This window comes from Dermacentor silvarum, chromosome 9 (assembly GCF_013339745.2).
Source record: "Dermacentor silvarum isolate Dsil-2018 chromosome 9, BIME_Dsil_1.4, whole genome shotgun sequence".
Taxonomy (NCBI): domain Eukaryota; kingdom Metazoa; phylum Arthropoda; class Arachnida; order Ixodida; family Ixodidae; genus Dermacentor; species Dermacentor silvarum.
In genome coordinates this window covers 99,026,963-99,171,141 of record NC_051162.1, presented here as the reverse complement: position 1 = coordinate 99,171,141, position 144,179 = coordinate 99,026,963, and the positions used below count along the sequence as shown (strand labels likewise).

At 46.0% G+C, this 144,179-nt stretch overlaps 2 protein-coding genes and 1 long non-coding RNA gene across 4 annotated transcripts in view; all 3 read left to right on the top strand.

Annotated features, from left to right (window-relative positions):
- LOC125939964 (uncharacterized) overlaps nucleotides 1-44,826 on the top strand; it is a 214,268-nt gene extending 169,442 nt beyond the window's left edge. For both annotated transcript variants that reach the window (XR_007463206.1, XM_049655559.1), the window contains 3 exons: nucleotides 37,646-37,754; nucleotides 41,941-42,006; nucleotides 44,644-44,826. Coding sequence is in view for 1 of the 2 variants with exons in the window: in XM_049655559.1 (XP_049511516.1) it covers nucleotides 37,646-37,754; nucleotides 41,941-42,006; nucleotides 44,644-44,749 (281 nt within the window). In the remaining variant the exon portion in view is untranslated. The remainder of the gene's footprint in view (nucleotides 1-37,645; nucleotides 37,755-41,940; nucleotides 42,007-44,643) is intronic.
- LOC119464865 (uncharacterized) lies at nucleotides 13,083-24,541 on the top strand. The gene is made up of 3 exons (XR_005194636.2): nucleotides 13,083-13,224; nucleotides 23,656-23,783; nucleotides 24,474-24,541. It is a non-coding gene; the product is annotated as an uncharacterized LOC119464865 (long non-coding RNA).
- A 32,672-nt stretch (nucleotides 44,827-77,498) lies between the features above and the next one.
- LOC119463428 (uncharacterized) lies at nucleotides 77,499-129,666 on the top strand. The gene is made up of 7 exons (XM_049656014.1): nucleotides 77,499-77,573; nucleotides 97,717-97,838; nucleotides 106,845-106,907; nucleotides 113,339-113,466; nucleotides 122,036-122,118; nucleotides 128,062-128,170; nucleotides 129,542-129,666. Exons 1-7 carry the CDS (start codon nucleotides 77,522-77,524, stop codon nucleotides 129,609-129,611), a joined length of 627 nt encoding a protein of 208 aa, XP_049511971.1. The 5' UTR covers nucleotides 77,499-77,521; the 3' UTR covers nucleotides 129,612-129,666.
- Nucleotides 129,667-144,179: the final 14,513 nt, after the last annotated feature.

Below are 144,179 nucleotides of genomic sequence, written 5' to 3'. Positions count from 1 at the left end.
GCATTTCGCCCCCATCGAAATGAGGCCGCCGTGGCCGGGATCCGATCCCGCGACCTCGTGCTCAGCAGCCCAACACCATAGCCACTGAGCAACCACGGCGGGTTGGGAAATAGCTTATATAGGCACGGTTATATATGCCGTGATCTTGAGGTTGCGTACGAAAGTTCGAGTATCAGATTGAGAACTTGTAAAGTATGAGTAATGTAAAACAGTTGAGAACAATGAAATTGTCAAGTCTGTCTGATTTTCGCAGCAGGAGGTGTGCATGGTTGCAATATATGTCATTGGTTTGAAGCCGCAATGTTGAAAATTTCAAAGCGCTGCTTAGCTAAGGTGCCTCAATATTGAAGAAGTTTTGTGTTCAATAATTATAGGCAAATGAGAAGTTGTGGTGTATGGACAATTATAAATACAGTCAAAATATTATTGATTTCATTCAAATAATTTGCCCTTTGGTTCAATCCACTCTGTAGCAAATTATTTTTAACAATAACGACACAATTTATGGTCACCAAGGTATAGTAACTGGCTTACCATATACAATAATGAGAATGAGTTAACGCATATGAGGCTGTTAAAATTTTAATTATAGCAAAGATGCCTTAGGTTAGATCAGGCCATCTGTTAAGAAGACAACTTTAAATAGGCAAGCTTCTCGGATCTGGATTAGCTAACGGCTTACACGTACCATGCCGCAGCGCGGTAGTTTTTCCTAACACAACAATAAACTAATCAGAAGTATTCATCATTGTGTGAACCCAATTTTCTTAGTTGAAATATTAATTAATATCGGCTGACGACAATTTGTATCACTGAGTATTTATTTCTTTTGTACATAACAGTATGGCATGGTTATTCAATTTCGCGTAACTGGCTTCAATCTCCTTTTGACTTTGCAGCCACTGCCCGCGGAACGACAATAGGAAGATAGAGGATGATGATATCTTGCACTGCTAGCAAGAAGCGTGGTAAAAAACTCCTCTCGGGTATATTTGTACCCAAAAGACCAATAAAATCAATTAAATTGCTTGCTTAGCAGCGATACCTGCGACATTTGTATCACAGGACGGCAATCGCCGTCAGCTGAGGCATTCATAAATTGAGCTGTCAAAAGGCAAACGCTCATGCGTGGAATAATAAAAAATGCACTTCAGAGCCCAGTGGCAACTCACAAATCATGCGCATCAAAACTGTTCGCTTATTTGCAAGAATGTTGAGTACAGCGTTTACGGGTGCAGCAGCACATTAGCAGCACAGATTGACAGCAGCGCGGGTGGCCAATGTTACACCAAAACAAATTATTTATTTATTTATCTTTTACCCACAGCGCCGATGGGACGTTACAGGGGTGAGGGGGGGGGGGATGATACGTATAACATAGCGCATAAGTGCAGGACGTAACCCATAAAACCAACACACCGTTGTTGTCACGTCGTCGTCATAGTGTCATCGCCACAGAGTCGCCATTATGCCGTCGCGGTCGTTTCATCGTCGTCATCGCGTAGACACCACCGCACCATTATTATCCCTGCTGACTTTTGGCTACAGTCGCGTGTGATTACCCGGACCGGACATAGTGCAAACATTGGAGATAGTGAGAATCGAGGTCGTCCTTATCTAATGAATCGATCATAAAGAAAGTACTGTCGCTATCATGCAGTCGTCGCCGTGCCCGTGTTATCCCTGCTGCCTCCTGGCTGCAGTCTTGGACAATTTGCCGGTATCGGTCCTAGTGCAAACAAACAGCGCATAATGCAAACAGCTCAAAGAAACAGCGCACAGAGACAACAAAATTATAAAAACAGTATTGTCATCAACAAAATAGCCGAAAAGCATAACATACATCGACACAAGTGTGTTTTAAAACCGAAAAGTATATATCTTATCAAGCAAAAGAAAACATAAACGCAGTACGCATGTGAACGCTGAGATACAGGCACACAACTTCAAACGGGTATTTCACGCAGGAACACCATGCAATGATAAGCACAAGCTGGGTACACTGAAGCACATGGAGCTTGGCAGCTGCGCACAGATAGCAGCTTCGAATCTAGTGATGAAATCACGTGACCTGGCTCAAGGCGGAATAGCATACTTCGTTTGATGGGTCCCATTGTGCACAATATGGTGGTGGCGCAGGAGCGCTGAAGGGAGGGAGTTTTGCTGTCTGTTATTTTGCCGCTATGACAACTGTTACATTTTTTGCGGTCAAAACGGTAAAACCCGATTGATTCGTTCCCGTGTCGCCCCCTAGGCGTGAGGCCTTCTCTAAAGTTATTCTGATAACAATAATATGGAAGGCGCCGTGAGGTTTCCTATAAGGCCAAGTGCGATTAGGCGCTATTGCGCCCCGCGCGCCGTAGGCAGTGGACGAGCGGGGAAGCATTTGATGGTGAGACCAGCAGGGTGTTTGCTTGATGGGCGCCGTCTTCCGGCACTGTGAATAGGCGAGCGCCAGGGAGTTCCGCGCACGTTAACATGATCACGGGCGTGCGCTTGGGTTGCAGGTGAGCACCTTTTTGCTCTCGTACAAGCAGTTCTTCATGACATCATCTTTAGAAGTGACTGCTGCCCATTCACGCTGAGATTATCCACTGCTTTACGGGTCTTCGCCGACTGGAACTCTCGTCGGGCTCAGACAACGTTGCTGCCGACCCACCACGCCTATAATTAGCGAGTTTTTGGGACAGCTGCACAAGCCGCGTTATACGTTCAGTTCTCATCACCTCCACCCCTACCCAATGGCGAATACGTTGCCATCCCTCTTCGTTAGTTCGCCATGACATACCACGTCGCACTCCCGAACACTGTGATTATAGTTTTAAACAACCGAACGTTTTTGCCACTCTCAATTTTGGCTTCTCGACGCTGTATATAATTTGCTCATCTGGCTCTATTGGCCGACCGCACGGTGTCCACCTAGACCACAAATACTTTACCGGATGTTTCACCGCCGCCACCACCATGAAGTTTGCCCGGCGACTGTTTGGCCACACTATATCAGAACTCGACCCTGCAGAGGCCACTGCCCGTCGCCACTGCCTCGTTTCCTGTCAGGATACTGACCCTTGGGCCAAACATCCGTCGTCATCCATCGCATTTACACCGGCGATGCAAGTCCCATTTACCGACTACCTTACCACGTATACGCCCTGGAGCGTGACGTCATCGAGCGAGAAGTGGATAAAATGCTTGGTAAAGGCATAATTCAGCTCTCACGTATTCCTTGGCCCGGCCTCGCCCATTGTACTTGTTGAAAAGAAGGACAACAAAAAGAAAACATCGACGAATTGATTGTTTGTTTTTTGTTGACAGACACCTACTCAAGCATGTTTACACTACTAATTTTAGACGGTCTGTAAGCATGTGTCCTGCAGGCACGGCACAGTGTTTCAACCTCACGGCAGTTAGAAAATCGGTCTTATCTATCGATGGAGTAGAAACATGGGCCCACTTATTTATACGTCACTAAAGCGACGACTCAGTCCCTTCGCGTAGACGAAATCGGAGGTGAAATTCTGTTGCTACCAAGAAGCGCTAAGATATATTTGCATGGCGAGACGTCGGTGAAGCTTGCCATAAACATGGCTGGTCGTCAAGGGCAACTGAAAGAAAAGTAGGACTTACTTAGAAAAGAGACTTTAAACACGGATATATATAATTGTTGACGACGAGTAGCTAAAAGTCAAAGAACCTAACCAAAGCAAACTAAACTGCTTGAGAAGGGAGCAATAAATATTTTCTGTGTTTCGTGTGTTGTTCATACCACTACACATAGCAGAAAGAAGAAAAAAACTGTTAGCCCTTCCACTGGGGTGGAGATGGAAGACCAGCGTAGCTGTACCATGATGGGAATTATGTATTTCAAATTATGACTATTAAGAGGTGATGGTGTAATTGGTTATTTGAACTATAAAAGAATGATGAATATATATATATATATATATATATATATATATATATATATATATATATATATATATATATATTCCGGCTGTTTTCATTTATTTAGTGTATATATAAGGCCACTACGGTACACTGCCATAGGGTGTACGGAAAAAAACACCGCATATCCACGGGGTGAATGATGATGAGTGGGTGAAGCTCCGGAGGGAATCATCGGTAAACCGTGAATCTTCCGTGTAATTCGCCCAGTCTCGCCGCACTAAATCGAACGATTGACTTCCACCAATGACACGCGCCATATGTGACGTCATTCCTATTTTATAACAGCGCCCTTCATTATAATTGCACCATCTCCCGCTTAAGGGGACGCTAGCACAAAGGCGTTAGAAACGTGCAGTACTCAAAGGGGAAGAGGCCACAGCGTCTTACGCAGCCATTTACACATGCCGGAACGTGCACCGCGTTTGCCGACGCCATCAGCGTTTATGAATACGGGGGTAAGGCGGAGAGGCCACAGCGTCTTACACCAGCTTCTTGCACGGGCCGTAAGGCGCTAGCACAAACGCGTTAGAAACGCGCAGTCTTTCGTTAATGTTGGGTATTTATTGCCATCGTGGTGCATCTGTCCATGTGCGCTTCGTGGCGTAGTGGTTAGCGCCACGCGTTCTGAAGCGAGGGGTCCCTGGTTCGATTCCGCTACGGCCACAACTCTCGGAATTTTTTTTTCTCATAAAAGTTGACGTGGCTACCTACTACGACGACTACTACTACTACTACAGAGGAGGGACAGACCCACACCCTAAGGAGCTTCGCCCCTAAAAGTTGGCACGTTCTTCATAAACACGTCACCAACGCCACGAGCGTTCAGTGCGAACGCAGGCAAAACGCCGCCGCCGTCGACAATTGAGCGCGTTGTTTTTGTGACTGCACACAGCCGCTGTCAAAAAACGCTGGCTACAGGACGGAAATATAGAGAAAGGTAAACTTTTGTAGCGTCAGCCGAGGTTGAGAAGTTTCGCGTGGCTCCTGGAGAGCCGTGCTGCGCATGCGCGAGGAGCAGTGACGTCACACGGCGCACAGCTGGCGCGCCGGGCAAACGCTGGGCCCGGCGTTTGCGCTGGGCGTTTGATCGTTTGCGGTGGGCTTTTTCCAGTGTGATATAGCCATGGAGAAGTAGAGCGAAATTGCTGCTCAGCGACGCAGAACAGCGGAGAAGCATAACTCATCGGATCCCGAAGTAGTTGCCTCTCAATCAGCGGTTGAGCATAGGAAGAACGAACAGAAGAAAGCTAAACGTGCTGCGGAGACTCCGGAACAAAGGGAGGAACGTCTAGCAAAGCAACGTCGCCAGGAGGCTGAGCGACGTGCCCGACCATCTCAACAGCAGCACCAACAAGACGCCGTCGATGACGTGAAGGCTCGCCGATTGACTGACTATACGGTGAAACTTAGGGAAAGCGCCAGTGCGACTTGGACCTTCGGGACGGACTTGGTAAACAATCCATTAGGATATGTGTGCGACGTGTGTGAAAGACTGCGGCACATGAAAGACTTGACGCCGGTAAGTAGTGCCATGCGTGAAACGTTGAGTTTTAGCGTCGCCGCCTGAGTTGGGTGAAACCGCGGCGCGTGTTTGTACAGCGTGCAAGAACTTTCTCGTTAAGCAGAAGATTCCACTCTTTAGCGTTACCAATGGGTATCGTTACCCGCCCATGCCACCAGGTCTACTGGTTCTGAAAGATGTGGCCGACTTACCTCACGCTACGTATATCGTGGCGTAGCCGAGCTAAGCCACTGCAATTTTTTGTTCTCTATGACGGAACGGCTGAACACCGTTGTGGACACAGTTAGGGGAGAGGCGGGCGAGAGCCGAGAGAGAGTCGGCGGCACCGGCCACGGAGCCCGGCAGGGCTACGCCAATGCGCCGCAGTGGGAGAGTGGGCACGCACACGCACGCTTACGTCACGGTGTTAAAAGTAGAGGTGAAACGACGGAGCACCGCCGCCGTGCACTTGCTGCGTCGAACTTAAGTACCTCCGCTCCATCACCCCGCGAGATGGCAGGAGCGGTCCCGACATTTGGGCGAACCGGCCCCTATTGCGCATTTGTGGACGAGCGGTCGCCGTCTAGTCGAAGCAGTTTTCGCCGCGTTGCGCCCTTGTTTTCATTCTTTTTGTGCGATGACAAGCTGTGCTAATCGTGTTAGCAAGCCGTGAAATGGGCAAGAAGTGCTTTGTGCCACGGTGCAAATCTGGCTACAAGACCTGCACTGAAGAAGTGTAGCTTTTTGCTGCAGCGCGAGAAGCGGACCGCCTGAAGATACGGCGTCATGCGATTCCGCGCAAACAAGAAGCACTTCGAGCCGAGGTACGTGACGAAGACGTGGGAAGCAGTCTACAAAGTACACCACGACAGGCGGCTCTGTCAGAAGACGCCGTGCCGACGAAGTTTCCCGACGGCCCTGCTCACTTGACAACGACTTTTCAGGAAAAAGGAAAGGCGCCTGCGGACCTTTCGCACCCTCCTTCCACCAAACGTAGCCGAGTCAGACTCGAAAATTCTCTCCCCGGGCGAAAGCTACGCTTGTAACAATGACAATATTTGGGGTTTCACATGCTAAACCACGATGTGATTATGAGGCATGCTGTAGGAGGGCTCCGGAAACTTCGACAATCTAGTGTTGACGTGCACTGACATCGTGAACTACACGGGCGTCTAGCATTTTGGCTCCATCGAAAGGCGACCGCCGCGGCCGGGATCCAACCGGTGACGTTCGGGCAGCAGCCGAGCACCGTAACCGCGGTGTGGACTGGCTACGCTCGTAAGGACTCCACACATCCAAATGGACGTGTTCCGTAAAATACCAAGTCGTAATGCTGTCTCGGGGTGACTATGTAAGGCACAGTCAGTGAAAACTATCACTCGGATGGGAACAGAGAAGAATCGGAAACACATACCCACCCCAGAAAACATGTCTACCGTTCTCGCGGTGCCAAACCAGGATGTGTTTTTTATGCCCTAAAGCGTCGTCGGTGCCTAAACTTAGCTGCTGGTACTTCGCTCAACTTCACTGTTTTATGCGCGACAAGCTAGCGTTAGCAAAGGTTGTATTCATCACACATCGTTTTATGCGTAATCAACGACCGATAATTGCTTCGAATGTTTGAGATGGCAATCCACAGTACGTTTCACTGCTGTAATACTACGGCTAATACGTTATTTTTGCCTAACTAGCTAAGCTTTCCTTTAACAAAGATAACTAACTTCTGTCATATTTCAACGCGACTTCACTGTCATGTGTTTAAATGCACAATTTCACATGTCCCAATGCGAAGGCATCCTCCTATCACAAACGGTCGATTTGGGGAATTCAACATAGCCAACAGATATCTATGGCTGTATCGTAAAAATCTCGTATTTTTTCGCCGTTTTTATCTTTTTGTGCTCGTTATAACGTGAAGTCTGAGTTTTTTTATTTATTTCGAGCGGCGTTCGCGGCCCCGAACCGACCATAAATGAACCGACCATACACCTCGCATCGGCCACGGGCACTGTGGCGCCATCTCGGGCCCTCTGCACAAAACGCTGACCAAAGTTCCCGCTTTCTGGAGGCGCCGTTGGTCCGCCTAAAATACTTCTAACACTGTGGTCTAGGTACAGTGCCAAGAATATACTATGCACTGTAGTCTAAGGTGCCTCGATGCCCTCCTCGCCCACCGCTCCCCTTCCACTGGGAAGCCGCGTTTGCTCTCCGCCGTGCGTTTGCTACACCTGAAAGCGCACGTCCCTCGCCCTCGCACATAAGTCGCGTTTGCTCTCCGCCATACTTTCGCTCCCCGTGAAAGCGCGCGTCCCTCGCCCTCGCGCGCTTTCACTCGCACATACAGCATACGGCCAAAGAGAGTTTTTTTAGGGGCGAAGCTCCTTATAGCGGCACCCGTTCGTCCCCGTCGTCGTAGTAGTAGTGTGTAACCAGTCTGAGAAAAATGTGAAAAAAAATTCCGAAGTTGTGTCCGTAGCACGGAATCGAACTAGGGACCCCTCGCTTCCGAGCGCGCGGCGTTAGCCCACTACGCCATGAAGCGGACATGGACACACGCACCACGATGGCAATAAATACCCAACATTAACGAAAGGCCGCGTTTCTAGCGCGTTTCTAACGCGTTTGTGCTAGCGCGTTACGGCCCGTGTAAGAAGCTGGCGTAAGACGCTGTGGCCTCTCCGCCTTACCTTCAACGCGTTTCGAACGCGCTGCCCAAAGCGGTGGCAAGTCAAGTTCAAGACGCCAGCTGCTTAACGAAAGACGCCAGAGGTTTGTAGTTGACGATGGTCGTTGCCGTCGGTGTGTGCTGTAAAAGTTTCATCATTTCATCAATCGTTTCACGTCAATTTTATCGGGCGAATTAACGGAAGAACTTTCACGGTTTTACCGATGATTACTTCCAGGAGCTTCGCCCAATCTCATCATCATTCACCTCGTGAATCTGCTGTAACTTTTTTTTTCTCTTGCCGGTCGTGACCATCGAAGAGTGAGCCCTTAACAGCTTCGCTGTAAAAATGCAGCAGATCCAGCGAGCCCCTTTAGAATCATCTATACAAGCGAAGCTTACCAGGCAGTGTTCGCGCGCACTTTCTCATCTGACTCAAGGAGGCCCCTAACAGAGAAGCTTTGGAATTCGATACACCTTGGAACGCAACTAGCGTTATAGAGGTTGAAAGAGGCAAGCTTCCTTTCTGCAACAATAGTTAGGGGTACCCGACTTCCCCTTAGAGGCACAGGTGCGACCATCCACGCGGTTGACAGGTGGTGCAACGCATGCGCAACGTGAGACCATCTCCTCTGGTACCCTCTCTCTCTTCTCAACGTGGCTCTCCACGTCGCTGGCTCCTCGGCCTCTTTCCAGCGCCCAACCACCCGCATGCGCAGGCTGGCTTCACCCCTCTACCTTCCAATGCTGTGGGCGAAGTAATGTGAGCCATCGCTCGTAGGTGGCGCGGCCGTCCCTGTGATTGTCCCGAATAGCAGCTGGACGTGATGAAATTCCAATGCAGCCAATCAAAAACCTCGGTCTAAGAATAATGCACTGCTGACAAATGCCATAGAGCAAGTGATTAGAGCGAAGAAAGTTCCATTTGGATGGCGCGAGAGCAATATGATCCTCATCTACAAAGGCGAAGGAGATAAGGATAAGCCGAGCTCGTACAGGCCAGTTACAATAACGTCAGTGGTATATACAGGGTTTACCAGCTATCACGCAGCACGATTTAAAAAGATTAACGGCATTACGCGAAGCAAACCTAGTGCGTGTTGTTTCCAGTGCAGTGAAGTAGCCGCCAGAAATTTTTTCGTTACTGAGATTCATTTAGCTAATTGTAATTAATTGTCTAACTCGAGAAGTACTGTCCTAATTGTGAAAGTGTCAATGAGAAAATTGTAGAGCAGCATGAAAAACTTCCGATACAGCTTTCTGTTGCTCTATACTAGTTAGATAAATAATTACAGTTATCTAATTCAAGCTCAGCAACAAAAAAATTACTGGCGGCTACTCCACTGTACTGCAAACAATGTGCACTAGGTTTGCATCGCGTAACGCCGTTACTCTTTTTTAAAATCGAGCTGCGTGATTGCTGGGACACCCTGTAGAATGGCAATGCAAACCATAAAATTAGAACTGTCGTGGTGGGTTGAGAAAAATGATGTACTGGGGGAACTACATGTAGAAGGGGTTCAGGCCAAGCAGACGTTTAGAGGATAATACGTATGTAATAACTCAGCGCATAGAGATTTCAGTACCTCAGAATAGACCTTTATCGATAGTATTTCTAGATATTGAAGGACTCTATGCCAACGTAGACAGGCAATTGTTATGGGATATTCCTAAGCACGAAGGCATAGATGACAATTTCGGGGGGCTGCTGAGGGAGACATATAGAGACAACCGAGTACAAGTTCTTCTTCTTCTTTCTGGGGTTTTACGTGCCAACCGAGTACAAGTTGTATGGGAATGTCGAAAAGGTAATGAAGTGGTGGGAATTAAATAAGGACTAAAGGAAGGATGTCCTCTGTCTCCATTGTTGTTCAAGCTTTATGTTAAGTGCATAAAAAGTCGACTGAAAGACTGCAAATTAAGTTTTAATTTATCCCACATGCGCGATGGACAAATGGTGCAACAGAAAGGTCCCTAGACTGATGTATGCGGATGACATAGTGCTACTAGTGGACAATACAAGAAATTTACGGACACTTGCGAATATCTATGGCAACGCAGCGACAAATATGGGCCTTAAGTTTAGCACAGAGAAATCAGGAATTATGATTCATAATGAAGAGACCACGTAGTGTCAATTCAAGAAGTCATACCCATAGTCAAGCAATATAAATACCTACGGGTATACATAAACGAAGGAAAGGCTTACTCAAGCACCCATCAAGATAATTTGAAAATAAAGACAAAGCGGAATGCAGCAATAATGAAACCCATAGCACTGTGTGGTCACAATAAGTATGTGGTGGCGCGTCGAATTAGAAAAGGAGTAATGCTGCCAGCGCTAACGTTCGCAAATGCCATTCTACGCTTAAAATCGGATATCTTGTCGGGGTTGGAAATTAACCAAAAATAAGTAGGCCGGTTGGTTTTTTTGAAGTCAGAGAAGCACAGAGCGAAATTATTTTTGAAGAAAGACTCAAGAACATGGATGAAAATAAATGGGCCGCTAAAGTGCGCAAGTATCTGTATCTTAAAAGCATTGACACAGAATGGAGGAAGAGGTCGAGAAAGATGGCAACCAAGTACAAGACAATTTAAACTGCAAATAGACAACCAGGAGTCATCAGAAAGAGATTGAGAGAAATAAAGACAGTGAATTGTATGCAAAGAATGGAAACAAAAAGGACCTTGGATATTTACAAGAATGAGAATATAAAAATTAGAAGGTGAAATCTGCACGATCACACAACGAGCAGTGCCTTGCTGTTCGAGGCTCAAGGTTGCCTAAGGTCCAAAAAATACTGGAGCAAATATTCGGAACAAGATTAGACATTTGTATGCGGCAACGAAAATTCGGAGACCACTCAGCACATACTAATGGAATTCCGAAGGATTCACCCTTTCAGACCAGAAGCAACGCACACCTTCCAGAAGCGCTTGGGTTTAAAGTGGACGGAAGCGTCAACCGGCCAGCAGCCGAGATAAGCAAGAGACCTTTAGAGTATCGTTGGAAAAAAATGTCACTGTTTCGCCCGAAAGGCGAAGCATCAATTGCGATTATAAATTAGTAGAGCAAATTTGGAGTAGGGATAGTAGTTTTATAGGCTGCATAAACTTGGGCGCACATTCGCCTACTAACTGAATTAACAAGCGTTGTGCCAGGGCGCAAACGCAAGCATGAATAGATCACACTCGATGACCGCAGACCACTTTCACAACGTTGGAGCAAGCGCAGCCACCGCAGCTGGCGAAGGTTCGTGTGGTCTATCGCTTCAACGGAAACTGAGCGGCGAATGCACGGCGCATACAAAGGTCACAGCCGCGTAGAGATCGCTTGCAAGATGCGGTGCGCGCGACAACACCGGCAGCCCGTACCGGCGCAAAGTACGCATTTGTTGGCAGAGTAGAAGCCCCCCCCCCCCCTCCCTCCCGTGCTGTATTCCCGTTTTCCTCCTTTCGCGCGGGAGATTGCGTCGCGAGTCCCCCAGCGCCCGGTTGAAGGTACGCATTTGGTTCCGCCCCACAGCGCCGCCCCCCCTTGCTCCCTCCCTCCCTCCCATACCCCCGCGGCCTCTCGCGCGACGGAAGTCGCGTTTGCTCTCCGCCGTCCGTTCGCTCTCCGTGATAGCGCGCGTCCCCGCGCGCTTTTACTCGCACATACTGCGCGCGGCGACGATTTTATCGCCCTCGGACTTAATACGGAACATCACGGTGACGACGACGGCGACGACGACGGCAGAAATTCGCTTGAATTGTCCATATAATTGCTATCGCGATAAAAAAGCAGGGAAGAGATTGATACGACCTGATTTGATCTCTTAGTCATAGGTAGAGGTACAATGTAGATACTGAGGAAAAAAAATAATAATGAAATGTCTACAAAAATTCTAAATAAAAACATACATATCATTCCTGATTAAATCAAGCAGGCTAGGTGACTATTTGGCACCGCCTCATTTCAAAGGGGAGGCCATTAAATCATCATCATCATCATATTGGAGGTGTGGTGGCCGAAAAGTAGGGAGAACACAAACAACGGAGTAGTACAAATACAGAGTTCTCAGTAATGGTTCAACAAGGTTGATGCTGGGAAGTCTTTGTATCTGTGTGTTTTCTTTAAAAATATAGATAGGACATTCGCTAAGATAATAACAACACCTTGGTGACGGAATCCACCACCCCGTTTCAGAGGGGACGCTCCTAGCATCCATCCATCCGTCCTTGCATCCATCTATCCATCAATTCATCCATACATCATCCATCCATCGATCCATCCGTCTATCCAAGTGTGAGCTATTCGTCGAGAATGCACTAGCAGCAGCAGCAGCAGGCGGTAGCCAGGGTCGGCAAGACAGGTGCAGGGGGGTTCGCAAAGAAATCTTCGCTTTAATAAATCACCCGGAAGTGAGCACCGCAGGACAGTTGGAAGTATCAACATATATAGGCGCAAATACATAACGCAGAGGTGGCCATTTGAATGAAGGCCAATTAACTTTACTCTGTGTAGCGAACTACTAAATCCAAGTACGGAACAAAGTAATGAACACCAAGTCAGGGGTTATTGCATATTCCAAGCTTGAAGTAGCCTACGCGTTCCAAAAACGCGATAGCAATAGGCACTTAATTACATAAACTATAATTGAGCGGGCACTCTAACTTTTGAAAATCCCGTCCTTTGTACACATAAACTAAATAGTATATTCAAAATATTGTATTCCGTGCTTCCAAACAATTCGAAGATAGAGTGCGGCACTCCTTAGTTTTGAAACGCTTCTTAGAGCACCATTTTGTTAAATTCGGTAGTGCGCTGCTTTCGTTTTTGAAAACTTCACTAGAGTGCGGTTGATGTCAGCAACCTTCTCAAAAGTGGCACTTTCGTTTGTTTGAAAAGATTCGACGTTTGACCTATGTCACTGGACTTATAAAAGCACATGTACGCGGTAAACGCACTGAACATCGCATCCTCTCGGTAAGGGACACCCTCGAATATCGTTAAGGGTTTTCGGCATGCCTCTGCATAGAAACACCCTTATGTTCTTACTGCTGTTGAACCTCACTAAAAGCCCTGCTGCCACGCCGAATACCAACAAGGTTCGCCCTTTGATATGGTGTGAGTCGTTCTTCTTCAAAACCTTTTTACTATCCATTTTTCGCATTATAGAAGCGCAATACATATTTTACGTCTCTTATAGGAATTATGAAGGTAAAATGCATTCACTGTCGAAAAATAACCAAGCTGAACCTGGAATGTGAAGTAGAGGGTTGTCTTCCAAGCAATGAAGCATTTACCGAAACAACAAAAATGTCATATCTTCATCAGGCGATTCATCACCTCAGAAAACGGAGATTGTAGTAGACGCTGAGAAAGCTTTGGCACGTATGCGTCGAAGAAAAGTCGCCGTCAGGCAACAAACGCTACAAAAAGTATCATGCGTTGAGTATACTGCAGAAGCAGATGGTGTCGCCGGCGTAGCCATTATCATCATCGTCGTCATCATGACCAGCAGTAGCAGCAACCCCTCCAGCAAAGCATATTTGCAATGCAGAAAGAGAGACGCTCCCAGAAGTTTTGAGTTACCCCTTGTCTTACACCAGCACCAATTCCATCTTATGCATGCCAATTTCCTAGTTTTATCACACCATTCAATTCTCTGTCATCTTTGACGGCGCTTTCTTCTTCATACCCATTGTGCAGATGTAATGACCACCGGTTAGGCCATGCAATGCGCTTGATAGACCACGAAATCTGCTCTACAAAATGCATGGCTTAACCAGATCTAGTTATAAGTGCGAAGCACTTTAGGGGCCCTGGCTGTCGGCATCGGCGTCCGTCGCGCGTGATCACGCCCGGGATGTCGGCGTGAGCATCCGTCGCGCGTGATTCGTCGTGATCACGCTCAAAAACAAGTGCTCAAAACAGGGTCAAAACAAGCCCAGAATTGATCAAAACTGGTTTAAAGTAAACTAACATGATTGGGAATAAATTGAAAGACAGGAATAATCAAGCATTAGACGCATTGATTAGCAGAAACTCGTTAAAATCAGTTCCGAAACGCCAGACTGGTACCAGCGCTGCGCAACAGAGGGCACCACCACCCCACAAGCGCTCGATTGCTCCTCCCTCCAGTGCTGCTCCAGCAGCAGCGCCTCACTGCTTTGCACTTCCCCAGTTTTCACGGTAGTGGAGCTTCATTAGCGTTGGTTTTCAACTGCACAAGCGCAGGATTTGAGCAGTATTCGAGCTACATTAATTTCAATACCTCGCACTCAATCACTTTTTTCTCTTCATGTCAACAGGAATATCAGTTAACCACATTTCTTCTCTAATGCGCACTGCGTCCTTCCTGCCTATAACGTTGAGGCTAACTTGTATTTTTTTTTTCATCGCTCATTGCGCGGTTCTCTTGTCAAGCTCTTTGCTGCCCTCAAAGGTCTTGCCCCATTTGGTAAGACCGGTAGAGTGCTATGACTTTACACTTTCCTTCGCAAGTATAGCGGTAAGCAGCCTCTGAAGACCTGCTATAGCCTGCCGTATGCACACCAACCCATTTTTATTCTTCAGTAACTGTATTTTGCATCATCATGATAGCTGTGAGTAATAGTCTTATGTAGACGTACTGTTGCAAAAATTCTAGAGGCTAATTGCCAATAAAAAATTCCTGTTCTCTTGCCAGGTTGCGTAGAATTATCATTGTCCTCTGCATATTATTCTTGATCGTTACTTTTGCACTCTTACGAGGAAATTCCTGAATCATTTCTTGCAAATCATCAACAGCTTTGCTGAACATGACAATGTCATCTGCAAACCCCAGGTTGCTGAGATATTCCTCCTTGACACACAGCACGTCATATTTAAATGTTAACCACAGGCTTGTTCGTAAAGAATTATGATCTCACTATGCAATGAATAAAACATTTACGCAATTTTTTCCATTGCACCTTACAAGGAAATTAACTGTGTTCTTGCTGTGGCTTCAACATTTGTGTTATGAGTCACTCAACGCCCGTGCTACTTTCTTGCCATAACTATTGCTTTCCTAAAAGTTACCAAATGTATTGTATGCTTTAGAAGATGTCGAGTTTCTATTTTTTCGGTCTATTTTTTTTAAATTCTGAGAACATTATAGAATATAAACTTGACACAACTACAATTAAACAAATAAATAGGGCTCTGAAGGACAACTTTCAGCATTGGACAATGGCAACACTATATCACGTGCAAACTACCTAGCACTGATTTATACTTGATGTCGTGCGCATCGATTTACATGACTACTACTTAGCAGTTCAATGCGCGGATTTAGCGATAGAGGAAGAACGTGTGAACTGCGAAGGAGCACTAAAAAGGCACACCGCCCTTTATTGTCTCGGCGAGAACAGTGCAAAGCATACAGTTGGCATCGCTCCAAATCAATGTAAACTTTTCTGTTAGCGTGGGTTAAAAAAATGTACTTGGAGCCATTACATGACAGGTTATTGTTGTCGAAACCCAATAAAATGACGTAGCTGTCAGAATTACAAGATTAATGGCCGTGGACATAAAAAGACCTCAGCGCCTTATTGCAGAAACACTTTTAACTAAAACATAGTATGCTAATCCTAATGACATCATTTTTCATAACCTTCCTAGTCAACAAGTATGTTATGCATTAATTGTGGTGACTGTAGCGTCTTAAAATGCAGTTTCTGTGAGAGTATTTTTCTAAAATGTCACCGACTGCCGAAACATTGTCCCCGTCGGCGCTCCACGCAGGTGGTGCGTCTCACATGTGCCTTCCCGCGGTCGTCGCTCGGTATTGGCGCGTTCGTCGCACACGTATACCAGAGACGAGAAGGTGCGTAAAATTTGGATACATGCCTGTTAGTCATCACGCACAGCCTGGAGACCTCTAAAAATGACTTCATTTGCGCGGACCACTTTCTCGACGATAATTATGTGGCCAGCCCGGCTGTGCTGAAAAGCCCTGTCATGCCGCTCAAAAGGCAATGCTTGCCTGACGCTGTGCCATCGGTCTTCTCACGAGAACGCAAGGCAGAAATGGTCAGCGGCGCGTTGGAAAAGAGGAGGCGAAACGATGTCGGTACTGTTTTCGTTCACTTGCAGCCTTCTTGAGCAGTGTGAGGGCGAGGCTGGAGAGATGCCCGAGGCTGGGAACGAAGGCAGTAATCGTCGCGCTACGGTTCGCGAAAACCTGACCGGCACTTCCACGGCCGCCTGATCTCCTTCGTCGCTTGACGCGGAAGGCTCATAACCGTAAGCGGTAATATTTATTGCCAAGTTGTAATGGTCCTCGTCTTCAGACATGTTCTCATCGCTGGTAGAGGCACCAGAACTCGAATCCATGCTCGCGATGGCGGCGTCGGCGCGCTTCGAATGACCGCGGCCGGCCGGCTGGCTATCTGACGAGTGAGTCGTGACGTCACGCCTTGCAACTCCCGCGGCTCGGGTGGCGAGGCGCGAGCTCACAAAAACGCCGACAATAAAGCCTTCGGCTCAAAAATGAGCTGACTACTTCTTTCGATATAATCACACACAGAGGATAAATTTTCAGCATTTTCGTAAAATTTTCATATTTCGTGTCCGCATCCTTTTAAATACAATCATCGCGCACAAAAGCCAACAAGCCATAGAATTGTTCAGAATTTTAACGCGATAGACGTTAGGGGCTCCGCATCGCAGAAAATCCCGTGTTGGCGGTGTTGCACTTAAAAGAAAAATCGTCCTGAACCACGCAAGCCATCCGCTTGGCGCATAGAAAATGCGTCAGAAAAGTCGTCAAGTATGACTGAAACACAATCTACAGACATGACAGCGTGGAATTGTGATTTGAATAGAGAAAGCAGAATTCTCTTACGCGGAAGCGTAAACACTAACTCTTTTTTCAGCTGCCATTTGAGGTCTGTCTTGGTGGCCGCGTTCAGAGCGGCGCGTGCCAATCACAGAGCGGCGCGTGCCCCATGCTTTCTACCAATCATAGAATGGCAGTGGCGGGACCGGCCGCGCGGGAAAAAGAAAAAAAGAACCAGGACGCTCGCCTTAGTGCATAGCATTCGCCGCCAGCGTTTGCCAGTAAACATTACGGCTGCATAAGCTGCAGTTGCCGGGAAGCGTGAGATGCAGTCAGGCATCTTTCAACGCTATCGCGTTCTATACTCTTAAATTGGAAGCGTAAGGGGAAGAATTAGCTCGAGGCCTTTTATCTCAATTCATGGGAAAGGAGAAATCGCTTTTCTCGGCAATCACTGCACCAACTTTGATGAGGTTCGTTGCAATTAAAAGGCAAATGTAAATCTAGTGACTGCTGGCTGAGAATTTTACATCGGAGCTGTATATGTCTATCCTCCCATAGACGTTTCAATGTCCGTGCCTCAAAACACCCGGAGGCATGCGGAGGCAAATCAAATCAGTAAGGCATGCGCTGACACCTGGTGTAGCAAGAGCAAAGCTAGCTAGGAAACAAGCGGCAAGTAGCAGCGAAGATCGTGCCCGAGAGGCTGTCCGTAAGCGGCGGGTTCGACGAGAAGACGGGTACCGCGAAGCAGAGAATGCAGAGAAGCGACACTGGTACCACGCCAGTAAATGGGACGAGCACAAGGCTCCGCATGCGAAATTTGAGAGGGACTACCTGGACAGACATTTCAGATTCAGTTGTGCGGTAGGCGACAGGCTGTGATTCGAGTCCCAGTGCATGGTAATTGGCAATGTTCGAGATGACGTGAAGCGTGAACGTGATTCGTTTTGGACAACTACCCCAGCTCCTGACTTAACGAGCTGCTCCGTTTGGCTGCGCCTAGGGCAGGCTAATGGCCGTAGCGCGCATCCATGAATTGGTGTGACAGGTGGTTGCTAACAAGTCACATTCTGCATTTGCGCGCCTGCGCGAAGAACCGAATAGGCAGTTAGTAAAGTTGCGTGCGTGGTTATGGGGAGGCCGCGTGTAGTGCGTACTGCCGAAAAACGGCTTCGCGTGGTAGCACACATTCACAGAGTGGAATGCCTGCATTTTTTTACAGTGGAGCTACCACTACGCTAGTTTCCAACCAATCGCTGCGTACGTAGACCTAGCGCCTAGTCCAAAAAAATGTCACAGTTTCGCCATAAGGGCGAAGCAATGAATGCGATAGCAACACCGCAATGTCATACGAAGAAAGGTGAGCGGCTTTGGTAGCAATATGAATTGTAGTAAACATGAGCTGATTAAGTAAGCAGGTGTGCTGCGGCGTAAGTAGACCGACATGAAGAGAGACTCGATGACCACGAGAAGGTGCGTGTGAAACGGTGGTGTTGATGAGAAGCGCTTCCCGTGGGCAGCGCGTGCGAAGGGACACACCTGTAGCGCTGCACTGCCGATCCGGGCAGCATTGCATGTGTAGCGTGCGTTGGAAAGTGTGGCCCGACTATTACTAACTGAATGAACAAGCGCGGTGTGAGCGCGCACAAACAAAGACGAATAGATCACACTGAATGACTGCAGACAACGACTGTCAAAACGCTGGCAGCAAGCATACGCCGCAGCGGGCGAAGGTACGTGCGGTCTATCGCTTCAACGGAAACTGAGCGGCGAATGCACGGCGCATAAAGGTCAGAGCCGTGTGGAGATAAGAGACGGTGCGGACGAGCGACGAGCGCGGTTGTTGGCAGAGTAGAAGTGCGCCACCCCCCCCCCCCCCCCCGCTCCCTCCGGCGCTGGCTTCCTGCTTCCTTGCTTGGGCATGGGAGATTAGTGCGTTCGCTCTCCGTGATAGCGCGCGTCCTCGCACGCTTCCGCTCGGGCATACGGCGCGCGGCGAAGATTTTATCTATAGGGAACCTCACGGCGACGGCGACGGCAGATATCCGGTTGAAGTGTCCATATAATTGCTATCGCATAAAACGCAGTCGCCTCGATACAAAGCAAAAGCGTATCGCCTGTGCGGCCCAGCTGCGTTTAATAGGCAATGGGTGTGTCTCTTTGGCTGGTGACGTCACGCACTGCATAAGCACGTTCGCTAGTTTCCAGCGGATCACTGCGTGCGTACATCGACCGCCTAAACAAAAACGCCGTAGCCTCGATACAAAGCAAAAGCGTATTGCCAGTGGGCCCCAGCTGCGTTTAATAGCCAATGAGTGTGTCGCTTAGGCTGGTGACGTCACGCACTGAATAGTTACGTTATCAGAGTTGCGTTCCGGCCGTGTGATGGATAGGCCGTGTATTGTGCGGACCGAGGAAGAAAGCATACCAACGAAGAACGGCGGCGTGAGCACAAGTGGGAATGAGCGCGAAGGCGGCGGGAGGCTGCTAACGCCTCTGCCGTCTTCGCACCCATTCCCGCTCAAGCATCGTTACAGAACCCATGGCCGTCTACCATAGCAACCACAAAGCTTCAGTCACCTTAGTGACGAAATAATGAATACGGTAGAAAACGACAATTCATGTGGCATGCGGCTTTATTAAAGAATGTAGGTTATCACCACATATACAGCTCCGATGGTCATCTAACCTCACAGAGTGGAATGGCACTGAGCTTTTTTATTTAGGTCTTGAATTTTAGATAAAAATTGATATAAATTGCCAATTTTTCGAAAACGAAACTGTCACGTTTAAAACTCTAACTCAGCAATAAAAAATGATATCCCACTTATGTATATTGCACCTAATAGTAAATCAGAAGCGGACAACATTGATATAATATACATGGCTCGCAAATGGACCACTAATTTGTGATTATAACTTTAGCAATCCCTTGTAAGCAATGTAACCAATTCATGTAAGATATAAATTGACATATCAAATTTGTCCGCTTTGTATGCTCTAATGGATGCAGTGTACAAAGCTGCGTCGCACTCTTCTGAGTCACCTTCGTCTCACACACTCTCTTTTTACAAAGAGGAAAGAGGAGAAGCCTTCTCCTCACTCTTTTCCGGCTGCTATATTTCGTCATGTTTCCCATACGCGGCTGCTACTGGTCAATAGCTGACGTCAATCAGGAAGTGTGTCCGGATTAGTGCGCTTCTTCCTACTGTTACTGTGTATATTTGTTCACACAGTTTGAATATACAGGCTGAAGTAAGCCAAAATCTGCATTTCGAATGTTGATAGAAATCACGTATGACTATCGTGCTATCCCCAACTGCTGTCTGGTAACGCTCGCTGTCATGCCTTCGCAGGAATTAAAACTTTGGCCACACTGCTTATGAGTGTGACGCACTTCTGTTGAAGATCATGACGCTATAATTTGGGACCTGTACTCGGTCGTCAAAAAGTGCATTGGCCCTAAATCTTCATATGACGTTAGTGAAGATGTTGAGAAAGCTGCTATGGAAGAGGTCCATCCTTGCTAAAGTAGCTCCCGATTCTCGAACCAGGTCCTGATAGCGTCTTCCGAGTAGAAGTGTACATGGCGCGGCTTCTCCTGGACGTTTTAGTTGTTGAAGGTGGAGATTTTTTTGAACGTGTTGAGCCATGCAGGTTTATTGGTCGTCCGCCGAATATCCAAGGAATGCAAGTGGCTTCCTTGGCTGCTGCAGGACCATGGGTGGAGAATGTACTAGAGCTGTCATTGAGGCGGTTGTCTCGGAATTGGCCTTTCTGGTATTCTTGGGTAGAATTTAGTGCACCGGGGGAAAATTTTCTACCCTGTGGCTAGTTTGATATTTCATGGCGATATCTTCACCTTCTGTGATTGTGTCACAGCTTGACGAACCCGTGCGCTACTGCAACGATGGAGCACCTCCACCAGGTGCCATGTTGTAGTGACGGTGAACAACCCCAGTGGCACAACGCAGAGTTCGGATACTGTTTGTTAGGCGACCCTACGCCCAGAAAAAGACAAGTTACGATCAAGGCAAAATGCTAGCGGCGAGCACAGTCGGCGACTGTCAATAATCTCATCTTTAAGTCAAGAGCGTCGTCTTTTATACATGACACGTGAAAAAATCCAGCGTAATTGCCGGAGCTGGCATGCCTTCCAGAAAGCGCACTAGTCACTGCGTGCACACAGTCAAATTACACAAGGTTCGGCGAGAACATACATAACATATAGAATATTTTATTAAGTTCCAGCTCATGCAAGCGCGTCTTGCGCTGAGCGGCAACATTAAGTTGTTAGCGGGTGAAATTATGTTATGGGAAAAAGGGTAAATAAGTACACATGTCAATATATACTTCCAGCCTTCAATTTCCATCCGCTCGTATGAATGGGTTTGCACAACTGTGTGTCAATTTCTAGCTGTTTTATTTCATTTATTTATTAATACCGTCAACCCTCATAGAGGGTCTTAAATAGAGACCGGATTTTAGGCAAATGCCTTTTTTGTTCCTTGCGCTCCTATCGCCCCACTTGATATATATGAGCATGAATTAGAGGTTAAGAAGGGCTTTTATAGTTTTTTTATAGTGCCTATAAATGCCTATTTTGGCGTTTGTGCCTAAATGCCTATAAATGCCTATAAATGCCTATAAATGCCTATTTTCAATATCGGCGCATATATGAACACTGTTTAGCCTCAGGTTTCGCTTTCGAGTGCAGTTAGAGACCGTTATTCATGTTACCGGGCAACATTGACTGTTCGGAACTCTATGGGGCTCACCTAGTCCTTTAGTTCAACGAACTCCCGGAAAACAATGCTAGAAGCATTGAAATGGGACGCGCCGGCCAGCACACGCCACCGCGGCTGACATTGCGCGAGCGGTTGGCGAATGCGAAACAGCGGAGAGCCGTCAGGGAAAAGGAGCGGGAAGAGCAAGAGAGGAAAGAAAAATATGATGTGCACAGGCTTTTGTTTTGTTTGTAATGTACTTTTTAAGGTGTTCACCGCCGTCGGGCTTTCCTTCTCAGCGTATGAGATTATTCCCCGTGACAAGAGGCACAATTTTGAATCCAAAAATCTGGAGATGATGGTAGTTTGCTATTGTTTCCACAATCTTCACAGTGATTATTAGACTACGTTCCGCGTGCTCTCCAAACAGTTTTCTTCAAACATGTGCACTTCAAATGGGCGGAAGTGTATTTGGCAGTGTTGGGACGTCTAGCCTGTACAATTCGGATAATGTCATTGTATATGAGAAAATTGCCAAGAGTTGTACCTAACAGTCCTCATGTAAGAATATGCTAATTTCTCAATAAATCGTAGTCTCTCTTACATTTGATATTTGTCTGTTTTTGTTTTGTCTTAATTTACTTGCGTCAGGCAGACATAAAGTATCGCTTTTTTTAATCAGTATTCCCAGCTTTCAAGTATTCTTTTACATGCCTGTTTCACTATATGCGACGCTCGAGTACAGTGGCCATTGAACATGAATGTGTGCAGTGTACTTATTGAATTAAGCCAATTGATCGTCATTAGTTCAGCAGTTTTATGGGACAATTGCACGGCTATGTTCAACTGTTGGCGTCTTTGTGCCATCGTGGAAAATAACATGTCCTGTTTTCCTATCGTAGATATAGGCCGCGCACGTCTTCGTTTGAAATTATTTGCATTTATGTAAAAATTTATTTTGCCTACATTTACGACGTTGAAGGCCTCAAACGTTGTTTTGTTTGCCTATTTTTGGCGCCTAAAACGCGCTTTTTTAATGCCTAAAGATCCGGCCTCTAGTCATAACAGAAAGGACAATGTAGTTACATGCATCAATTATATACAATGTACGTGAAGTTGCTTAACAGTTGTCACTTCAGGGTGAAATAAGATATTCACCTAAATGCTGTTCAACATACTTTCAAATTCCCTGGAAATTATCAAAATGCGTACATTGAAGAGCAAGTCGCACATATCGCTTGGCACTTCAGAATTTGTATTGATAACTCCCGTAAATACGCCTTAACAGCATTTTCAAAGTCGGTGACATCTTTTAGGGTAACATTAGCGTTTGGAAATTTGTTCCACATTTCCATTACACCCGGAAAGAATGAATATTGAACTGTATCACCATTTGTTCGGTGAGGCTTTAGGACGTATTTGTGTTAGCGGGTTTCTTTTGCCTGGAGCGTGTAGATATTTGAGATTATGAATGTTATGTTGATCTTGCAATATTTGAACAAATACTTATTGAGTGCGTTCCTGTGGGAGAAAGGGCTAAAAGTAATAAAAATTTATAGAAGGAATACAAATTTAAGATAACGGCGAAGTAATTCTCAGCCCTTTGGGGGTGATGCTTAGAGCTTTAGTGCAAGCGCCGTGTTTACGTAGCACATAAAAAAAAGGTTATGAAAAGCTGCTTGGCACACAGCTTCGCAACAAATCTTGCCTGCTGTTTCTTTTCACTTTTGCAAACTTTCCTTCTACTCTAACCTTTACGTGCAATGTCGAACAGTTATTTTTTCTAATTTGTTGGGTACTTGGCGTTGATATATTGTATTTTTATTTCTGCTCCACCTTTTCCACGAGGTTACAGTACAGTACAAATTATCACTCCACTAGTAATTTTGTTTTACGCTCCCTACCATAGAAATTTGATAGCAGCTAGCGACATAACTCAGCCCTACAGTGAAGTTTTTTTTTTCACAAAAGTAAAACCATTAGCTTTTCTTGTACAAAAGTGTGTTTATTTTTGATTTTCAGATGATGGCCGACAGAAAATTGGCGAAGGCGTTACACTAAGAGCGCATGTCCTGTACGACTGAAATCACTTCGCAGAACGAGTACCTCAACAGGACATAAATAAATATTTCGACGAACTGTTTCAGAAGGTAAACTCAAGCGAAATTGTACTATCTATTACACAAAGCCCCTAAAAAATTCTCGAATGCCCACAATAATTCTAAAGAAAATTTTGCATCTTAATGAATGCACTAATTAGAAAAAAAGATTATAAATTGACATGCAGATAAACAATTTAACCGTATTTTATAGCATTAGCAATTGAGACATCAATTGTGTTAAGCACGCGGCTTGTTGCGGGTCCATTTTCAATAAACTTTGAAAAAACTTTCAACACTGCGCCCTTGAGAGTCCACTCCAATACCTCTTTCACGTTCATTTCAAGCGTCGGACTGACTGGTACGACGTCCCCAAGCAGGAATTGAAAATATATTAACTGCGACGGGCGTCTTAGTCTGTATTTCAAGCGGTGTACGTGTCATTGAGTTTTTCAAAATTTCAAGAAGGTCACAGAATTCTTTATTGCCAGTTGATGTCGTCTCATTTAAAGTGAAGTACCCACGCGGCCTTCTATAATCTGCAGTTGCATCTACTGAGTGTGGCTACTTCACACTGTCCTTGTATACAATAATCCACAAGTTCTTCGAGCAATTAAACTTTTTGTCAGTACCCATTATCATTATAACCATAGTTGACTGTGAACATACTGACGCGAAAGCATTCAGTTTATAACCGATAGTGGCATATAGATGATTGCATTTGTGTACTAATTTGTCCAGGTTAGAGAAACCTTCAACAATAAAACTGTCATGATATCTACTAAGGTTGAAAAAGCTTCTTTGGTAAGTACTGTGAACTTCTCATGTAATTATTTTGCTATGAATATTAGGTATACAATACCTGAAAAGAAAAAAAAAATTGGTAAATAATCCAGCATACGGTCGTACTACATTACGACGATAAAAACCTTCCATATCGTTATTGAGATCCCATGTAGCAGATATTATTTGAAGATATTTCTTTCAAGCTATGACTTGCAGAAATTCTTTATTCCGCCTGAATTGACTATTCTTGCACACATTTTCTCTATATCAAATGTATATTACTGCAAAATACAGGCGATTGGTTTATCAGATACACAACGGCTATTCATTTACACATAAGGACAGTTTTCTACTGCTTTAGATATATTTACTGAAAGAGCTAAGTATGAAAAGCAAGGTAGAAAGGCTTTTGGAGCTTGTGCATTAATATTCATTTCTATAAAACAAAAGGAACCCTGAGCACAAGGACCCAGAGGTTACAGCCACCACCTGTTTCTTTCTGTCTTTTAAATGCGGCGACGCCACAACAAAAAGGAGCACACCTCCATGATTATGGTGCAGTGGTGCACCGTCAGTTGAGGTTAATGCACGGCCACAGCAGCGTTTTACCGCCGGTGGCAGCCCACGCGCGTATTTCCTCCAATGTGGCCGCACCCTTATTGGACACATTAAATGTGGTACAGAGCACACAACTAATTTAAGTGCTTAAGCCTGGATTCTGGTTACACTCTTCCTGCAGAAAAGTGATGTGGAAGTTCTGGAACCTGGAAGGCGGACATTAGAGGGCAACGATAGACTAAGAAAATTGCAGTCGTACGCTTCTAGCATACGCGTATCAAATGACAGTATTATTTATCTTTTTACTGAGTAAGTACTTTTCGATCCTTTCCTGACACTGTGTTCCACGGCAATAAAAAATAGCTTTATGCAACTTCGGTAAGCTCTCTTTATTGCGATAGCAATTATGTGGACACTCGAAGCAGATTTCTGCCGTCGGCGTCGCTGTCGTCGCCGTCATCGGGAGGTTGTGTATAAAGTCCAAAGGCGATAAAATCATCGCCGCGCGCCGTATGTGCTAGTGAAAGCGCGCGTGGGACGCGCGCTATCACGGAGAGTGAACGCACGGCGGAAAGCAAACGCGACTTCCGTGGCGCGAAACGTCGTGGTGGTATGGGAGAGAGGGAGGGGGGGGGGCGGCTTCTACTCTGCCAACAAATGCGTTCATGTACTTTGCGCTTTGCGCTTGGTTCTTTCTTATATGTTTGCGCCCGTATGGGCTGCCGGTGTTGTCGCGCGCGCCGTATCTTGCAAGCGATCTCCACATGGCTCTGACCTTTGTATGCGCTGTGCATTCGGCCGCTCAGTTTCCGTTGAAGCGATACACCGCACGAACCTTCGCTCGCTGAGGCGGCTGCGCTTGCTGCCAGCGTTTTGACAGTGGTTGTCTGCGGTCATCGAGTGTGGTCTATTCATGTGTGCTTGTGCGCGCTGACACCACGCTTCTTATTGCAGTTAGTAAGTGAATGTGTCGAAGTTTATGCCGCCGATAAAACTACTATCCCTACTCCGAATAGCTCTTTACTAATTTGCTATCGCTATTGATGCTTCGCCTTGCGGGCGAAACAGCGACATTTTTTTATCTACTGATCTATTTTTCAATGGCATTGACAAGAGTAAGCTTGTTATAGAATCAATTCGTAAATGCATTCATTCATTGGTGGGCTGACCACAAACGCAGTCGCAATGTTTCTATTAGCAAACATCACTTTTGACATCAGGCACTTAGGAGAGTGGGCAGCAAACAGCCTCCTTTAATCCAAATTTTTGAAATGCTACGTTAATGTGCGGTTTCTAGTATCAAATCAACGTGCCAAATAGATATATCTTTCTTATTTTTCAATCTCTCAAAGTGTAAGCATACTGTCTTTCGTTGTATCAAGTCATTGTGTTCAACTGATTCGCAGTTGTGCAAGTGCGAATCGGTGTTTTGTCAGAATGAAGAGTAGGCCAAGATTACAAACGTAAAGCTCGTTATGATTGACTTTTGCGTTCTATTCTGCGACGTAGAACGTAATGGCCTCCTGCGAAAGAGTACACATTTAGCGGACTGCAAAGGGTTAATATTGCTCATTCTCTTTTGTAAGGATAAACGAGAATACACGGGACCACTAACACAAATATGCCTAATAAAATATCCCAGGGGAATGTGGCGTTGACATTATCAATGTCATTTAAGTGTACCTGATCACTTATTATTATTATTATCTCTATTATTATTATTACTATTATTATTGTTTTATTTGAAAACTTGACAGGAAAGGGAAAGCGAGGAGCAGGCTGGCAACTGCCACCGGAAGGGGCACAACGCCTGCCGAATCTTTAAAAAGGAGGAGAGAGAAACGTAGAAATGGAAGATAGGAAGAAGGGGAGGAAAAAGAAAAAAAAAGAGCAAGATGACAAATCTTAAAGAGTAAAGTTGAACACACAGTACAGCGGTTTCGCTTCTGCCACGCAAGCATTACGTAATAAACAACACGTAACGAGTAAAATAATTCTGCAACTGTTTAATGACACCTTGCTTCAACAGCGTCCTACAAAGTCACAATTGATGCAATAAAAACTGAAACACAGTAAAAGCATGTAATAAGTAAACATGCAAAACAAGAAGAAGGCTATTCTGGATGGTTAATGGCATTATAAAACATGGTGGCAGCGCAGACGAAGACACATGCTGAATACGCAGAAGGGGCAATGTGTACTGTACAGTACAATTATTGCCGAAAATGGGCCTGGTTGTTTTCTGGTGTTGTGGAAAATGAGTACTGCAATAAAGAAGACAGTATAAGCATTTCTAGCACCTACCGTCGGTCTTCTGCACACCGCAATGTTGTCGCTGACTTCCTTAGCGCTGTAACCTCATCTAGTAAAACAAGAACTGCGATGCGTATACAGCTGTCGTGCGTGCCAGTTCTCTCATCTTTCCACTAACTGTTACGATCCACAATTACGGTAAACAAATATGAGTACTGATTCCGAGAGTGCACCATGTATTACATAGGAAATAGCTCTCAAAATCCGTATGCTGCAAATTCTCAACACGTAATACAAATATTGAGCCGAATTACTCATCTAATATTATAGAAACATTGCGTAAAATTATTAAAATCTCTGCAATCACATTAGTGACGAAGGCGTAGTGTGAGAAAAATATTTTGTTTACCAGTCTTCATTGCTCCTTGATAAGTGACCTAGCTATCTCACATTTTGCAGCTACTGTAGGCATTTATTCATATCTAAGTACAGCGAAATGCAATTTTGTAAGCGAAGAAAAGAAGTTATGTGTAGTGTATGGAATTCACAGGCTATACTCATTGGTGAAAGGTATCATTCTTGTGATTTTTTTTTTCAAATTTCGTGAAATATATCTTAACTTCGCCGGGGAACCCATGCATAAGCACTCTTTGGCCAACCATGTCAAAAAATAAAACACAACAGATGAACAACAATACATGTTGCAGTCTTCAATGGTGCTTTTAAACTGAAGTTGCCGATGCGCTTATAAGAGTGTACGCTTTCAAGAGCTCAAGTGGGGGATAATCGACTTCTTTATGAGCTGTAGGTTCTACATACGCATAAGAGTAATTTTGAACACATGTTTTGCACCGTTCTCAATAAGCACATTTCTGCACCAATGCAGTGCGCCATAAAATTTGGAATGAACTTATTCCTTAGTATTTCATGAAGTAGCGGTCACATTTGAACAAAGCTATGCGGTTCCGGCAGGGTAAGATATGTAATGATCTTAAAATCTCCTTTTTTACAGGATGACTCCCTATGATGAATACCTTTATGCTGCTTTCGCTGGATCGTTTACAGGTGCGCCTCTCAAATAGCAAGAAGTTTTCTTTGAAGTTTTGCTGATAGGACGAACATACCGACTTCGCAACACACTCTGTGGTACTTCTAATGCTATAGTGCTGGTGTACTAAGCAATAGTCGTACATTTGGGTAAACTTATTTCCACTTGCGCAATGCCTAAACATAACATCAATTTAGCAGCTTTGCTTGTACTAACAGTAAGAACGAGCACTGATACCAAATATGGTGAACAATTGCTGCATATAATTTTAGCAACAATCTCATTCTGTGGTGGATACTGCAGATCTCGCAAGTATAATGCACAAGCAAATGCTGCAAGAAACGCTGTTTGTGCTTTATTAAGAATGATATGTCGGAACTAAAACCCAGTTTATGTGAATAATATATTTTCGATATTATTTTAAGACTTCAATTTGTCTCAAGTTTTGCAACAGGAAGGCAATTTGGTGAATTATTCAAAAAGCGCAGTTATATCTAGTGCTGGAAAACTCTATTACTGCTATGTAGTCACAAATCTATTCTACGATGTATTTATTATGCCTTGCTAATTCTGGTATACAAAAGATTTCATACTTGCTCAATTTTCCGGTCGTGTTTAATGTTATTCACCAAAACCAGAAGTCAAAATTGTGCTGGGTAAAATAAAAGTGCACTTCTTACAGGTGATCATTTTATCGACCAAATTACACGTCACCAAAATGCAAATTCCACCGAAATGCTTGTCTGACAACAAGAAAGAGGAGCTAGGCTATACAGGATTCTGTTCGCGAGACTTATACCGAATGAAAACCATACCAACGCTTGTAGGCAGGGAAAATAGCAAGACAGACACAACAGTGCACCATCAACGTCTACCAACATGTCCAAAGCAGTGGTGATGTACAGCTCGCTCCTAGAGTCAAGCTCTAACTCCGCCTCACATGAAATTACGTCGAACGTAGATTGAGCATAGCTCCGTTGCGTGCTGAATGATGAGTTCGAATGATCGCAATTGGCGTATGTCGCAGTTCGTGCCTTCCCGAAATGTTACCTCTCCCCTACAAAAGCATACTCTTGCACAGTCAGTTGTGTACTGGTAAAGTATATTTAACTAAGGAAGATAGCTTCCGTAAGGTAAATGAAAAGCACTCGTCCAAAGATTATACCGCCAACACCCAATAACTGCCATATGCCTGAATCTCTGACTTAGTCTTTATCATTCAGGCAGCAACAGCTAACGGAGACAAGACAAGTGGCGTGGCAGCACTCAAAGAATAAAAATTGGAGGACGCTTGAGCTTCGGCTTTAAGAGTGGTTATCGGGCCCCGTTCGCATGGCATTTTTGATTTAGTGGGCTTCACCGCAACACTGAACGTGAGAAAGCCTGCTTACAAAGACCAAGCTTACGTCGATCCTCTTAAATTCGGCTTCACCTTTAAACAGACATGTATTGCTGGAAAGAAGGTTTTCTAGGGGCAATATAGGTCGTCTTATATTAAAATGTGAAGCCCTTAGCACTTTTTTTATTATTTTAATAATTGTTTGATATAGCCCCGACGCGCGCACGTGTCGAAAACGCATTAGGCAGGCGAAGTCCCGATTTGGCCTGCCGAGAATATGAGCGTCATCATTTCGCAACTAACCTATCCAAGCGCTCTGCTGTTGGTATGTTAGAAATGCTGGAAAAGGGTGTTTGAGTTTTCTCATAATAGAATTATGTTTTCTCGTACATTCAAATTACAGTCCGACGCCACCATGTGTGTAGGTTGTGGTTAAGTCGTTGTAGTTAATATGGGAAGATTTCGGAGGCTATGGTAGACAGCTTGTACTCCTTGTCTGTTTAGCTGCAGGTCGGCGGACACGGGAAGTAAAAATACAACGCGCTTCTGGCTTCCATAGCGCGGCCTCTCGCACTTTCCGGCCAAACACAAACATAGAATTAGGTGCCCTATATGCGCGAAATTCAAAGCGTAATGAAATAGCGTCCTGCACGTAAACTACACCACCAATGTATACTAAAACTCTCTTCCTGCAAAGTTCGTTTGCCGAACAGTAACGCTGTTTCCCTTAACTCCGCTATTACACTAACGTTAAACTAAAACTGTCTACTAACACCTTGCGCCACGCGGAAGGCCTCCGCGATCGGGGGTCGGGGTGGTTGGGCATGATTTTATTCGCCACGGACGCCGACGAACACGCCGACGCCGGCCCCGACGCCTGATTTTCTGCGACACGGGGCCCTTAATGCTATCGCGGTAATACACGTTGCTCTATCAGTACGGCGCATCAGTACAGTAAAAAATGCGCAAGCGCTCCATCATCAGCAGCAGCAGCCTATATTTTATGTCCACTGCAGGACGAAGGCCTCTCCCTGCGATCTCCAATTACCCCTGTCTTGCGCTAGCGTATTCCAACTTGCGCCTGCAAATTTCCTTACTTCATCACCCCATCTGGTTTTCTGCCGACCTCGACTGCGCTTCCCTTATCTTGGTATCCATTCTGTAACCCTAATGGTCTATCGGTTATCCATCCTACGCATGGCCTGCCCAGCTCCATTTCTTCCGCTTAATGTCAACTAGAATATCGGCTATCCCCGTTTTTTCTCTGATCCACACCGCTCTCTTGCTGTCTCTTAACGTTAGTCCTAAGATTTTTAGTTCCATTGCTCTTTGTGCGGTCCTTAACTTGTTCTCGAGCTTCTTTGTTAACCTGCAAGTTTCTGCCCTATATGTTAGAACCGGTAGAATGCAATGATTGTACACTTTTCTTTTCAACGACAGTGGTAAGCTCCCAGTCAAGATTTGGCAATGCCTGCCGTATGCACTCCAACCCAATTTTATTCTTCTGTGAATTTCTTTCTCATGATCAGGGTTCCCTGTGAGTAATTGTCCTAGATAAACATACTCCTTTACAGACTCTAGAGGCTAACTGGCGATCCTGAATTCTTGTTCTCTTGCCAGGCTATTGAACATTATCTTTGTCTTCTGCATGTTCACCTTCAACCCAATTCTTACACTTTCTCGATTAAGGTCCGCAATCATTTGCTGTAATTCGTCTCCATTTTTGCTGAAGAGGACAATGTCATCTGAAACCGAAGGTTGCTGAGATATTCGCCGTTGATCCTCACTCCTAATTCTTCCCAGTCTAAGAGCTTGAATACTTCTAAGCATGCAGTGAATAGCATTGGAGAGATTGTGTCTCTTTGCCTGACCTCTTTCTTGATAGGTAACTTTCTACTTTTCTTGTGGAGAACCAAGGTAGCTGTAGAATCCCTGTAGATATTTGCTAAGATATTCACGTGTGCCTCCTGTACTCCTTGATTACGCAATGCCTCTATGACCGCTGGTATCTCTACTGAATCAAATGACTTTTCATAATCTATGAAAGCCATATAGAGAGGTTGATTGTACTCCGCAGATTTCTCGATTATCTGATTGATGACATGGATATGATCCATCGTAGAATATCCCTTCCTGAAGCCAGCCTGTTCTCTTGGTTGGCTGAAGTCAAGTGTTGCCCTGATTCTACTGGAAATTATCTTGGTGAATATTTTATGCAATACTTAAAGCAAGCTAGTGGGTCTGTTATTCTTCAATTCTTTAACGTCTCCCTACTTATGGATTAATACAATGTTGGCGTTCTTACAGCTCCCTGCTTCATTTGAAGTTGTGAGGCATTGCGTATAAAGGGCCGCAAGCTTTTCAAGCATCTTTGATTAAATTTACTGTTATTCCATCTTTTCCTGCAGCTTTTCACCTGTCTTTCAAGGCCCTTCTAAATTCATTGCTAGTTATAGAAGGAGCATCTGTATCCGGTTCATCACTATTTCGAATGAAAGTAGCGTGGCTGTTTTGGGCACTGTACAGGTCAGTATAGAATTCTTCCGCTGCTTTTACTATGTCATCGAAATTGCTGATGATATTACCATGCTTATCTTTCAGTGCATACATCTTGCTTTGTCCTATGCCAAGCTTTCTTCTTACTGATTTAATGCTGCGTCCATATTTTACGGCTTCCTCAATCTTTCCAACGCTATAAGTTCGAATTTTCCTTACTTTCTTCTTGTTGATTAGTTTTCAGAGTTCAGCGAATTCTATCTCATTTCTTGAATCGGAGCCCGGAGACCGTGTTTGGGTCTGGACTCCGATACGCCGACGAGGACTTAGCGAAAAACTCTTACGTCGCTATTTCGGACCATGTAAGATCATCCGACGTATTGGCGCACTGGACTATGAGGTCGTGCCAGACGGCATTTCGCAATCACAGCGGCGCCGCGCACGACCCGAAGTCGTCCATGTGGTGCGTCTTAAGCCTTTCTACGCCCGCTGACGAACTTAGGTACTTTGTTACTTTATTTTTTTTCTTTATTACGTGTGGTTTTGTTTTCGCTTTCACATTTGTTTGTAGCATCGGGACGATGCTTTTTAAGGAGAGGGTATTGACACGTATAGATGTTTATCTTTCACCGGTGGCCGCTTTCCACCGGCTAACAAATGTTAAACGTTATCGCTCGGCGCAGGACGTGCCTGTATGGGAAGTTTCTAGAACGTTATCGATGCTTCTTTCCATTGCCTGTTTTCACCGACGCTTATGTTATCTGATTGCATGACTGACGCGAATTCTCTAGAACTTTCTCGAAGACACGCGGGCATCAGGGATTAATCTAGAACCTTCGATGACTCAGGTATAAAAGCCGACGCGTTTCGCCGCTGATCAGATTTTCGACGATCGCCGACTGTGTTCGCCGTTATCGTTGTGCTTTGAGTGTACCTTGCTTTTGTGGGCACAGGTTCGCCCAATAAACAACCAGTTTCGCTGTACACAGTTTTACGACTGTTTTCTTCAGCGTCACTACTACGTGACAATATTTTGTCGTTTCTTTATTAGGTCCTTTGTTTCTTGGGAGAGCTTACCTACTGGTTGCCTTGGTGCCTTACCTCCTATTTCAACTGTTGCTTCTGAGATCAACCTAGTTACGGTTTCATTCATTACCTCTATGTTGTTTTTATGTTCATTTTCTAAAGCTGCATATTTGTTTGCGAGCACCAGCCTGAATTGGTCTGCTTTTCCCTTACTGCTTCTAGGTTGGCCTGTTTCCTCTTGACTAATTTCACTCTTCCAATTGAGAGAAATCCTAGACCTCACTAACATATGGTCACTGCACGTTGCCTTACCTAACACTTATACATCCTGCACTATGCTTGAATCGGCAGAGTATGAAATCTATTTCATTCCTTGTTTCTCCTTTAGGGCTTTTCCAGGCCCACTTCCTGTTGCTGCGCTTCCTGAAGAAGGTATTCATTACTCGGAGCCTATTCCTGTTTGCGAATTCTATTCACATCTCTCCTCTTGCATTCCTAGAATCGATGCCGTAGTTGCCAATTGCTTGCTCACCAGCCTGCTTTTTCCCCACCTTTGCATTGAAGTCGCCCATGACTACAGTATACTAAGTTTGCACCTTTCTCATTGCCAATTCAACATCTTCCTAAAAGTGTTATATTTCTTCATCATCGTGACAAGAGGTTGGGGCATATGCTTGTACTACCTTCATTTTGTACGTCCTATTCAGCTTTATTACGACGACTGCTACCCTCTCATTATTGCTGTAGAATTCATCAATGTTGCCCTCTGTGTTATTATGAACTAGACATCCTACCCCGGATTTTCTCTTGTCTGGAAGACCTCTGTAACAAAGGACGTGGCCGTTAGTCAGCACTGTGTGTAAAGCCTCACCAGTTCTTCTAACCTCACTAAGGCCAATAATATCCCAGGCAATGGCTGATAATTCTTCAAATACTCCTGGTAAGCTAGCCTCACTAGAGATGGTGCGCGTGTTGAACGTTGCCAGGTTCAGTTTCCATTGGCGGCCTGTTCGGACTGAGAGATTCTTAGCACCCTCTGCCGCGTAGCAGGTCTGACCGCCACCTTCGTCAGGTGCTGCGCAGCCACTGGGGACTGCGGGCCATGTGTTAATTGTCGGAGTCATGAGGGAGGTAGTGGCCGAATACTGCACCAGGGAGGCCAATTCCTGTTCTGGTGAAGGAGTGACTTTGATGACGCTTAGTGGGCCTTCCTAGTTTGGTTGCACCTGAACTAGTATAGCCCCACTAGCTCTCGGCAATATATCTTCTTGTCGGTATCAGGCACCACTCCATGCCTGAAAATGTGGTGGACTGGAGTAGGATTCGAACTTACGACCTTCAGATTTGACGTCGGGTATTCTACCTCTGCTCCACGCCACCACTCCTCTTAAGCGCACCATGCCTCTTAAGCGTAAGCTCTCAAGAGGCATGAAAACGTCCTTTCAGAACACTTCGGGTTTTGTGCGACAGCATTAGAGTACATGCTACAATAGGTAGTTACAATCTATAAATTGAATCAATGAAGGGTAATTTCGGTATGTAACTCAATGTACTCGACAAGAGACAGCTAGAAGAGCTTTTTAGGCTCTACTAAATGATGTGGAATGGACCTGCAAGTGCGGTACAGCAGAGTAAATTCAATGTTTTCTGGATCAAAGAATGGGTCAAAACACTTTCGTATTTATTGTGGGCTCATTGACAATAACTTCAAGGCGGAACGTTATCGCCTCTCCGACGGCAAGTCGAGGCCATCAGACTCGTATCGGCGCGGAATGCAGAGATTTTGACGGTTGCAATGAAACTGAAAAGTTAAATGTTGAAGGCATTTCTTAAAAGACAGGTGTTTTAGGCCAGGCTTAACGAAAAATTTTCGAATGCGCGTGCGTCCCTCAATCACCATAATGCATTCTGCCAGACGGCCATACTTTGCCATTCTGCGAAGTTAGGAAGTTTGGTTCAGGAAGAAATTTTTATCTTGTCGTATATTTGCTGCAGTGCAGATATTAAGGTATTATTTGTTTTACCACCAAGGAATTCTGAAAAGTAGTAAAAATGGTAGTGTTTGAAAGTGTCTTGTGGTCTGACTCAGTCGGCGTCTACGCGTGGCGGTGCTGCAAGTGCGTGCGTGGCAATTTTTTGAAGGTGATCCCCGACAACCGGCACAACTCATTGGCGGCATGGTGGGTCACCCAAGGTCAATCCAAATAGGTGGCGAAGCTTCGGGCGAAAAGCAGTTCAGAACAAATTGTCACCGGCATCAGCTAGCAAGCGTGGTTATGGGAGCAGGGCTAATTGAAGCGTGGCTATGTGAGGAGGGAACAAACATTGGGAAAGAAAAAAATGCATTTTTAAATAAAACGAGACACAGCTTGATTCATTCAACGAAAATGAAATTTGTAATCAATTGTATATACGCGTGGCGGGAAAAAAAATAAAACTATTTTACTTCTTCATCGTCCATAAATACCGTTTTTCAGCGCCCCCTCGTTGACACCGCTACCAAGTGCAATGCAATGCAGCTCTTGAAGTTAGCAGAAAGCCGTTCTCGTAACGTTCACCTGTTACAATACGCCCCCCTCACACGTCGTCTTGGTTTGCTTGTCGATGTTTGTCTGAATTTCTTGCGTGGGTGGTTTCATCGTTTCTTAACCTGTTCAGTCAAAAGTAGTGAGTTACGACCGCCAGATAATTGTTTCCTTTAGCTGATTTTGTGCGGCTCTGCTGCCCGATGGCCTTGGCTTCCGGCGATGGGACCAGCCCTCTACACCCAAGGCTTTCGTCGGCCTCAAAAGAAAGTATGTACTGTGCAGCGGTGCGATTTCGACACCCGTACGGCTGACCTTTTCCTGTATCAATTTTAGCGCTGAAATCTCGAAACGCCCATCAAGTCAAATGGCGGGGCATTTGAATATACAGCATTTCAATAGGCAGGTCACCAAAACAAATTTCGTGCCTTTGAGAACAAAATGACGTCACTTCTGTTTTTAACGGATATGGCGTCACATTATTTTTCCTTCCGCCGGAAGTGTTCCCTCCTCTCACAGATGGCGCTAAGCCCGATGAACCGCCGATGAACCACCATGTTTTGAACGTATGGGTTTCTATGGAAGCTTAGCTACCAGGTATATTTACCTTGGGTCACCTTCGAAAATTATTTATTTATTTACTCCGGATTAATTTGGACCACCTGTGATTTTTTAACGCTCTTGTAAATCTAAGTACATGGGTGTTTTAAGCATTTCGTCTCCATCGAAATGCGGCCGCCGGAGCCAGGATTCGAAACCGCAACCTCCTGCTTATCAGCCCAACACCGTATCCACTGAGCAACCACGGCGGGCAGTGGGTAAGGTTTGAAAATGTGTATAGGCGAGCGTACGCGATGCTGCTGGAAATCAGTTCTGCCACATACGTACTCAGCGTCACGTTAGATGTACCGATCCCGCCAAGTAGCCTCAGCTCTGGTGTTTACGCTGCGCAGCTCCGCAGGCCTAGCATGTTTGAACTTACTATCCTTCCTTCGTCCGTCCGGTGAAATGGACTGAATATGCAACGAACCTGCCACCGTTTTTTTAGAATCGACATTTCACTTTTGTGTTATGAGCCATTTGGCTGAAAGAGGCATCAGTAAGCTTCTATTCATGCTTATCATTTTTATGTTCTATGGATTTTTTTTTAATTGCCTGTTTGTAGTCATTGAGCTGGATTATTCAAAGAGGCGGCCATTACTTGCACGAGAAATTGAAACACATATAAAACTAATTACCAAAAAATCAGCTAACATTATGTTGAATGAAATTTTTATGGCACATATTGCTATTTACGAATTGTAGCCGGTGGGTTGGAATCGTATCCATTTGGAATGAAACGTATCCACTTAGAATGAATTTCCAGACTGATGCCAGTTCGGAAATATGCGCCATCAAATTTTCCGTAAGAATGAAGTGTTGTTCGCTTATTTTTTTTTAACAAAACGCTGTTTCATGCATTGGAGCACAAAAGTAACTAGAACGCCGATGTATTTCATTCCACACTTCGGGAAATACTATCTTGAAACTTCAGTCATGCTGGAAATTCGTTTCAAGTGAATACGTCTTACAAGCTCACCGGTACAATTCGTGAATTGCAATAAGTGTCATAAAATAATTGATAAGGACACTAATTATTGAATGTTGTTAATTATTTACATATCTGTATGGATTTCTCGTGCTAGTAATGCCCGCATCTTTGAATATTCCATGTAGAGGACAAAAATTGTGCCATCTGCCAAAGGCGAGTTCTAGAAATTCCATGAAACTCAAAAATTATCACCCTGCATATAACCTACACTGTGCTCATAGTCAACTGGGAGTATCAGATTTTACATAAAGCGTGATAACTGATAATCCATTAGGAACTGTTTACCAGCAGACTTCTCCACCAACGCAACTTTCTGCACTAAAACGACAAGCGCAGCAATTATCCAGCACACACCAGGAAGCGGGAGATTTTGGCCTACCGTGAGGGCAACTGCACGCATGTGAGTAAACGCCATTGCTTCCTATTGTTTGTGAAGGTTTGATTAGATTTCATAAAATCAGTAGCACATAAAGTTGCAAGCAATCTGCTTAGGAGGCTCCATTATATAATGGGACAGCGACACTTGACAATGTTCTGAAAGGTTCCAAGACAATGAATATCACAGCACGCAACTATACGTATATGTTAATTTTTTGCAGGGTAAGTACTATATGACACTGCGTTGCAATAGCAACATTGTTGCTCACTAGGACTCACTGAGACAGCAGTGGAGTTATTTTTTCAAGAAGCGCTTAACACTTTCAGACACCGCTTTGAGATTTGCAGAGAAAAAATATTTTCACACTAACCCACCGATGTTGGCTACACTGAACAAAGTAGGTCAGGGGCAAACCATTATTTATTTTCAGAGGTATGTAAGCAAATATGTACAGTGTAACAGAGTGGTGACAAAGTTCAACAATGTGTCTCAGCCTTGTCACATTCAGTTACATGGCCGTGAGGAGGCGCTGTTTCTGGCAAGGTATTTTTCTTTATTTGACATGGCCTCGTGCTATGGCTGGGGTGTTCTTCTTCTCTTCGTTGCAAGGTTTGTACCAATTTGCGTGTCTTCTTTAAACACGGTGGGGTACTTGTTGCCTCAAAAAATAGCTTCCAACATGAGCCCAGGCACTCGCCCGAAAATCTGTCTGGTGTTGGGTTATTATGCGCTTTCACGAGGCGTTAGGGCAGTCCACGGCGCACAGGTGTGTGTGTTTGGGGGGGGGGGGGGGGCTGGAAAGGGAGAACAAGATGTCGGCAGCTTCCACTAGGCAAGGCTGGAGTAAACAGTGGAGCGGGTGATCAACCTAGCTTCTTCCAGGTTTTACTAGGCTTGGCTAAGTTTTACTAGGAAATGCTCAGTAATGCCATTCCGAATCGGCTCGCCTCCGACGCACAGATTTTCGCTTGGCCGCGTGACGCGCTTCAAGGTGAGCGGCTTCTTCTTCGGATGTCCGGATCTTCTTTGGTGGTCCCATGTAAAGGGTGCATGTACTCGCCACAGAGTCAACGAGAGTTCTGCTGCCGTCGCGGTGACTCCGAGCATTATGTCCCCGGTGACGTCACGGCCAAGCTGCGCCTCCACACTTGCCGGGGCGTGGCTGGTCGAAACCTGCCAAGCCGCCGCCAGACGCGCCTTCTGCTGTCACGGACACCGCGCACGTTCAGCGCGAACGAGGAGAAACGGGGAAACGCGGACGGCGTCATCAGCAGCTCTTCCCGTAGCTTAGTTGGTGCTGCTACAATTGATTTCTCGCTCTCAATCTCATTTTCTCTTTCCCTCTCCAGAGCATAGCAAGCGCCGTGCGCATGCTCTCCTTCCTTCTCCTTAACGTCCCAAGTCAAGGCAACATGTGCATGGCAAGGAGAGGAGGCGAAGCGCACGCCGCTCCGCGAGGTGGTTGCTAGGCAACGCGCGGGGACGTCATTGCCAGGAGCAGTTTTTCTTAGCACTACGCGGCGCAACCAAGAGCTTAAACAGCTTCGCTGTTAAAAGGCAACTTCCGAAATTTACCACAGTAACGGTATTCCTGTTTACTCGCAGTCTTCGATACTCTCTCTCCGCGTCATCAATGCTTGCGCAACTGACGAACTCAAGTCCGGCAACAACACCCTCCTTCTTGCGAATGGAGTTCACGTCCGAGACGTTTCTCGATGCCATTTCACCAGGAGCTTGGCCACGCATTGCTTGTCGCCATCACCAAGTTTCCTCTAATAAAACGAGGATGGAGGCAGTGCAACAAGCGCTTCAAAAATATACAAGCATCTTTCAATGCTGTCCTGGTGAATGCTGAAATGCTGGTCTTCAATGACCCTCATTGATGAAAACTTGGGCCACTGGGTGCATGCCAACTAAGTGTGTCGCTATTCAATAACGGTCATTGTCATCTACATGGGTAACTAGGTATGTACGACTGGGAATGCGCAACTCCTCATTCACGAAAAGGATCCCTTAACTTCCGCCAGTGCTGAGCGGTATCGAACGCATGTCACGAGGTTTTCTCAACGACAGCAAACCGACGCTTTAGCAGGAACGAATGCCGTAGTGATGTGCATCTCTTCGATGAACATCTCGCCAACTTGAGTCACTCAGTATGTGCCACTGGGTGTGCCGCAATCGGGGAAACAATTCTCAGCATTTGCAGGCATCGGCACACCATGCATCTCGGAGACAACCCGCAGGCTTCGTTGTGACTTATCTAGATGGAGCCGAACTTTTTAAGTAACCTTGAAAGATGATTCCTGCTGCAGTACATGCCTCGTACATAACTCGTTTGGAAGATGACAATAAGCTGTGATGCTATATTTATTCGATGGTAAACGCACTACTGTTGGCAGTCAGCGGGAGATGGGTTATGCCGCATTTTTTTACTCCTAGTTTTTGCGTTAACAAGATGCTATCATATATAGACTAAATATTTGTTTAAGGAATGAAACCATTAGTCAATAAATTTGGTAATAATTTTTTTCGGTAATAATATTACCTACTGCCCAATAACTATACGATCGGACCTCTCGTTCATTCATTTTGTTGATTTCGGCGTTTCAAGGCTGATTCCTCTGCATTTTGCGTACATTCTGCTCTAACTATTTATCTATAGCGTATTTACCACCTAAAGCCACTTCCAAACGCCTCTTTCATTATAATAGCGAACCATCTGCCCCAGATTGCACCGATTGCTCTAGATGGCAGTGTATAATTCTCACTGTTGTTGGAGCAGGAACACAGCTAGCTCATGTGAAGACGGGAAGGTATGCGTGCATGATAACAGCTCGGCATATATTTTAACAAATGCATTCTCAACGTAGTGTGAGGCTTCGCGGAATGCGATTGCGGATGAGCGTTATACATCCGCCGTATTTTTAGGGTGGCACTATATTATCATGTATTTAAAAGTGAATACGTCCGACTTAGCTTTAGACGCTTAGACAAATATAAGAAAATTGGGATAATTGCCTTAAAAACTAACTGCCCTTTGCATAATGATGTGAATGCTAAACAGCTGTTCTGTGCACAAGATTGCAATAATGTGCGTGCTCACCAGTCGCCGTATAATGTACACATTGACAAAGCACTAACAAAGCACTAACACTAGGCGCCTTCGTGAACTTGCCTTTTCTTTGAAGCATTATTGCCCAATAGTTATAATGCACTTGTAATATGGCCTCAGGAATTTCGTTGTACATGTTTGGGTGTTCTTAAACCCTTTTTTGCATGTTGAGAGATGTGACAAGCCAAACGCTACAGAAAAGATTACACAAACCCGTACAAGCCCTCAGTAAAACTAGAACGAGAAGGGGAACCAAGGGGTTCTGCATGTTAGGCACAACCTTGTACGGCGAATGAAGGTGAAGGGCAGATTACATGTGATTTCAGCTAAGATGCAGACATGATACGCTAATAGAAACCAAAGAGGACGAAAAAGCAACTCGCTGCCAGTGAGAGCAGAACCCACGTTTTCGGCATTAATTTGCGCGCGCCATATTCTAGCCATTCACCAACGACAACCGGTTTTGTGCGCCTACTTTAGTGCGTACTTGCACGAGTTTGTAGAGTTTTACCCTGATTGTGTTAGCCAGCACAGACACTTCCAAAGAAGCTGCTATTAACAAACCCGCATTAACAATGAGCCCTAAGCGTAAAGTACTTTTCATTAAAGTCTGTGCACTTTAACAACAAATAACTGGATGTTGAAATGTTTGCAGTTGGCTCCACTCGTGTTACAGCTTTCAGGAGTTAAAATTAACCGGGAGGACCAAATGATGATTCACGTTGTTGGCTGCTAAGGGCCACGCGTAAACCACAGTGGTTTGTAAATGGCTACTGCCTAATGATGCTGACTACATGGCCGCGAGTTCAAATTCGAGCAGTGAGAGCTCATTCTTCTAGGGGTTGAATTCAAAAACGCTCCTGTATTGTGGTGTCAGTGCCAGTTCAACAACAACGGGTGGTCGAAATTACCCAATAACACCTGACTATGCCGTCTCTCATAATTATATTGCAACTTTCCGAATTGAACATGTATAATTTACCCAAAAGTAATGGTCTTCAGTTGTATTTTTTAAGCTTATAGATGTATTTTCTTCAAATAAACCCAACCATACGGAACCATATAAACGAAACCACTGCTATTTTTCTCTCACAGATTTGGAACAAGAAACTTCTTCAGATTTACCGAAGGCGACATGAAAACGTTGACTGAGACTTTCAAGTACGTGAAACGTGCACTTTGGCGACAGAGTAAAACTGGATCTTGACGTTTGTTATATTTGAATATTTCTTTCGAAACTTAGGTAAACAACAACCTTTGCGAATGATATTTATATTTGCGCCTTCGCGTGGAACGCGATCCTCTGAAATTTATTACTTATACCCTGATTTAAATTTATAGCTTTCTGTCTTTCATATTCACGCCAAAGCGCAAATGTGACATTTAGTAGGTTTAGAACTCAAAGTGAGGAATTTGCACGAATGTACGAATTACCTATCCTTCGGGCGCGATAGTTAAAGCGTCTTGCGGCTGAGTACGAGGTAGCGAGTTTGGTTTGTAGCCGTGGTTGCCGCGTTTTGATGTAGGCAAAATGAGAATAAAGGGTCATGCACTGAGATTTAGGTGCACTTGACGAAGCGCGAATGCTATATACTAATCTGAATCCCTCTGTTACAGTGACTCCCATTGCCCCAGCGGGGCTTTAGTTCGTTAAACCCCATGAATCAAATGTCATGCGAAATTTTGCAGAAAAAAAATATTCGACGTACGCCCACAGTGAAAACATGAAACCATATTGAAAGCATTATCACGCAGAATAAATATTGCTTTATCTTGTGCGGTATAGGTAGGAGTAAGCAATAGCTATTAGCGAGAAAGCAGCCTGATATTAGGACGAAAACTTCATTCAGTGCTGAATCTCTCTCCGAGGCGTGTTTGTTTTGGAGGTGGCGCTTGCGGGTGGTGCTGAAGTACAGACACGGCTTTTTCTTTCTCCTTTTTCACAACTCACGTTCCACCTCGTAAAACTTTGTGTCCCTGTCCCATTTCTTTCAACGCGGAACTGGTTTATAGATGCACTGCGGACCGTTTTGCATAAGCAAGGCAATAGTAAGTGGCCGCACGACTATGGGCTTCCGGAGCACTATTGTCTGCGGTATCATCGGAGGTGTGGATAAAAGGAAAGTCTCCAATGTGTAATCTGTGGTTTTGAAGTTAGAAGCCCCCCATGCATAGAGAATTCCGTACGCTTCTTCGAAACTCATACAAATTCCTGCGATGGACGTCGGCGACCCCGGCGGGCATGGAAACAACGAGTGGAGTGAGGCAATAACAGCTATCAAAGTAGAAAAAGAGGACATCGCACTCAGAAGCGTGTATTACATACCATATTGTGCAGTGCTATAGTTATCATTGTGTGGCTAGCGAGTACCATGCTTTTTTACAACCATTTCTGTGTTTTAACCATGAAAGGGAACTTCCTATTTTGTTTACTAAGTTCTCTTTCGCGAAGTTATGCGGGAGCGCAGTGGACATCGTCAATCTTTTCTCTCCGCGAACGAGCGCGCAGCATTCCGTGACAGTGCTGTAAAACATTTTATTATTACGAACCACATATTTGAATCCATCCGTAAAAAATGGGACTGTGCTAGAACACTCTTGTCTACGCTGTCCCAGTGTGCCACTGCTCACTAGGTTGCAAATACCAAGTCTATACTAACAGATCTCAACGAATACCGGAACTAGATAATCTAGCAGAAGAAAAATTATCACACGGGCTACAATGAATGATGTGAAGACACTGGGCCAAATGACATTCACTTCTACGTGTATCCATGAAACAAAGAATGCCACAGACGCCACATTGCATGGCAGTTCCTGCATGAATATTCCTTTGCATGATATTTCTTTGCACGGATGTATAGGCGAGGAAATTGACAGAATGGAAAAATGAGAGACGTGAGCTGGTGTACTAAGACAGCAACCACACAAAAAAGAATTTTTGTGCACATTACAATTTAAGAATTGAAGGCATCCAGAACTATAGCGATGAAGTTTTGTTTTCCACCTTTGTAATTTCCACCAATTTTAGCGACAAGGCACTCAATTTCTCCAGCTAAATGCATCCATTAGTTCCATCCGTTTTCTTCCAGCGCTGTTGCAAAAAAAAAAAAATCCGGATACGTTTACCTAGTAAAAGTATGCAAAGCACGGTAAATCTTGAGCAAATTTTTTGTCGAAGCTTGTGCAAGGTACAACATTTGTAGCACGTTTCTACTTTCAGTATTGGCTGAATATAAGCCATTGTATCATGCCTAAAAAAGGCAATATTTGAAACATGTGTTAACTAGACTTTGCCAAATAGCAATCAAGTCGATGATTACCGAGCAAAGTCTGATGTCATCAACCCCTCCGAAACTTGGTCAGATTTACCAATGCTATCTGGAAATGGCTACGTTTTTTCAACAGCCGTACTTAAGACACTCGATATGTAAACATAAGAGAGCGCCTGGCACAGATATGTGCAATGCTTTTGCATAATATCGTAGTATTAAAAACGTTTCAATATGGAGTGAACTGTGCCGAATCAATGAGAACAAATTTTTGATGGAGCTGTCTAGGTGAATAACCCATTTACCAAGTCGCGTTTATTGTACATACTTGCTACACATCTATTTGAATTAAATCTCGCACATGTAAACTAGTGTGAACAGCACGTTAAGCAATATTTCGCAAAGGGTTCCGACCATCCATATTCTATTAGGTGTCCAATGATGCGCTGATTAGGCTATCAGAAATTAATTCAAATACAAATGCAATCTAATGTTTCTGAATAACACTGCTGATTTCATGTTCCAGGCACTGCCCGGGAATCAAAGAGACAAAGTTTGACCATGGCAGGAAACCGACGTACCGCAAACGACAGAAACGCTCAAGCAGCAGAAGAAACACGATCGTAATCTAGATTTTCTGAAGACATAAAGAATGAATCGACTTGACCTGTAACAGGACGTTTTATGCGGCGTCGTTCTCATCCGACGATGTGCGCCATTAAACAAACGTGCAGCACACATGAACTCGGGCTAGCATTATATCTGAGAGCGTGGCCCCGGCATAAGGTTTCCCCAAAGGGACGCAATGTGAGGATGCAACGCAGCTGTTGAAAGGCATCATGGAGATATTTCATCCTCGCCAACGCTTTAGAGACGCCACCGCAGCGGTGGCGTATCGCTAGAGCATCCGCCTCCTATGCGGGAGGTACCGAATTCAAATCCCGGTGCCGCCGGGTACCCACCGGTTCTTTCTAATGGGTAGAGATGTTCCCTGGCCTAGTGCTCGGGTCTCGAGTTGGGTTCCCATCTCGAAAGAGGGCCCAATAGAGATTTCAGGACTGGTCTCTGGGCGCCTCTTGTCCAACCACAGACGGCCTTGTTGAAGAGCATCCGCCGCGGCTGCGGGAGGCAAGTGCTGCTGCCGGGTACCTACTGGTAAAATAGGTACAAGCGCGCTCCTGGCCTAGTGCTCGGCCATTATGGGTCCTCAACGCTTCGGAAGAGGTGTTTGTCCTCAACCCGAAGGCGTCCCCACCTCAATAGGTGCTTCAGGCGCCACATGGGAAATAGAAGCGGCCCAAACATCACTTTTGTTGTGCTCACGGGGGTTTCGACGGGAATTCAGGGCGCAGGCTCCTTTTGCAAGCGTATCACCCCTGAGGGAAGCCGAACGCCAAGGCGGGGTATGCTTGTGCCCATTTGAACCAGTGGGTGGCCGGCGGCGGTGGAAATCGAACCCACACCCTCCCGCAGCCGAGGCTGGCGCTCTACTACTGAGCGGATCAAGGGGAGCGCCAATTGACGCTCCCCTTGATCTCGGCCCTCTGTCATTATTTGCGTTAAGCGGCCATATGGTCAACGGTATGACATGACCAGACTAGCCGAGCAACATGGTTTATTACAACGAAAGAAAAATAATTATTTATGATTCGATGCATTTTTCGCCATTAGGCCTTTTCTGTTGGTCAAACCACACGTTTTGCATAATAAATATTCCTTATGCGTTTTACAAGACCCTTCAGTAGAAACCAGTACAAATTTTGGTTGTACACTGGGAGTTATAGGGCGTTCTCTAAGAAGCCCTTTAGTGTAAGAATTCTTAAATTTGGTTTTTAATATTCCTTATGTTTATGATTGAAATAACACCTATCACTATTGTCGTGAAGCTAAATACATTACTAATTCGTTTTTTTTTTCTTTTTTACCAGAAGCGAAATCCTTCTGTGTCTGCTTATATTTCACGTTGTAGTGTTTTAGAATGTAATAATATTTCCTGATGTATTATATGTGTATGTGTGTACTCCCCCTTTCTTTTTCATTATATACGACTTTTTTATATATTCTTTTCTTCAGTAGATAAAGCATTTTTTTATTTATAGCAATATATCTAGTATTGTGCATTCTTATGGTGTATTCTTATGCTGATGAACTGTTGTTTTCTGTTTCGTATGTTTTTCTTTAACGGTTCGACATGCACGTCGAGGTCAAGCCCTGCCTTGAATATGGTGTCCGGGCCTCTGTCAAGCTGCAGACCGCAGCTTTTAGCCCTGTCTACCACCAAAGTTGTTTTGGAAAATAAAGAATTTGAATTTGAAAATAAGTGATAAAGGAAAAATTTTAAAAATTTGGAGAATGCTTAAGCATCGCCTTTAAGAGTGGAACCCGAAAGCGTTATCGGGCCCCTTTGCATCGCATTTTTCTATCAGTGGGCTTCACTGCAACACCGAACGTGGGAAATCCAGCCTACAAACAGCAAGCTTACACCTATCCCATTAAAGTTGGCTTCACTTTTAAACAAAATTGCATTTCTGGGAAGAAGATTTTTTCCAGGGCAATATAAGTCGTCTTTTACTAAAACGTGAAGGCCCTTGCAGCTTTTTTTTACATTTTATTTATTGTTTGATAATGTCCCGACGCGCGCGTGTGTCCAAAACGCATTAGGCAGGCGAAGTGCCAATTTGACCTGCCGAAGATGCGGGCGCCATCTGGATATGATTTTCGCAAGTACCCTACCTGAGCGCGCCGATGTTGGTATGGCAGAAATGCTGGAAAATGGGTTTGTGTTTGAGTTTTCTCGCAACAGAATTATGTTTTCTCGTACATTCAAATTACAATCCGACGCCACCATGTCTGTAGGTTATGGTTAAGTCATACTTTACCGTTTTTCTGGCAGATTTCACTGTGAGAAATAAATTTTTGTTTACCAAAACCTTGCACCACTTGGAGGGCCTGCGCGGTCGGGGTGGTTCAGGATGATTTTCTCCTTCGCTAACACCTTGCGCCACGCGGAGGGCCTGCGCGGTTGGGGATCATTTTTCTGCCACAGACACCGGCGTCGACGCCGACACCCACGCTGACGCCGGATTTTCCGCGACACGCGGCCCTTAAAGATGTCGCGTTAATATTGCTCCTCATGCTGTCAGAAGGCGATGTTCACTGTGAACGTTTGCAGTTTCTCCTTTTCTCCGCAATCTACATTTCCTCCATGCCTTCTCCCATACCGGAGCCGAGGAACCGCGTCGCGTTTACATCACGAGCTTCGCCTTGTTTTCCTAGCGACTAGGGCTACTCTGATGTGAGTCAACCAATCTTGATTGTAAATATATAGTTAAAGCACAAACGTACATTTGGTGAACACAGGATTTGCTTCTTACAAGTCCTGCGGCGTTCTCTTGTTGGGTTATACGATGGGAGCACGCATTACTTCAAGAACTTCAGGTTTCCCTGCTCCCTGATCGCCCTCAGAAAAGAGGGTGTACCGACGAACGTTTACCGTTTTTCGGACGCCAAAAACAAAAACCTTACAAAATTCCAGGTTATTCATTCTTTCAAACAAGAAAATATAATAGAATGGTGTCATCTTTTCTCGTTGTGAAATAACCAACTGAAGCTCTTGGTGTACGTTTTAGAGCATCAAAATTACGGCTCGGTGATCTCTTTTTGAAGCACCGCAATAAGAATCAACGTGAAAAACTGCCAATTCTAGTGTCGTATCGTGAGGGTCCAATGAGAGCGACCCCGCACTATGTAAATGACAGCACAGGTAGTGGTCATGAGAATATGGTGAAGCGTAACGTCAAAGAGATATAAATCACGCACCAAATACTCACTTTCGACTCGTGTGTGCTGCCTAAAAATATCGAAGTGGGGTATACAAAGATCCGGGTCAGACCACACAACATAAATCCTCTTCCGTACTTTGGAGTCCAGAGATTGTGTCGCAGTTGGCAGAACTGTTGATACCGACTGACTCCAGGTAACTGCCACGCACATGAGCATCCTATTGAATCTTGTCGAAGGACTCCACCCTGTGTGAAGCGTGATGGAAGCACGGTGTATACTCATGGTCATGCCCATTCTGGAAGAGAAAAAAATTGTGGCAAAGTCCAAGTGACCATGCCTATAATAAGGCACACATTCAGGTGTCCTACCTGCTGAAGAAAAGCTTTATCTAATTAGTGCCTCAGGGGACCTTAACACAAAGATCTCCGGTGGCTGTCCAGCTTATACGCAGTGAGCAGACTGCAACGCTATCCACCCGGGCGGCGGCTGATAGGCAGCATCGCTCCACCACCCTAGAAGAACGAGCCATCGTCCTCCAAATTTTAGGGCTCTAATGCTTCGTCTCTCCAGGCAAGACCTTTAGCGGCAACACAGCGCTCTCAAAAGCGGGTGTCCAAGCCCCGCAAGAGTGGACTCAACTCCTCTTCATCCGGCGCAGCCAGTGCGAAAGGAAGGGGGAGAGTCTCAGCACCTCACCAAGAATAAAAAAAAAACCGCATTACGGCGCTAACGGTTCATTGAGACCGCAATTATATGGACATTTCAAGCGGATTTCTGCTGTCGGCGTCGTCGTGAGATACCCTATAAAGTTTGCCAACAACTGCATATTTGTACTTTGCGCCGGTGCAGGCTATCGCGAGCACTGTATCTTGAAAGCTATCTTCACACGGCTCTGACCTTTGTATGCGCTGTGCTTTCGCCGTTCAGATTCCGTTGAAGCGATAGGCTAAACGAACCTTCGCTCGCTGCGCGACCGCGCTTACTCACGCCAGCGTTTTGGCAGTGGTATTCTGCGGTCATCGAGTGTGATATATCCGTTATTGTTTGTGCGCGCTGACACCACGGGTGTTAGTTCAGTTAGTAAGCGAATGCGTCTAAGTTTATGGAGCCGATAAAACTACTATCCCTACTCCGTATAGCTATCTATTAATTTTCTATCACAATTGATGTTTCGCCTTTCGGGAGAAACAGCGACATTTTTTTCTTTTATGCGCACAGCAGAAACTTCTTTACTAATATTGACAAAAATATTTGAATGGTACCTTACAGGACTTCTCCACAATCTCGGTTAATACCACAGAACTGCTGCATAAAACCAGTCTAAAGGTGTTGTGTTCAAGAAACTTATTTAACACCTCACTATCAAACTTTCTCAACCAACTTGTAATCTCACGCAAAGATCGAGACGACGATGTTACTTCATCTTAAGTGTAGCAAAGTTGTAGAGCAGTACGTTGGTTGCCATCATTTTGCCCCCCAGATTGCCATAGAGGTGGTGGTGTTGTAATAACTTCTCTTGAACAACTAGGTAACCATCTGCTGCATTTACATACCAGCTAAATATCAGCTGAGCAAAACCAATTTCAACTGCGTTATGGACGAGCTTTCGCAATCTTACTTGATCCCGGGTGATCTGAAAGACCTTAACTGTGTGTAGGGAAACTCCTGGTGCGGCGCGGGACGTCGACGTGTATAACAATTCATTGTAACACACCATGCATTCATATTAAAAAAAAAGGTTACCACTGGATTCAATATTTCGCAGAAACCATGTTTGTTTAATGATTTAGCGCTTGGATCTGCCACGCTTTTCTGGCACTCAGGGTACAACGTCACCAGGAACCCATTTGGGGGGGACGATTTACCCGTAACCGTGAACTTAATAAACCAACAAACTCTCCTCCCCATGTGGCTCGGTGGAAGTTTGGTGTCTGGCTAGAATAATTGTAAAGAATCTGCTTACTTAATTACCGCCATATTTTCTAATTATTTGTAGCATAGATGACGCAGTAGAATATTTTATCGCTTTGAATACTGATTCAACAGAAAGATTTCCTTCAACAAGCGAATGGAAGTTCATGTGAAAGACGGGTTTAATGCTGGAATAATTAATGCAAAAGAAGCGCAAAAAAAAACTCAAGAGGCATACTGCGTTGATTTCCAAATGCTGAAATTCTCTTTCGATTTGCGCACGATAATCACGGGGAAGGCGGACATGACGCACGGCCAGGAGACCAAGCAAGTAGAAGTTTCTCTCTGACGTCAATGCCTATACGCTAGAAACAAACCTATGGTATGGGCTCAGAAAGCTGAAGACGCATGGAACTCTCCAGTTGCTTGCGGTGAATGACCTATGAAACAGTATGGAAGACAGGCACATTCTCATCGGGAACACGTCAAGCGTGTATCTAACGGTATGCATTATTCATCATAATTCCTAAAATAAAAAGAAATGGAACATAACGCACTGCCAATAGGCAGTGCAGAGAAAACTAACCATACAGCCATACTTCTAACATTGCCGAGCTGAAAGTAGCCTTGAACGCATGCAAACGTGACCACAAGCTGACACTATAGTGAGTGACATGATTAAGATCCTCCCCACCGACAGACAAATAACACTGCTGGCATTTTTTAACACTATTTGGGCTGCAGAACGTTTTCCAGCCGTATAGAAACAAGCTATCTCTGTCCAAATTTGAAGGAGGGTAATTGCCTATCTTAAGTTAAATGCTACTACTCAGAGGCGCTTACAAGCTACCTATGTAAGGCTTTCGAGAAAGCGATAAACCCCGTCTTTTTATATTATCTAGAATACATAAATTTTGGGCAGCTTGCACTAGTGGTGCAAGGCTGGAGTAAACAGCGGAGCCGGTGATCGACCTAGCTTCTTCCAGGCTTTACTAGGCTTGGCTAAGTTTTGCTAGGAAATGCTAAGTGCGGCTAGGCACGGTATTTTGAATCGGCTTGCCGCCGACGCGCAGGTTCGTGCTTGGCCGCGCGACGCACTTCAAGGCGAGCGGCTTCTACTTCGGGTGTCCGGATCTTCATTGGTCGTCCCATCTCAAGGGTACATGCACTGGCCACAGACTCAACGAGAGTTCTGCCGCCGTCGGGGCGCGTCCGAGCTTTATCTCCCAGGTAACATCACGGCCAAGTTGCACCTCCACACTTGCCGGAGCGTGGCTGGTCACAACCTGACGAGCCGCCGCCAGAGGCGGCTGCTGCAGTTACGGACAGCGCGCGCGTTCGGCGCGAACGCTGGGAAACGCGGACGGCGTCGGCAGCAGCTCTGCACGTTGCCTTGTTGGTGCTGCTACAATTTATTTCTATCTCTCTCTCGCTCTCATTTTCTCTTTCTCTCTCCCGGATAGCGCGCCGCGCGCATGCTCTCCTTCCCTCTCCTTAACGTTCGATAGTCACGGCAACATGTGCAGGGCACGGAGAGGAGGCGAAGCACACGCCGCTCCGCGAGGTGGTCGCTTGGCAACGCGCGGTGATGTCATCCCCAGGAGCAGTTTTTGTACGCATACGCACTACGCGGCGCAACCAAGAACTTAAACAGCTCCGCTGTTAAAATGCTTGATCCAGGCCGCTCGGCAACTGACTAACTCGTGCGCATCAAGGCTAACATTCGTAAGCCATTCATTCGCAAACCTACTTCTTGTCGGTATTTCTCGACATTAAAACGCGTACACTTCATGGCGCTACGCAATCCTGCGGGGCCTCCGGAGAAAGGGTATCCGCGGAAACATGTGAAATATTTTTGAGAGCTACATACCAAACCGGACATTCTGAAGTCAAATCGGGAATACTCGAGTCAGGTATTTTTAAAGAAATATGGCCTACCACAGGGTAGCGTTTTTCGAAACCTTTTTTATAGGCGCTTCCATTCTACGGAGTACGTTTTATTCTATATACATGAACGATGTGCCAATCGGACTCATATACTGCAGCCTCGCACTCGGCGAGTGCAACATTTAGGTTGGCATATAAAAATTTCCGAAATGGGGCAGTGATAACGGGTTTAAGGTAAATCTCCAGAAAAGGTCCGGTTTATTTGTGTACAAAGAAAAACTGTCTGGTCCCGGGGCTCAGTATACCGAACTCAATAAACAGCGCGTATACCTCTGAACGCGGAGTGGAAGTTTTTATTCGTAATACTTGACAGAAAACTGTCCTTCATTCCGCACATCATGTACTTCAAGGCTCAATGCCAAGACAATGAACAAACTGAAAGTGCTGTAGCGCCCAACATAGGGCAATGACCGAAAGTACTAGTGAAACCTCTAAAATAATCTTGTCCGGATTACGCTATCATGATATATAATTCGGCCGCACTGAGTGCGTTAAACATGCTGCATCCTATTTACCGTTAAAGGGAAGCTGAAACAGTTTGCAAAAAAAGGTGAATTTTAAGCGAAATAATATAGTTATTTATCTCCTGAATATGCAGATTATTGTTCAACGGGCCACAAGCCAAAACAAGTTGCCTCAATTTAGCAAAAAATGCGCAGCAGCGTCTACGGGAGACGCTGGGGTCGTGTAACAGTCGCTGATGAAGAAGACCATTGTCACGTGATCGTGTTGTGCCGGCGAGGCGCGTGATTCAAGTGGAGCGCTCCTCAGATGAATAGTGCGTAGACGTTATTCTAGAGCCCGATTTCTTGCCGTTACGCTCAGCACACGAGGTGGGTGATTGCGGCTCTACCACACGCGCAATCAATAAAATAGCAACGGGAGATCAATTATACCATTGTGGCCTTCCAAGCCACCGCAATTTCGTTATTTCTACAAACTCTTCGGCGCCACTGTAACGTATCCGCCCTGACGTAGGCGCCCTCAGGACAAATCTTGTAAACAGCATCAAAGTAGTATTCAGGAATCTGTCACTTCAGCTTCAACGGTGCAAAAAGGTAATCTCTGCGGTTTTACGAGCCTCAAAAAGCATATCAATATGAGACACGCCGTAGTGAAGGACTCCGAATTCATATTGACCGCCTGAGGTTCTCTAACGTACGCCATATACACGGTACACGCGCCTCTTTCCATTTCCCGCCCATCGAAATGCGGACGACATAACAGGGATTTCATGCTGCGACCTCATGCACATCAGTGCAACGCCAAAGCCGCTACGCCACCACGGTGATTAAACTCCAAAGGTGATATTGCTGTTTTCTATACATTCTGAAAGTACATTCCTACCCTGAACATCCTTCTTTCTCAGCTGTATATGGTGTGACGTCTGTCACATCAATCATAATCGACCCACAATGATAACTTTTCTCGCTGCGTGAGAAGAAGTGCAGTGAACAAATTGCTGTTCCAGTTTTAGGACATCAACAGATGCTTGTACGGGAAGACTGCGCAAAATGCAAGCTCCAGGGCAAACATGAATGCTACGTTAACATACGACAAGCACAAACCCATTGACTACATCCGTCACCTGCACCTCTGACGCTGTCACTTTCAATCATCTGGCTGCTTCAAGCGCAAGTAGGCCTATGTCTACAACCAAAACACTGTGTCGTTTTGTCGGAGCTTTTTAACTCAAACACCCTGCACGTCGCCGTCAGACCAACGCTAGAAGCGTACGGACACACCTCTGCAATTTTCCTACTCGCAGGTCAGAACACATAGGCCTATTTACCACGCCACGAGACTGGAGCCGCACAGAGTCACCGCGTCTTGCTGGCGTCCTTTCTGTCTACACCCTATGACCGGACGACCAACTTCAGGGAAAGGATCCCTCGTTTATCATAATATCGAAATTGGGAACAGATGGCTTACGAAATAATCCCAGCATGTCAAGTCATCGAAACGAAGACTTTCAGTTGGCGTCATTGCGGGAAACCGACACCGAGGTACAAAACAGTTTGCGCAGATATGCGACCATGTTAACAGTTCCAGCTTTTCCACTGCGGCAAGAAACCTACTATTTTAATAGTCGAAAAATATCGCACAGGTGCGTGACTTCGTCAAGACCAACCTTTTTTACTCATGAAGTTCGAACTCACCATGTGTGCTGGCATCTGTTGATAAGATGGTCAATAGAAATCTTGCTAAAATGCCTTTTGTGGCGAAATATGCCTTGATTGTAAATTTGTGCACTGCGCTGTCGCCGGTTTGTTCCGAATTATTTTTCGTGGTTGCTTCGCAATTTCCTGCATTATGACGCCGCATTTAGATGGGAAATATCCTGACCAGTAACTTAATTAGTCAATTCACTATGTGAAGAGGTGGTTCTCTAGGGACCGTTTATAAACATGGTATTCAAATAATTATTATTTTGTTAATGATGGCTCGTGCCAGCGGCCCCAGGGCTTCACGACTAAGAAAACGTTCAAACAAGCCCCGATGGTGAAGTTGCCCTTTCAGCACATGAGCAAAATTATCATAAATTCATGCATACAAAAACAGGCATGTTACTAAAACATTTCGTTTACTCTAAAGTATGTGCTTATAAATGCAGCATTTTACGTCTACTTCAAACGATTGACGTCAATAAAATCCTTGTTTTGACACTGAGTAATAACTTCCGCTTCGTCAAACAACATAGATACATTGACGCATTTCCTTGACATCAAACTTTGTAAACGCTGATTAATGCATAAACGTACAGGAATGTTAAGAATCACTCGTGGGTACACCAGCGGAGCGAGGGTGCGAATGTTTGTATCAGACAACAATGAAGTAAGGGTGGCATCAAAAATAAATGGATAACATCGGGTATCAGTCCGGTAACATAAGTTCACCAGAAACTCCTTTTCTAGTGCCCTCATTAACATCGACAAGACACAGAGAAAAGCGTTCGCGCCTTGTCACCCGTTCATAAGGTCTAATTCAAATGCATGCATTGACGCCACAAGTTCCAAACACACATTAATGCCACGTATCATAAGCGCGCACGAGCAGTACACTTCCTAAAATATAAAAAACAACATTACGAAGTACCAACCCCCGTTTCTATCCAAAAATGTGTTCAGCGTGCTTTATGAGGTGATTATTGGTGGCACTATGCTGAACTATGTGGTATAGGTAACGATCCCCTTATCCTTGTGTCCTACCCATGATCGCGAGCCAACCAGTGTTTTTAGCACCACTTAGGACCAGTTAGGAATCCCTAGCAATGTCTGTTACCAGAGGCGCAGTTTCCCAAACGACAGCGTCTGCGCCTTCGATCACAGGCGCAGCGTCTCAACGGCAGTCTCGACACCGTGAGATAACGAGCGGTACCACCGGTACCACCGCATAGTAGCAAGAGGCCATCGTGTCGTTTTTACCGCACTGTTAGGCGCCACTACCCACGGGTTCGGCCCACAAAAATGGTTAGACACTCTAGAGATATCGCAGCAAGTTCTCAAATAAACCTTACCGTTTCATAAGGTCGCCGATGGCAGGCGTTTGCCCTGACATTTTGCACGTTTTGCAGACGCATGGAATTTTACCACAGATTTCATCAACCTTTATTTTCGCGTCAGCCTAGAGCTATGCTAAGCTGACGTAGAAGCGAAACATTTTGATAAATTCCACACTTGCTTTTCCGCGTACGAGCACCTGTGCATGAGCGGTCATGTTTCGGGCAGCAACCTTTTCAACGAGGAATTCAACATCCCCATCAAACCCTGCGTACCTCCGCTTTCTCAGAATGCCGATGCAAAGTAACCATCACAACGTAGTGTAAAGTTTTCTTTTTTAGTTTGTTATTGGTCAGCGCTTCTCTGTTTTACTTTTAAGTGTGAAGGACAGCCGCCATTTTTATGCAGGAAAACATAACATCAATCGACTGCGATACAAGTGTATCACAAAAATGGTGTCTAGATACAAAAAAAAAAAAAACTGCGCAGCATAATCGGCAGTTTTTCAGCATTGCCAACCTTCCTTCTCACAATTCGTACGCTATGTTGGATAATAGATGCCCAGAGTGTTTACAAAAAATAATGGAAAATAGTGAAGCCGCCTGTAAGAATACGTGTTCATGTGCTGAAGAAATTCTGGTGACTAGCAAAAAGATGACTCAGACTGATTAGCTACCATGGTAAAAGAGTAAGTAGTAAACATGGAATAAACTCATAATTAAGCACAATCTTTTAGTGGAAGTGCTACTTCTCGCAAAGATGGCAGTAATAATTTGAAGCTCGACTCAATAAAAACAATCAAGTGGATAGATAAACTGAAACTGCACTACGAAACGCAAAACCAAGTGCTATTAAAGGTGCATTGTTTTGAATAGCCTTGTGCCAAAACACAGAAAATCATCTCCTATTAACTTAATTTAACCTACTTTTTTTTGTAGGTGAGAATAAACATTCTCGGTTTTTTTATCCCCTACATGACATATTAAGTATAATAATAGGTCAAACGCCTAAATAAATTATGTTTTTGTTAACTACTTTGGCCACTTTGTATGGCGTCGGGTGACCTCACCGATTAAAATACACAGATAGTAGAAATTCAAAGGTTACTTAGTTATCCCTACGTGGATGAATGCGAAAGCATTGCGACCACCGCGCAATGCCTATGCTATTTCAGTCGTTGAGTGACTTCATGACCGAAACGTTTTAATACATTGTGTAATTGCGACAACCAACGGTGTTCGTCACAAGGTGCGCACGACGCAATGTCGTGGATTCGGCTCCCACCAAAGGTCGTGGGTTAATTAAAAGGTCCTACTTTAAATAACAGTGTTTTAAACAACTTCGCCTTAATTAACAATAAAGGTCGTGGATTCAACTCCCACCAAAGGTCGAATGTTCGAGTGCCCTAATTACCTTTATCCTAATTAACTCTGCCCTAATTAACTTCGCCCAAATTAACAAGAAAGGTCGGGGGTTGTGTACCTTAATTAACTCTACAATAATTAGCTGTGTCTTAACTTCATCGTAATTAACACCAAATGGTGTTGATTCAGGTGGCTTATACATATCTGCCTTAATTAATTGTCTAATTTATTTCGCCGCAATGAACACCAATGGTTATGGGTTCGAGTGCCGTAATTAACTCTACCTTAATTAAACCTTTCCCTACCTGAATTACCTGTGCTTCAATTAACTTCGCAATATTTAACAGTAAAGGTCCTGGGTTTGACTCTCACGAGGTGTTCACGCCAATGCCGTATTTTCCGCCACATAAGCCATATAATGCTTTCGCAAGAATACACTTGGACCACCACTTATGTGTGGGCTGCTACCTAGCCATCCAGACAACACGGCCACTGGTTGCGCGCCCGTATTGAGAAGTTAGTGCTGGCTGCAGTAGGGGCTAGTAGACAACTGAGGACCATGGGTATGCGAAAGAGGACATCTATTTGGTTTGCGCCCGAACAGACAACATCGGCATCGCGTATGTGACACTGGTGTGTTGCAAGTGTTCGCAAATTTGCCAGAAAAGCAAGGTATATGACTGGTTGGCACCCACGTGGGTTAGGTCATGCACTAGGGTGAAGTGACCGAGCAGTAAGGTGAGGTGGCCGAGCGCCAGCTGATAGGTCTCCATCAATAACAGACACCTCCGCGTCGAGCGCGGTCGCTTCATGGAAGCCACCGAAACGAACTTGCAGCCAGTATACTAGAATAATACGGGTTTCAACTAATTTTCAAATGAAGTGCTGTTATGCAGTAAAGTATACTGTGGCCTATGGTCATTCGGCGTTGTGGTTAGCAGTGAGGTTGCCACTTAATGTGTCTACTGATATGCACTTAATATTTCTGAGATTTTCTTAAAATTTTCTTTGAAGTTGTGTGTCCGAAGTGCTCAAAGTGGTTCAATGATATGAAATACCTCTGTGGAAGAACTGAGTGAGCAATCTCTCGGACATGTAAGTTGAGGCAGTAGAACAATTGAAAATAATTATACCATAACTAAACCTCTACATAAGCATAGGTCTAGAAGTACTTTTTGCCATTATCCTCAATTATAAATATTGGCCCGTGAAATTAAATTTATTCTTGACATGTAAGGGGGGAGGGGGCATACATTCAAAAGGTCCTCATTAAAAGGTCTGAGCCATGGTGGAAGAAGGTGCGGCCACTTAGTGTGACTCTACGCACGCTGCTGCCGCAAAGGGCAGCACCTGTTCTGGGGGCCACTTTTTCGCTCGCTTTGCTGGCGCTTTTATGGGCACGCGCGGCAGAGGTGCTTTAATTCGATGCATATATGACGTTTGCCTGCTTAAAACGACTCTATTTCGTTGGAGGAACGTCCCTTTATATTTCTGCCCACATTCCGATTGACCCCGACGCGGCGAGCAGCGGCAAGTGCAGCGCGCCGTCTGCTCGAGCAGACGACGCGTCTCTCTCGTGTTGAAAATGACGGTATTTTGACAGTAAGTGGCATGAAACCTTCTACCTGCTCAGGATTTTGCGTCTGAATAACGAAAAAATGCATATATTTAGGTATGGGTGTTTGAATGCTGACGGAGGTCGTAAATTATCCACTCTTGTGCCGCTGCTCCAAGGCCTCCTGAACACGTGCTGCCCCTAGCGGCGGCACTCACTTCCGGTCACACGAAGTGGGCGCTCTCTCGCCCCAGCGCGTGCGCGCCGTCGGAGCACCTATCTTCTTACACCGTGGTGTGAGCACGCTGCTGACGCAAGGGGCAGCACCTGTTGTGGGGGCCACTTTTTCGCTCGCTTTGCTGGTGATTTTATGGGCACGCGTGGCAGAGGTGCTTTATTTCGATGCATATATGACGTTTGCCTGCTTAAAACGACTCTATTTGGTTGGAGGAACGTCCCTTTATATTTCTGCCCACATTCCGATTGACCCCGACGTAAGTCAAGCGAGTATCTCGCGCCCTGCATTGACTGCGCTTGCCATCCTGGTTGCCCCCTATGCTCACCTCCTCTACTTCAAGTTCCTCAAGCATACAGTTATTTATAAGTAAAGAAATTGCCCGCCGGGGTAGCCCAGTCAGCTAAGGCGTTGCGCTGCTGAGCACGAGGTCGCGGGATCGAATCCCGGCCGCGGCGGCCGCACTTCGATGAAGGCGAAATGCAACAACGCCCGTGTGCTTGCGTTGTAGTGCACGTTAAAGAACCCCAGGTGGTCAAAATTTATCCGGAGCCCTCCACTACGGCGTGCCTCATAATCAGAACTGGCTTTGGCACGTAAAACCCCAGAAAGAAGAAGTAAAAAAATTATCAGTTAAAATTTCTATTTTAAAACTGTAATATAGGACAGAAAATATTAGAGACATATTCATTGCTTTTAAGTAAATTCCTTCATGGTGGTATGTAATGCAGGATAAGGACCGCCCATTGTTTTGTTTGGCGTTTCTGTAAAAATCTTTAAAATTCGAACATCAAGCTTATTTTTCATTCTCGACACCATACGCTAATAATGCGATAGTTTGTTGTGATTGGAGAATTACAAAAGCCATCTTGATTGTGAAAAAAATGTTAACTCTCTCACAATCTTTAAAGCGTGTATGGTAGAGCAGTTTCGAAACGACCGTTATTTCCGAAAGCTGTTGTTCGGCAAAAATCTTCACATTAAAAAAATCATGAGTCATTCCGCTTAGTGAATGTGATTGACCAGCGAAGCTGTTTACCACACGACACAGACGTGACAGAGAATTTTGAACAAAGGTACGAACGCGTTTACTGTCTGCATCGCTGATCACCGTGACGAAACCGAAATGACGTGCTCATGTTTGCAGACGAAGAGCAAAGCGCCTACGAAGAGCAACGACTGGAATGGCAAAGAAAATGTCAGCGGCGGCGGCGGGCGGCAAACACCACCGATGAACATGGCGCGCAAAACGTCAAGCGCATGCGGCCAACCAGACAAGACGACGAACTTCGCGGGGCGGAGAACGCACTCGCGTGGACGACTATCACCGCCCCGAGGAGCCGGAGGGAACGAGACACGCGCGACGGGACCGCCACTCCGGGAGAGTGGAACGAAAAGAGACTCGGCACGCAAGCGCTTGGAACGCCAACGCCAATGAGCCAATGAGGGCGGTGCGAGCGTAGACCTGAGTTTTTGTTGACGCACAAGAAAAATCTACCGAACCCTAGCCATAAGCAGCATCGCTGTAAAAAAAAAGTTGTCGCAGTTTCACCTGAAAGGCGAAGCAGCAATTGCGATAGCAAACTTGTAGAGAGCTATACGGAGTAATGATATTAGCTTTATCAGCTGTATAAACTTGGACATGCAGCAGCATCGGCAACACGCAGAACTGTTGTCGACGCCATCGGCGTTTTGCCCGCGTTAGCTCAAAATGCGTGCGGCGTTGGTGACTGTTGCCGGAGCCTCTGGTATAAATAGGCACTTGGTGCCGCAGCTAAACGTCGCCTCCCTTCCCTCCCCCTCCCCCACGGCCTCTCGCGCGTCTGAAGAAGGCGCGTTTGCTCTACATATATGGTGATTGTAAAGGAGAAAAGAGACGCCTACTTCTGCAGCCCTTAAGCGAGCACGGCGCAGAACGCGCGTTTGTTCTCCGCCGTGCGTTCACTCCCCGTGAAAGACGCGCCCCTCGCGCCCTTTCACTCGCACATACAGCGTTCGGCGCGCGGCGCCGATTTCATCTCCAAATCACGTCATACGGAACCTCACGGCGACGGCGACGGCGACGGCAACGGCGACGGCAACGCCGACGGCAGAAATCTGTTTTTGAGTGTCCATATAATTGCTATCGCAATAAAACAATTCCGAGACTTAACAAAGTGATAGTTGACTTCATGTTGACTTGTGGTAACCCGAGGCCTCTGCTGCATCAGTTGGTCCCTGTTGTTATACACGACACTCCTCGGCGGCAATTGATTCAAGCCACCTTCTCTTTCTTTTCTGCATTGGAGCTGTCAAGTGCCCTTGCGCAAGCTCGTGAAATGTTTCTATTAGTTGTGTGTGGGACTCAATTTCTGTTCTATGCTCTATATTCTAGCTACTACTTCGCGAGCACACTGGTGGTGCCACGTGTACTCTTCGTGAGCTCTAGCATAGCCGAGTCTGCGGCCGTCTCTACAGTTCTCTGGAATGCGAACTCCATCTTGCGGCACCTCTTTCACACCAATACGATAAAAATATTCATTTTCATTCAGTGTCTCCATTCTCGAACACTCCTACGTTGTTCACGGAACACTGGCCCTTCCGCAGTGACAAGCCTGAATGCTTGACGGTGGTTTCTTGACAGCGACGACTTGCTAGCATCAACCAGGGTTTCCTACGAATTCTGCTCACAGTATCCAGCGATTGTAATTTGTTTGTAACCACGAATAGGAGCTTTAGTATCGGTTTTCCAGACTATTGACGTTAGACGTGATAGAAAATAAGCCATTTTCGGAAGTCATTCATCAGACCCAAGTCGCTGTTTTTGTTTACAGCTCAAGCCCGGCAAGCCACAGCCACAAATATTAGTTCTTTCTGGCATGTTTCGGCGAGTTATCTAGCAACTTTGATGAATCTCTTGCGGCTAAAAAGTGCAAAGAACTATCCTTTGAACGATGTTATTTCTTCTGTGTCCAGTTTGTCTTCTGTTCTACGTCCACGTATTAACAACAGCGTTGACGTGCGCTTTAGACGGCAACGTGCGTCACAATCACGTGAAGAATGGTATTTGCTTCCTTTCAGGTGCGCAAAAAAGAATCCAGCTTGGTGACAGCATTTCACTATTTACGGAATGGAAAACAACATGAATCTGAAACTGGTTATTTAGCGAGAAAACCGTAATTTTGGCCCACCATACACGCTTAGGTTGTTTTCGGACTTTTCTGGGAGCGTTTCTGTATATATGAAAGTTTCAAAGTTTATTCTGTGCAAGGTATCGTTCCTTTAGTGAAACGTGATTGTTGTTGTCGGTTCGCCTGGTGCTGAAAAAAGCACAACTTCCGGTTTTATATGTATAGTATCGGTGCAAAAAAAATTAAGACACAATTTCGTAGTAGCAATGGCGTTGCACTTCCTGCCTCGAAGGTGCAGGATGGAACAATGGTCGCGGCGGTCGCATTTCGATGGGGCTAAATGCGAAATTGCCCGTCTACCCTGTACTGGGTGCACATTAAAGAACCCCAGGTGGTCGAAAATAATCTGGAGTTTCCCGCTATGTCGCCACTGATAATTATATCGTGGTTGTGGCAAGTAAAATCCTATATTTCATAGTGAAATACCATACTTTTTCAGGTAACGACAGCTTTAGCAATTTATAGGTTAACATACCTTCGCCCTCTGCAGTTTGACTAGTTCATAACAAATACGGGGAAACAGATACGTGTCTATATTGTTCCGGTAAAAGAAATCAGAGTACAAAAGACACCCCCATACACGCACACACCCACACAAGCGATCACTCCAAAAGGGCGCCCCATACACATGGACTCCAGACAAAAGTCCATCAAAACACCGGTGTGTATTCTGGTGTGTTTTTTGCATAATAATTTGTTTTACCAGAATAAGTTACCGACTAGCCCAAGACCAAGGTCTTCGAAATAAATATTGTGACGCACATAATGACGTTTATGGTGACCTGCGGCCTAATTTATTCATCACAGAAACACGCCGTTCGCACGTCCTGTTGAAATAGAGTGCTCTTGAAAGGTTGGATGACCTCATCCTCAAGTTCTATCTGATTTGCGATTCAGCGGCAAGGGTTGTTCTGCTAAGACGTATTTGACATTAAACCGGAATATTCTGAGCTGCATGATCCACCTCAGACAAATATACGTAGCGCATTATAAACCAAAATTACCACAAAAGGAAAGAATGCGCAGCAAAATGGCGGCTTATTTGAGAAACACTAAACCGACAATGGAAGCCATCGCCTTGGGCCATTGCTTCAACAAGAATCGCCATCATGACACTTTTGGAAGAAGGTAGTCGGGTACAACTTAAAAACGCAGGAGAGGCCCCGCGCATATTATTGAAGCACGGCAGCCGATTGCCTCCGTGATTAAAGAGATACTCCCGCTGAAAAAAATGTGCTTCCCAAACGGATATTTCTGGGAATAAATGAGACTTTATATCTTGGCGACTGATTTGTTATAGATGCTATGGCTGCCGCACGTGCCAGATGGCGAGACAAAAATAACCCCGCGCCTTCTACAACGCTGTGCTTCGTCTGCTACGCTGCAAGATCGAAGGCCGTGGGCGTGTGTTTAAAAAGAGCAGTCACTTGTTCAATCAACTATGGCGCAAAACAAAACTACGGGGTGCAAACAACAGGACGTTTGTTTGCAGCGGTGTGTCCGCCGCGGAATCCTATTTTCAGACGATGCGAAGCGCAGCACCACCGATGCTCGCTGTGACATTTCTTCACCGGATCACGGCTCAGAACAAGCGCACGCTGCACAAATGGTGCATCTTAAGCTCGTAATAATATTTTCGGCGCGATGGACCACCACAAACAGTTTGGGAGTTCATTCTGACGAGGGACAGACGCACAGCTGACATGACTCGGCCCCGTTCTAAGCGCTGGTGAAACGTGATTGTTGTTGCCGGTTCGCTTTGTGCTGAAAAAAACGCAACCTACGGTTTCATGTGTATAGTATCTGTGCAAAAAAATTAAGGCACAATTTCATTGTCTAGTGTGCGCACACATTGGTGGAGGCTCGTGTGCTTCCAGCTTTGAGGGCAAATGCCGCTGCCTTTCAAAGTTGTACCGAACTATAGGATCACATCCTTCTTTTGCACGCCCACTATCGATGAATCCCATAAATGAAATAATATTTCGTAGGTTTCTCTATATGCTCCGAGAAGTCCAGAATAACGTCGGTGCTAGAGAGTGATGCGGCTATTTAATCAAGTTTAGAATGGGCACACATTCAGGAACGGCTAGTATCGAATGGCGGAAGTGTTGTCCGCGTTCATGACAGACACCGGTAGATGCGAGCCATCTGCTCCAATGAGGAGATGGTGCCTAGCGCCGACAAGCTGCGTCGTTGCTTCCGTGAAGCAATGCTCTTTGGGGGACATCACACGAGGGAAGCGTGTAGCTGCCATTAAGAGCACTCATCAAGCGCAGCCCTTCCTCTCGTTCACTTGTGTTTGCTGTTCGATAAATACTCGCCGTGGTTGCTTAGTGGTCGAGGGGTGGAGTTGCTAAGCACGACGTTGCGGAATTGAATCCCGGCCACGGTAGCCGCATTTCGATGGTGGCGAAATGCAGAAAACAACCGTGTACTTAGATTTAGGCGCAGGTTTAAGAACCTCAGGTGGTCCAAAAGTAATCCGGAGTCCCCCACTACATCGTGTCTCGTAATCAGATGCTGGTTTTGGCACGTAAAACCCCCTAATAGTATCTGTTGGATAAATGAAAGAGTGGCTACATTGATATTCAGCAAGTCAACCAAAAACTATGCTGCATATATCCGGCTTACTAACACTCATTCGGTACTATTGCAGCTATGATATATATTGTAGATAGTGGGGCATATATATATATATATACTTAGTGACACGTCACCCTGCTTTCATATGTAAAAGGGAGACCCGTCTAGCAACTCATCCAGTTAATTTTAAGACTTCCATGAGTAGACCACGCAAATTAACGACACCAGAACAACAGCCTGAATACAATGCTCGACCATGTGTGGTGTTGCTACAGCTTCGCTGAACATTCACGTTTGCAGGGCGAGATAGCGGCCAATTTGAACGCGATAGCATTAAGGGGCCCGTGTCGCAGAAAATCCGGCGTCGGCATTGGCGCCCGCGGCCGAGAAAATCATCCCCAACCACGCAGGCCCTCCAAATATGTTTAGGTACTCCACGCCATTCTATCGTTAATGTTGCTCATGATTTGTCTTGTATTCTTGGCAAAGCTATTTCTTGGATTTTTGAGAATCAAAATCCACAAACAAATGTCATGAAACAAAACACCCACAGCGCATGGCTTTTATGTTAAATCTTCTCAGACTGGAATAGTAAAAGTACGAAACAAAAACGGAAACCTGGAAATTATGCAATTCGTTGGCGTGGCTGTGCATTATCTCCGGAATCGCCCCACGGAAGAGGCCGCGTTTCAACCAGAAAGCTCGCCTTCGTGCATAGCGTTCGCCGCCAGTGTGTCCCGGTAGCCATTACGGTTGCTCAAGCTGCAGTTGTCTGGAAGCTTGAGAAACTGTCAGGGATATTTGAATGCTATCGCGTTCCACTCCTAAAAGCGAAGCTTAAGCGTCCTCCCAATTTTTCTATCTTTGATGTCGTCTTCGTAAGACACAAAATTAACCAGCTTCTGCGCTTTCATATTTGTTCTCATATAGATCCCCCACACTTTAGGCAGTATTTAGTGTTGTAGTTTCTGGAAAATGGTTCAATGTAGGGTAAAAATAGTGTGGCATCGACAGAGGCCGCAAACGCAGGGCTTAGGCTAGTAGGAGACACAGCCGAGAGATGAAGCAAGCAACGGAAAGACACAACGGAGCCGTGGGGTGTGAGCGGAGGGCAGTGAAAAAAAATTGTCGGAACACTTCCCACGATAAGTGTAGACAGTAATGCGTTCAGCATTGAATAAATGTAGCGACACAATGTATTGCCACCGCCGAAACTAGATATGTATGAGGCGTGTACTGCAGCGGGACTTCCCTTTTGCGCTTCCTTATTAGCTCCCTATTCCTTCTGAACATTTGGCGCCATCTTTAGCGGTGTCGCCGCGTAGCCTGACGTGGATTACGAATTGCATGGCGCGCTGCGCGCGAACGCTGGTAAACGCATCATGTGGCAACGGGGCTCCTGTTTCGCGCTCGTTTCTGTACACACTGCACAGTGCTGTGGCACTGCCGAAAGGTCCGTGCGCGGCCTCAGCGAGCGCTGAGAATTGTTGTCTCGCTTGCCACACACACACTCAGTGACTCAAGTTGGTGAAAGGTACATTGAAGAGCTGCACACACCCGGAGCATTTATGGCGCAGCTTGCTAAAGCGCCAGGTGGCGGTGCTTAAGTAACCCTTGTGGCTTGAGTTCGATTGCGCTGAGCATCGGATACGTTTAAGGTACAACATTCGTAATTCTAGAGCGGCACATTCCTAGTGGCATAAAGTTCATTCAAGACCAGCAATGACCCAGTGGTACATACCCAATGCTCCACGCCGGCATCAACGATTTTCATTGAACTGCGGTACTTACATAGTCGAACATTTACAGTGATCCATGTCTCTTTGGCCACATTTGGCCCTTGCGCCACGAAACACCAAATATCATCATCATCATCATCATCAGTGATCCATGTCAACGTGAAAGCGGTTCGCTGAACAGCAGCACAAATGCAGAAATTGCAACATACTCTGTGACGCAAATTGATCCGACGGTTGCATTCGAACCCTGCTCCCCCAGCACAGAAGCCTGATAGGCTACACATTTGACCATAGACTGCCCAGTAATGCAGGTAGGTGGGAAAACGGCTACATACAGACATAGATAGATATTTAGATAGCCGCTGAAAAGAGCGTGAGGTACCGTAAGAATACTAACGAATTAAAATTTGTTTGTTGAAGAGAGCTCGTGATGGTGCCAGACTGCCTAATGGAACGAGCATGACGACGATGGCATTACAAGCCTCCACCAAGGCCACCCAATTGAGATGCCAAGGACCTGGCCTTCAAACCATCAAGGATGGACGCTTGGACTGCTGCCTATTTTGGCGCCTGCTGCAGGAGCACCACTGTATTTATCACAATGTCTATAGCGTACCTCTGGCCGCTCCATCTCTAAGGGACCCAATCATCCTATTTCGCGATCATATGCACGCAGTCTCCTAATTTCCCTCGACTGTGCGACCCATCACCACCTCGCACAACTCGCGTCTAGTTGGCAGTGACACGACGCATGATGAGTCCAGTGTAAGCGCTGCGGAGGAATCGGCCATGTCACTCGCTAATGTGCAACGGGCATGCAAAGTCGACTATGCAAATTTTTCACTAGATGCGCGTTTCTAGATGCTGTGCCAAAGAGCATATACGGCATAGCGCTCCTGGTGGCGAGAAACTACCCGCTGAAGGGAGCTCCTTCTGGACATCTGCATGAGGGCGACAACATTCCGGGCATTCAAGTGCTCATGATCAAGCATCAGCCTACTCGCACAGGAAAATGCCCTGCAGTAGCTAGCGATAAACGAGAGGTGCGTACGCTTCGCCTATCCAGGGGCTCAGTCTGCTAAGTCGCTCCGATGCAAGATCCTATAGGGAGCGGGTTCGCGCAGGCTGCTTTCCTTGTAAAGTGTACTCGGTAGGGATTTCCTGACAGTGACAATCATTTCACTAAACGCTCCACTAGGAGGTTAGACAACATGAACTTAACCACTGTGCATCGTACTCTTCCTGAAGAAAAAACAGCATATTAAAACAAGAGAGACATCAAGAGACAGCTTGCTGGTCAATTCTCCCGAGATACCTTGGGTCTACTTGCCATTCCAGTGCTCCCACCCAGCAACGATCGTGCTGACTCCAATGCACAGGTATATTTGTACCTACGTTTGTCGCAGGTGCTAAAGGTATTCAATTTCATTATTGCGACTACTCCTGAGTGCATGAGGTTGGCACAACACTGATTGACATTCGGGAAATGGTACCCACACTATTTTGGTTAGCAGCGCGATGGGAAATAAGAGAAGTGACAGGAAAGAGCGCTGCAGCTAGGGTGGCTGAATGGGCACGTTGAAAATACCTATACGTTGCAAACTACACCATGCCAATGCTTAAAGTCCAGGCCATTATGAAAAACTGCATCTAATGTCTCCACGAACAAGGAACACGCCCAGCACTAGCCAGTGGACAGGTGCATCCTATGACCAGGACAGAGCGGCTGTTGGCACAGCTGGGTCGGACACAATGGTTTCCCAGTTTCTAGCTCACGCAAAAGTCTTTTACGGATTGGGGTGTGTGAACCGAACGTCCCCAAGACTGAATTTACTAGCCACCAGGACACTTTCATGTTCATTAGGATGTCCTTTGGTGTGGCAGGCGACCAAGCAAATTTACAAATGCTGATAGAACATGTTCTGCGTGGTATCAACTGCAAGTTTTCTATTCCTCGACAATATCCTGCTGTGTTCAGAGACTATGTGCAGACATCTCGACGCATTCGAAATGTGCTGGAGCGAAGCTGGGCAGCAGGCCTCAACTATAATCCATACAAGATCGAAGTTGTCACCAGCTATTCAAATTCATTGGCCACATCATTTAATGTGGGGAGCGCAGAATTAATTCATGATGCAAAGCTGATTGGTGTGTAAAACTACCCTCCATAATTACTGTATGAATATAAACATTGCGAGAAATTCATCCTGTAATGACTAACTGCAGTTTCACATTGAGAAAATAAGAACGACTAGTTCATCTTCATTTCACGCCATGGAGAGTACATTAGCACCAAAACCACTGTATTGCCATTCGTGTTATGACTAATTAGTATGGCAATGATAAATATCAATTTGTTTGAGCAGCGATGCACAATTGACATAAATCACTTCAGCCTAAGCTATCAAGGGATGTGGCCCGTGTTTCTTGTGCTTGCAAACATTTTGTGTTATCCCAGGACACGTAAGATGTACGCGTATGATGTGTTTGGCATGAAAGTGTTCATGTGTCACAAATATGCTGCATGAACATAAGCATTTCATGAAATTACACATTGCACAGGATAAAAATTAGATAAGGCGAAAAGCGCGTGTAGAAAATCTCTTTATTTTTCTCTAATATGTTATGGGGAACGTGAAACTGTTATACGTAGAGAGTTTATTTTTTTTTAGCATACCACACCTGTACTTTAGCAAGGCGATGCGCACGCGCTTCTAGAAATGCGCTTTTGCTGACATTTAGAAGGCGCGGTGTACTGGCCTTTCGGAACCTATAAAATTCAGTAACGAGCTGCCCTACGTTGTGAGTTGTGGTGTTGCTTTCTGAGCTCTCTGAAATGCATCAGCGCTTCGTCGTCGTTCTCAGTCTCTTCGTTATGGCTAGTACACTAGCCGTAACTGCTACAGCAAGTAAGTTCACGCTTGTCATTAAGTGCCCATCTCTGTTATTTCACAAAAACATTGAAAAGGGGAAATCGTAGGAGGCAAGGTCGTAAATTTTTAAGACAGCTGCCATGTTGGGACCCAAACTTTAGAATGTTAATATTTGAATCATCAGAATCAGTGACAGCTTCGTTTTCGTTGATACGTCCTTACTAGGCGTGATTTATTTAGGCTTTCAACTTTGTCTGTGAATTTTGTTGTGTTTCCAAGATCGGATGGCTGGCCTCTTTTTTTTGTGTGTGTGATAGAACCTGCTTTTATTGGTAGATAAAGCGCACGGCTTCTTGTGCATTGTTTCTTCTAAGACGCATTCTTGGTTGTTTGAATTACGGAGATAAATATAAGCTCAATCATCACAATGAAACTTTCTGAATGAACATTAAAATCTGAAGGAGCTCTGTCCAGTGCTTTTTTTCCACAGCTCTTCATTGACCGCAAGGCCAGATTGCCACCTGCTAACACCACTTACTTGTATTGCATTCCCCGGATCAAACGAGCATTGGCTGGATTACTTAGGATATGTGCCAGAAATTATTTTTAATTGTTCTAATACAAAAGAGCTGGTAGGTATTACAACTGCGGTTGGTGGCGGCTTCGCCGTAGTCCGGGTAAGACAAGCCATCTATTACAAAAAAAAACGCGTAATTTTGACCAGTATCTCTGAGGAAGTTTAGAAGAGTCTTCGTTTCGCGAGATGCATTCGCAGCGTTAGTCCAAGAGCCAAGCACGTGTCTTAGATCATAGAAAGACATTTTTTGGAAGAGTGCTCAGTCCGGGTGTTAGGGCTGTTCTTTCGTGAGTAAATTTTCTCCGATTGCAGCATAAGTGGGCTATTTCTTCCCTTCGTAGCATCAAGGCCAAAGACGGGCCATGACCTGTTTCACTTTAAAGGGGAAGTATTTATTATTTGCGACATTTCGATCACGCCTGCTAAGGCCACACAGCATGCAAAACGAGCACATAGGTTCATAAGTACAAAGAGGTCTGTATTTCTGTTTTAATCAGTCCACAAAGAACGCTGCACGCGACATGCAAAACAAGAGACGACAGCTCATCCGTCACTCGTAAAGAAAGGTATTTAAAGCACCTCTGTAAAGCTGTGGGCCGAAGCAGCAGTGCAGCCCTTACGTATTGTGCCCGCTACTCCGCAGCGACATGGTGGCTACTTCAGAGCAATGCCATGTTGAATACCTCAGTCTTCGGTATCGAAGCAGTTGCCGCCGTAGGGATTCTGGTCATTGCCGCGTGGTAAGCTTCGGGATTAGAGGGCATTAGGTTAGTTTGTAGAGATTAAAAGAATTGGTGAGGTTACACAGTGCTTACTAACGGCCACGTCTTCTGCTACAGAGGTCTTCCAGATAAAAGAGAATACGGCGTAGGATTTCTAATCCATAATAACATAGCGGACGACATTGATTGTAGGAACACTAGTGGAGAGATGTTGCTAGAATTCTTCGAAGGGAATAGACTCCGAATAATTAAAACTTTCTCCAGGAAGCGTAGCTACAGGATACGGACCTGAAAATGTCCTAACGGAAAAAGAAGAAATGAAATAATTGCATACTCTCAGCCAATCCCAGCATAGTGCAGGATGTACACGTGTTGGGTAGGGTAAAGTGCAGTGACCATAGGTTAGTGAGGCCTAGCATTTCTCTCAATTTGAAGAGAGAAAGAATGAAGCTAGTCATGAAGAAACAGGTGAACCTAGACGCAGTAAGGGTAAAAGCAGACCAATTCAGGCTGGTGCTTCCAAACAAATATGCAGCTTTAGAACAGGAAGATACAGACAACATAGAGCTTATCAATGAAACCCTAACTAGGTTGATCTCAGAAGCAGCAATTGAAGTTGGATGTAAGGCACGAAGGCAACCAGTAGGTAAGCTCTACCAAGTAACAAAGGACCTAATAAAAAACGGCAAAATATGAAAGTGTCAAACTCGAGAGATCATATAGAATTCGCTGAACTGTCAAAACTGATCAACAAGAAGAAAGTAATGGATATCCGAAATTATAACGTGGAAAAGATGAAGCTGTAAAATATGGGCACAGCATTAAATCAGTGAGAAGAAAAATTCGCATAAGACAAAGTAACGTGCATGCACTGATGGATGAGAAGGGTAATATCATCAGCAATTTCTATGGCATAGTAAAAACAGCAGAATTTTATACTGACCTGTAAAGCACCCCGAGCAGCCAAGTTCCTGTATTCGAAGTAGTGACGAAGAGGATACAGAGGCTCCTTCTATAACTGGCGATGAAGTTAGAAGGCTCTTGCAAGGCACGACCCGAGGAAAAGCGGCTGGGGAAGATAGAACATTCGATTTAATAAAAGATGGAGGAGATATCGTTCTTGAAAAGATTGTTGCCTTTAATACGCAATGCCTCATGACTTGAAGTAAACCAGAGAACTGTAAAAATGCTAACATTATATTGATCCATAAGAAGGGAGACGTTAGCGAATGAAAAATTATAGGCTCATTAGCTTGCTTTTAGTACTGTATAAAATATTCATCAAAATAACTTCCAATAGATTCAGGGCAACACTTGAGTTCAATCAACCAAGAGAACAGGCTGGTTTCGGGAAGGGATATTATGGAACGGACTAAGGAGGCTTAAGGGACAACAAGTTCATCCGTTGCCCGTGGTGGATAAAGAAGGAAACACGTTGGAAGACCAGGCCAACGCACTTAGTCAACACTTCGAGCATGTGTCTAGCTCCACCCACTACTCAGCGAGCTTCCTGAAGTACAAAGCAATAGAAGAATGTAAGCCACTGAACCGAAAATGCAGCCCAAATAACCCTTATAACCGTCCTTTTGGCATTGCCGAACTTAAAGCCGCCTTGTCAGCATGTCAGAGCTCTGCACCGGGTCCGGATCGAATCATGTACGATATGATTAAGCACTTGCACCCCGACACGCAAATCACACTACTCACACTTTTTAATACTATCTGGGCCGCTGGGTATCTGCCAGCTAAATGGAAAGAAGCTATTGTCATCCCAATTTTAAAGCACGGTAATGATACATCATTGGTGACCAGCTACCGGCCTATAGCACTTACGAGCTGCCTTTGCAAACTTTTTGAGAAAATGATCAATCGCCGTCTTGTACATTTCTTAGAGTCGAACAAAATGCTTGACCCATTTCAATGTGGCTTTAGGGAAGGCCGATCTACAACCGACCACCTCGTTCGCATCGAAGCAAACATCCGTGATGCTTTTGTACACAATCAGTATTTCTTGTCTATATTTCTCGATATGGCAAAGGCGTACGATGCGACATGGCGGTACGGTATCTTACGAGACCTGTCGCACATGGGCATTCGAGGGAATATGCTTCGCACTATAGAAAGCTACCTGTCTAACCGTACCTTTCGAGTCAGAGTTGGTAACGTATTGTCCCGCCCATTTATTCAAGAAACTGGTGTGCCACAAGGGGGCGTGCTTAGTTGCACCCTTTTCATTGTGAAAATGAATTCCCTTCACAAAGTCATTCCATCCTCAATGCATTCAATATATGTCGATGATGTGCAGATCGGATTTAAGTCTTGTAACCTTGCAATATGTGAGCGTCAGGTTCAGCTCGGACTGAACAAAGTGTCAAAATGGGCCAATGAAAATGGTTTCAAGCTAAACCATCTCAAAAGCTCCTGTATACTTTTCTCTAGAAAGAGAGGCCTAATACGAGATCCAGATATTATGCTGCATGGACAACACATACCAATCAACACTGAACACAAATTTTTAGGCATTATACTTGACACAAAACTAACCTTCATTCCTCATATCAAGTACCTCAAAGCTAAGTGCCTGAAAACAATGAACATCCTGAAAATATTGTCACACACAACATGGGGTAGCGACAGAAAATGCCTCATGAACCTCTACAGGAGCCTTGTACGATCGCGGTTAGACTACGGCGCAGTAGTGTATAACTCTGCTACCCCAAGTGCTCTGAGGATGCTCGACCCTGTGCATCATCTTGGTATCCGCCTCGCCACCGGTGCCTTCAGGACAAGCCCTATTCAAAGCCTCTATGTTGAATCGAACGAATGGTCCCTTGATCTACAACGATCATATTCTACTTTTAATTACTTTCGGAAAGTACACACTGATAAAGACCATCCTTGTTATCCTACCATCAACGATGTGACCTCTGCAACACTTTTTCATAACAAGCCTGCAGCAAGAGAGCCACTCTCACTCCGTGTGAGGAGGATGAGCGAAGATATGGACGTTCCGCTTCTTGAACATCGCCTAATGGCTCCTGCTAAGCCGTTACCGCCGTGGTTGTGGCAGATCATTGACTGCAACACGTCATTTGTTGAGGTAACGAAGCACGCTCCAGAGGCCCACATTCGTATGCATTTTCTACAGTTACAATTTAAGTACTCGTGCCCAGAATACTACACAGATGCGTCTAAATCGCATGCCGGCGTGTCTTATGCAGCCGTCGGCCCATCCTATTCGGAGTCAGATGTTCTTCACCATCATACAAGCATCTTTACAGCAGAGGCATATGCACTATGGTGCGCTGCGAAACACATCAAGCAGTTAAAACTACATAAGGCGGTCATATATACAGACTCGTTAAGCGTCGTTAAAACATTGATGTCATGCTGCAAACACAAAAATCCAGTAATTGCAGAACTTTTCTCACTCCTATGTACTATTTATGCCTCTGGCCAACATGTAACGGTATGCTGGGTGCCTGGACACAGAGGTATTGAAGGTAACGTGCTAGCAGACCGAATGGCAACTTCCTTTGATACAAAATCTTGCAACCTGTCCATAGCTGTTCCAGTTACAGACCTAAAGCCATATTTGCGGAAAAAACTGAGAACGTACTGGCAACATAAGTGGGACGCTGAAATCCATAATAAGCTCCACGTGATTAAGCCACATTTAGGGTACTGGCCATCACTGACCAACTCGAGACGAAGTGATGTCCTATTCTGTCGTCTCAGAATAGGGCACACTTATGGTACACATAGTTTTTGTTGACTGGCGGTGAACCTCCAATGTGTAGTAGATGTGGGAACACCCTCAGTGTTCAGCATGTCTTCCTAGAATGTCGCGAAGCACAAGCCGAGAGGGAAAAACACTTCCCTTTAGCATATAGACAGTGTATACCACTTCACCTGACACTGTTTCTAGGCAGAGAACCGCTTTTCGACATGAAATCTGTTTTCGCATTCTTAAGTGACGTCCATACGCTCAGCGTATTCTGCCCAAGAAATTCGTAGCACGGCCTCCTGCGAGAGGCCGCTGTTGCGATGTCAACCGTTGTTTATAGCACATGCCTCCGGTCCCTTGTACTCAAGGTGCTTGGTGAGGCTGTTGTGCTACTCATTGTCAAGCATCACCTTTTCATTTTTAAATACATGTTATCACAACCTTGTTGCACATTTCATACTCATAGCATACGCCACTTCAGTCACTATCATTATTTTACTACCTATATGTTTTACGCCATTTACAGCGACAGTTTTTAGGCCCCTTTACAGCCATGTCACATCTACCATTAGAAACTCATTGCGTGCGTCATAGCAGCTCATCGATTACATAATTACCACTTGTCATGGCGCTCTTTGGCCATACCTGGCCCTTGCGCCATAAAACACCACACATCATCATCATCATCGGGAAGGGATATTCTGCAATAGATTACATCCATGTCATCAACAGGTAATCGAGCGAGAAATTTACGGAGTACAATAAAGGCTATATGACTTTTAAAGATTATTAAAAGGCACCTGATTCAGTAGAGATACGAGCAGTCATGGAGGCATTGCGTAATCAATGAGTACAAGAGGCATACGTGAATATCTTGACAAATAACTACAAGAATTCCACAGCTATCTTGGTTCTCCGCAATAAAAGTAGAAAGTTACCTATCAAGAAAGGGGTGAGGCAAGGAGACACAATATATCCAGTGCTATTCACTGCATGCTTCGAAGAAGTATTCAAGCTCTTAGACTGGGAAGGCTTAAGAGTGAGGATCAATGGCGAATATCTCAGCCGCCTTCGGTTTGCAGATGACATTGTCCTATCCAGCAACAACGGGGACGAATTACAGCAAATGATTGAAGATTTTAACTGAGAAAGTGTAACAGTGAGGTTGAACATGAATATGCAGAAAAGAAAAAAAGTATTGAATAGTCTGGCAAGGAAACGAGAATTCGGGTAGCCACTCAGCCTCTGGAGCCTTTAAACGAATACGTTTATCTAGGTCAATTACTCACAGGGGACCCTAATCATGACAAGGAAATTTATAGAACACAAGTGGGTTTGAGTGAATATGGCAGGCATTGCCAAATCCTGACTGAGAGCTTAGCAGTGTCGTTGAAAAGAAACGTGTACAATCATTTCATTCTACCGGTGCTAACATATGTGTTAGAAAATTGGAGGTTAGCAAAGAAGCTCGAGAACAAGCTAAGGACCTCACAAAGAGCGATAGAACGAAAAAATGGTAGGCCTAATGTTGAGAGCCGATGGAGCAAACGGAGATAGCCGGTATTCTAACTGACATTTTAAAAGAAAAGAAACGGAGCTGGGCAGACCATGTAATACGTAGAATGGATAACCGGTTGACCATTAGAGTTACAGAATGGGTAGTAAGAGAAGGGAAGCGCAATCTAGGATGGCAGAAAACTGAGTGGGGTGATGAAGTTGGGAAATTTTCAGGCGCAAGTTGGAATCAGCTAGCGCAAGACAGTGGTAAATGGAGATCGCTGGGAGAGGCCTTCGTTCTGTAGTGGACATATAGACTTATGATGATGATGAACTTAGTTTGTAAAGCTAATACAGGATGTCGCTGGCAGCTTTAGGATGTAATCAAAAACTACTCAAAGTACAGCCAGCTTCCTGGCGATAAACGAGGTACGGTGGCTCAGATTCGAAAAAATAAAGCGACACCTTTGATGTCATCCACAGAGCTATGGTAGATCAATCAGTTGTCACAGAGCCTCCAGTGACACTCAAACACAAGTTCATATGTTTTGCCACGCAGTTACACCGCCTGCTCAGACGTTCCAATTTGTGTCTGGCCAAGCCATCTTTTGTGGCGCCAATCTTAGATGGCAGGTAAACGTTTGCCAGAGAAGCGTCGCCTGCAGCACCCTATACGCAATGCTCAGCGAGACAAAGGGACCTTTCGGTTCGTTAGCAAATTCGGTTGCCGTAGAACTGTGTGCTTGCTTACGCTGCATCCCGCGTGATACTTTGTGCACGCGCGCGTGAGGGAAACCGGCCTCATTTTGCCTATAGAAATTTGTAGGGTGTTTTGCTGCTTTCAAAATCACGAAAATTCACTACAGTAAGTCCCATTGTCATAAACTGTTTTGCGATCGCATTTATGCGAGCACAAGGCACTTTTTCACCTGAAACGTTTAACCAGCGACTTGTCCGCGCACAACAATGTTGTAGAGCTTCCGCAAGCAGACGGTCGACTTTTTTAGTGAGAAAGTCCCAACCAGGAGAGAAGACATACAGATAAGCTGGTAAACACGATGGTGATATTAGTCGCGTGAGATATCTGGTGCTCTCATATATGCTTGGAGCCTCTTATCGTCATCGCATACCCCAATACTGCATCATGCTAAAGCAGCAGATGATAACGCACTCCACCAAAAAAGTAAGAATAAAAATAATTTCACAGACATTCATGGAGGCGCTTACATTCAAGTGATAATTGTCTTTTTGGCAGAGCTAGCCTCCGTGGGAAAAGATACAAGAGAAACAGGGGTAAACGCTTTTATTTGAAATTAGTGCTTATGGGCTTTATGAAGTAGTTGTTTGGGGGCCATCATGAGATGATGACGACACTTAAAAATCGGGCAAGTTTGCACACGGTCGTGGAAAGCTTACACACAGCAAAACTGTCAGTCCTCAAGTCTTACTGCCTGCTACTGCTAGGTACGAACTTCGTTGCTGCTAGGTCTTAACTTGGTTTAACTTAACTACGCCTGTAGGGAAGGTGTTCTCGAGCGATCATTTTTGGAGGTACCTTCCCTTACGCGACATTTCGCATGACTAGTACTGGACGCGTCAACGCCTACGAGCGACGGCGTTCCTGGCATGTAACAAACGCAGGAAGGCGAGTAAAGGCTGGCGCAGTGCTAAGAACGCTGTTGCTTGACGACGCCGAACGCGTTGGAGGCTAGCCGCTCGATATCTAGCGAAAGTTGACACGACTAGGCGAAGCCCCTTTTATGGCAAACTCCGAGGCCAAGCGCATCCACACTGGGCGAAAGCTATGCACAGCGTACGGGCGGCGCGCAGCAGACGATACACCGGGATGACGTCACAGCGCATACGCAGTAGCGCACAGCTGGCGGAAGCTCGGCGGAGCCGTGTCTGTGTCAGGCGAAGCGAGCTTGCACTTGCGCCGGTGGTTACTAGGTAACGCAGGTAACGCGACGTGACGTCATCACTACTGCTTCGGCGCATGCGCGGCTAGGCGAGGTTGAGCCAGGTGGCGCGCAGCAGTGGCTTGGTTGTTTTCTGCGTACTTCGGACGTTTCTTCTCCAGCTTTAACATCTTCGGTGTTAAAAAAAGTTAGTTACTTGCAGGAGCGAATTCATTTCATCCCGTTATGTACCATTTAAAAGCATTCAATGTTCTCGTTGTGACGCCGTAACAGATCTACAACATCGATTACAAAACATTTTCATGAATTTGTCTTTTACAGCCGCGAAGAATAAATGGTGGAATTTCGTAAACGGTAAGCGCCGCAAAGGCTATTCTTTTGGAGGTCTCTACAAGGATAATAATACAGTCGACGTTTTAATTTGTCCAATGAAATTGTATATGATTGGGCCCACATTATAAAAAAATCCTTTAAGGAGGCACGAAATATAATTTGCATTTTCAAAGTACTGGGATATGCCGGCCAGTTATACTCCCAGAATTACAGCCAGAATTACAGCACTCCCAGAATTACAGCACTAAACTCGTTACAATTATGCACTTGTTGCAAATAGAAGCGGGAAAGGTATTTAAAAATTAACTACGATATACAAGGTCAAGACCGACGCTGTAATGTTTGCAGTCACCATTAGAAAAGAAGGTTCTCTTTTGTGGTATTTCATTACCTGTAGATTAGCAATTATTTAGCTAACTATTATTTAGTAGTCTATGGCGTTTGGTTCAAGCAGCGGACTTGCCTAAGTCGCGGACTTGGCGACAGCGTGAAATGAAATACGTGTCACTGTAACTGTTAGCCGCTGCTAAGAGCAAGCGTACTTGTATCGATGGTGGGGCACTCGTCTAGCCAATAGCGTTAAACCGCTGCAGCCGTGAAAATCTGGCAAGAACTACACCTATGCCTGTTCCCCTTAACGGGGTCACCGACTCAGCTATTTGCACACGCAAAGCGCGTGGGCTCACGCTGACTTCACTTTATTTTGTTCTATGGCACCCTATAACTTGTAAACTCGGAAAAATTTACTAAGAAAATATTTGCGGGATGAATATACTGACGAATACTATGTTTTCGAATACACCGAATGATTTGGCATAAAAGCATACTCCATTAGCAAAATAAAAAATAGCTTGATCGATTGTGCAAGTGAGACATAATTATAAAGAGATCCCCAGTTTGCAGTGGACTTCTGCTAGCAGAACGCCGTTATTCCCGTCCTCGCAACCTATATTCATTTTTTTGGAGGTTTGTCCATTTTAACTCTGACAGCCTGTGTGTACACCCGCGAGCAATATCACCGGGAACACAAGCTGACGGGAAAAACTGAACTTATTTGTAATTAACTCGCAGGACCTGATATACGAGTGCATTGAAAAGGTTGAAGTGCCAGCTATGGAACGCAATCCTTAACCTCAAGTTACATGCAAAGGCAGGGAAGAAAATTGGGTTATGTCTACTGTATCGTTTTGCTCAAAGGAGTACATGTCAATTCATGCAGTGAGAACACGTTTATGTTGTTTATAAATATATCGTTGTGTCTCTAATATTAGCTATTTTGCTCCTTCCAACTTATGATTTCATAAAGGAATCCCAATCACGCGCCTGGTATCAAAATTGTGCCTACGCTATGAAATGCTCTGTTTACTATGTAGCTTGAGCAGGAATTACAAAACACTATTGTCAGCCTAGGTTAGACATAAGGACATTGCGCGCTATCCAAACGCTCCCACCGCAATCTTTTCTCGTGAATAGGATGTAACTACTACACATGTGGTCCCATTTTGCCTTTTCATTTGATTTCTTAACTGGCTAACATCTTGCCACCGTTCTAGTTGTTGGCTTGTTTCTTCATTTGATGTTATCGTAGGAGCCCATAAATGACAGTGCTCAAGTGAATATCTCTTTTGTTTTCCACATGTACGCCCTGCCTGAAGATCACTATAGCATTGTGTACAGTGGTACAACCGAAAGTTCCAGACAACGGCGTAAACATTGCTTCCTGTAAACCACTGGAATAACCACTTTTCATCAACACTGTCTTCTACCAGCTATATCTGCATATATGTGACTGTAAAGCCGCCGATTATAGGTTCAGGCATTCGAAGTAGCTATACCACGTAACCTTCAGACTGCCGAGAACACGCTTTACTACCCGTTATTTTTATTAAAAGACACGCTTAGTGGTTACTGCTGACACCTGCACCGCTGAAAAAAGGAGACGACATCTCAAGGAAACGTGGTAAACACCGACAAAACACCGCGAACGCGCTGACAAACAATGTCATGGACACACCTAACCCAACGCCATCTCACGTAAGGTCCAAATTATCAAAAGGCACAGTTTTAGTAACGAATAAACAATATCATTATCCTAGTCGCAAGGAACATGCCCTGGCTTCAGCCAGATCTACAGCTGAAACTATTTAACGCATTATCTACACTTTGAAAAATTCTCTTCATCGGGTGCCTGCTAAGCTTTAGCTCTATGTGTATTTAGTGGTGTGTTTTGTTCCCTCTCCAAGACAAAAAAAATTTGCCGCGTATCTGCGTGCTTCGCTGCAAATGTCGTCGAAAGACGATAGTCTTCTGCCGGCAGTACTACATGAGTGCTGGTCTGATCCGCGGCCACCCGTGATGCTGTTCTCGTACCATTTCCGTCCTGGCATGAAGGTTTGTTCGAACAGATTTCATTTTACCGCATTATTTCATCAAGCGGCCATTTATGTTTTGCCCTGCCTCAGACAGCGCTTCCTTTATGTTGAATCGGCCGCATCTGGCTGGCATTGATAAGATTGAGGAGGCGCTGCGTGAGACATGGACGCCATCTGGCAATACATCGGGAAACATGAGCTTGTGCAGAGGGTTTCCTTCCTCCATGGCAGAGGGCGCTCGTCGGCGCGCAGTCGGGGAACGTCATTCGTCGGCGCGCATAGCATGGCATTTTCAGCGCAGCTTACGAAACTAGGGTCTTTAGAGTTACGTATCTATGTAATTTCTATTAAAGGAACACACCTCCTAATACTTACCTAGTGATGTTGCGCCTCAGATATGCGTAATATTTACTTTGTGATCGATAACGTTCACAAGTATGAACAGCCGTACCAGTTTAAGTAGTGTGGGCGGTAAGCAAGTGGTCCAACTTTGGCCGGGTGGCTGAATCGGGTGACAGACAGACAAACAGACAGACAGACAGACCAAATTTTCAGCGTTTAAGTTCCCCAAGAAAGACTATCGTCTTTAAAAAGCCGGCAGTTTACGAAACCGAGTTTACGAAATGGCCATGAGAGCACCAAGACGAAGGCAGCTGTTTCATGTCCTACATGACACGCATGTCATTACATTCATGCCATGAGTTCCTCAGGAGTCCCTTTAGGTAGGTCTTAGAGACCATAAGGCGAAAGGCTTAGTCGTGCTCATGATTATTACTTCTACCATCAACCTTCAGCCTTCACTTAGTACTCACATCCGAACCAATTTCTGTGGTTTTTGAGTGTTAATGCTTTCTCGCTGAGTCATTGTTGTTTTTCCTGAGTCATACTCAAGACTATGAGTTCTACCATCATCCTTTAGTGTTTCTTTCACTTAGTACCCACGTCAGAACCCATTTCCGTGAATTCTGAGCATTAATGTTTTTTCGCTGAGTCATTGTCATTCTTGCTGAGTCATGCTAATGACTATGACTTCTGCCATCATTCTTTAGTGTTTCCTTCACTTGGTACCCATGTCAGAATCCATTTAAGTGGTTTGTGAGTGTTAATCTTTTGTCGCTGAGTCATGTGCATGATTATGGCTTCAGCCACCATCCTTTAATGTTTCCTTCACTTAGTACCCACGTCCGAACCCATTTCAGTGGTTTTTAGTGTAATTTTTTTGCTGAGACATTGTCGTTTTTGCTGAGTCATGCTCATGACTGACTTCTGCCATCATCCTTTAGTGTTTCCTTCCCTTAGTACCCACGTCAGCACTGATTTCAGTGGTTTTTGAGTGTAATTTTTTATGATAGAAATTATATGGGCACTCAAAGCGTATTTCTGCCGTCGCCATAACCGTGAGGTTCCGTATGACGTCAACGGCGATGAAACCGTCGCCGCGCGCCGTATGCTGTATGTGAAAGTGAAAGCGCGCGAGGGACGCGTGCTTTCAGGGGGAGCGAACGCACGGCGGAGAGCAAACGCGCGTTCTTCGCCGTGGTTCCTGAAGGGCGGCCGAATTAAGCGTCTCTTTCCTGCTTTACAATCACCGTATATATAGAATAAACGCGGCTCCTTCAGTCGCGCGAAAGGCCGTTGGGGGACGGGAGGGAGGGAGGGAGGGAGGGGAGGCGACGTTTAGCTGTGGCACCAAATGCCTATTTATATAAAAACGTCGTGAGGCGAGAAGGTGGTAAAGACTTCCGACGCTAGACGAGTGTCCTGTTCTGATCTAGTCGAAAACCACCGAGCCGGCCCCAGAGGCACCTGCAACAGTCACCAACGCCGCGCGAACGCGGGCAAAAAACCGACGGCGTCGGCAACAGTTCTGCGCGTTGCTGGTGCTGCTGCATGTCCAAGTTTGTACAGCTGATAAAACTACTATCTACTCCGTATAGCTATCTACTAATTTGCTATCGCAATTGATGCTTAGCCTTTCGGGTGAAACTGCAACATTTTTTGCTGAGTTATGCTCATGACTGACTTCTTCCATCATCCTTTAGTGTTTCCCTTCACTTAGTACCTACGTCAGAACCGATTTTAGTGGTTTTTGAGTGTTAATCGTTTCTCACTGAGATATTGTCCTTTTTGCGAGTCATCCTCATGACTATGGCTTCTACCATCATCCTTTAGTGTTTCCTTCACTTAGTACCCACGTGCATGCCCATTTCAGTGGTCTTTGAGTGTCAATCTTTTTTTCCAAGTCATTTTCATTGTCACAGAGATATGCTCATGACTATGACTTCTACCATCATCCTTTAGTGTTTCCTTCCCTTAGTACCCACGTCCGAACTCCTTTCAGTGATTTTGAGTGTTAATGTTTTTAGGGGCGAAGCTCCTTAGGGCGTGGGTCGTTCCCTCCTCTGTAGTAGTAGTAGTAGTAGTAGTAGTAGTAGTAGTAGTAGTAGTAGTAGTAGTAGTAGTATGTAGCCACCTCTAGTTTATGAATTGCTCAATAGATGGCATTGTGTGTCCCTACGTGAAAGAGACGCCGCATGTAGTTTTATGAAGTGTTGACTAGAAGTCCGTAGCTCTGGTTGGCATGGAGACCGCTATGTATGTATGTATACGCATATATACATATATATGTATATGTATAGTATAACCGGAAGCCGACTTCCGCTTCCGTTTCCACTTCCGGTTCCGCTTCCGATTCCGGAAGCCAGCTTCCGGCTTCCGGAGAACGCTTCCGGCGTTTTTCTCTCTCGTCCGTAGCTAGGTGCGCTGCGGTGCACAAGGGCGTTCGTTCCCGACGCGCGCTCTCTTTATCTTTCGTCCGTTGCTGTGGTTTACCCGAATGATCCCCCGGAGCTTCGCCCCACTCATCATCATTCACCCCGTGGATATGCTGTGATTTTTTCGCTGGGTCATTATCATTTTAGGTGGCTGTTTCATGAACCATATGACACGTGTGTCATGAAAGTCATGTTATGACCAATCAATTATGTTCATCACGCACTGTTGTCATACAATGCCAATTTTTGTACCTACCAAGGTAAAGAAATGGCCATGAGAGCCCCAAGACATAGGCAGTTGTTTCATGACCTACATGACACACATGCCATGATATTCATGTCATGACCTATCATTTACGTTCGTCATAGACTTTTGTCATTGTATGCCAATTTTGGTACCTACCAAGTTAACGAAACGACCATGAGAGCACCAAGACGTAGGCGGCTAGATAGACACTGTCAAAGTGGCAAATGTCCGCGAAGAAATGCTTCGCATTTAAAAGTTCCGGCAGAACCCGTCTCATGATGAATATCGAGGCGAATGTGATTAGCATTGGCGCAATGAAGCGAGATGTCGTATTGACAGAGCCAAATTGCAGCATGTATAAAGCATTAGTGCAGTCGGGCTCCTCTCTCGCACTTCTCAGTGGATGCGCTGCTTCACTACTGGGGCCGGCATGAAGTACGCGGTGGTGCGGGTGTTACTATATATTCAAATGAAATTGGCGGAGTATATATTACATGGGTTCATTTTTCGCGCCATACCGCAGAGAGAGAAACTTTAATGAATAGAATAAAAGTTGAGGTCCCCATGCTGGGGCCCCTAGTCCAGAGCTCCATTGGCACAAGCGGCTCGCTGGGCTTGGTCCAGGAGAGCCAGTTGGCTCTCCTGATCCTCGTCCGCAAGCCGCGCCTCGCACTGCCTCTTAAAATCTTGTGTTTTGAGTTGTGTGGAGTTTATGTGTCGGTCTGTTTGGGCATATCCACGTTATGTGCGTTAACGTTGACGTCTCCCCGCACCACGGGCATTCGTCAATGTATCGTGTTTGGTGAATACGACTAAGTGTATGTAGGTTTGGGCATGTGCGTGTTTAAAGTCGGCGCCAATTGCTCGCCTGTTGACTGTTTAACTTTGGGTGAGGGCGTCCATATTGCTTCCGCTTCTATCTTTGGTGTTCGAGGATGTCGCGCGGTGTAAAGGGAGGCTCGTCACTGGGTCGGTCCGCAGCTCGGATTCTTAGTACGCGAGCTAGCCGGTCTGCCCTTGTGTTGCCCGCAATCCATCAATCAATCAATCAATCAATCAATCAATCAATCAACTCTTTATTTCCAACGGCAGTTGGGGGGTCCCTTAGGCGAAAAGCGGTAATAACACCACTTGAAAATGCCTAAGGGCCCATGTACATGACAGCGGTATAAAATACATACTTTCAAAAACAAGTTTACAATACGAGAAAAAAAATGCAGGTAAAAAATTTAAAAGAGATTGTGCAAATAAAACAATGGAACAGTAGAGGTGAGGTCAATATATAAGTACACTCCAGGACGGTTGTGCATTGGAGCTGAAATATTCGGAGTGCACGTGAACACATAAAATGACGAAAACAATAAACGCGGTACAGAGAGTAATGAAACATTCTCGATCGTGTTCGAACAGTATATTATAAGAAAGTTTAGAGAAGAGCTAGAAAAATTCACGCATTTGTTTTTTTTTTTGTAAACGTAGAAAAGTTGGCGTCTTTCTCTTCATATTCATGAAGTAGGGATGGCATTGAGAATCTAAGAGACTGCAAAAAATAGGTCGTGCGCGAACGAGGAACAAGCCACCTGTCGGTGCTGCGGGTGCGTAAATCAGTGTAATGCATGCTTATGTAGGACGAATCTTTAATAAATACTCTGAATTCTTCCTTCGCGAAGAAATAAGCATACATTTAACGAAAATAGAACATGCGTTTCACACTGATTACTTTATAGCGAGCAAACAATGTACCTGTAGAACTATTGCGCGGGACGTTTGCAGTATACCGAAGTGCTCTCTTCTGCAATAGGTGAATTGTTTTTATGTTACTTAGGGTTGTGGTGCCCAGACTAACAGGCAGTAATTTATATGGGAAGAAAACAGAGCATGGTAAATCTGAAGTTTAGCTTTTTCTGGAAGCAAGTGCCTACATCGTGACAGAACACCAGCAGCACGCGATAATGATTTAGTCAGTGATTCAATATGACACGTCCATGTCATATGAGCAGAAAGAGTGACACCCAAAACTTAATGTTTCTCCGCTATTTCAACGGGTATTCCCTCAAGCGTTAATGATTGGTTCACGTTGACCTCCATGCCTCGGGATCTGAAAAAGACAGATTTTTTTTTCGCATTTATTCGTAGCCCATTAGCCGTGGACCATTGCAGCACATCTGAAAGTACACTTTGGGTTCTGGCAAGAATTTCAGTTGGATTTTCTCCAGCAACAAAAATACTAGTGTCATTGGCGTAGAGTAGGATTGAGGCATCATTGTTTATCTTAACAATATCATTTATGTAGATAGTGAAGAGCATTGGTCCTAAATTCTTCCTTGAAGCACGCCACAAGAAATGGTTTTTGAAGAAGAAAAACAGTTTGCAATTGAAACGCATTGTTTCCTCTCAGAGAGATATGAGCTAAACAATGAATTAGCTACACCACGTACGCCATAAGCGTTAAACTTCCCGAGTAAAATGTAATTGTTTAGGGTATCGAAGGCCTTGCTGTAGTCAATGAAAACATCAAGCGTAAGCTTTTTTTCTTCGATTTTCTTAATTATCAATTCTTTTTGAGCTAACATCGCAGTCTGTGTAGATTTACCACGTTTAAAACCATGCTGATACTCAGAAAGTATATTGTATTTGTTAAAGAAGCTATTTACGCGGCAGAATATTATTTTTTTCCAATCCCTTAGAGAGTACAGGTATTATTGAAATTGGATGGTAATTATTAGCATCATTAATATCTCCACTTTTAAATATAAAAGAAACTTTGGGATTTTCATGAGATTTGGGAAACAGCCAGACAGAAAGACTAGATTAAACACGTAAGCAAGAGGAGGAGCAAGCAGGTCAATTACGTGCTTAATCGCTTCTACCTGAAATCCATCGTCATCCACAGCTTTACTTTTTATTTAGGGAATGAAATGTACGTACTGTTTCTGCTTCATCTGTAGGTGCGAGAAAAATTGTATCAGTATTATGGTAAGTAATATGAGTATGAGCAATGCTTCCCAGTGGTTGCACTGCATTAGCGAAGTGCTCACTGAAGTGCTCAGCTAAAGAAACACCGGAAAGTTTGTTCCCGCGAATAGTTATTTCCGTTAGAGTATTCTGACGCACTTTGCGGTTCAGAGCCTGATTGATGGCTTTCCATACTTGGTTTGGGCGCCGTCGATGGAAGTCAGAAAACATGTGGTTATAGTAGGAGGTCTTTGCCTTTTTCAATTCGGCAGTTAGTTTGTTTCTGTAAGTTTTAAAGGCCTCAAATTTCTTAATATCTCTTGTGCGCAAAAACGTCTTAAAAAGGCGATTTTTTTTCTTGGTCATTTTGATATGCTCCCACCCTACCCAAGGTTGTCTTCTCTTTCGGTTAGCTTTCGCGCCTCCATGCCCTCATGCACGGGGCACCAAGTGAGGTTGTGGAATCCGGTAATTTCACTTCCTAGAATTTTTAGTACTAAGCGCAGCTCCGTCCCGGGGAGATACAGACGAGAGGCTGTTTGTGAGTCCGTGAGTATGGCCGCAGATGCGTCCATATGCTCCACGTCCCTAATAGCAAGTCCAACCGCTGCGGCTTCTGCTGAGCTGGCAGATTTTGCCCTCACCAATGCAGCTGTCACACGATTTTGGTTCGTGGCTACCACCGTATACTTGTCCCTGCCCGTTTGACTCGCGTCTGTGCAGTACACGTCCGGTTGTCCTCTGCATCTCTGGTGCAAGGTATTCGCTCGGACCTTCCAGCACCCTGCATGATATCTCGGACTCATATTTTTCGTAATTGGGGGCACCATTATGTGCTGCATAACTTACTGGGTCATCGGCACTATCTCTTCTGGACTGAACTGGAGGCGGAGTGCAAAGCCGATTTAGGTTAATATGGTTCCACTTTGCGTTCATGCGCACAGCCGTTCCCTTTGCGCGATGAGGGTGGCCGTCGCATATTCCTCAAAGGTATTGTGAATTTCCAATGTCTCAAAACGTTCTGTACTGGTATTTTCCGGGAGCCCTAGAGCAGCTTTAAATGCCCGCCGAATGATGATTTCAAGCTGTTTGAGTTCCTGCTTGGTAATGCTTTGGAAGGGGGGTGCGTACGCAATCCTTCTGATGACAAAGGCGTGTACCCGTCGGATCGTTTCCTCTTTCGAGAAGCCCTCGCGGGATCTTCTTGGCTACGTTTTGTGTAGTAACGTTGAGGAGGCGGAGCGTGTGCGCTACTCCGGCCGTTTGTTGGATCCGTAATCCCAGGACGCGCAGTTTATTTACCTCTCTTACAAGCCCCCCCTCCAAGAACAGTTCGAAACTCGGGTGGTTTTCTCGTCTCGCGTACTTTGCTCTTATTCGAATAAATTCGGACTTCTCTGGGGCACATCTCATGCCGGCCCCTTGCGTGAAGGTCTCCACCTGTTGGATTGCCCACTGGAGAAGCTCCTGCCCACTGGAGAAGCTCCCCGTAGGATCCCCGATTTTCCCGCAGCGTAATATCACCAGCGTAAATGACGCTCCCTAGAACGACAGAGAGCTGAGCTAGTTGGTAAGGATTCACAATGCAAAGAAAAGAATTTTCAGCCAGTAAAACTCCAGCCTTCGGCAGCTAAGCAAAGTGTGGTCGACCTCCTGTTAAGACATAATCTAGATAGGATTGTCTCTAATGCCAAGAAAGCAAAATCGCTCACCTTAGAACTGTTTTTCTCGGCGAAGACCCATAAGCAAGACATTCCTTCTCGTGCTAATGTGTCTGAGAAAGGGATGTGGCAGGTCTGTCTGGCTAGTTACGTGCAGAACTACATAGCTTCACTAGTTTTCTCAGACCTGTTTCGCTTGCGTAATTCTCAGGCATTAGTTCAGTTTTTGACAGAGAAAAATCACGGTGAATGTACAGCTTTTAGTTTGGATATCGAAGACTTGTATTACTCCTTGCGGCATGACGGGTTGTTAAATTCCATAAAAGAGTGCATTAAAGAACAAGCGCAAGAGGCGTTTTTTTTTTTTTTTTTTTTTTTTTTTTTTACAGATGCGGCGTTTCCACGGGCGCTTTTCTACAAATTCTTTCAACGTACTTAAAGTCGACGCTGGTTCGGTGGAGAGATGGCGTGTTTCTGCAGAAATCAGGAATTTGTATTGGTTCAAAGGTTGCCCCTATTCTTAGTGATGTGTACCTGAGCAAGATTGACAGCGGCTTAGAGAAGCCCTTGGGCGATTGTGTTATTAAGGTATTTCGTTACGCTGATTATTATTTGATTTTCTGCAATAGGGATGAATTTGATTCGCCTGCCACCTCAGTAAGTGAGCAATTTAATCTTAATGGAGGAGGACTAAAGTTTACCAAGGAATTGCCTCATAAACGCTAAATACAGTTTCTAGACATTTCCTTAGTCTTCTAACAAAATCACGTGTGTTGGCAGTACTCCATAGATCATCGAAGCCATTGTTAAACTTTCAATCCAAGCATTCCAGAATAGTAAGGGACGGAATTGTCATGTCGTGCCTTAAGTCTTCTCTCACCAGATCGTGCATGCACAAAATGAGCGCCAGTTTTAATGCACAGGTCCGGCGCCTATTGGAAGTAGGTTATCCTAGCGTGACAGTGGCCACTGTAGCTGAACGCCTAATGAAGTCGATTTCGCGGAGGACTGATGTGATTACAGAAAGCAGCAATAGTAAGACGAGAGTGGTGGCTATTCCTTACAATCATTCAGTATCGCACAGGCTTACGAAGGTTGCAAGTAGATATGGTGTTAATGTGATTTTGCGGGTCCCCTTAAGCTAGGTAAGATATGCGCTTCCGTGCAGAGGAAAGAGAAACAGGTGAAAGGGAAAAAAGAACAGATATTTGTCCAGTGAAGCACATCAAGAACAACAATTTTACTGAGTGTCTTATGGGTGTAGTATACAAAGTTCCCCTTAGCTGTTGCCATTTCTATGTAGGGCAAACAGGGCGGTGCATCAATCAGAGGCTCATGGAACGTCGTCGATAACCGGTGGATCGCCTCCTAGTCTTTCCTTATATTGCCACGACTGCCAAGATTGTAACTGCACGCCCGAGTTAGATGAATGCACGATACTGTTCAGACATAGGAATGAAGATAGGCGTCTAATGGTCGAGGCTTGGCAGATCAATAATGCTGGAAGTGCGTGCGTGAGTCAGCCTTCGATTACTTTACATAAAGAAGAGATAAAATGCCTCCATTCTCGCGTAGACCGGCACGTGTACCCGATTGACACGTGGTGCTACCATTCGAGAGCATGCGCAGATAAGTTTTGTGTCTTCTGTCTTTTTTCGCCTTAGTGCTTCCTTCAGTTGATAGTCGGCGTTCGTGTTGTCCACTTCTCTTGTGTCCGTGCCTGCACACCTTTCATTTTTTTGCATTATGCGCTCCATAGGGCTTGCTTCGCATCCAGTTCCAGTACGAGTTTACACATTTCTAGATTAAATAGGAGAGGAGAGACTATGGCCTCTTGTGGGGTTCCTCGACCGGGAACAACAAAGGGTTTTGACGTAGTTGAGCCCAGACCAATGGTGGCCGTACAGTTTCTCAGAAAGCTGCGTACATACTGGTAAACGCACGTCCCGCAACCTACCGCTTCTAGTCCTTGCAGTATTGTATCGTGGGAAATTGTATCGAATGCCTTTTTAACGTCGAGAGCAAGCACAATGCTGTCTTCCGAACCCCTTACCAGGTGCAGAACGTCCTGCTGAAGCATCAGAAAAAAACGTCCTGCGCTGACACATCTGGGCGGAATCCGAACATGTTTGTGGGGAAAAGATTGTTGCTGTCTATGTAGTGAGATAACCGGGTCTGCATCACCTTTATAAAGTGCTTTCCAGCACACGACATTAGCGATATAGGTCGTAGGGTTCGAATATCTCGGGGCTTCCACGGTTTTGGAATAAGGATGATTTTTGCTTCTCAACAATCAGGCGGCAGTTCTCCCTGATCCACCCATACATTCTTGTTAAATTATTCAGTTAACTGCTATATGGTTTCGTTGCTCAAGTTTCAAATCATGGCGTTAGTAATCTGGCCGGGCCCTGGCGCCGTGTTTCTTTTGAACGACTGCGCCGCGGCATAAACCTCCGTCGTAGGTATCGGTGCATCCAGATTCGGTTGTTCCGGCCCCGTATAGCTACCGCACCGGCTCACCTCTTTGGAATTCGTACCTATATAAATATGCTTTAAGTGATCAATGAGTTCCTCGTCGTTGTCCTTGAATTCATTCTGCAGTAGCTTGAGCGTCGTGTGCGCTGCCGTCTTGGTTCCCCCGGGATTCATCATGCTGCGGAGAATGTGCCATGTATTTTTGGTACTGAGGGTCACCCTAAAGGAATCGCAGAGCTGGCGCCAGTTACCGTTGCATAATTCCGGCGTGTACATGTTCACCTCCTGAGCTAACTGAGCAGCGCGGATTTTAAGCTTCCTGTTTAACCTTTGCCTTTTCCATCTCTTGGTGAGGCTACGGCGGGCCTCCCATAAATGTAGCAGGTGCCTGTCCACTACCGGAGCGTCTCGCGTTCTGTCTACAACCTTCGTCACCCCCGGCCAGCGTATTGAGAAGCTGCTTCGCCCAGTTTCCGACGTTCGTTATCGGACCTGTGCTGCCCTGGCGATCGCGATATTTTGTTCAATCTGTTAGTATGGCCTGAGCAACCTTGCGTCTTATACGCGACGAGTTTACCGAAAGGCTGGGGATATAGTGGTCACTTCCAAGGTTGCCACCTAGGTTCGTCCACGTTATCTCATCCGCTTGGTTCGTAGAGTTTAAGTCCGGCGAGGTATCTTTCGAGACGCTGTTACCCACTCTGGTGGGTTCATCAAGACGAGTTAACAGGGTTAAATTATACCTCTCCGTCAAATGCAGCAAAAGTTTTCCTTTCGGAGAGTCTGCCGCGTTTCCCCATTCGGAGTGTTGCGCATTGAAGTCCCCTAAAGCCAAGACTCTGTCCCGCGTAGACATTAAACGCATCGCTGCGGAAACCACATCCTCAACGACCGCCAATATGTCTCTGGAAGGTCTGTATGTGTTTACAATCACTGTTTTCGGCTTACCGCGCTTATGTGGTCATATCGTGATTATTTGATGCTGTATAATCTCCCCATGGATGTATTCTACACTTAGCGCGATACCCTTTTTTGGCGAAATTGGCGACCTGGGGGTAATCAGGATGGGTGTACAAGTCATACCCTTTTCTTGTGCTGTCCTATTTCTTGCAAATAAATGATATCCTCAGGAATAGGCACCGACTTCATGTATTGTATGAAATTAGCGTGTTTAGTACGAAGCGTGCAGCAGTTCCACTGCCACACCTCAAGACTTTCTGCGACACGTGTTCCTACTTTAGCCATGGATGGCACTATCGCTGTCAGTCGCATCCATACCCTTTGGTCCCCGCGTCGGCGTTCCCGGGCTTACGCTCGTGTGCTTGCGGAGTCGCGCGCGATCCGATCAATAGAGTCATCGACATGTCGTTTGAGCGTGTGAAACTCAGCGAATAGCCTCTGTACATTTTGGGCTACCTGGTCGTCGTCGTCGGCGAGCTAGTTTCAGCCAGTGTCCGCACTGTCGCTGTGATCACCTTTCTGCTTGTGTCAGCTTATGTGCGTGCATTTGTATTGTTGTGAGCGACCGATCTACGAAATGGCTCAAACTCGGCTCTTAGTTCCGCCAAGCTACTCTTGAGGGCATGGTTCTCCTGCACTATTTTACGATATTCGGGGTTTTTTTAATGGGTGTCGGCGTCTTTTTGGAAGAGTTTGGTTTTGCAGTGTGAGACGCGACTTGTGCCCAGCTCACCTGATTATGTTGTGACTTGCTCTGTGCCAGCGGGCCTTTTCCGGCATTGGCGCTGTCTTCTATCTGGATGGGATGTTGCTGCTGTTGGTTTCCAGGTCGCGACTGGGACCTTGGTCGTGGTTGCACTCCAGGTTGCCCGGACCAGGTCCACTCCCTCGACTTCGAGCGGGAACAGCTGCTTAGTTGTTCAGACCAGAGTCCTGGGTAGGCCTCTAGTTCGGAGTCCTCGTCCTCGCTGGCAAACCACCGTGGTGTTCGTTTGTCTAGCGGAGTCTTCATTAAAAGTCGCACAGGTTTAAGTCATCTTCAGCAGCTGCGGTCACGCGTGGGGTGATCCTCCCCACAAGAAGCGCATTTCGGGCTGCACTCGTGTCTTTCCGTTGGGTCCTGTAACCCGCACACGCGGCACACAGACAAGTTTAGTTGTGGACACACATCCGTTCGGTGGCCTAAGCTGCTTCAGGTTTTGCACACCTGATTTGCGTTACGGTACGGATGGCAGGCCTTCTCTTCCCCGTAGATACGTATCTCGGTATTACGTTTCCGAAGAAAGTAATCACTCTACCTTGGGAGTCGCCGAGCATTCGGGCTTCCACTACATCCACTCCTTGAGTATGGATCCGGAGTTTTGAACACTGCGGGAGACGTGTCAGGTTCGATTCCGTATACTACGCCTCGTACTGTCCCTTCTCCAGTCGTCACGTACGCATTAACAGTATGGGGTCGCCCATTAATGTTCATAATTTTTATGTTCTGCATCATCTGTGCGTCCCCTTTCTCCGGTGTCGACACAACGGCGATGGTCAATCCTGGTTTGATACGTAGGATATAATTGTCGCTTCGTATATTGTTTTGGCATGCATCCACGTCGGCCCAGGCCTGCCCTTGGCTGCTGATGAACTTAAGGGGTAAGTACTGATGTGGGCGGATAACCACTTTCAGACCTTCCCACGGTAGGAGTGGTAGACGTCTGCTGCATGGTCGGCGTCGCTGTTTGCTCGGTTTGTCGGTTAAGTGCTACGAAGTGTCTTCTCCTGGCGCGTTTTTGCGCTCCCTTGCCGGCCGTTTCTTATCACATAGTGACAAGACTTTCTCTCATCCCGTTTCCGCCTCAGTGTCATCCAGTGCTGCTAAACGAACGCCGCCATTGTGGAAATTGGCACCTCTCATCGCATAGAACGCATCGCAGAACGCGTTCCCATAATCTTACTTTTCATTGAAGAGTGGCACATAGCTAGTGGTAGAGATCTAGTGACCCAAGTTGGCGTGAGAGATATTAATTAAAGACGCGCGCATATCCAGTGACATATATTGGTCCAACGGTACATTTTGGCGCCGTTTTCCGCATCAGAGCAGCCCCATGCTCTACCCCTGAAACCATGGACTACCCCATGGCCTAAGTAGGCGTGAATAAGGTTACCGAGGACAGACATCAAAACAGATATACAGAAAACTTGGTGATGTTGCGAAAGAATGCAAATCGCATTATCAGTCCTGAAGTTACGAATACTCTGCACCAGCTACTTACTTATTTGGAAGGGAAATTAAAACCGAGAGCAGTGCTTTCTGCAAGAGCAAACGTGTCAATCGTGCTCCGGCAATTCGTATGATAAGAGGTAAGAATTAAATTACCAAAGGACAAACGTTCTGAGCATCATGGCGAATGTGTATTTCAATTTCTTGCTTGATTGTTCAAGGTCACAAAACACTCGAAAGAGGGAAGCGGTGCACTGAAGATATGTGGAGAGATCTCATTTATTCAAGCTTCCTGCAATGATCCTGCTGGTTTTGCACATTATTTATCAGGAAGCTATGTCCGAGAAAGTTATTTATATAGAAAATATGTACTCAACTCCCTGAAGACAACCAGCACTTCAGATAGGCCACCTGGGGAGGCAATAGAACCATTTTCAAAAGCTTTATTTGGTGTTGTGATCATCCCACTTCGAGTAAGGTATGGTGCACGAGCATAAAGGTGATAATAAATTCTAACCTCTGTGGTCATTATACATAAACATGACACGCGGTTTCACGTTGCACTGAATCGAAAAAGAAAGAGGTTTAACACTTGCAAACCTAGTTATCATGAGCGAAAGGTCTGTATGGCTTGGTATTGCAAAGACTAGGCACACACTGTTTCATTAATGCACGCTTCCGCTTTTGGTAAGCTTCTCCACAACGTGGTAGCCTGGCCTCATTTTGCTCCAGTGTTTCAGCAGACAACTTTGCCTTTGCTTGAGATTTCGCAGCCTGCTGTCTAGTTATATCTACTGGATGATTGAATTCAGCCTGTCGCTTGCGCTGAAGTGCACGCACCGACGGCCCAGCCGGCGCGCCATCCATGGTGATACTGAGCGACCAAGGGCCGGCGAAGCCGCCGTTAAACCCACGCCTAGTAACGTGGTACAGTAGCTCCGAGGCTCCGAGCGAGGGCCGCTGCGGCGCCTCTCCGGAGCGGATCACGTGGCGTGACGCCACACCTGCCAGATTTGCGATCCAGCGGCTAGCGCTCTAGCGGCTCAATGTCATTGAGACGCGATAAACAACCTTGCGAAACATGGTGTAGTAGAGCTTTCGCTCTAACAAAGGGAGTTGTTCAGTTCACGTTTAGTTTAAAAAAAGTTATTTACCCGCTTTATGGACGCTTCCTCTCGCATACATTCCAATATGTGCTTCGAATGAGCATATATTTGTTAACGTGTTCTTCAGCTTTCATCGATAGCTTTTCGATACGCATGAAGATAGCAAAAACTCCAGCGATGTTCGTTTCTTTTAGCCTGCACAATGAGGAAGACTAAGTACGCCAGTAGCGTCATGTTCATGCGCTCAGCAGTCTTACGTTGAGCACGTCCGTGCATCATGTTCTCATACGCCCTTGCCCGAACTACAAATTGGAAGCATAAACTGGGCTGAAATTAAACTGCCTTTGGCGTTTTTAGGAAAAATACGAACACACGGAAACAATCACCCCCAAATTACTCTCAAAGCAATTCCACTGACACGAATACATTACCGAAACGTTTTCTTTGTATGGACTAGTTCATCTAATATGCTGCCTTCTAAAACTACCGTTTTTTGGCAGTAATTCACGTTTAAGTGATGTCAAAGACCTCTGCTATGTGTCAGCATCACAAACACTTCATTTTCCAGATTGCATTTCTGAGTCGCAGTTCAAATGCGTTTCACGTTCTAGCGCTACATTTGCAAGTTAGTTCAGTTAATGTAACAGTTGCGTGTGTGACATTATTTGTGTGTCTGTCATCTTTTAAAAAACTGCACTTGAAGTGCCTTTTATGTGGATATTCAGAATACAAATGGGAAGTATTATTATTGAGATAGCAATTATATGGGCACTCCAGGCGCATTTTAGTCGTCGTGGTCGGCGTCGCCGAGATGTTCCGTATAAAGTTCAAGGGTGATAACACCGTTGCCACGCGGCTTGTGCTGTGTGTGCGAGTGAAAGCGTGCGAGGGGAGCAGGCTATCGCGGCTCAATGTCAAGCGCGAAGGGTGAAAAGACGGGAGGAAGCGCGCCGTCCTCCATCGCGCGCGAGGCACTGGAGAGAGGGGAGGGAGGGTTGTACTCTGGCTGCAACTGCGTATTGTGCGGCCGCGCGCAGTCGTGCGGGCCGTGTGTTGAAAGTGATCAGCGTTGGGGGCAAAGTCTAGGTGCGCCGACGGCACTTTCCTATGTGCGTGCTGTGTTCTCGCCGTTCAGTTCGCGTTGAAGCGATAGACAGCACGAAGGTTACTTCGCTCGCTGCGGCCGCCGCGCTTCCACACGCCAGCGTATTGACACCGAGCGTCCGCGGTCATCGAATGCAATGTGCTTGTGTAATTACTTGAGCGCCCTGACACCATGCTTGTTATTTAGTTAGTAACGTTGTTTAGTTAGTAACTTAGTTATTTAGTTAATATTTTAGTTATTCACACATATCAAACGTTTGCGCTTCCTCCTTCCGCAAACTCTGTTTCCTCAGACATAAATTAAAACAAGCACCGGTCGAGGCAAGACAGTTAGCACATTCGTCGTTTATTCAACCGAAGCTTGAATATGCTGCTATTGTTTGGGATCCGCACACGAAGCTTAACATCGATGCACTCGAGAGGATCCAGCGGAAAGCTATCCGGTTTATTTATTCAAAGTATCGACAGACAGACTCCGCGACCACCTTAATGCGTCAACATGGCATTCAAACATTGCACCTTCGGCGTAGGATTCAGAGATTAATGTTTCCTTTTCAGCTGAAGCACAGGAAACTAGCTTTCAATCGAGATGATTCCATGTCGCCCCTCTTCACCCGAGAAACAAGGCATCGCCACGCTGAGTCCCTTTCCCCTTTCAGCGCCGGAAGTAATGCGTTCAAATTTTATTTTTTCCCACGCACGGTAAATGAGTGGAACGTTCTTCCATCAGCGTGGTTACACAGCACTGAGATAATTAAGCTAATGGTTACATAGGACGTAGTGTGTTTTTTTTCTGCTTTGTTGGTACCTTACGCTGGTACCTGGTTACCTTATGCATATGCGTAACCATTTGCTCATTTGTCGTTGGGATGTTGCGTTGTTTTTGGTGCAGTATTTGGTACCTTTTACAAGCCTGATTGTATAGCCTAACCTAACAATTGGGTCCTTTGTTGTAGCGCTTACAGGTGTGTAAAGGCCCCCTCTTTCAGTTTGTTTTTGTTATCAATCTTTCTACCTTATTCGTATTTGTTGTTGTTATAGTACTTGGCGTAATTGCATTGATCCGTCCGTATTATATGTATGGTTGTATTACTTGAATGTATCTATATCCACTACTGCTAGGGCCTCCTGATGGCCTGCAGTATTCTCTAAACAAAAAATAAACACATAAATAAGTGAATGTTTAGCAGTTTATACGGCCGATAAAACTACTCTTCTTACTTTTTATAGCTGTCTACAAATTTTCTATTGCAATCGATGCTTCGCCTTTCAGTCGAAACTGCGACTTTTGTAAAGATAAAAGGAAAAAGTCGCAGTTTCGCCCGAAAGGCGAAGCATCAATAGCGATAGCAAATTTACTAGTAGAGTATACGAAGTAAGGATAGTAGTTTTATGGGCTGCTTAAACTTGGACACATTCACTTACTAACTCAATTAACAAGCATGGTCTCAGTGCGCTCAAGCGAACATGAATAGATCTCACTCGATGACCGCACACAAGCACTGTCAGAACGCTGGCGTGAGCATGCGCGGGTCGAGCAGTGACCGAGGGTTCGTGTTGTCTATCGCTTCATCGGAAACTGAGCGGCGAAATCACAGCGCGTACAAAGGTGAGAGCCGTGTGGAGATCGCTTTCAAGATATGGTGCGCGCGACAGCCCTCAGCCGCGCAAAGTACAAGTACGCAAATCTTGGCAAAGTAGAAGCCGCGCACCCTGCCCCCTGCGCTGCCTTTCCACTTTCCTCCTTTCGCGTGGGAGATTAAGTCGCCAGTTCCCCTTGCGCCCGGTCGCAAGATACGCATTTAGTGCCAGAGCTAAACATCGCCTCCCCTCCCTCCCTCCCTCCCTCCCTCCCTCCCATCCCCCCATGGCCTTTCGCACGTCGTGTTTGCCCTCCGCCGTGCGTTCGCTCTCCGTGAAAGCGCGCGTCCCTCGCACATACAGCATACGATGTGCGGCGACGAGTTTATCGCCGTTGGACTTTTTACGGACCCTCACGGTGAAGACGACGGCGATGGCAGGAATGCGCTTGGAGTGTACATAAATTGCTGTCGCAATAATAAATCGTATTCATGATAGTGGTGTCATAAATTAGGTGACGTGAGCAAAACAACAAAAATCATTAGTTCTCACTAAGTGGTGAACTTATAGCCATGACACGCCCTTCGCTCGGCAACCAGTTGAAGTACTTCTTTATTGTGGTCACTGGAACATTAGAATGCACGGGGCCTGGGCATAAGCTTCTTACTACTAAACAGCAACGAAGGTCACTGTTGTGTGGTTTTTCTAATCTTGTTTCAGTTAGCGAAAAAATGCCGATGATTGGAGAAAATATTTCCTTGGATGCATATTTATTTTACGACGAGACATATCAGCTGTCAAACGAAGGAGATAACCAGTACTTCAATAAATTATTTAAAGAGGTAGGTCCGTTTTTACTTTGCACTCCAATACGTGTTCTAATACTTTCCAGTTAGAAAAATTCCCATAGGTGATATACTGAATTCAATAAAAGGCTGCATGTACTCATTTCCTCCGGGTTTTGATGCATTTTTTCTCATGCCGAATCTGCAGTAACTTGCGTCATTAACCCGATTTCCAACACAATATCTCAAACCGCATAAGTCATCACTTTTGTACAGCACTCTTTCAAATGAAGACCATAATAAGAAAATTAATTTTTGGTGTGTTTACTAATTCATTAATATAGCCAAATGCACCAATCTGATTCTTTACAATGGCGAGTAGCGACCGACTTAATTGCGTAGTTCTCTAACGTGGGAATGGGCAGGCCGTCGCGATAGCGCTCTTCACCACGATTGAGTTTTACGGTCTATTTGCAGTTTCTTCAATGATCAAAGTGTTGTGACGACGTCTTGTAAGCTTGATGAGCCACCAGGAGTGTGCCATCGATAAAGCTCTTGCCTTCGCGTCTGCGCTTCCATCACTGTTTATTGAAGTCCCGACCCCCGAACTATCGGAAAGCATCATGCGGCCATGTATGTGGCTTCTGCTTAATTCAAGGACAGGAATTCTGAGAAACCAGTTCGCAATTACTGAGGAGCGCACGCAGCTAAGCAGTGAACTAGCGCAAATGCATTTCAACTATCGCTCTCTTTGGTCCACGGGTCACTGCGCAGTATCCTGGCGTGCGTCTCGAATCCTGGTGCACTTCTCAGGTCCATGGCTAGAGTGACCTAGAATACTGGGACAGTGGCTAAAGCGCCGCCTTTCGCATGAGGCTTTTGCGGGGAACTGCCACGCCGCGCCGCTGCTATGCCGGACACGCTAGAGTTACTGTATATGCTCCCTACGGGAGCAGAGTTGCGCGTAGGTCCGCCATTATGTTCCAGCTATGCAGTGAAGCCACTCCTCGCGCGTGCAGGAGGCAAATGCTGCGCGGTGTTTCATTTGCTTTTTTTCTTCTGCTGGTCGCGGGCTACATGCGGAAATTGTTCGCAAGCGCTGAGCAAGATGGCACTTTGCTCAGCGCTTCCGAGTCCGGAAGGCAAGAAATCTTTTGAAGGGTGTTTCAAGAAAACTTCACACACGTAAGGTGTCCAATTATGTGAGCGCATACTGGCTGCCGAAACCAGCCGATTAATGATCATCGCCAAGACAACTACCATGCCTTCAGTTACGTCAGTGGCCGTTAACAGAGTGTCATTTATTACTAACCGTCGTTCACACCAGCAGCACGTTTTCGAGATGTGTGGGGCAGACACGTAGATTTAAATGCAATTCGAATGTTCATATGCGCACATTATATGCAAAGCTTATTTTTTACGATTCATTCATGCCGCAGACTAAACAGCTGCTTCGAAGCGGCACATCTGCAAGTAGAAAAGGATTCAAGATGCAGAAGCTTCTAGATCAAATTTATTTCGTACAAGGGAATGTGACCAATGGCTGCTGGCAGCAGGGCAAGAGTGCTGGTTCGTGGAGCCTTGGGGGCAGAATTCCAAGCAACTGGAAAGGCAACAAGCTATTAAGAGTAACAACAGGTTATTTTTATTGCACTAATCACAACAAGATGGCAAACTTGCAAAGCAGTTATTCACACATTGCCGCCTCTAATATAACAACACATTTTTCTTGATCTCTTCATACTACTCAGATCAGAAGAACCTGTAGTTGAAGACACTGTATCAAGCCAATGTGCAATATTCAACAGCCGTGCTTTGTCTGATACCTAGCAGAAGCCCGCGAGTCTTGTAAATATACCTAGAACAATCTAGCAGTGCAGATGACAACCACCTGCATGTCTGTGCATGACCCTCCATCCCAACATGAGAATGCAGGTCATTAAGGTCAATTTACTATAACACAGTGCTTATTAAACATACAGGCAGAATTTTACATTCCTCATTCCGACTAAGGCTGATCGAACAAGGAAGATATTGCGGGCGGTAAACGCTGGAGCTATCACAGTTGTCTCATAAGCGGCAGCGAGCGAGGTTTTCGCTTACTACAAAACAATGAACACTAGCACGTACATCAACCAACGTTACATGGACAATTAGAACGCCGACCAAAAAATTAAACAGAGAAACAGAGGAGAGAAAAAACAGGCTGCAGTCAGCAAATTGCAGCTGTTAGTCTTTACTGTTTCGAACAGACTGTTTACACCCACATAGTCAGAACAATCATACAAGCAACACAACGAGTTGGGCAAGTTAGTAAGCTAACATGGTTAACATTCTTGGCGTAGATGCGCAACGCGACACCAACGTGTTCATTCTTTGTCCCGCGTCTGTGTCGCGCGGCACATATACGCCAGAAATCTGGCGGCACATATATGCCAGGGGTACGCATCTCACCGTTAACAGGGGTGTTCCTCGAGATAAAGGTTGCTTTACGCGTAAACAAGGCGAACTCACCTCGCATATCCTAGTCCTATTGGGAGCCGTTCGGTCTCGGCCCATACGTAGTAACCATATCAGCCGACGGCGCACGTCTGCCCGTCCGCACGGCACCGCGTAAAAAGCTTTGCGGCCTGCCGTGCGGTTTGTGCAGTTGGGTGTGCTGCACCCCGTCATACTGGATTACAAGTGTCATTACGATGTGTTTCGTATCACTTCACCAAGCTCCTTTACTTAATATCATCGAATACCGTACGTACCTGCAACCAAGAGCAGCCGAATGAAATGCACGCCACCCACTCGACGATCCGCTGATTGCAATGACGATGGCACCGACGGAAGCGCGTCGAGTCGCCGTCGCGCCCGTAAAGTTGGCCTCGCAGCGGCGCAGTTGAACATTTGACGTCATTTTGCGCCACATGATGGCGCTCGGCGAGTAGCGGTTCGAGCGGCGGCGGAAAAGTTATGCGCAACTCTGCTCCCGTAGGGAGCATATACAGTAACTCTAGGACACGCGGGCTTTCTGTAATCGGGAAGCACGCGGAAACCGGGGGGCCTCTGCTACGCGCTGTAGTTTTTTGCGTTCAGTTTCTACACAAGACACTTGGAGACTATATGACTTTGTAGCGCCCACCGACGCCGCAGCGCGGGGCGCTTCGTTCGGCGCTCTCAGCTGGTGCCTTGGCGCCGGCTGTCGAAGGAGAAAATAAAAGAAGCGCAGCGCGTGCTCGAGGCGCAAGCTCGGCACGCGCAGTGTCATTCCAAAAGCCAGCCGCGCTGGTCGTCGCAGCCCCGTCGCTCGGCTCGCCGCCTTCGCCCTTCTGAGTAGGGAACGACGGCACGGCTCGTACAGCCGCTGTCACGTCCCTCCTACATTGGTGAACCGGAGAACGCGCGTTCCACCGAGCGACACGCTGCCATGGCTCACTGGCCGGAGCCGCAGTTCGACCCACCACTGCCGCCGTTCTCGTCCAGCTACGTCGGCGCATGGTTCGCTCAGTTTGAGGCGGCTCTGGAGCTTAACCACATCTGGATCCAGGAGTTCAAGCACGCGGTACTCCTCGCCGTCCTGCCGCTTGCTCTCCAGCTCCACCTCGGCGTTCCATCGCCTGGCCCGCGCCCGTACGACGAACTGCGGCAGCGCGTGCTCGACTTCTTCGGTGCTGTCTACCACCCTCTTCCAGTGGCTGACCGCACGGTGCGCGAATCGCTGCCTGCGTTCCCACCGCCAGCGCTACCCGCATCTCAACCTGTGCCCGGAAGCCACCACCAGGCAGGCCTTCCTCCCTCGACTTGCCCCGATACCGTCTCGGCGACAACCCGATGCGCTACCGCACAGTCCCCGGCCTCCGGCTCTCTCCAGGGATCTCTTTCGTGCGCGTACGCGCATCATGGCGTCACCGAGGGTATCGACACGACCGCGATACCGGCCACGTCATCGCCTTTCTGGCGCCCAACGATGGCAGGCGATAGTGGAGACATCGCCGACCCAACGCCGGCTACCGTGCCGCACGCCATTGGGTCTGTCTCCAACGCCATCGCTCCTGCAACAACGGCACCCGACCCTTCCACGCGGTCTGCTGAGCCGGTCTCCGAGGCGGCGCGCGAGCTCGGTACCGCGCCGATCCCACTGCCTCCGACTCTGCCGGCTACCACCACCGCGGACACGGGTCACGACCTTCAGCGACCCTCACTGCATCCCACGTCAGGCGTCCTCAACGAACCACCGGACGCTCCTGCAGGCCTTGACCCCCCTTTGCCCGGTCAGCTCGTGGCTCACTCGCGACGTATTCCGTCGCTATGTACCCCGCCAGGCTGCGCCGTGTCCACCTGCTGTGCTCGCGTCGTGGTCCGCCCAGCACTTCAACTCCATCGGTCGTGCGCGCACCCTACGCGCCACGTAACGGTGCGGCACGTAATACGCCGCCGACAACGCTCGCGCGGGTACCGCCGGCGCACCATTCGCCTCAAAGGCCTCTCCGTTCCTCCTTCAAGACGCATGGGCCGATCACTATATCGTCGGTTGGACGCGCCCCTCCCAACAGCGTCCGTTCAGCGAGTCCCTCGACCCTTGTGGAGCTCCCAGTGCCGCCCGCCTGAATGGTGGCAGTGACCCGATGCCTTCACGTTGACGACTCGGACTGGCCACGGACACTTTTCAATGAGGACTCAACTGGCTCGCCATTTCGACGTTCCGTCTGGGCGGGGGGCCCTGTAGCGCCCACCGACGCCGCAGCGCGGGGCGCTTCGTTCGGCGCTCTCAGCTGGTGCCTTGGCGCCGGCTGTCGAAGGAGAAAATAAAAGAAGTGCAGCGCGTGCTCGAGGCGCAAGCTCGGCACGCGCAGTGTCGTTCCAAAAGCCAGCCACGCTGGTCGTCGCAGCCCCGTCGCTCGGCTCGCCGCCTTCGCCTTTCTGACCAGGGACGACGGCACGGCTCGTACAGCCGCCGTCACGTCCCTCCTACAACTTCAATGGTGCTGTACGGCATGAAACTTACCCACCTTTAGGCGTTGTCTTAATGCTAGGGCAGCACGATAATGCAAACATACATAATTTGTCGAAGTGCATCAGCACAGCCTAGTTTCGGTGCTTAGAGTTAGGGAACGCTTACGTGGAAAGTCTGCGTGCGTATAAAGGCGTCAAATGAAGTTGTATGCACAAGAAGAAAACGAAAATTTCGCATGGGAAGCGGGCGAAAGGGTGATGCATGTCCGAATTGAGAGTAACGAAAAAATTAGATTACTGGCGCAGTCAACTGCAGTACTTACGTGCAGTGACAGCTTCGCTCACCTCTACGAGCTTATCAGTCATGGTCGCCATTGGTTTACAGCCATATCTACATGTCTTCATTCGACAATTTGTTAGCCTCGACTAGTACTTTGCTATGCAAAGCGCTCAGAAACAGGGCGTAAGGGAAACGAGAGAAAGAGTAGACACGGCCGTAGCGCCGTAATAATGTTAGCTTATTTCGCTTTAGAGATAGCGTGCAGCAACGACCTTCGCCGGGCTTAGATGAAGCTTGTATTAAATGCAGCAAATAAAGGGGATGCCAGGTAAGCCAACTTTATTCCACAAAACTTTACACAAAAGGTATCCCATAGAAATAGACTTTACAGATGTCCAGATAAAACTAAAGTCATAAATACCAGCATTTTTGCAGCAAAATTGCATAACTACCGAATCAAAAATACGGTAAGCATTGTACAAACGTAAAGGTGTTATTTCAATACCTCTAGAAAATTGTTCAGGAATAAAATCGTGCTCTATGGAAATAATAAGTATAATCAACAAATACAGAGATCTCTTGTGTACCGTGCCTGACAAAAATATAACATGATACAACAAATATACAATATAAACAAGTACAGACTTGCTCTTCTTCGTAGAAAGGGAACAGCCGAAGCCGAGCACCGATAAAACCGCTGTAGTTTACATCCTGTTAGGGCAAGCACGAGCGCAACTTCGAACAAAAAAAGTCGCTGCGGTTTAGCTCTGGTTAAATCTAGTCGAGTAGCGATAGCTACAGACCCCCGGCTGTCTTTAGGCTTCGCTTGCAGCTAGACAACATCCAAACTGCGGCCTCAACTATGGCTGCGGTGACGCGAGCTCTCCCCTTCTATACTCCCGGTTATCACAGCTGCGGAGCGCGGGATGTGACGTCATACAGAGGGCACAGCGAGCGTACAACGGCTAAAGCCCCTTGATGTTAGAAAGTAGCGACACTCTCCCCCCCGCGCGCGCTTTCCTCCTCAATTCTCCTCGGATTACTCCCCCTCACCGGGCCGGCGCGGCGCTGAACCCTCCAGTAGCTCGCTGCAGCCGCATTAGAATCAATGCGCGCGCTTGTTTATTCGGCCCTTTGAAGCGTTGTATGGGAATTTATCCCTTGTGAAACTGTCATGACGAAAGTACGTTTCCGATAGAACGTCGTGCCATATTTTTTAGGACGCTTCGATAAATACAAGCGGAAGCGCTCCGAAAAAATGAGTATCAAGCAGTGGCTGAGCTGTTTACCTCTACGTCGCCACTTGGGTTGTCCGTAACGCGGAGGTGTATTGGGTGCATACAATATAAGCAGCGCAGAGTATAAACGAGAATTCGGTTCACAATCTTCGCTCTTAAAAGGCTCAGAGAAGGTAACCAAGAAGAAATGTGATAGTTTACTTAAAGTGAATTCGCCAAAATGAGTGGGCCAAACTCCTTTGTACCAATGCCACTGTGCGAAATACGTGCTGTGTTTGCGAAACAGCCAACATAGAACTTTACACACGCGCCTGTATTCCGTCACTATGAAACGACGAGAAATTACATTCCATCACCTCTGGGAGTAACCTAAGTCTCTCTCTCAAAAAAAAAGGGGGGGGGGGGCTGATTGCTTACACGGAAACTGCTAAGACTGGCACTTGATAATTAACTTACAGACTTCAAGATGTCAAGTTTATCAGAACTGAGGGAGATTATCAGAAGCGCGTGGCTTGTACTTAATGAGCATGCGCGAATAATACATAATACCACTTATCTACCTATATATTGCGGTTCACGCATTCGCAACATAAAGTACATAAAGAAAAAAATGCTCGCAGTATTGAAACTCTGCAAAGATACAATAAGCACGCAATAAGAGTAAAATAGTTCCTTGACTTCACAAGTATCAGGCGCAAGGATCACACGCACACACACACGCGCGCACACACATACACGCACGCACATACACAAACACGCGCACACACACGCACACAACTACAAAATATGAGTTACAGGCATTAACTCACAAATTACATACATTTGAAAACTAACGCACGCGCGAAAACACAAAAGGCTTTGTCACGGCTCGAAGAGTCAACGAAAATTTCAGCCGACTCACGTTTAAAAAAAAAGTATATGCACAGTTATCGGTGCTCTGTATTAAACTGAACGAAGAGTCTGGTTATGCGAAGAGCATTAAAATCTCCATGCAACTTCATCCACAAATATGAGGAAAGCTGCAACATTCACCTCGCAAAGAACGGCGTGCTTAGAAGGGGCGAAATCCCTTCTCCCGATGTTATGGAGCCACTGCTTCCGACGCACGACATTCCGTTCACGTCGGGGGATATAAAATAAGGCTTGCCCTTTCTCTTTCCTGCTGCTGCATTGAAACGCGCAGCAGCCAGGCATTTTCACGGAGAACGAATCTCAGATTCCTACGAAAGGATGGAAAACTTGGGAAACACACGTTCGGAGCGGCAGGGCGACCACCACTTGGACTGCTCATGGCGAGCGGGAGAAACTAAAGGCGCGCGAAAGCAAGTTTCGCGCCGTTTTCGTGACGTCAGGGTCACCTGACGGGGTAGTCTCGAGCGCCGCAGCCATTCAGCGATGATAAGTGGTTCTTGAGGGAAAGGGAAAGGTTGGCGCTATCTTCTGCAGCCCTTGAGGGAGCACGGCTCAGCGCCACCATTCAGCGTGGCGGATGCGCTGCCTCCGCGAAAGAGGGGGAGAAAAAGAGGAGGTTGACCGCGCCGGCGAGGGCGTTGCGGCGTAGATCAAAGCGTGTCGCTACTTTCTAACATCAAGGGGCTTTAACAATGGCAGGAGCGGTGGCCGCGCGGCGACCGCGATGAGGCGAGTTGCCGGAGAAATGAGGCCTGTGGTGTGACGTCACACAGAGGGCGCGGCAATCGCGCCAGCTGTGGCGGTTGCCAGGCAACGGCGGACGCGTGCATGTAGGAGCGATGGCCGTGCAGCGACCGCGACGAGCCGAGTTGCTGGAGAATCGAGGGCCGTGGTGTGACGTCACAGTACGGCCATGGCTCAAAGTGCGGCGACGGCGAAGAGTCGAAAACGTGGCGTAATGCAAGCTAGCGCTACAAAACAATAAACTGAAATGCTACCGGCGCAGCTAGCTTAAATAAGTTCAGTTCGTGAGATAGGGAAAGGAGAGTGAGATTGGAGGTGATGATGCAAAGCCTAGCAATGTGGCGGAGGCGTGTAACCACGGAATGAGCGAAGAGAGAAATAAGGGAGCATAAGGCGCGGTGATGCAATGTGGGGACGACATTACTAGGATTGAGCCGTATGACAAAAAAGGAGTGGGGCTCTACTTTAAGTATAATAGGTCAATGACAAGAGGGAAAGGAGCGGGGTCTGCAGGTGATATGATGCCGAGACAACCCGTCATAGCTTCGGAAGCACTTAATCTTACATCTGCGGCATCTGTATTTGCCCGGCCCCTCCTCCTTTTCAGAAATTTTCCATTTATACAGAAATTTAATTTTTTTTCTAGATTGAAATAAATAGATAGCTATTACTGTCCCAGCCGATTGAAGTTGTGCTTGCATTTGTGCATTTGTGCCTCGATTGCATTTGAGAATCCTTCACTACTTTCTGTAAAGAAAAAAACCAGCAACAAGATTGAACTGCTACGTAACGTCAGCGGGAATCATAGTCAGAAGTCCAATAAATAAGTCTTACATATAAACATTCGTCTGTCTTTCCGCTTTCGCCTCAGTATAACAAAATTCAATCCCTGAAATAGCGGAATAACCACCGTATGTTACACTGAACTCGTGTGTCTTTGTACGGCAGGTTGAAGAATATCTCCACAACCGCTCAATAATGATAAATATAACTGTAAAGGAGGCTGTTAAGGTAAGTCGGACTTTTTTTTTACATTTTCTGTTGGGAAATTTACGATTAACGCCGAAGGAGCATTTTTTTATTCGGTTATTACAACGAAAAATGTCCCAGACGTGTCATTCGCCTACCTCCGATTTTCTTATTAAAATTAATGTATGCTAACTCTATTTCTCAGAGTAATTTCCCATATAATTTTGCTTGAAGTATGTTCTCCCGAGGAATGCGTTTAAGGTTGCTGAAATACGTGAAACAGGGTTGCTAAAATTATTATACAATTATTTTAATGTATATAGGGACCAACTTTGCCTGCTGAAGCCAGAAAGCTTGTCATCATTAAGTAGCGTGTTTATTAACAATTTAGGCGAGAAAGGTTGCTTAAAGTATATGGTTTGACATAAATAGGCCGACTTGACTCTTAACTACAGACAAAAAGAACTATTTAATTTTTTATTGTATATAATAGACGTGATTCCCCTGGACTTATATTTTACACGAAAATTCTCTTGCACCTAAACACTACGATGTTCATGAAAAAGAAAACATGACAAACTCAAAACCATTTTGGTATCGGTCGACATTCAGCCTAAATTTTCACAATGTGGCTAAGGTGTTATAGGTAAGCAAATTTGTTGGCCCTCCATTTACGCCTTTATCTCAACTTCATTTTTATTTTAGACGAGATGTGATTTTTATTTTGGCGCCTGAACTACCGTCAGCATATTTATGTAGAACAACTTCACTGCACAGCATAATGGCTGTCATGCTTCAGGAGGTTACCACTCGCAGTGTGGGCCTGTAACAAGTGTTTTCTGAGAACCACAGGGCTTGACTGTGTTGCCTAATTGTCAATCTGAATGCCGACAAAAACTGACATTTCTTTTCTGTTCATCAATTTGATTCAGAAACTTCTTGTAATTTATGGAGAAAGTAAATATTTATGGTAAACGACAGCTCTACCGCGTCCAGTGCTTGCACAGTTTAGAGCCTCCCAAAGCACTTGATCTGGCCACAATGGCCTATAAATACCATTACTTCAAAATAAGCATTTCCTTGATTAGCAGGCGGAGTTGTGCAGCTATGCATAGGATAATATTTATTTCATATTATTTTGTGCCGAACCATGTTTCACCTACTCCGTCATCCGACTCAGTCTCGCGCACTATCTGCGCCGATCCAGGTGGTGCGCGCAAGAAGACCAAGGTGGAGCGACTATCTGTGCTACCAAAGCTAGCAGAGTTGCGCATAGATATGTCGCCTTGCGCCCTTAAACGCATTTAAACTATTAGGGAAGCAACTCCTCTTGAATGCAGGGGAGGCGCTCTGGCCAGCGGCGATGGTGCGCTGTCGTTCGTTTCACGCCGTTGCCAATAGAAACACTATCGTCTCAAATTTAAAATAACAAATCTTGGGCAAGCACCGGTTCCCCATCATAGAAGCGCTACAATTTACTGTAATTAATATTTCATCAATAATCAAAACGACAAGAATTTTGATATGGGTGTCATACGGCACACTTTTTCGATACGGATCGGGCACGATCGCGATCCAGAGTGACCGTCTGATATCGGTAACAAATGTGTGACTGAGTTTTGGCGCTGCCTTGTTTTTTACCGTCACCACAATGTTACACAGGCAATGTAAGGACCCGGTTAGTAAATTCTGCAGCATGGCATCAAGCCCGGTCATTATAGATCTTTTCACTGATTACAAACATAGGCCCTGCACTGCTTCCGGTTTTGCCCACTGACGTAGCTGATAAATGTAACTGGCAAAGAAGCAACCATGCGTTAAGACATAGCAGACTGATAAGGCACGTGACCGTAATTTCCTTGGGGGCGGCACGCTCTCTGCTGTTATCGCGAGCATGAAACCATCTATATAGGGATTGTTTTGCATCCACGAAAGTCTCACGGCACCTCTCCATTTATATTTTCTTTATGCTCTAGCTGACGCATATTGTTTTGCTCGCGCAGCTTAATTAGCATGTGCAATAATAAGTAACGGCATGGGGAAGTTGCAAACATAATCACATATAAATTGTCCATCTTTGCTGAAAAAAAGATTTGTTACACATTTGGGAAGCTGGATGCCGCTCGTGAGTAATTCATATTCTTGCTCCTCTCGATGTCGACCTACCACATCTCTTACGCAGCAGCCACTGAAGACGGCGACGGACGACGGAGACCGATCTTTCACACGAAATGGAGAAGAATGCTTTGCCATTTCTGCCCCTGTTTGAGCAATTTCATACGCAGCACCCCGTCATTTTCCATTCTCAGTGGCGCTGGAAAGCATCGACTTGTCTTTAAAAAGATCGCAACATCGAAGCAATTCAGTAACGGTCGCAGCAGTTTCAAGAACACGCACGATCGCGCTTCACTGCCAGTCGACCAGACTGCGGAATGCCGATGCGGCCAATCTCAGCGTCTCGCTAAAACAGGTGACGCACGACACCTACCGACCGCGAACTAGCAGTGCGGCCAGCTTCAGCGTCAGCGGCGCAGCCCTGAAGTTAGCTGTCCTGGAAGGACGATTCTTTCTGCGCGTGTGACTACGTTTGGCGAATAGCGGCGGCCGCGGCACGCTCAGTCACTGCAGACGCGCAACCCTGTCTCCCTAAAGGGAGCCTCTGCAGTAACTCTTTACCCGTGCAATGTCGGCTGCGGAACACCGAGTGGTCATTCCCTCTGTACAAGCAGCGATTCAAAAGCAAGTTTTTCACCCCATGCACACCAACAAGCTCCTCACGCTCACAAAAAGTTCTTGGAAGACCACAGCTTCGTTCAGAAGCGTGTCAACTGCGTTCCTCAGAGGTTTACTTCAATAGCTTAATGTTGGCATACTACTGGGGTACTACTAGGCGCAGAGGAAGGGGGACGTGATCGCAATGATGGAGCAGCTAGGCAAGCCCACGTTCTTTCTGACCCTCTACATGTCCGAGCTCCACAATGAGCGCCTGCTAGAAGTCATCGAGAGAGTAAAGGAGCCGGTCGAGGCGCGCCACTGCAGAGTCGGTGCCATAGCGAGCTTCTTGTGAAATGCTTCACTTAAGTTTGATTTCCACAGTAAGTCGGATCTGCATAATGTTTCTGAACGAAGCTTTTTCGCCACGCAGAATTTCCCGTTGCTTTCTTGCTCGCTGCGTCGGGGGCTCATTGAAAGCACGAAGAACTTGCAAGGGAAGACCTGTAAGGAAGGCGTCTCCAAAGGCAAAAGTGGAACAAGTATTATCTAGTGCAGTGGCCGGGTGTAGTAACCATTGTAGACGTAAGTCACCGATGTCTTCCTTTTTTGTATCCCTTTTTTGTATCAAATGAATCAATGAAAACAAATCAGTAGCTCCCTACAAGCAATAAGGCTCATGTACTGACCTGGGTAATGCTCAGTCAGACTCAAGTCACTGATGCAATCACGAGAAGAATGGATAACACCTTTACCATTCTTCGCGAAGCTCGCAAACGAAAAAACTAGTCAGAGGAACATGTGCCGCATAAGAAAACATAAGACAAGTTTGCATGGATGGGACAGATGCATATAATATCAACTTTGGCTACCAATGGACATGGCGACAACAAAGGTTATTTATCCTACGTTTTGTAACAGCGCAAAAGCAACACGAACGGAATTAGGAAAAACACAACACGTGTTTTGTTCCTATTATCCGTTTTACTTCTCAGTTGCTACAGATGGTACGATAAATCCTAACCAACTCGCCAACCTTCCTATCTAGCCCCAACTATGGTTACGCTCTAAAACGCACAATCATGGTACAGCATGTCACGTTTTTGCTCTTTCTGAAAAATATATGGCGTGCAAGTTTGTCCCCGCCGACGAGGGACCTAACACGTGGAGACGCAAAGCAGCATTAAATAATGTAGGTTTCAGTAGGACGTGTTTTCGGTGCATCTAAAAACCACACACCAGGAACGTCCACGCCAGCAAACCGAAACCCGCTCCCTGCTAGCGTTTGAGAATCTCGTAAGCAGCCAATCGGACACGCCAATTCCCACTCCCAGAACTGGTTGTGTGAGTCATCACCTTTTTGCATAGAAAATGGAATCTGTAGATTTATTATTTCTCCGTTCACGCACCCTTACCCACGACCACATCATTTTACCCACACCGCAGCATCAAAGTTACACTGCACAAGCCGTTGTCCAGTGCATCAACAAGTATGTCGCGGGGTGATGTGTCATGAGAGGCGTTGACAGTGCAGACCATGTCGCTTGCCTTGACAAATGGCTTAAAGCAACGCCGCAAACAAACAACTCTCGCTGTGCCTTCTGTGTAATGAGTAGACAAGCACGCGTGCTGCACATACGATAATGTTACATATGATTGCATCATTTCACCCCTCTCAACTTTCATTAGGCCGAAAACTCCAAAACTTGGTGTCAAAATCAGTGTCAATTCGTGTCAATCAATGCAAAAACAAAGAAAGTTTCACTTAACGCAATTCTCACAGTGCGTGGCATCCGCATTCTTCTTCTAGTCTTTTATCTCGGCGGGATTTGGACATGGGCGACCCTAGTATTCTTATGTGGTGTGTCAACAGTGGCGACAGGCTTGACATTGTTTGGTTATATCTGAAAATTTGGGAAATAGAAAAGATAGTCAGCGCGTTCTCATTTAATCGCTCTTGTTGCGACCTTGTTGGCCTCTGTACTTCAAAATGCTCGACTATTAGCGAGATTTTTTTATCCGACAATTTGTTTTGAGTATAACAGCTAAGTATGCCATTCTGGCGTTAACGGAGGCTTTCTCTCACTGTTCTCTAGTAGTACGCGCGTTATTTGTTTAACGTCGAGTGTTTGTAGTGCGCATTCTCATAGTCATATTTTTACAAATGTTGCAATACTGTTCGCAGTGCAGTGGCAGTGCTGCTGCAGCGTTGTCTGCTTTCAGTGCGGCGCTCCCCAACTAAGCCCGGAGATTTATCGGCCGGGCAGTGGGCGACCCGGATCTCAGATCGGCATAGGACCGCATAATCACATGCCACGAGATTACGATGCACTAAAAAAACTACAGGTTATATTACCCAACCCTGGGCAAAACTCTAGACAAACAGGAAGTGGTAACATGGAGACAACTCCAAATAGCCACACTACCCAGCCCATATACTCATAAATGGTCCATCATATACCCAGACGTATGCTGTCCTACATGCCAGCTTTTCTCTCATTGAAAAGGAGATATTTCACATATATTATACGAGTGCCCCGAGGGCCCAGGTCTGGAAGGACTCAAATACTTTGCAGAGTGGGAGGCTGCGCTTACCAGCTCGGACGCTCAAATCCAAAAGAGGGCGGTACTGCGCGCTTTGGAAGTCGCGAGACGCCACCTCACGGAACTTCAACGCCAGGACAAAACCAGTCCTTAAGGAAACGAAGGGCTGAAGATGTCTGGGCAACCGCTCTTACTCTTCTAACAATTTTACCGAAATAAAACTTTTTCATTGATATTCGTTCTTGGCACAGTTTTTGTGGCTGTCATCATCGCCTTCTGTTATTATCCCATTCATTCGATTGTCCATGCCTGCTCGTTGTGTCGGTTCAACTCCCTCCGTCATTTCAATGTAAGCGTTGTTCATGGCTCATTTTTTTTTTTTTCATTTCTTTTCTTAATTCTTGACAGATATTTGTATTCTTCACTTAGAACTTCCTTTTTTGCTTGGCAGACCATAGAGACCGTTGTCACTGGCATCCACGAAATGGGCACTTCTGCTCATGGTAGACGTGTTAAAACGTGTTTTCTTCGACGCATGAGCAGTCATCGGCACTAATAACGAACATCAACGGGCCCTCACGTGTTTTGTCAGTGTAGGAGGCACTATGAATGCAGGAGCTGCGGAAAGCTACAACGAAGTTGGCGTTCCTGTAAGTCAGTAGCTATAAGCACTGACCGTGTTTAGGTTGTCTTGTCACTAACCTGTAGGTTTAGTTTGAGGATGCCTTCCCTTTATATAGTGAGTTTAATTTGTTGAAAATCACAGGAACTCCCGACATTGTGGCATATAATCTATTGCGCTTTTTAGAGGGGCTCAGCGTGAAAGCCCCTCTAAAATTGCAATTAACGAAAGGAAAGGCCTTGTAGTGGCACGATAACGACACTCACATGTTCACCATGAGTCGCCGTTATGCGTCCTGCGAGCACTTTATAAAACGTCGTTTGTCTAAAGGAATGTCTTATGTTTACAAAATAAAACCTTGTCGGGGTGTATAAATAAGCTCAAACATTCACCCTTTCATGTGTCATGTGCTACGCAGTGGAGGCTTTACATCAATTATACGCTTGCTTCTTAGTATAGTCCAGTGTTTATGACGTCGATGTCTTCTCCTATGTCCCGATTGATTTAGCCCGTAACATTATTTTCGATCGCACAATCAATAAGCCCCTACTGCAGCATTAAGTAAAATATCTTTCGTTTTATATTTCCCTTGCAGAATAATAATTTGACCGTGTATTTTGAATCTAACAAAACGATAGATGGCCGTCGCACATTGGAAAACCTCACAACATACGGAGCGTCTATGCACAAGCCTAATAACTCCGTCTTCTTTTTGTTCACTTGGTGAGTCCAAGGCGTATTTGGGGGGTTTTGTGTGTTCTACAGGGTGTCCGAACAATCATGCACCAATATTTAAAAATATGCAAATGCCATGTACGAGACAGAACCAAGGTAATGTTGTTCAGATTATTACTCAGATTATTTTTTTTTACATCTGGCCTAAATATGTATTCATTCCTAATTAATTATTCAACTTCACAAACATTATCATTTGATAAAATTGTCAAACAAAAAATTGTAGAGCAACATGAAAAACTCTCGATACAACTTTGTATTTCTCAATACGGGCTAAATAAAAGTGCTTTTCCGAGCGTGAGAAAGCTCGCGAAAACTCGCAAAGTGCCTCGAGCGACCAGTCGCGCGGCAATTTTGCGTGTATTATTCACACATAAAAAAGCTTACATGCTTAGCTCATTAGGGCTGAAGAAAAATCTAACAGCTACATTTAATAGATTTTCTGTACGGAAGGACCTTTTCACACTGTAGTTGCATTGTGAAAGTATCAAGAGTTTCGCCTTATTTCTTCGATTTCAAATATTTTGTACTCTATAAAGTACGCTGGGCAAGTTAATGGCAACAATAAACTTCTTGTTATAATAGCATGACTTGCAGTCAAGACGTAGAGGTGACTTTACGGAGGCCCGCTTTTTTCATGATGGAAAATTAGCAATCTGCAAAAACATACAGCACACTAGTTGACGTTCCCGTATAATGTGTTTCGCAATAAAATATGTCCAACAGCCTGTTTGAAACCTGGTTCCCTTAGCACTCTAAGCCGATGTTCAACCCATTAGAGCAAGTATTACCGAGTGTCGCAAGTTGGTGTGAAAGAGTTTAGGCACCAACATACATAACGCAAACTGGGCGAAGTTTCCAGATAACGCTAATCGCAATAACACAAACTAGTAAGGCGATCATCGATATCATGGATGAAAACGTACGTTCAATACACTCACCACTGCACAAGACAGACAAAATTATTACATGAGTATTGAAACAGAAAATATCAATGAAAACAGCGAAAACAATAAAATCGCAAGTTCTGAAATGAGGTGAGGACAGCTCAAAAGAATTAGCGAGATAGAAAGGAATGGAAGAGTCTGCCAACTGCACTACACAAAGGTACTTCATGCGGCTTCCGAGTGGCTCCCTTCTCATGGGCTAGTCAGAACCCAGAACAAGTGACGTGCATTGTGGAAATTCAACAAATTCTCGGCTTGTTTTGCCGGCATGAGAATGGTCACTCTCCCGACGACTTCGTCCTTTTGCGACACAAGCACATGCACATGCAATGCTTTTGCTGTAAAGGATGCATGTAAACTCCTCCTCTTAAATCGCTTCAGAGTCGATTAATAAAATTAGGTGTCATCAGGACGTACAGGTGATCTCATTGTAGAGTCTAGATGTCCAGAAGTATCATCTTTAACTGGCTTGTGGTTAAGAGGTACTGGTTGGCTAGTTGGTCAGTCATGATGGAATATGGCAGCGCACTTCGAGAAAAGGACGTAACACCGGAATAAGCAAACACGAATGCTGTTCCTTGCGGTGTTACGTCCTTGTTTCGAAGTGTGCTGCCATATTCCAACATGACAAGCGGTGTTCCTCTGTCCTCATAATAAAGCCGCATGTTCTGTGCAGTACAAGGGACTGTCGTACAGACAAGACCAATCTACAATCTTACAGCTGATCCATTGGGCATGCTTCTTCGAGAGTGCTCCTTCTTCTTTCCAGCCTTTTAGTGCGCATAGTGTTGATAGGTTTCTCAAATCAGGTCATTTTTGTGATGGCTTACACGGAAGTGTTCCAACAATACGTGCGCGCTATAATTGTGCCTGGCGAGGCTTCACTGACTGAATACTGCGTAGTCCCCTACGGTATGTGCAATTTTTTCTATATCCTTTTTCGCTCAGTGCTGTTTATTTATGTAAGTAATTATTAACTACTCCGAAGCAATAGTATTCCTGAAATACCTATTTCTACAAGGCAACATTGCCTTGTCCAACCTTCACTGTGGAACTTCAAAACCAGGTACTGCGAGAACCTTCAGCCACAACGATAAAATAAATTTCCTGCCTAAAGCCGGGCCTTCGTTTTATCCGTATTGTGGGGCGCTCTCCAAATTCATAGGGCACTCCTATCATAATTTCCATGAAGGATATACCCATGGAAATTCGGTTCTTGTCCTACGAGCCAATCAGGACCCACAAGAACTGACATCACAAGCTATTTTTCAAGAATTGTACGGTGTTGAGAATATTGGGCTCCGCAGCCACCTAACTTACACCCATGCTTGGCCTGTCTTCTTACTTAGTTTTTCGAAAATATTCCACAGCACCGCTGTAAAGTTTTGTTGCGAAGAACAGCGATTACGCCAAAAAAAATAATAGAGACAAGCACGTTTATGATATGGAGAATATCACCATCGGATCTTACACCTAAATGTATGATTATACCTAAAAAACATAAACATTAAAAATAATCGAGGACACCACCCTTGAGATGGTACTTAGCGTATTGCCACCACTGTTGCTGCCGCCGCCACTATGTGCGGGAGCGTGTAGCTACTTTCGTGGTGACTACTACGCGCACTGGTCGCTCCGGTCCTAGCTCGTAAAGTGATTTCCCGTTTCCCTTTTTCCCGGGCTCTATTGGTTCTCTTTCAGCTTCTCGCCGTTTCATAGCTTCTTCTAGAGGGCAATAACATCTCACAGCAACACTCGAGCCAACTCTGGGTTGTCTTCAGTAGAATGGTTTCAACAGCCTTTCCAAATAATAGCTGCTTCCATGTGACAATTCACTGCAGAAAATCATAGTCATGCCCATCGCATTAAACATTGATACCACCAGCAGCCACATGCCACACCTGCGCAGTTTGTTTGGTTGAAAATTAATGACATTTAGCTCAGATAGAGTGAACTCAATCACGCAGAAAGGTTGCCTGAATTAAACGTATACAGAATTTATTTAGAACGTATTGTATTACATCGGGCCAATTTATTTTGAACTGTGGAGGAAGCAATCGCATTACTATGCACCATGGAAAATAAAGACACCTCGATAAATAAACAAAAGAAGGCAATTGACATTATGCGCCAAAGTAGCCAAGGAATGGAGTTTTCGCGAGTTTACGACTAAGTAATATATACCCTTCAAATAAGCATACTGCTGGCTAGAGGGCAATACGATCCAGTAAGGGACACAAGAAGGAAAACAATAGAACACTCTATAGTGAAATAACGGTGTCTATTGTCTGAAATAGAGGCAGACAACTTCCTGTTTGCAGATGCTCTTAAGGCGTAAAAGTAGTTTATGTCCATAAAAAATATCTGATTGAAGTGCCACTCCGGCCTAATTTAGCGGTATTGTTCGCTTATGGACACAATGTGTAGGGCGTCCGCCCCGTAGGATGGCGCGCGCAAAGGTCGGCATCATGAAAGACGATGAAGCGCGTAAGCTGCACGCTCTTCTGGCCCGCCATTGAAAAGACGCGTCTATTTTGCAAGCCTCCGTCTCTAATCTACGTTACATTTTTCTCGTCGAGGTGCGGGGTACATGTTACCACTCCCAGATAAAACCGCGTCTGCAAACGAAGTCCGGTCGAACTGGCTCATGTTGACGTAGGGACAAGCCGCCGACTTCAAGGACTGCCACCTGAGCACGAAACTCTACCCAACCAAGTCACAAGGATCAGTACATCAGTTCCGTCTTCTTCCTCAACCGCACCGGCCGAGGTCGTCCTTAACCCGCCGTGAATCTCCAAAACCTTCCATGGAGAGACCTTCGAGGATGTTGAGGACTGGCTCGATCACTCTGAGCGTGTCGCAGAATTCAACGACTGGACTCCAGAGCGCAAGCTATGCAACGCCTACTTGCCATCGAGAAATATACGCAGACATGGTTTGAGAACCGTGAGGCGGCTCTATCGACATGGGACGAATTCCGACGGAAGCTAATCAGCACATATGCCAGCCTCGATCGCAAGGAGCGAGCTCAATTTGCGATTCAGGTGAGAGTACAGCGGCTGAACGAAAGCGTCGCAATGTTTGTCGAAGATATGTGCCGACTTTTCCGCAGTGCGGATCCGTCCATGCCGGAAGAAAAGAAGCTAAGGCACTTGATGCGCGGTATCAAGCAAGAGTTATTCGGTGGCGTAATACGCAACCCACCAAAGACCGTTGCAGAGTTACTTGCGGAATCCATATCAATGGAAAAGGCACTGCAGCAGTGAATAAGGCAGTACAACCGCGACGTGTCGACCGCATCGCGTGACCCTCTCGCTGTACCCTTTGACAATACCGACGCCTTGCGGGAGCTCATTAGGCTTGTTGTTCGAGAAGAGCTCCAATAGCTTCAGCTGGCGACGGCATCGGTACCGCGACTCGCTCTGGCTGAGGTCGTCCGGAAGGAAATCAGGCAGGCAGTCCAAGTCCCAGAGCGAAGCGAGACACCACGGCTGAGGTAAGACAGCCACAGCCTCGCATGTCGTATGCGGAAGCTGCGCGAAGTTTGTTCTCCCCGATTTTTCATGGTGTGAACGACGTCCCGGACATTCATGGTATGCGCGCCGTTGAGCAAGCAACTGGCGACTTCAGGCCTCACCGCACGCCATTCATGGTTGAAGCACGACCACCTTGCAAAAGCGACGTATGGCGCACTACAGAACTACCGACCGGAGGTCATTGTGTTTTCATGGCGATGAAGTCAATCACCTCTACAGGGCGTGTCCTGACCGCCAAGTTGGGCTCCGTGGATTTTCACTTATTGCGTCGTGCCCGCACAATGGCGAACGCCCCCGGAGTTTGAATCCTACCTCGCGGATGCCAGGTCCTCGTTTGCCCCACGATTCCGTGAGCTACGGTCATTGTCACATGCCCGAAACAGGTCTCCCAGCTCCCTCGTCACGCCGAGCGCAAGAAGGCGCCGCTCACCCAGCCCCGCCTCCCGGCAAAACTGAATCCATCGACCTGCGGAGGTGAGGTCGCTGACGTTGCGAACGATGAAGATCCTCCACTATGACGACCGCGATATGACGCGGTCGTCATAGTGTCATAGTGTCATAGCGTCATAGTGTCTTGCGTGTCTGACGATCACGTCACGTTGCCACCCAAGAGCAGCGTGCTTACCGTTGTCCGATGCTACATGGAGGACGACACCGAAGGAATTGCTGAGGCAAACATCACCCTGTTTCTTGAGCGGGATGTTTATCCATTGCCACACATCCACGAAGCATTGGATCGTCTACAACATGCAGGTTTTTATACGTTGGGCCTTAAATTCGGGTATTGGCAAATCTAAGTTGATGAGCAGGATCGTGAAAAAACAGCGTTTGTGGCACCTGACGGGCTTTATGAGTTCAACGTTCTCCCCTTCGGTCTCTGTTCCGCACCTGCCACCTTTCAGCGGATGATGGATGTCGTGCTTGCTGAACTAAAATGGCAAACCTGCCTCGTATAATTGGATGGCGTCGTCGTGTTCTGGAGCAAGTTTGACGAACATCTCACACGACTCGAGAGCGTCCTCGCTGCGATCCATACTGCCGATCTCACCATCAAGCCTGAAAAATGCTACTTTGGGTTCTAAGAGGTCAAGTTTCTTGGCCATGTAGTTTGTGCTAAAGGCGTCAGACCAGACCCCGACAAGTTAGCTGCCGTCGCCGAGTTTTCACCACCAACAGACAAGAAGGCTGTCCAATGCTTCCTTGGTTGGTGCGAAAAATATAGGCTCTTCGGCGAGGCATTCTTGAGAATTGCTGAGCCTCTGACAGTGCTTACACGCAACGACGTGCCTTTCATTTGGGCGGACGAGCAGCAGCAGTCGTTCGATGAATTGCGCCAGCGTTTACAAGCTTCCCCAATACTGGCTCATTTCGACGAAGACGCTGACACAGAAATTCATACTGATGCCAGCAATTTGGGTCTCGGCGCAGTTCTTGTGCAGCGGCAAGATGGTGCGGAACGCACCATTGCTTATGCAAGTCGTAGTCTCACCAAGGCCGAGAAAAACTACTCAACTATTGAAAACCAATATTTAGCGGTTGCATGGGCAGTGAGTAAATTCAGACCCTAGTTCCACGGTAGACCCTTTAAGGCTGTCAGCGATCACCACGCCCACTGCTGGCTTGCCAACCTTAAGGATCCTTCAGGCAGACTTGCCCGTTGGAGTCTACGCTTACAAGAGTACGACATTACCGTTGTCTACCGATCTAGAAGCAAGCACAGCGACGCTGACTGGTTGTCACGTGCACCACTCCCTACGATATCATCGGACCCTGACCATGACTTGCCATTTGTCGGCGTAGTCGACGCCGTAAAGATGGTTGAGCACCAGTGCGCTTACCCGGAGCTGCTGCCACTGATCGAGCACCTTCAATGAGTTCAAGGTGTTTTACTTCGCTCGCTCGTGCGTGGCTTTCATGCTAATGTGTGCATAACAACGTTCTTTACAGAAAAAACTGCGGAAGTGGTCTAAATACGTACCTCCTTGTCGTGCCGTTGGCGCTCTGCCAAGACATTTTGCAAGCTCGCCATGATGAGCCATGCGCTAGACACCTGGGATTCGCTAACACATTAGCGGGGATACGACAGAAGTATTACTGGCCCCGGCTATTTTGTTCTGTGCAATGGTACGTGAAGACCTGCCGCGATTGTCAGCGGCGCAAGAAACCGCCCGTTAAACCGGCTGGCTTTCTTCCCCCTGTGGACCCTCCTCAAGCACCATTGCAACAGATAGAAAGGGATATGCCTGGGCCATTCCCAGTGACCTCTTCCCATAAGAGAGTCGTCACTACCAGCTACTTAACCCGGTACGCCGAAACCGAAGCTATTCGCAAGCAAACTCGTATAAAGTGGCTAAGTTCTTTGTCCGCCATGTCGTCCGACGACATGGTGCACTGTCTGTTCTCATCACCGAATGCGGTAGTACATATACAGCTGAACAGAAGCAGGACGTTGTCCAGCTGACGCATAGCTCTCACCGCAAGAGCACTGCGCATCATCATCAAACAAATAGATTAACGGAGCGACTCAACAGAACGCTGGCTGATATGCTTTCCATGTATATCGACGTGCAGCACAATACATGGGCCCAGATTTTGCCATATGTGACATTCGCCTATAACACTGCTGTAAAGGAGACCACGCAGTTTACGCCGTTTGAACTTGTATACGGGCGCCGCGTCACGTTAACACTTGACGACATCCTATCTGTGGCTGATAATAGCCCGACCAACGAACACGTCGAAGAGTTCATTCAAAAAGCTGAAGCAGCACGCCAGCTTGCTCGGCATCGTATCCTGAGCCAGCAGCATACCGACACCCTTCGATACAACCACGGTCGACGCGACGTCTATTACAATGCCGGTGACTACGTGTGGGTCTAGACGCCCACCGTCGCCGTGGACTCTCGGAAAAGTTGCTCCGCCGGTATTTTCGTCCCTACGGAGTTACACGCCGCCTCAGGGACGTAACCTACGTAGTCGCCCCCTGCAGTTGTGACCCTCGTTCATTCCGTCGTCATCCTCGCGCTGAAGTTGTTCGTGTAGTGCGCATGAAACCATACTACGCACGTACGTGAACGCCCAGATGCACCTCAGGATCTACATTTCTTGTCGTCACTGAAAGAACTTTTTGATGCGGCCGAGACGGTCGCTTATCGAATGGGTGGCAGGGGACACAATGATGTGGTGCGTCCGCAGCGCGGGACGGCATGCGCAAAGGTCGGCGCCATGAAAGACGATGAAGCGCGTAAGCTGCACGCTCTTCTTCTGGCCCGCCATTAAAGTGAAGCGTCTATCTACGTTACATTATCTGCTCATTTTCGCAAATCACAAAAGACGTGAACAACGTCGCCTTTCACTATGCATAATTAAGCGACCACACGGGCACGTTTCTCTGCTGGCGGATGTGGTAAAGAGGAGACTTTTGGACGTTATTTTCCTTTATATTACTTTTATTGTTTGAGGTTTTTGTTAGGCCGGAAATTTCTTCGTCATATTACTTTGTGTGGAGATGCTACCGCGGCTTTTTCCGTGGGTATTTGTTTCTTTTTTGTTATGATACCTGAAGATAGTCTTGCAGCGTTGCTCCACAAGTAAAGTCTTCATTATGTGTAAATATTTAGGGACACAGCTTTGGTAAATTTTTTTATTATTACAGTAATTGTTTTTGTGTTCTTGCTACAAATTTATTGTATAGTCGCCCTCACATAATACTCCTATGTGGAGCCTGTGAGGTATTTTTAAATAAATAAATAAATAAATTCTGGTTACAGTGGTACGATAATGCGTCTTTCCCTTCGTTACTAGTTGTATGGCAGAGTTGGCGTCCCAAAAGCAAATAGAATGAGTTGGGCAGATTCACGATAGTGCAACGAACACCTCTACAGAGACTATTATCTGAAATTTCGTACGCCTATGTTTATTCGCAAGAGAACATTATTTGATTCATCAGCATTTGCCCATGGAATGCTCTTTTTTGTCTCATTGGTGGCACACTGCTCATCACGTTTTTGCCGGTGTGCACTGTGGATCGATTGAAGGGTTTATTATGAAAAGTCTTTTTTTTCCGTTGAACAGGGACAAAGACAATGCAGATAAACCAACAGCTGGGCTAATCGATTACATTAATCCTAATGGCTTACATCGCCTTGGTGTATCCGGTAAGCACATCAATAATTTTCATTGTAGCTTCATAAGCAGAGAAACGATGGCTTTTTCTGCGCTATTACGAATACGGAAACTTATTCCATAGATCGGCCCCTATCATGCGCCTTTCGGTTTCAGAATATGGGTAGCTATTTGTGCAAATCAAACGTGTTGGATAAATTTTCTACAGGACAGCGATCACTGTACTGCGTTTACTAACAACATATATTATTTTGAAAGGAGGGTCACTATAACAAACATAAAAAGACCTATTTTGTCTCGTATACCACCAATATTTGTCATTGTGCACCAATAATAAGCATGTTTGGGTATTGGGAAAATGGGACTGGAAATCATCTAGTTAAATTTTGAATGATAATTAGTATTAGGTAGATCATGTATCGCATATGGCAGTGCAAGGTCATGCGTAATGTGTGTTGCAGAGGGATATCTGAAACACTGAATGCCTACCAAGGGATGGTAAATGCAGTGAAAGAAGACAGAGTATATGAGGACGGTAGGAAATATGTAGACATATGATGATGATGGCGACAAAAATTAGCTTATTTAACGTTGACTCCAAGGTCAAGTATGTGGATAAGTAAGTGGGGAGGCATATTCAAAGCTGTGTTACAAGCGGTGCGTCCTTGGCGAAAGCCAATTCATAATTAATTATTAATTAATTATGGGGTTTTACGTGCCAAACCCACGATTTTATTATGAGGCACGCCGTAGTGGGGCACTCCTGAATAATTTCGACACCCAGGGAATATTTAACGTGCCCCCAATGCGCGGAACACGGGCATTCTTGCATTTCGCCCCATCAACACGCGGCCACCACGGCAAAAATTTGATCCCGCGACCTCGTGCTTAGTAGCGTAACCCCATAGACGCTAAACCACCGCAGTGGGTAATTCATAATGACCGTCACAGTCCACAGTCTCTGTCCCCTGCCTAATCTGTGCCTCATAGAACGACACGCGCACCGCCCTCCTGTGGTGGTTTCGGTGCTGACCATAGCGCTGCCACCCGAAAACGAATGGGCTGCGTTCTGCCGTGTGGCTATGCTATAGTCCAGGCAACTGTGCGACTCTGCTGGCACTGTTCGGTCAAGTTGGTTTTAGAAGGACCACGTTCCTGGCAATATATTGGTGTTAAATGGGAACAAAGCACAGTCTCCACCGAGCGGTTACCAGTACTGCCACCAACACCTGAGCATGTCCGGTGTGAAAACAAAGCCAGAGTAGGGCTTTTGCCGCTGCACTGGGCCCGACGAGGCAAAACCATTATGAAGTGGATCTCAGTCAGGAGTAACACTCAAATAGAGATCATGCTTGTGTCAGTTGACTCTATCTAAATGCATACATCTAGTGAAGGATTGCTCCCTGCTTTGAAGAGCAAATATAGTAATAAAGGAAATGATGAGGCTTACGCTTCCTTCTCAAAAGCAAGCGCCGCAAGATAAACCAACTAAGGTGTACCCGGTAGATCGCTACAGATTTCGTTGCGCTGAGAGAAAATAAGTTATTTCCTAAATGTGAAAAAAGGAGTAAGCAAGTGTTACACGTTTGTAAAACATTGACAGTCGCTTTAGCATACGCCAAGTAGGGCGTAGCAACTGTCCGTCCCTTCTTTCCCACCGCTTCCCGAAAAACCCGCTTCCCTTGCCTGGGGGTCATTATCCCTTCATCTTTCTTGGTATCGAGGCAGCTCCCCTACAAAGACGCCGGCACAGCCAGTCGGCAAACCTGTTTTTACTTTTGAATAAAAGTCAGTCGACTCTCCGTTCTAAGCTGTCAAAACGTGCAACACTTGCCTCCGCTAAACCTGACTCACAAAAAGTGGTGACCCAGAACGCTTAGGTTTTTTTTTTCGAACACTAGCCATGACTGATGCTGCTGCTACTCCTGCTGACAGAGACGATGTCACGATTACGTCTCCTGTCATCGCCGAAGAGCATCAACCTTTCCATCTTTTGGCCTAAGAATACACGAGTTTGGTTTATGCACGTAGAGGCGCGTTTTCAACACCGGCACATCACTTCACAGTTAGCAAAGTACCTGCACGTCGTCGCCGCGCTAACCCCAGACATCGCCGATGTCATAGACGACCGACTTGCTGGTTCACCTTCGGCCACAGCATATGACGACCGCAAACGCACGGTCCTGCAGCGCCTCGATCCATCACAACAGAGTAGGCTCCAGCAGCTCCTTTCCGAGGAACTCGGTGACCAACGACCGTCACAACTGCAGCATTCGTTGCGTCAGTTACTTGGTGAGCACTCCGCAAACGAGAGCAAGTTTGCAAATTTGTGTACATTGTTATTCCAACCCCTCCACAGTCCGCACACAGGGTACTAGCGGGTTCCGACAATGTGAGTCTCGATCGGCTAGCTGCACTCGCTGACCGCATCTGCGACTGCCCGTATTCGGCACAGCTATCTATCGCCGTTGCGAGAGTCTCAGAGCAAGGAGACCTACTCTCACGCCTGGAGGATATAGTCTACCGCCTTACTAGTGCACTGGAGAAGCTGACGACCAGCGGCTACGCTATCGACCAACTTCGGCGCCACCATTCTGCTTCACAGCATCGCGGTTCGCCTAGAGACACGTCGCGGCTGTTGTGCTGGTACCACCGTCGCTTTCGCGAACACGCCAGTCACTGCACCCAGCCTTCTTTGTGGACGAGAAATGCACCGGCCAGTTGCTAGCAGCGGCATGCGCCATCGGCTCTCGTGCAAGCCGCCTGTTCTTTGTAGTCGACTGAATCACCGGCACCCACCTCCTCGTCGACATTGGAGCCAAGCTGTCTATCGTTTCCACCACGGTAGGAGATCGCCAACGCCGCAAGTCCACATCCACGATCCACGCAGTGAACAACACAGCCATCGCGTCGTATGGGCTCCGGTCAATGACACTAGACATCGGACTCCGGCGCTTGCATAGACAGGTGTTCGTGATCGCCGACGTCAGCTTTGCCATACTGGGAGCGGACTTACTCAGCCATTTCAACCTTGATGTGAGCGACTAAAGAATAACTTCACATCCTTCGATGTACTTGGCCTGCAGTCCAACCTCACCTCACCTGGTATCTGTACATTTCGGTCGGTCTCAACGCATGACAACACGCTTGCTGAGTACCGGCAACTCACGAAGCCCCGAAACGATACCCACAATGCACACGGTGACGCATAATATCACCACCACCGGCCCCCCTGCCACAGCCCGGCCACGGAAGCTTGCTGGACAGACGTTGGTTGTAGCCCGCCGTGAGTTCTAACGCATGCTTCAGCTCGGCGTTATTCGTTCTTCCTCCAGCAATTGGTATTCACCTCTCCATCTGATTCCAAGACAGGACAGTGGCGACTGGCGGCCTTGGGGTGATTACCGAGCTTTGAATGCCGTCATTATCGCGGATCCCCTTCCCCATTTACATGACTTCGGCGTTCGTCTCGCAGGAACCAAAATTTATAGCAAGATCGATTTGATGACTGCAAACCACCAAATTCCTGTTGAATCCAGCGACATTCCGAAGACATCAATCACTACTCCATTTGGCGTATATGAGTTTGTCCGTATGCCTTACGGATAGAAGAATGCGGCGCAAACTTTTCAAACGTTCATGAACGAGGTTACGCACAGACTGCCGTTCATTTTCGTATATCTTGACGACATTCTCGTTGCAATCCGCACAGACGAAGTGTAGAAAGAGCACCTTCGCCTTCTATTTGAGCGACTAGATGAACACGACCTGGTCCTAAAAACCCAGAAATCGATTTCGGAGTTGAAGCCATGGATGTTCTCGGCCATCGAATTTCACCCGAAGGTATCAAGCCCCTGGAATCGGGGGTGGGGAGGGGGGTAGAGTCTACGGGCAAGGCGTGCTTGTTGGGTAATTTCGAAGAATGTGTGTGATCGCTCCCTCGAGAAATACCGGCTGGGGTTGCAATTCGACCGGCCAACAAGTCCTCGGGCTGTGTTATAGACGGCCTCATTTCCGGAATTTCAAGAGTGAGCCGGCACCCACACGAGCTCAATAGGTCTATCATAATTTTGGGCGCACATTCTCAATATTTGCCACACTTGGGGATGGACGCGTCCGCGCCCAAGTTAAGAATGGCTGTTTTGGAGGCGCTATTACTATGTAATCCACATTCGTTTCGGCGATTGTTAAGGCAATATCAGATTCTTCTGCTTCTTCCGAGGTACGTGGAGAGTCTATGAAGTGGGTGAGTGGGTCGGCTGCTGCATGATAAGCCACAGCTAAAGAACGGTCTGGACCACACGCGGCGTCCACCCAGCGCACATCCTCTAAAGTGTCATATGCGTTATGGAGCGCTTTGGCTCGCGCGACGCTGCGGGATTGGTTGTGTTCTGGGTGCACGTTTTTAGGGAAGAGTTTGATGATACGCGCGGAGAGGTAGGGAGAATAAATCTACAGCATGTGCGGGTAGGCAGATTCCAGGAGAGTCCAGTATATGCCGTCCTGTTTCTCTGCCAGCCAGGCGAAAGTATTGTCCTTGTCGATGTGCCTCTACAAATTCTTGTATAGCGTTGTGCATTCCAAATTTTAAGAGCCTGTCCGTGCTAGTATTCTTTGGTAGGTTGAGCGCTGCTTTGTTAGCCATGCGGATTAGAGCGTTGATTTTATCTTTGTCCGCACTGGGGAGATTCAGGTAAGGAGAGGCGTAGAGAATGCGACTGAGCACAAAGGCATGCAGCACCTTGAGATTGTCTGCTTCGTCTAAACCGGCTCGCGAGTTTTAAACCCTTGTAAGAAGATGGATGACGGAGTAATTTGATTGTATTAGTGCTTTCAGGGTAAGATTTTTTTTTTCGTGTCCTGTAAGTACAGGCCAAGAAGGCGGAATGTGGGTGTTTGTGGTATGGGAGTGTCATTCAGATAAATCACGATGAGGGCGATAGGGACACGCTTCGGCCGGAGGATGAGGAGTGCTGAATTTATGAAAGAGAATTCAAGGCCAATGTTTGCCTCGTGCGTAGCTATAGCTGTGGCTGCTTCTTGAAGTGTCGATTCTATGTCGCCATCCGACCTGTATGTGGTCCAAACCATGATATCATACGCGGAAAGTGTGTCCCAAGTGTGGGACGTGGATACTATTTGCGGCGTCGGTCATTTCAGGCGAAAGCCTTATATATCTCGTCGTCCAGTCGACCTTCAACGTCCTTGAGCGGAAAACCGTGTCGTCGAAGCGAAATCGTACACGATGACGACTCGGTGTAGTAATTCACTTACTACACCGCCCCGATATCGTGTCTTACCTATATACAAACGTTCACGTAACGATTCTGATGGTGTGCGGGGTCACCGTCGTCATCGTGTTCTATGAATAAGCAAGCAATGCTCACGTAACAATTTTGATGATGCGCGGGTCACCGCCGTCATAGTGTTAATTAAGATCGAGTGAATTCAGGCACTCGAACCCTCGACGTTTGGTGGGAGTCGAACCCACGACATTTGGTGTTAATTCGGGTAAGGTTAATTAAAGAACGTTTAATTAAGGTAAATCCAATTAAGACGCTTGAACTCGCGACCTTTGGTCGGAAGAACAATAAGAAGTAACTAATTCGAATGAGAATGTCAAGTTACTTAATGAATGTATCTTGAGCGCGCACGATTTCGCCTTCACCCTCTTTGGCGTATGCTGAAGTGACTGACAATTTTTTTGTCACGACATAGTGTTGCCAAGGTCACTGCAAGGATAATCGCAAGGTCACTGCGAGGTCACCGCCAGCATGGCCATCTACGGCTTTCGCCTTAAATGTTTCATTGCAAAAAGATTCCAGGAAAAAGGCTCATTGAGACAGAAAGAAAGAAGACAGGACATTCCCGTCTGTCTCTTTCTTTTCTCTTGGAAAACTTTTTGCGTTGTGCACCCAACAAGCTGGCAGAGCATTCGAAAGTATTAGATTGCTCAAGGATGTTTTTAATTGCAGAGGTATCTACGGAAAACTCGTTCTGCAGCACAAACACAAGTGCAGCTGTCATCAGACATAGGCATGAGAGCCACAACTACTGGAGCATAATTCGTGCCCTACTGACAATGTGAGTAATACTAATGCATATTTTTCTACTTGAATTCGCCTAAACCCGAATAGCCAAATGTACAGGGTGTTTGAGCTAACTTTAGCCAAGTCATAAAAATACAAACATAGGCACTACGCGTGTCGTATTGGCGCAGTATTGTTCCGAGCCGTATGAAGCACGTCATATTTTTTTTTTCAATCCGCCAAGCTGGGTAATTGACAAAGATTGTTTAATTAATAGTTGTAGCATTTGTTCAGAAACAACGTATTTTTTCATCTCTGCTAAGATACTGCCCTGATAATTTGTTCCAGCGTTTCTTTAATGTGCGCGAAATTTAAAAAAAAATACCACGTGACTACCTTCTAACGCACCGCGCTTTTAGTGCCCTCAAATGTAAGTTGAATGAATTACCAAAGGCTGCTCCGCGCACAGAGGTCGATTGAACAGGTTGTCGGTGACTGCGATCATGGTTTTTATCTCCGTCATTCATCACACTGTCACCCTGTCCCCCTATGTCATGTTTCTTCATTGGTCCGAAATGAAAAAATGCCTGCGCAGCGTCAAATGCTGTCTCCGGTCCCGTATCGCATTCGCACGTGGCGGCCGCTTTTTCGTCGAATTTGTTTTTCTTAAAACGGTACGCCCATTTTGCCACTTGACGTCCATCGAAGTCACCGACAGCCTGCTCAATCGACCTCTGTGTGCGCAGCAGCCTTTGCTAATTCGTTCAACTTACATTTGAGCGCACTAAAAGCTCGGCGCGTTAGCTGGCAGTTAGGTGGTATTTTTAAAATTTCGCGCACTTTAAAGACACGCTGGAAAAACGTTTTATCAGGGCAGTTATCTTAGCCTAAACTAAATAATCTGATGTTTCTGAACAAGCGCAACAACTTCTGTATTCAGGATTTTTCGCTAGACTTAATAATTAAAAATTTCATTAAGTAACCTTTGTTGGTTACCCAGCTTGGCGAAGTGAAAAAATATTATGACATGCTCCATACAGCCCAGAACAATACTGCGTCAATACCGCGCGCGTAGCGCCTATGTTTGTATTTTTAATACTTGGCTAAAGTTAGCTGAAACACCCTGTATATTTGATGATAACTTCTGCGGTGTAATTATTTTTGCGTCTGCTCATATGAATCATGGCAAAAAAAAACGCATTGCTACCATGCACAGCACCCATATTCGTAAAGTCGCTCAGCAGTTCGTCAAGGTTAACTTCTCGGGATTATTTTTCTAAAGTATCGAAATGCTGGCTGCGTAAAGAGTATTTTGTTTTTTTGCACCGACGGGTAATACAGAAAACTAAATACTGATAAACCTAACAATAATCTCAGCTTGTGTGGCAGATATGTGACACATTTGTTTCATTAATTTGCTCCACAGGTTTGGATCGAAACACTTCATCCTGCTTGATAACCAGGACTGGGAGAACATGAATAAGACCTTCTCGTAAGAACAACTATTTTCGTTTCTTTCTAAAAAATTATTCCAGGGGCAATTTTTAGCAATTATTGCTTTAGTGTATGGCCCAGAAAAAAATTAAGGTTTAGGACAATTTAGGCGCCTGTCTTTCTACATAGAAAGCTGAATGAATGCAGTCACCTCTAAAATTGAATTATATATGCAACAATGGACATTTTGAAACTCTCTACTGTCAGTGTTATCTAGTTTTAGATATGTTCGACAGCAGAAAGTGCAAAGGGAATGAGTTACTGCGTGATTACAAACTACTCAAAATGTTAGTCTTTGAGAAAAAATGTAGAATGAGTAAATGCACCGAATACAACAGGTTCTTTTTTCCTATGCAGAATACTTTATTCCAGAAATATCAGCTGTATTTATGTCCATGCTGTCCTTGTAGCTAGACAACGCGAGTAGACGCCACTTTCCAGCAGGAACAATTTTATACACACACGGTATATCACGTCAGAGGTTAGAGCCCAACTCAGTGGAGTAAGTGGCATTCGACTATACGCCTTGCGAAGGGTTTCGCATAGTCCGCACTTCTGTGCACATTTCACTGCCCTCGCTAGTAGCAACTAATAAACAGAATATCTGCTGAAAGGCAATTAGAGAAAGACAGCATATTTTAAACGACGGCAAGTTGGAAAATACCGACAAAAAAATCTGTAGTATGTTATTTTCGTGTCATACAAGGCGCCTTTTTTCTACTTGCTTGCAATTATTTCAACATTTTCTGCGAAGTTTTAGATATTATTCAAGTCAAAACAATTGTTCAAGCCTTCACGTAGCCCTCATATATCACTGATGGTTGGGGACAATGGGCTACTCATAGTTTAATGCTTGTAAGCAAGCATTTGTCGCCATGGTGAAGACGTTGTGCCTCTTATTAAAATATTCCTAATGACAGTCAATGTCCCACGACTTTGATCAACTAAAGTATTTTCGTGCATCATTCTGCGTTTATCAATCAGGACGAAAACGATTCATCCAAATTAGAACGCCATAATGTAGTAATATACAGATTGTATTGGATATCTCGCTTAAATAACCTTTATGCTTTAATTGAAGAACAATGATATAATGATGGCGCCAACCTGCTGAACTCTTCAGTTTTGGCCGCAATTTGCAAGACGTTGCACGTTTATCAATAAAATGTTAAACACATGAAGTCATCACGCAGAATTAAAATTTATTGAGCACGATGACTCGTTCTAGCCGGCATCGCCCATGTAGCTTCTACATTACTGTCTCCGCGATAGGTTGCCGTTCACACCTACGTTTCATTTCGCCGCAAAAGATGTAGTTGAAGAGCCATTCTCGCGTACCTGCCGTGAAAAGCAGGCCTTTCATTACGCTTGTGTCATGCTCATTGATTTAGTCTACGAAAGCAATATGATGGGCAGCGTGCTAGTCACCAGCCGTACATGACTGCGTCACTGCCGTACAAAAGTGACGCAGTCAAACGTCATGGCATAGTGGGTCTCTATTGCACAGGCGTAGAACATTTCAACAGCTGGTGGACTCTCCTGGGCTAAATCAGTGTTACTACTACTACAAGTGAAAGCATAGTTGCTCTTGACCTTTCTGGTTTAGCAAAACTATTGCATCATCCGGAACTTTTTACTGAGTTAAGAAGTTAAGCGCTATGTATCGGTGCATCTGTTTAACATCACAGCTTCTTTAACATCTACTGCATATAAAATCACGACTTAAGTCTTTCTATTGTAAGGGGCCGAAAAGGTTGTAAAATTCATTTAGGTTCTAACCAAAAAGCCCAGGGTTCTGAAGTGAGTGGTCAACCATTCTATGACAACCACTTGTATATTGCGGTGAAAGAAAAATTACGTTATAGATTTACTCTGTATCTTCACAAAATGACCTTAAGGGATCCATCCCTTTGAAGGCAACATCTTAGTGCATAAATTATCTTGGTTCGTTTTTCAAATTATTCCTTCAGAGTAAATGAGGGCGAAGACAGCAAGCAGCAAGGTTGCTCCTCTTGTTAAAATTAGGAAGTAAAAATAAATTTGCTTGGACCTAAATGCATTCTATACTATGTCTTCAACAAATCATAATCATGGCAGCATAAATTTGTAAAAGTCTTCAATCCTTCATGAAATACCTTACAAGTACACAAGGACAGAAAAAAAGAACATTCAACGGCATGCCTCACCATCTTCTCCCATTAAGTCACCCATAACGATCTTCTGACTGCAATGTCAGCGAGGCAGATGAAGAAAGGTGTGCCACACTTAAAGTAAAAAAAAAAAAACTTCCTTGCGACACTTTCCTATGCAGGGGCCAAGCTTATATGCCGACCAGCTGTCTTCATGTCACTGATGATAGTTAATTCAACAACACCTTTGATCCCGCTCAGCATATGACGACTCTCGATTATTTATGGGTCAAATTGAAAGTGACAGGTTGAGCAGACATGCAAGTCGAGAAAGTGCTCCCAGCGGAAATGCACAAAATTTTAAGTGGAACAAAAATTATCCCCTCTAATCAAGCGGACAATTTTTCTTAAGTTTCACAAAAAATAAAAGAAACAGATGTAACTGTGCAACGAATGCAGTTTATCAAAGCCCAAGCAAATCACTGGCACTCCATAGGTTCTAGGGGTTTATGTCCAAAGAGGTCACACAAAAGCTGTCTCTGGCGCATGTTAAGTTGTGAAGACGTACTCGTCTGAATACTTGTCAGAGGGCTACAACTTGAGGTTATGTCACTACTCAGCCGATACCCAAACTCCCAGCTGGTGAAAAAATTTACACGCCTGCAAAGACACAAATGAACACTCGCTGAGCAACGGTAGACAGTGGCCTTCCAGCGAAGACCAATCTCAAGCATGGCGCCTGAGAACAATTACTCCATCATGAAATGCAAAACATACGTTGTCCGCGACCACACGCTGTGTAACGACGACACCCTATGCCTCTCTGGGACGTTGCGAAAAGGTGCACTGATAGATGAATATGGGTGTGTTACCTGCAGTGCGTGGCCCGTAAGCTGCACCTCTGAGGCAAGTATGTTGGTTCATACCCGTTTCGCTTTCAAAGCGGACGTGGACCCGTAAAGTTTGTGTCTGTGGCTTGGTTAGTGGGGGTCTCAGGCACAGAAATCAGAGGCGCCGAAAGGAAACACCTTTATACACAACGACGTAACTAAGACTAGGCCGACTCCTTACAAGTGCAGCTAGTCCTGTTCTTGCAGTCTACCGCACATGCGAGGTATTGTGATGTGTTTTTTTTTTCATTTGTAGTCTCTGAAATTGTCTTCACGACGGTAGTCATTCACAGTACGGGGTGGTTGCGATACCCGGTCGCGGAGGAGCTTACAGCAATGCGGCGCTGTTTCGATGGTCGAACCGTCCAGGTCGGGCAGCGCATGAGCGGGCCATGAACTACTCTCGCATCAGCCGGAACAGGCCGCACACCAGCAGGAGGAGCAGCAGCATGACCATGCCTTCAGCAGCATGTTTCTATCGCACCCGTTAGCCTAGCTCGCCAAGGAACACCGCGACTCACCACGTCTGGTCTGATAGCACTGGTCCGATCCACCTTGTTTCCCAGGTTCGCCTCTTATCCACCCTAGCTAGCCCAGTAGCGCTAGCTCCACCGTCTAGCGTTCTCAAGCTCACTAGCTTCACGTTCCTAGACCACTCTCAAGCTTGCTCGTGGTCTTCCGCAGGCACACTATTTTATTGTGAAAGCTCAACACGCCCACCGAATTAAAACGGGTGTCACGTCCACTCCATCAAAGTCTCACCACTCTAAAAAAGTATCAGCTTTGGTGCGATTGCAATTAAGGCAATGTGACGAAACAACGTATTCCCACTGCTGAAGCCCGTCGAGTATCATTTCTCTACTGCAGCCGAGGTCCTCGTTCGTGATCTTTCCTGCACATGCTGCGCAATCTCGCGGCGAGCCTGCGAATACCGCGCGAAGTCCACCTCATTTTTCATGACCTTCGAAATGCGTGGGGTGCCAGTGCGTACTAACACTGAGAAATAATTTCTCGCTGCCTACGGACATCCGTGGCAACGCCCTAACGCTTTTGCCTGCTGTGCTTGACGAACCGGTAGTACGCGTGTTTAGTTTCGCCCAGCATCTGATAAACTTTAAATGATTTTTTTCATTGAGGAGCGCCTAACGAGGCTACATATAATACTCACATGGACTGAAATAGGATAATAATACTATTCGCTAGATGTAAGCGTATTGTATTGTTGTAGTCGGTATCCGTCATCAAAACCTGTGGTGTTTTTGCTTTCTGTATTCACAAACAAATCCAGCGTCACTTTCACAGGGTATATGAGCAGTGGAATGATTTGAAAATTGAAAATATTCTGCGTTGTCGAGTAGTCACACCCCATATGGAGGTTACTGCAAGAAGCAAGAGGTACTAAACAATTCCTATTCCAAAAGTATTTCTGCATATTACCATATCGGAGGTTCTCAATCAGCGTAAACAAAAAAATAACACATTATACTCCATCTGTTGTGAATTTTAATGCAAAACTCTACGGACACTCTTTCTGGCTAACGCGTTTGGTGACCTTTTCTGAAAGCGCTAGATTCCAATCATGATTAATAAAACAACAAAGCTTTGGATTCAAGATGAACTTGTGAACACCGGAGACGTTTGCCCCTCGTGAAGAATGTAATGGTTACACAGACGCAGCTCATTTATCACAAAGATTTTGAGTTGTTATGGCAATTCTAACGAATCCTGAAATTTAAAAGTCGATGGCACAAAACAGAAAGTCGTGTCGCTTTGTTGTTTGAGCTGCGGGCAGTGCCTGACATAACAAAAGCCTCCTAAACGCTGAAGAACATTACTTGCGTTGACATCTACACTGACTCTCTGACCAATGTGTAGCAACTCACGGAAGTTTGCAAGAAAGGATGAATTTTCGAACACGTAAAAGATCATCTTGATAGAAGCGATGACGCTGCTTGAAGATCGGCTAAACGTTGCTACCCTTTGCCTGCAGATAGGTGCAACTGTGCCGCTGCACTTCCCACCGTTTCCAGCGCAGACCTTTAGTTGTTGATCAGCCAAGACTGAAGGGTTACCAGGATGCGTTTCTAATCAGCAACGTCATGGTTTCTGTATCATCACGCTATACTGGACGGCTACAAAGAAAGAGATCACTTGCAGCTCGCGTTACATGGCAGCAGCAACGACGTAACTTGTATATCACAGAAGCGCGGCTGCCATTTTTCTTCATGTCTCTCTCAAGAAATATTTATAAGCTTGCAAATATTTGTGCGCTGCCATCGTCACGGCCAAGTTTGCTCGTAATGCTTCCTGTGAAGTTTACTTGTGCCTCTTGTTTTTGACGCGCGACAAAGTATATTGTGGCAGCTGAAAGAGGGATTATGGGCGGTGCTCAAATACGAGCCTACAACATTGAAAGACATGATCATACGTGAACATTCTAAGCAAAATTCGGTAGTTAGTAGGCGAGTAAGACAATATGCTTAGAGTATCGAATAATCCATAGCAAACAATAGAGGAGCCTAAACAATGAATTGCCGATAAATGCGCAGGAAGAACGTGAATACGAACACTACATGCAATGTATGAAACTATGGAAAACAAAAATTCGGAACTAGAATGGCTACTGGTACAGGCTAAGCAGTATTCGAGAAATGTGAGCCCCGATATACAGGGCGTTTTGAAGAGCGAAAATAAGACTGTCTCCTGCAAGAAACATCATGCAGATGTAGGAAACCATTCGTCCATTTTATTCTCCAACTTTTTATTCCTCGTTCTTGCCCTGCAAGTTGGCCTTCGCGCGTTGCCTTCTTGATCCTTTACAACATTTGGCATTCTATCTGCAGCTCTCCTGGTGTGGTATGGTACATTGTTTCCAACGGAGCTTGCCCCAGTCACTCTTCCGAGTACCTAGAAATAGATTGGCTTTGGAGTTGCGGTTTTCTTCACCATAGAGGGGCCGCTGAATGGGCACTGAGGAACGTTAAGGCTGCATGGGAAGGCACTAAAATCGACACAGCTCGAGGACGCCTGATAACGCCGACTGGAATATCCCCGGCAAGGGCTACAGTGCATAGCCAGACTTACCATGCGACGATTGTCATCTTGTCACAATGATCACGGGACATGATCGTCAGCATGGACTTCCTATGCCAACATGGCGCAGTTATCGACTTATCATCTAAGTAGATATCGCTGTCCACAGACCGAGCGTTAGTACATATAATAGGAGTATTAGTTGCCTTGCCTTGAACGTGTTTGAAGATCAAGTCACTCTCCTAGCTTGTCCCAGTGTAATTATTTGCGTCGGAACAGAAGACCGGGAAATCATGGAAAGCATCGTTTAGAGTGAACAACAGCAGCTGCTCGACTGAAAAATGGGCGTCGCAAGGGGAATCATACAATTGCGCGGAAGGAAAGCGTAGGTAATGATGCTAAACTTCAGTCGCTGAATTTAAACACCTGAAAAGTGGCACGAATATGCATGCATGGGAGAAGTTACAGCGGTCAGCAATGCGTTGGTCCCTTCGGATTTAGCCGAACCTGCAACGACGGTACATGTTACGGAACCAGCCTTCGATATTAATCAGAGCCTTCCTAGGTATAAGCAAGAACAGCTCAAAGGTCTCCTCAAGCAATAGAAGAGCCACTTATCGTCATCATCAAGGATTCGACAAACCCCCGTAGCCAAGCATAGTATAATAACCGAAGAATGCGTTCAGCCACTCCGCAAGAGCCTTACCGAGTTTCGACGCGAGAACGTGAAGCTATAAGGTAGAAAGTCAACGAAATGCTGCGTGATTACAACATCCAGCCGAAAGAAGGCCGTAGGCGTCCCCTGTATTCTTGGTAAAAAAAAAGGATACAGCTCAGCGTTTCTGCGTCGATTATCGTCGCCTGAGCAAAATCAAGAAGGCCGTATACTCCTTCCCACGGATATACGACGTCTTAGACCGGCTCTGCAACGCAAAGCATTTTTCGTCGGTGGACCTGAAGACGGGCTACTGGTAAATCAATATCGGCGAGAGGGGTAGAGAAAAGACTGCCTTTATCACGCCAGATGGCCTCTGTGAGTTCAAGGTCATGCCAATTGGTCTTTACTCAACACCTGCAACACTCTAGCCTGTAATGGACTGGGTGTAGAGTTGATTGAAATTGCAAATTTGTTTAGTCTACCTTGATGACGTCATCGTCATTGCCTCAAACTTCGACGATCACGTTAAGCGCCCTGCGACAGTACTAGAGGCCATCAAGTCATGTGGGCTAACACAGAAGCCGCAGAAATGCCGCTTCGCTTACGAAGAACTTCTGTTCCTAGGCCACATCTTCAGAAAGTCCGGAGTCCTTCCTTACGCACAAAAAACAGCTGCCATTGCAAACCTTCCGCACCTAGTCGACACGAAGTCATTGGGCAGGTCTGTTGGTCTGTGTTACTAATATAGGCGCTTTCTCAAGAACGTATATCGCATCGCTGCGCCTCCAACTCTTCTAACGAAATCCGACGTCGAATTTAAGTAGGAAACCACGCAATTCCAGGCATTTCAGGAATATAAAACAACACGTGCAGTCACCACCAGTACTCCCCACTTCGATGAAGACGCCGATACCCGAAATCCACACCCACGCAAGCAGCGCAGCGTAATTACCAAATACATATATTCTGTTTATACACAGTGAGTCTGTGAGTAAGTCTGTCTCTGTATCCGTAGTTATAAGTCTATAAAATGCGTTACAGAGTGATACACAACTGAACTTGCACGCGTCACAAAGAAGAAAAGCTACAAAGTTGTCTTATCCCCATTGTTCTTTCTGTATAATATCAGAAATAACTTTATACTGCAAATAAATTAACATTAGTCATTGCTTATTTTCAATTCCAAGCTTTTCTATGCCGCTGCCTTCACTTTTAACGAATCTCTCTACAATTGATGTGCTCTTACCGAGCTTCCAGTACTGGGTGAACAATTTTTTTTTTTTGAAGAAGCAGGCAAGCTAAACACAGTAACAAAGAATTTGCTAGTGTTCATTGGGTATGGGAGGTCGGAGAAGGAGGGGTATGCTGCTGTCGCAGTAAATAAGTTCAGAGGTTATGACAAAACTGACGCCTCTTTTTTATTTCAAAAGCGTTAAAAAGTTTCCTCTCGTATGTCACATCTTTTTTTATTCACGAAGTGTCGTTACTGATTCAATGCTTGGTTTTAAAAAAGGCAGGACAATTTAGGTAGTGTTACTGACAATTAATAAATTACACTCAACATATTAATAAACCTTTCTTCACAAAAGGCCTTTTATAGATTTCAGCAAGGTTTTTGACGTATTTAGTGATGAAATTTTATTACACAGACTGTACACACTCGGAATTCGTGGCACAGCACTAGTATTTCCAAAATATTACTTATGCAGTGGATTATAATGATTTATTTAGGTTTACTCCGTCCTTTTGCCTGTTTTAAGTGGCATATCCCAGGGGTGTGGGTTACGTCCAGTATTTGAAGGTGCGTTGTTTGTCCCGTGGTCGAGATACCCTCAGCTCACCGGCAAGGCGCGACTGCACAGCGTTGTATCTGTGACTCCAAGAATGCTAACTTTATTTTCCCCGCCCAACATATACATTTGGATGGCGCCACGATCTGCTCACTTGTCACGTGTCTTTTGTGCCCTCTACAGTGTTATTGAACATTAATATTGCAGGATTAGTAATGTCGATATTGCCGTAAACATTGCGATATACGCGGAAGTCACGAGCAAGCTCCATTCAAGTCCAAATGTAGAGTAATTATTTATTAGGTGCCACTTGATGTTGCAAAGTTATTTCTTTGTTCGATTGAAAGTAATAAAAATGATCAACTCTAAACAAAAGTCAAAATTTTTCGAGCCACAATTATTAATTTTTACTTAATACAGACCTACGTACGCAGATCAAAGAATTTACCTTTTCCGTGAACACGAACTTCTTCGTGTCTCCGCTTTTTTTTTTTTTTGCCTGAGTTATAGGATCAGCATGTCACTAGACTGTTTAAAAAGACTGTGACTGTAGTTAGCGTACTTGGTCGTTGTCGATGGCTCCTTTCGTCACAGGTCAAACTAAAGCGACAATATATAATCTTCACTGATCAGGTAAATATTGCACAACTACAATTTAAAAAACATAGCTAATCTTGAAGTTTTGCTAAACAAAATTATTTTTCATACCCCTAATCTTGCTTACGTAACATTAATAAATATACATGCAAAAGCTACGGTATTTCTAAACTTGAACACACGTAAGCGTTTTGCATTTTGAGTTCCTTTTATTTTGCTTCTTATGTTTTTATTATGTTTTAAGAAATACTGAATCCGAAACGCCTATGAAAAAAACCTCATCTACACGAAACCAGACATACGGGGGATGTTAGAAAGTATTCGACTATTTATAAACAGAAGGAATTACACAACAACATTCCAAGTATGCTTAAGCAAAAGCATGTAAACATTTCACGTTGAAAGACTTGCACTTAAATTTTTGAAACATGTCAACGTATTCACAAACGAAACTTATATTATGCTTATGACTTAAGTACTGATCAAAATAAGGCTTTTCAAGAAGAAACCTTCTACCTAAGTGATACTTTTGTCGCACTTAAGCATTAATAAGTGATGTGGCCGCCAAAGTAGCCATGACCCGCTGTGGTTGCTTAGTGGCTATGGTGTTGGGCTGCTACGCACGAGGTCGCGGGATCGAGTGCCGGCCACGGCGGCCGCATTTCGATGGGGGCGAAATGCGAAAACACCCGGGTACTTAGATTTAGGTGCACGTTAAAAAACCCGAGGTGGTCCAAATTTTCCGGAGTCCCCCACTACGGCGTGCCTCATAATCAGATCGTGGTTTTGGCACGTAAAACCCCATAATTTAATTAATTAAACTAGTCGTGTAACTAGCTTATCCGTACCATCGCCTAACTTGTAGCAAGCAAAATGGCCGACAACGGCGACGCATTTGCCCACTTCGCACAGTTTTGTCCCCATATTGAACAAATCGACGAGGACAACATGTACAGATATGCGGGGCCCATCGAGTATATTTCCAAGCGGTCGGCATAACCTTATGGACTTCCACAACGATGTCGATTTCAGCGCAAGGTACCGATTTTGGAAGCTCGCCGTGTTACCGCTGCTCGAAATGCTTCCCCTGTGTCATAAGAACGATGAACGTGGCCTGCCCGTACTAGAGCACTGCACGGGCCGATTTTTTCAGCCCGGGCCCGCCCAGGCGCGATTTTACATCGGGCTGCCTGCCGGAGCCCGATCAAAAGTTTTATGGCGAGACCCAGGCCCGCCCCGGGCCCGGAAATAATCTACGTTACCCGCCCGGCCGGGCCCACCACCCCTTTACCTTAGTTCCGAGCCGGGCCCGAGACCGAAAAAGACCACCGAGTGGCATTAAAAAAATAAAATAAAGAAGAGAATGAAAGGAATTTATTCTTAAGGCATAAATACATGTCATATGCAATTATGAAAACCACATTAGTGGTCTGAACGCAAATACCAGCGCGCAAAGTAGTACGAATGACCCTGCCGAGCAGTATCGCCAGCAGTTTCCAATGGCGCGACTTTGATGCGGCCCAATCGACTTCTATCGCCACCCGCCGTGGTGGCTCAGTCAGCTAAGGCGTTGCGCTGCTGAGCACGAGACCGTGGCCCGGCCCACGGGCCGGGGCTTTTGGGTAAGCCCGTGCAATGCTCTAGCCCGTACTGCTGTTGTTGCAGCTGCTCGTTGCTGGACGGATCACCCTGTCAAGATTTTCCACCTGTCTCCAACCTTTCCATTCGCCCATAATTCCTTCAAGTTCTCCCAGCATTTGTCTACTTGCTGCCACGTCCTCGGCCGCACGTTGTATTTACTGTAGAACTCGGTCGCGAATTCTTCCCACTTCTGCTTTTCTCAGCCAATTGACACCGCGCTAGTTCACTCGTTTTCCAGGACGTCCTGTCATTTCCAAACTAGGTCAATAAACAGAGCACGATCCTCTTCAGAAAACTTGACTCTTTTATCCATCGAGAAGATGTAAAGCACATACAAGGCATTAAAAAAACGTATGCGGTTCAATCGAGGCTAATCAAAGGATAAAAAAATGACTCGGAGCTGGCTGGCACGAGTACGGCCCCATGGCGGTGTGGACATTAGTTCTTAAATTAGCACAAGTTAAGTCGTAGGCTCGGTTTAGCGGTGAATTAAGTTTTATGCGTAAGTGTCAAATGACACTTTAAGCGAAATGCAGCTCCACTAACTTGAAGCCTGAGGAAGTGCGAAGCATGCAGTGATGCACCGCGAACGGGGTCATACTGCCCTAAGCAATGCCTCATGACCCCGTAAACACGGCCTCCCCATTACGACGACAGAAGAGAATTGAAATTATACGCTGGAATGATCAGCGGCAATGCCGCCAGCTGTGGAAGACGACGACGACGAACGCGGGAGCAGTGGCACGAGTCGCTTGCTTACCGTGACTACGACGACGACAGGAGACGCCGACAGGCCGAGCGCATAAGGTGCATCGCACCTAAAACGTCAAGAAACACACCACATGCGGCAGTAAAAAACGAGGAATAAAAGAAACGCATAGGAATAACGCATCCACAAACACGAGGCACTCAAAATAGGAAAAAAATCAGAGCCCTTCCACTACTGTGAACATGGAAACCTGCGAAGCTGTGACTATGGTGGTTCTGCTGTAGTGAATATTGCTATAGTGAATTTATATTTTATCATTATTGATTATACTGAGTGTCTTCGGCATGATTGTGAAGGAGCAAGCACACCAGCGTCTTGTTTTCGCCCGGCGTGATGGCCAAGTAGTGTGTTTGCTGCGCCAAGTCCGCTCCATCGTCATAGACTAGCATATAAGCCACAGCGATCATACCAGCGACACACTGCACGGCAGCGTCAGGATCCTGTGAGATCTATCCCGCTCCTGCTCTCGGCGGCTAATACCCGCATATGCAACGCGGGCATGGGCCACACGTGATTTCTTTCTTACCTTCTTTCTTTCTTCTATCTTTCTTTATTATTATTGCGATAGCAATTATATGGACACTCAAAAGCAGATTTCTGCCGTCGGCGTCGCCGTCGCCGTCGGCGTCGCCGTCGCCGTCGCCGTCGCCGTCGCCGTGAGGTTCCGTATGACGTCATTTGGAGATGAAATCGTCGCCGCGCGCCGAACGCTGTATGTGCAAGTGAAAGGGCGCGAGGGGCACGTCTTTCACGGGGAGTGAACGCACGGCGGAGAACAAACGCGCGTTCTGCGCCGTGCTCGCTTAAGGGCTGCAGAAGTAGGCGTCTCTTTTCTCCTTTACAATCACCATATATGTAGAGCAAACGCGCCTTCTTCGGACGCGCGAGAGGCCGTGGGGGAGGGGGAGGGAAGGGAGGCGACGTTTAGCTGCGGCACCAAGTGCCTATTTATATCAGAGGCTCCAGCAACAGTCACCAACGCCGCACGCATTTTGAGCTAACGCGGGCAAAACGCCGATGGCGTCGACAACAGTTCTGCGTGTTGTTGCTAGCAAAGCCGCTCACCTTACTTCGTATGGCATTGCTGTGTTGCTATCGCATTCATTGCTTCGCCCTTAGGGCGAAACTGTGACATTTTGCGATAGCAATTATATGGACACTCAAAAGCAGATTTCTGCCGTCGGCGTCGCCGTCGCCGTCGCCGTCGCCGTGAGGTTCCGTATGACGTCAATGGAGATGAAATCGTCGCCGCGCGCCGCCGAACGCTGTATGTGCGAGTGAAAGGGCGCGAGGGACGCGCTCTTTCACGGGGAGTGAACGCACGGCTGAGAACAAACGCGCGTTCTGCGCCATGCTTCCTTAAAGGGCTGATGATAAGTGGTTCTTGAGGGAAAGGGAAAGGTTGGCGCTATCTTCTGCAGCCCTTGAGGGAGCACGGCTCAGCGCCAACCTTAAAGGGCTGCAGAAGTAGGCGTCTCTTTCCTCCTTTACAATCACCATATATGTAGAGCAAACGCGCCTTCTTCCGTCGCGCGAGAGGCAGTGGGGGAGGGGGAGGGAAGGGAGGCGACGTTTAGCTGCGGCACCAAGTGCCTATTTATATCAGAGGCTCCGGCAATAGTCACCAACGCCGCAGGCATTTTGAGCGAACGCGGGCAAAACGCCGGTGGCGTCGACAACAGTTCTGCGCGTTGCCGGTGCTGCTGCATGTCCAAGTTTATACAGCTGATAAAGCTAATATCATTACTCCGTATAGCTCTCTACAAATTTGCTATCGCAATTGATGCTTCGCCTTTCAGGTGAAACTGCGACAACTTTTTTTCGTTCCTTCCATCCTTTCTTTCTTTCTTGTCCCTGGCTCATACCCGGGAATCCAATGCAGGTATGCGCCACACCTGATCAGCGGTGGGACTGCCCAAAGTCATTCCGGAGCAATTTTTCGAGCAACTAACATTGCGTGTTGGAGCAGTTTGGAGCAGACGAAATTGCATTTTGGAGCAACTTGGAGTAGAGTAAATTTCATTTTGAAGTAGTTTGGAGCAGGCCAATCAGAATTTTGGTGGAATAATGGAAAAAGTTGTCGCAGTTTCACCTGAAAGGCGAAGCATCAATTGCGATAGCAAACTCGTAGAGACCTATACGGAGTAATGATATTAGCTTTATCAGCTGTATAAACTTGGACATGCAGCAGCATCGGCAACACGCAGAACTGTTGTCGACGCCATCGGCGTTTTGCCCGCGTTCGCTCAAAATGCGTGCGGCGTTGGTGACTGTTGCCGGAGCCTCTGATATAAATAGGCACTGCGTGCCGCAGCTAAACGTCGCCTCCCTTCCCTCCCCCTCCCCCACGGCCTTTCGCTCGTCGGAAGAAGGCGCGTTTGCTCTACATACATGGTGATTGTGAAGGAGAACAGAGACGCCTACTTCTGCAGCCCTTAAGCGAGCACGGCGCAGAACGCCCGTTTGTTCTCCGCCGTGCGTTCACTCCCCGTGAAAGACGCGCCCCTCGCGCCCTTTCACTCGCACATCCAGCGTTCGGCGCGCGGCGACTATTTCTTCTCCAAATGACGTCATACGGAACCTCACGGCGACGGCGACGGCTACGGCGACGGCGACGCCGACGGCAGAAATCTGCTTTTGAGTGTCCATATAATTGCTATCGCAATAATATGGCAGCACACTTCCAAACCGCGATGGAACAAAGAATCAACCAACGCTAGGCGCATAGTAGTAGCACGCATTGCGGCTATAGCGTATGGACGAGTGGGTTGAGCGGCGCCACGGCGTTTGTTTTCCTGTAAAGCCGAAAACATCGGTGTAACCACAATCGAGCTCTATATTTCCGGGCTGACGCTCATGATGATAGCGGAAAATGTTATCAAATTATGCAGTCAAATCGAAGCGCTAACATAATTTCTGGGTAACCATATGTCACCGCAGACCCTCAGAGCCGCAATCAACCCTGGGTTGGTATAACATAAAAGTATTCCAATCCGTCTTTATTGCTATATCAATTATATGGACACTCTAGGCCAATTTCTGTTGTCATCGCCGTGATGTTCC

Excerpts from the sequence above, each read along its gene's own strand:
- LOC119463428 (XM_049656014.1), top strand. The coding sequence starts at position 77,522 with ATGAATTTGTCTTTTACAGCCGCGAAGAATAAATGGTGGAATTTCGTA. Across the intron at positions 77,574-97,716 it reads ATGGTGGAATTTCGTAAACG|TTAGCGAAAAAATGCCGATG; the intron begins GTAAGCGCCGCA and ends ATCTTGTTTCAG. Across the intron at positions 122,119-128,061 it reads ACATCGCCTTGGTGTATCCG|AGGTATCTACGGAAAACTCG; the intron begins GTAAGCACATCA and ends TTTTAATTGCAG.